Source organism: Oncorhynchus gorbuscha, unplaced genomic scaffold (genome assembly GCF_021184085.1).
Source record: "Oncorhynchus gorbuscha isolate QuinsamMale2020 ecotype Even-year unplaced genomic scaffold, OgorEven_v1.0 Un_scaffold_35:::fragment_2:::debris, whole genome shotgun sequence".
Classification (NCBI taxonomy): domain Eukaryota; kingdom Metazoa; phylum Chordata; class Actinopteri; order Salmoniformes; family Salmonidae; genus Oncorhynchus; species Oncorhynchus gorbuscha.
Window position 1 is genome coordinate 2,027 of NW_025745210.1, and position 144,179 is coordinate 146,205.

Here is a 144,179-nt window from a genome sequence, read left to right on the forward strand (position 1 = left end):
AGAGAGCAATGGAGAGAGAGAGCAATGGGAGAGAGAGAGAGCAATGAGAGAGAGAGAGCAATGGAGAGAGAGAGCAATGGAGAGAGAGCAATGGAGAGAGCAATGGAGAGAGAGAGAGAGCAATGGAAGAGAGAGCAATGGAGAGAGAGCAAGAGCAATGAGAGAGAGAGAGAGCAATGGAGAGAGAGAGAGCAATGGAGAGAGAGAGAGCAATGGAGAGAGAGAGAGCAATGGAGAGAGAGAGCAATGGAGAGAGAGAGAGAGAGAGCAATGAGAGCAAGAGAGAGAGAGCAATGAGAGAGAGAGCAATGGAGAGAGAGAGAGAGAGAGCAATGGAGAGAGAGAGAGAGCAATGGAGAGAGAGAGAGAGAGAGAGAGCAATGAGAGAGAGAGCAATGGGAGAGAGAGAGCAAATGGAGAGCAAGAGAGAAGAGAGCAATGAGAGAGAGAGAGAGCAATGGAGAGAGAGAGCAAGAGAGAGAGCAATGGAGAGAGCAAGAGAGAGCAATGGAGAGGAGAGATGGAGAGAGAGAGCAATGGAGAGAGAGAGCAATGGAGAGAGAGAGCAATGGAGAGAGAGAGAGAGCAATGGAGAGAGAGAGAGCAATGGAGGAGAGCAATGGAGAGAGAGAGCAATGGAGAGAGAGCAATGGAGAGAGAGAGAGAGAGAGAGAGAGAGAGAGAGAGAGAGAGAGAGAGAGAGAGAGAGAGAGAGAGAGAGAGAGAGAGAGAGAGAGAGAGAGCAATGGAAAGAGAGAGAGAGCAATGGAGAGAGAGAGAGAGCAATGGAGAGAGAAAATGTCAATTTTTACCAAAGTCATATTGTACTAAATGTAAGTATCTCTGGATAAGAGTGTCTGCTCAATGACTCAATTGTAAATATTGTTAAAACGTTTTAGAATTTACAACTCTGTTGATCCAAATAGGTTTTATGGTTTTGCCTCTTTCAGTTGAACCCAAAAAAGCTGAGGAGGAAGCAGATGCCCTGACTGGCTTAGAGCCCATGAACCCCTTCTTGGCTTGAGTCAGCCATCCTCTCTGTGTAGAATGGGTTGTAAGACCAACTCTTGGTTGCCCAGTCCTGGTCAGTAGATAAGGTTCTTCACTGATGTTGCTGGGGTGTATTCATTACGCCGTTTCTGTTAGAACAGAAACGGCAAACGGAAATGAACGTTTCTATTGGACAAATTCAGATAGGTCCTGCCCCGTTTTGTTTGCTTCCGTTTTGGTTCTCAAACGCTAAACGGTTTCCGTTTTGCAAGATGTTGCAAGGCGTAATGAAATCAACCCTGATGTGTGTCCACAGAGGATGAGGCTGTGACTGGGCTGGCCCTGACCCCTCAGGAGCAGCTAAAACTCCACACACAGAAGCTGACAGACAGGATGCTACGCATCGCCAGTCTAGGATCAGACATCCTCTCAGAACCCACCATCAAAGTAAGGCTGCCCGGGTTACTGTGTTGTCCCCATAGGAACATTTAAAGTATCATCTTATGTCACATAGACCATTAATCTCATAGCAGATAGAAGGGGACTTGGGAAATGTTTTGTTTGGTTCTCCTTGATGGTTTCTGTATGAAACCACTGTCTGTCTGTGTTCAGATCAAGAAGAGCTGTGATCCATGCTGATGGAGACCGACCCCTACATGGCCATGACGGTCAGAAAGCTGGTCATGTTCTCTCTGATGGAGGTCTTCAAGGACATCGTCCTCTCATACAGGATAAGACCCCTGACAGAGACAGAGAAAGCCTCAAAAGTGAAGAAAGAGACACAGCAGTTGAGGGAGTTTGAGAAGGGCTTGGTGAGCCAGTACAAGTTCTACCGGAGAACCTGGAGCAGGCAGTCAAAGGTACATGGACACACTCTCACGCTGAACCTACTTTTCTTTTTATCTATTGATATTAATGACCTGTTGTGACTGGTTGATATTAATGACCTGTTGTGACTGGTTGATATTAATGACCTGTTGTGACTGGTTGATATTAATGACTTGTTGTGACTGGTTGATATTAATGACTTGTTGTGAATGGTTGATATTAATGACTTGTTGTGACTGGTTGATATTAATGACTTGTTATGACTGGTTGATATTAATGACTTGTTGTGAATGATTGATATTAATGACTTGTTATGACTAGTTGATATTAATGACTTGTTGTGACTGGTTGATATTAATGACCTGTTGTGACTGGTTGATATTAATGACCTGTTGTGACTGGTTGATATTAATGACCTGTTGTGACTGGTTGATATTAATGACCTGTTGTGACTGGTTGATATTAATGACCTGTTGTGACTGGTTGATATTAATGACTTGTTGTGACTGGTTGATATTAATGACCTGTTGTGACTGGTTGATATTAATGACCTGTTGTGACTGGTTGATATTAATGACTTGTTATGACTGGTTGATGTTAATGGCTTGTTGTGACTGGTTGATATTAATGGCTTGTTGTGACTGGTTGATATTAATGACCTGTTGTGACTGGTTGATATTAATGGCTTGTTGTGACTGGTTGGTATTAATGACTTGTTATGACTGGTTGATATTAATGACTTGTTATGACTGGTTGATATTAATGACTTGTTGTGACTGTTTGAAAATAATGACTTGTTGTGACTGGTTGATGTTAATGGCTTGTTGTGACTGGTTGATATTAATGACTTGTTGTGACTTATTGTTGTGCTTGTTATGACTGGTTGATATTAATTACCTTTTGTGACTGGTTGATATTAATGACTTGTTGTGACTGGTTGAAAATAATGACTTGTTGTGACTGGTTGATGTTAATGGCTTGTTGTGACTGGTTGATATTAATGACTTGTTGTGACTTATTGTTGTGCTTGTTATGACTGGTTGATATTAATGACTGGCTGCTGTTGGTTGTAAGGATTAGCTGTATGAACGCCCTGCCCTGTAGACTGGAAGCAGAAGAAGAGAAAGCGCAGCGAGGCGGTGTGTCTCTGCAGTCCTATAAGGGCCTGGCTGAAGTGGCCATCCACTGCATCTGTGAGCTGCTGGTGGCCCTGCCACACTTCAACTTCCACAACAAACAAACACATGTCTCGACGTGATGCTGACCAAGCGTAGGAAACGGGTGAACCTGCAGCGCGCCTTAGCTTTCGTCAAGAGACTGAGCACACTCAGTCTGCACACCCTGCCCAACGCCACCGTGGGCATCCTGGCATCCAACAAGATGTTGATACATGTAAGTGTTTACCATCTGTGTGATGGATGGAGAGTGTGTGTGAGAGCATACGTTTGTGGTTTAAGAAAGCTGTGCTCCCCTTCTCTCTCCCAGACCTTCCCCAAGTGTAACATCCTCCTGGACAATGAGGCTCAGGGTAGTGGGGTGTTCCTTCCTGAGCTGGACGAGCCGGAGTACTGCAACCCTCAGAACACTGCCCTGTGGGAGCTACACACACTCAGGGTAAACACACAAAGCGAACACACACACAGAAAAACACACACACAGGTATAGCTGATGGCGTTGTTGTTATTGCGTTGCAGAAACACTATCACCCAGTAGTCAGGTTTGCCGCTCACCTCTGTGCAGGGGCTCCTAGTGAAGAGGAGCCCATCAATTTAAATCTCACCTTTCATTCATCCTCTATAAAAAGCCCTTTTTGCTCCTCCAGCTCTTTTACAAATACTCATACAAGACTAGTCTTTCTCAACAGTGCTGAGATAGGAGACGCTAACCAAAGACGTGTGCATGTGCAGTATATAAAAAGCCCTAGCGTCTCTTGGGTGTATTATGATTGAATGGTGTACATTACTTTTGACCCGTCTCGGGCACCCAGTGGAGCTGTTTGAGGACTACAGAGCTAAAGACATGACCTTCAACCCTCCAGTGGCAGCGCCTTCCACAAAGAAGGAGGTACATCCCTTCCCTCCCTGTCCATGTATCGACCTTGCCAAGGCTTTCGACTCTGTCAATCGCTGCATTCTTATCAGCAGACTCAATAGCCTTGGTTTCTCAAATAAATGCCTCGCCTGGTTTACCAACTACTTCTCAGATAAGAGTTCAGTGTGTCAAATCGGAGGGCCTGTTGTCCGGACCTTTGGCACTCTATGGGGGTGCCACAGGGTTCAATTCTTGGGCCGACTCTTTTCTCTGTATATATCAATGATGTCGCTCTTGCTGCTGGTGATTCTCTGACCCACCTCTACGCAGATAACACCTTTCTGTATACATCTGGCCCTCCTTTGGACACTGTGTTAGCAAACCTCCAAACGAGCTTCACTGTCATACAACACCCCTTCCGTGGACTCCAACTGCTTTTAAATGCTAGGAAAACTAAATGCATGCTCTTCGACCGATTGTTACCCGCATCCGCCCACCCGACTAGCATCACTAGTCTGGACGGTTCTGACTTAGAATATGTGGACAACTACAAATACCTAGGTGTCTGGTTAGACTGTAAACTCTCCTTCCAGACTCACATTAAGCATCTCCAATCCAAAATGAAATCTAGAATCGGCTTCCTATTTCGCAAACAAAGCCTCCTTCACTCATGCTGCCAAACATACCCTCGTAAAACTGACTATCCTACGGATCCTTGACTTCGGCGATGTCATTTACAAAATAGCCTCCAACACTCTACTCAGCAAACTGGATGTAGACTATCACAGTGCCATCCGTTTTGTCACCAAAGCCCCATATACTACCCACCACTGCGACCTGTATGCTCTCGTTGGCTGGCCCTTGCTACATATTTCTCGCCAAATCCACTGGCTTCAGGTCATCTATAAGTCTTTGCTAGGTAAAGCCCGGCCTTATCTCAAATCACTGGTCACCATAGCAACACCCACCCGTAGCACACGCACCAGCAGGTATATTTCACTGATCATCCCCAAAGCCAACACTTCCTTTGGCCGCCTTTCCTTCCAGTTCTCTGCTGTCAATGACTGGAACGAATTGCAAAAATCACTGAAGCTGGAGTCTTATATCTCCCCCTCTAAATTTAAGCATCAGCTGTCAGAGCAGCTTACCGATCTCTGTACCTGTACACAACCTGTAGCACACCCAATAACCTCACCCCCATATTGTTATTTATCCTCTTGCTCTTTTGCACCCCAGTATCTCTACTTGTACATCATCATCAGCACATCTATCACCCCAGTGTTAATGCTAAATTGTAATTATTTCACCTCCATGGCCTATTTATTGCCTTACCTCCCTACTATTCTACATTTGCACCCACTGTACATAGATTTTTCTATTGTGTTATTGACTGTACGTTTGTTTATGTGTAACTCTGTGTTTTTGTTGCACTGCTTTGTTTTATCTTGGCCAGGTTGCAGTTGTAAATGAGAACTTGTTCTCAACTGGCATACCTGGTTAAATAAAGGTGAAAAAAATATATATATATATTCCACAATGTTATTAGGCCCCACTTAAAGGAATACTCCACCCAAAAACAGTCTCATTAGTCCATTGTTGATATAGTCCCAAAATCGTTTGCTTTTGTCAGCAATTATGTTTTCAAGATATGTAACTTTCAAAATACAGAAATCATCCCGGTATGATGCAGGAATTTCCTTTAAGTGAGTTGTCTTTGTCTCCTACCTCTGCAATGTCTGTCCCAGGATTATTTCACGATAGGCAAAGCCGATTGATCGTGTTCTCTCAACGGAGGACGAGGATCCTATGTCGATGGATTTCAGCACATAACACTTCACACTCAACCGGACCCCCCTTCTTTTGCCTGTATTTGATTTAAATGGACTGTAAAATAACAACCGTGAACTGGTTTCTGTTTGACATTGCTTTTTAATCATTCTCTTTGCTGATGTTCAGACACTTTTGACACCTGAGAATATACAAAAACATTTGATACAGTTAAGTGTCGAAGAACAATAAAGTAATGTTTTTGTTAAACCACATGCCCCATTGATTACTCGTTTCCCTACAGTCCTGTACACCCCTTTATAAACCTCAATCTCAGAGTAATGTATTCACACCCAAACATTTCATGGTTATACAGTGCCTTCAGAAAGTATTCATAGCCCTTGACTTATTCCACATTTTGTGTTACAGCCTGAATTCAAAATGGATTACATATGTTTTCCTCTCACCCATCTACACACAATACCCCATAATGACAAAGTGAAAACACGTTTTTAGAAATGTTAGCAAATATATTGAAAATGAAATGCAGATGTATTCACACCCTTGAGTCAATACATGTTAGAATCACCTTTGGCAGTGATAACAGCTTTGAGTCTTTCTGGGTAAGTCTAAGAGCTTTTAACACCTGGATGGTACATTATTTGCCCATTTATAATTTTCAACATTCTTAACTCAATTGGTTGTTGATCATTGCTAGACAACCATTTCATTCTTGCAACTTGGCAATCAACACCAGTAGATTTGGGCTCGTTTTAGGTTATTGTCCTGCTGAAAGGTAAATTCATCTCCCAGTGTCTGGTGGAAAGCAGACTGAAACCAAATTTTCCTGTAGGATTTTGCCTTTGATTAGCTCTATTCCGTTAATTTTTCATCCTGAAAAACTCCCCAGGCCTTAAGGATTACAAGCATACCTATAACATGATGCCGACACCACTACAACATTATTCAAGAGAAATTGCTTTGCCACATTTTTTGCAGTATTACTTTGGTGCCTTATTGCAAACAGGATGCATGTTTTGGAATATTTTTTATTCTGTACAGGCTTGTCACTGTCAATTAGGTTAGTATTGTGGAGTAACTACAATGTTGATCCAACCTCAGTTTTCTGCCATCACAGCCATCCATTAAACACTCCATTGGCCTCATGGCGAAATCCCTGAGCGGTTTCCTTCCTCTCCGGCAACTGAGTTAGGAAGGATGCCTGTATCTTTGTAGTGACAGGGTGTATTGATACGCCATACAAAGCAATGAATAACTTCATCATGCTCAATGGGATATTCAATGTCTTTTACCCATCTACCAATCGGTGACATTTGGGGCATTAGTAAACCTCCTTGGTCTTTGTGGTTGAAATTCCCTGCTCAACTGAGGGACTTTACAGATAATTGTAGGTGTTGGGTAGAGATGAGGTAGTCATTCAGAACTCACGTTAAATTGCACACAGAGTCCATGCAACTTGTGACTTAAGAAAATGTTTACTCCTGAACTTAAGGCTTGCCGTGGCAAAGGGGTTGAATGCTTGACTTAAAACATTTAAGCTTTTCATTTGTAAAAATGTTGGGGAAAAAAAAATTCACGTTGACATTATGGGGTATTGTGTGTAGGCCAGTGACAAAATAATCAATCAATTATAAATTCAGGCTGTAACCAAATGTAAACATCAAGGTGTGAATACTTTGACAGCACTGTAGGTTGCTATACCCACTAAAATGTTTGGGAGCATAGTGTAAAACATGACTTTTATAGTTTACTCTCCAATAATCAGCACCTCTACAAAACATTTTTGGGGTGTGCGTCAGTTTATGCCTTTTACTAGACCAAGTAATCCAAACATGAAATATGACTAATGATTTTATTGTGGTCATAATATAGAACAATTAATAGTCCCAAGTAATTAAGACAGTAGTCCCCCGACGGTCACATCACATGAAGTGAACACGTTACTATGACATTCATCATGGGGGTGAGACTCCAAGAGCTAAAAACATAAATGTGGAAATGTTTAGTCGCTGAAATTACATTTACCATAACGGTATGCGCTTGACACAACTTGACAAACGTTAAATGTTCAGCATTGACACTAAGAAACATTACATGAAAAGCAGCAGAATAACTAATACTAGCTATATATTAAAGCCTCCATGTTAAAAGTACATATTTCAATTACAAATATAAAGTTAGTCACAGCAGTGAAAGCATTTTTCCTCCACGCCTTCAAATAAATTAAGACAATTCAAATATTTTTCTACTTGCAGGAAAAACTCGATAAGAGCTTTGTACACAAAATAATAAAGGAAAGAACCAACCAGGGCTACACAATCAAATAAATATAACATACAAAACATCTCGACAACAATATTCATGTTATATTACAACTCAGGTCTAAAAGGTGAAGAGAAAGAAATTTGACCCCTCCAAAAAGCAAACAGGGAAGAGATGGTAGTTTGCTATTACATTGTCAGCCAAATGTCATCGGCATTACAATCCTCATAAGGTTAAATTACTGTTTGGATTTGATTACTCAAAACTGAATGAAGAGCCAGAGGCCATAGTCAACCAAGTCAAATTAAAACATTTTTTTTTTCAAAATAAAAGGGGTGACAAAACATACCAAAAGAAAAACCTTGGTAAAAAAATGATAGTTATAATGCAGTCTGTTGATACTTTTTCCATAACATTGTCATGATGGAAAGTTGTAGTTGATTGGTTGCTAATTTGATGATATTGGACATTTAAGTACTGTAGCATCTACAGATCCCATACAGCGGCTGCATAAAAGCCCATCACTTTGTCTGCTGTGAGACTGTACGGACCCAGGGGAGAGGCTGAAACATGTATCTAGATCTGTAATGCCCTGAGGAAGTGGACATCTGGGCAGTACCAACGATCAGACAAGATACACACACAAAGTACAACATAAAGAATGAATTAGAAAATGCCAAACCTTCATAGTTTAAAACATGTACTAAGTTGGAAAAACTACAGACAATGACTTTGTTATACATGTCTCTCACACTGTGATCCACAGTCCAAACCAAGGAGGGAAACAACATGGGCCCCGATTAAACAACGTTTCTGACAACTGGTTGAAATGGACATCGGTTAAAACACTTGAGGGTTCGAGTCAATCCGTATCGCGGAAGATCAGCGCGACTGAAATTTAAAAGGCAAAAGTTCACGTGTTAGCGAAAGGACGTTTCAATTTCGATCTCGCAATCTAACGCTTCAGCAATCCAGATTGACAAGAGCCATTAGTAGACTACGGTTTACTACTTTAATCAATTTCATCAGCAAACAATTCAAACAAATGTTACTAGATAATGCTGAGGGTCTGCAATCGATATGCCAATCAATAAATTGGGAACAATATCAGAAAACTCTAAAACCCTGTACTGACCTTGTTATGCTGGTTATGTGCTCCAATAGAAAGAAATCAATAACATAATAACAATAACAAAACTACACTTGAGATTTTTATGTTTTCACGAAAAATAATTATATCTGGGGATTCGAAAACCTCTCCTGCGTTTGACATTCAAGAGGTGATGGTGGTTCTCAACTTTGACCTGATGAAATGTTTGAATTTGAAGCCAAAAATCACAGTGAGGTGGAAACCCATTCAAGGTGACCTCACAACTTCATATCAAACGATGATTCACCCTCAAAGTAGAGAGAGCAAGTACTGAGCGCAACAGAACAACAACTACGTGCAAAACACTGAACATCTCCAAATACACAACTACGTGTTAGAAATGACAGTACTGTGAAAACTGGATCAGAAAGGGAATCATACAACAAGCCAGCTTGTTGGCCACATTCACAATGCCCTCATTCTTAGCAGGAGAAAGGCTGCGAGCCGCAGTTATAGCTGCCTCCCGCACCACAACTACATACGCTGTCTGGATTCAATGCAGCCATTCAACACCAGCCTACATACAGTAAGGGCATGACTCAGCTGTGGGTATTCACTCTCAAAGAAACCAGGCTGAACCGGGTTAGGCTGGCTGCTACATCCAGTATCTGTCTCCTCAACATTGCTACCTCATCCCTCGGCGTCACTTCAAGGGTGTATTCATTGGGCACCAAACGGAAGAAAACTAAAACACAGAGGGACTACCTAAACTTGTCCAGTAAGAAACATTTGTTTAATTTTCCGCTGCAAAATGCTCCGCTACAGCGTACCCTAATGAATATGACCAAGGTAGAGGGAGGACGGCTAACGACCCTGTAGATGACGAGGTCTTCCTTCACTCAGAACCGTCATCGTGGAGCCGCCATTCCAAATCAACCAGCCAGTCTGGGTGGGACTTTCTGGGGGAAGCTCTTCACTCATGGGAGGGAGTAACTCGACTCATCATGGTGTGTTCAGGAACACAGGTGCTCTCTAGGGTGGTGGAGGGGACCTAGCTTCATTTGTGGATCTTCCAGTTCCTCAGCAGAGGGAGGGACCAAGTAGAAGGGGTCACATAGCCGGTGTGGGCCCCGCCCCCCAGGAGGAGCCTCTCTGCCTCAGCCCGGCCCTCCCTCACCCAGGCCTCGAGTCCTGCAGAGAGAGACCCTGCGAAGGGAGAGACGGAATTCAGGGAAGAGAAGACATGGACAACAGGATGACACAGACATACACTCTGTGTATAGTAGAGAAGACTATAGATGCATGATGCAATACGCAATTGCCCGTGTCATTGTCCACGCAAACATACTGTGTATCTGTAGATGTCATACTACAGTATAATGTAATAACACACAAACAGTATTGAAATAAAGCACATTGTCGCCAAGATGCAAAACACTACAGAGAGAAATAGATTATTTAGACATGTTATGGAATGCTGCTGGTGTTATTGCATTCCGGTTTAGAATATTACACTCACACTTAACCACACCTCATATCTATAAACCCGTTGGCACTCCACAGCCTTGTTAAACACAGCAACCCAACAGCCGTAAATCACACCCTTACTGGTCCCTGGGTGACACGTTTATGCTAATTTGTGGGGTGATAAAGTATCTCATTAAATATATGGCGTGGTGTAAACAAAGGAAGATGTCAGAAGTTAAGGAATTGAAGAAAGAAAACTGACTATGGAAGACACAAAGAAGAAGGACAAGCCCTAGCTGTAAAGACAACAGGAAACTGTAGGGACTTCCGTACCTTCTGGGGACTCTATGCACACACTGCCGACCGAACGTCTCTCACTCACGGGTCTCAGTCAGAGGCACATTGCATGCTGCCCTGCAGTTCTCATCCTTACTGTGACTGCTCTCCTGGGCGGCTGGAGCCGGGATGCTCCGGCTGCGACACGTCAGCTTCTTCAGCTCGCTGGCAAACGAGATGCCCTTCCTCTTGTCCTCACGGGCCATCTGAGCACACACACACACACACACACACACACACACACACACACACACACACACACACACACACACACACACACACACACACACACACACACACACACACACACACACACACACACACACACACACACACACACACACCAACAGTCAGTGTTATACCTGATAACAGCGAGAAAGATTATTTCTGCTCATATGAACTTGGGTCTCTCAAACATTTGCATAATTATTTACACACGTTTCAGTTATTACATGCTTCTTTTTCAAGTTCAGATTCAGCTCTTTTTATTTTTAGAAGTCATTTCCCTACAATTAGTAGAGATATACACTAATACATATATACACACACACACTGGCACAGTTCATTCCTTCCCTCCAAACCTGTGTACCTGTTCTTTGAGCTTGAGGATGAACTTCCCTGCGCCCCTCCAGCGGCCCTGGACCTGGTACACACACTCCTGGTCCAGGAGGACCCTCTGGAAGGGCTTAGCTTGAGAAGACTTCTTACTGCTGGCCTCCTTCGACACCTCCTCCACCAACACATAGTCACTGGGGTTAGTGTTACTCAGAATGCTCAGGGAGTACTTGGCTTTGCTCAGCGTCTGTAAAGGAGACCCGAGGAAAGATCTTTTTCTTTAACAACGACCATGTCCTTTCAGTACAAAGCCATTTCAAAATCAGCTGTCAACATTTCATTCATTCATGTGTATCTGTAGGTTTAACTTGTTCTGAATCGCATACACCGGTTTAGTGCATGAATTGATGTCAGAAAATATGCATACAAAAGCCAGTCTCCTGTAATTCCTGTTTTTAATGTGCAGCGCCACATCATCACCTGCTGGATGATGTCCTGCGCCGTGCTGTATCGAGGGGCTCTGATGACCGTGTGAGGTTGTTCTGGGGACACGTCGTGCACCTGGACGAAGAAGGTGTCGTCCTCCCCTGCTACCACCCTCTCCACGCCCTCCTCCACTCTCTCCACCACTCTGTTCTTATAGTTCAGGTTCTGCCAACACAGCATTTCATTATTCAAATTGTTTCGTTATTGAGACTTTCCCCTGTATGAAAGTAAAGTGGTGTGTAATTCAGAACATGTCCACAAGAGGGGGGCCTTAGATAATAAAGAGATTCATAACAATTCTATAGAACAAAAAAATATACGATTTGTTTGAAAATGAATGGGCTTGATCTATTTCTCATATAAATATCTTGACTCTAGAACAGTGTTGATTAAAAAAGTGGCACCTCTTCCTTGGTTTTAAGGCAGATTCTGCCCACATATCCCTCTTCAGGCTGCCAGCTGTTGACCACCCTGACGATCTCCTCCTCGGAGGCTAGGGGGCGCTGCTGAGGACACCGCTTACTGTCACTGCGCTCCTTCACCAGAGGCACCTTCTCCTCACACAGGAAGTACTCACCGGCACCTTCTGTGGACGTCGGTAACTAAAGTTGGGAGAGGGGAAATCCATGAGCCACTTTGAACAGAGTGTGGCAGGTGTGTGTGGGCGTGCGTCAGTCTGTGGGTGGGAGGGCTGGGACTGACCGTATCCAGTAGCTGTCTGACGGTGGTCTGCTGCTTCACAGACACTACAGTGAAAGGCTCTGGACCTGGGACACCATGGACCGTCACCTGGTGCTGCTGGGCTGTCCTCCGCTCCTCAGAACTGAACAGCTGCCAGGGATACAGTGTTCCGTACAGATAGATACGACAGAGTATTTTACACAGTCCTCACATGCACTTTAAGGTTGCTAGCCAATTAGCTCATCGGATGCTGTTCGACAAGCTCCAAAAAAATCTAAGTAATCCCTAGATGTTCCTTCCCTAGTGGGGTGTGAGCGTGTGTTACCATGGCAGCAGGCAGGGCTGTGCCGGTGGAGCTCTCCTCTACTCTGCGGCTGTAGACGAACAGACTGGACACCTCCAGGGGCTCGTTGTGCTGTGTCCTCAGCTGGATGTGCCTGTAACCTGGAACAATACACAACCAACCACAGATATTAACAACAGGGAGTAGAAGTGTATTAACCTGGCAACGTGTCATGCTATAGCTGCTAGCCAACTTTGTACATAGTGTGTTGCAATATAGCATGTTGATAAATACAGTAGCGTGTTGCTACATAGCGTGTGGACAAATGGCCTATTGATAGGTTTCATGCTGTCGCTTGAGAACATTTGTCAGAAATATTTCAAGTGAAAATAGAACAGTTTAAATGAATCACTTTCTTTCTCCTCTATTCCGCTCCCCCCCCCCCTCTTCCTCACCTGGTTTGAAGGCCCGTAGAGGCAGCGTCCTTTGAGCGGTGGTCTGGGAGCTGTTATTCTCAACCACAGCGATGCGCAGGAAGCAGGCGTCCTCAAAGTGCACGTGGAACAGGAAGTGCTCTGACCACATGGGGTTGAGCGTGTTGCGGTGGATGGGCTTGGTGCGGAAGTGGCAGCAGTCCACGGGCATGCCCAGCACGTCCACCTCCACACAGGGGCTGCCTGCGCTGTTGGCAGGGCACACGTTCTGCCCCGACACAATCTGACAGAGAGGGGGAGGACATCTTTACTTCATGTCAAAAGTGAATTGAATCATCTCAAAGCACTTTAATACAGATACATGACTTATTTACTTAGTACTTTATAATACTTCTGTCAGCCTAGTGGTTAAGCGCGTTGGGCCAGTATCTGAAAGGTCGCTGGTTTGAATCAGCGACCTTGGGTAAGTGTGTGTTAATACCCAGAAGGGTAGTTAGTGGGAGAAACCAGTACATAGGTCATATTGAAGTGTGTTTGGCTACATTCTAGTTTTTGTTGGGTTGAGTATCTGGGTATCCCTAGAGGGGGAGAGATTGTGTGTGTACTCCCAGAGCACTGTGTGTGTGTGTGTGTGTGTGTGTGTGTGTGTGTGTGTGTGTGTGTGTGTGTGTGTGTGTGTGTGTGTGTGTGTGTGTGTGTGTGTGTGTGTGTGTGTGTGTGTGTGTGTGTGTGTGTGTGTGTGTGTGTGTGTGTGTGTGTGTGTGTGTGTGTGTGTGTGTGTGCATGCGTCCATGTACAGTCCCATCCATATATTCACATGCGTCCATGTACAGTCCCATCCATATATTCACGTCCAGTCAATTCCTATTGGACAAACTAGAATCTAAAACACAACCAAAACAAACTGAACATTGATCTTAATACTAAACCTTTGACTACTTAATGCCCTATAAGTGAATTTGTTCAAATACTTGAGTTCTTCAAATGGGGGGACCTAGATACATAAGTGCTTTCATTCTTAAACGGTAAAACAGAGATGTATGAAAATACACTCTAATAAAAGGTGACATTCCGTACTGTCAAATCCAAAATGCTGGAGTATAAAAAACCCTGTTTGCAGTCCAAAAACATAGAGAGGTGTGCGTGAGTGCTCACCGTCAGAGAATAGAGTGTTGGGCTCATGCTCTCTACATCTCTCTCCAGGGGGCAGAGTTGCTGGTAGAGGGGACAGCAGCGATCCCACAACACTGGAGGTTTCAGAACGTAACCACAATGCCCATTTGCTTCAAACAGAGCTGTGTTCAACTGCATGGGCAGGTCTAGAGAGAGAGAGAGAAGAGAGCGAGCAGAGCAGAGAGCGAGCAGAGCAGAGAGCGAGCAGAGCAGAGAGCGAGCAGAGAAGAGAGCGAGCAGAGAAGAGAGCGAGCAGAGAAGAGAGCAAGCAGAGAAGAGAGCAAGCAGAGAAGAGAGCAAGCAGAGAAGAGAGCAAGCAGAGAAGAGAGCAAGCAGAGAAGAGAGCAAGCAGAGAAGAGAGCAAGCAGAGAAGAGAGCGAGCAGAGAAGAGAGCAAGCAGAGAAGAGAGCGAGCAGAGAAGAGAGCGAGCAGAGAAGAGAGCGAGCAGAGCAGAGAAGAGAGCGAGCAGAGAAGAGAGCGAGCAGAGCAGAGAGCGAGCGAGCAGAGCAGAGAAGAGAGCGAGCAGAGCAGAGAGCGAGCAGAGAAGAGAGCGAGCAGAGAAGAGAGCGAGCAGAGAAGAGAGCGAGAAGAGAGCAAGCAGAGAAGAGAGCAAGCAGAGAAGAGAGCGAGCAGAGCAGAGAGCGAGCAGAGCAGAGAAGAGAGCGAGCAGAGAAGAGAGCAAGCAGAGAAGAGAGCAAGCAGAGAAGAGAGCGAGCAGAGCAGAGAGCGAGCAGAGCAGAGAAGAGAGCGAGCAGAGAAGAGAGCAAGCAGAGAAGAGAGCGAGCAGAGCAGAGAAGATAGCGAGCAGAGAAGAGAGCGAGCAGAGCAGAGAGCGAGCGAGCGAGCAGAGCAGAGAAGAGAGCGAGCAGAGCAGAGAAGAGAGCGAGCAGAGAAGAGAGCGAGCAGAGAAGAGAGCGAGCAGAGAAGAGAGCGAGCAGAGAGCGAGCAGAGAAGAGAGCAAGCAGAGAAGAGAGCGAGCAGAGCAGAGAGCGAGCAGAGAAGAGAGCGAGCAGAGAAGAGAGCGAGCAGAGCAGAGAAGAGAGCGAGCAGAGAAGAGAGCGAGCAGAGCAGAGAGCGAGCAGAGAAGAGAGCGAGCAGAGAAGAGAGCGAGCAGAGAAGAGAGCGAGCAGAGAAGAGAGCGAGCAGAGCAGAGAAGAGAGCGAGCAGAGAAGAGAGCGAGCAGAGAAGAGAGCGAGCAGAGAAGAGAGCAAGCAGAGAAGAGAGCAAGCAGAGAAGAGAGCGAGCAGAGAAGAGAGCGAGCAGAGAAGAGAGCGAGCAGAGAAGAGAGCAAGCAGAGAAGAGAGCAAGCAGAGAAGAGAACAAGCAGAGAAGAGAGCGAGCAGAGAAGAGAGCGAGCAGAGAAGAGAACAAGCAGAGAAGAGAGCGAGCAGAGAAGAGAGCGAGCAGAGAAGAGAGCAAGCAGAGAAGAGAACAAGCAGAGAAGAGAGCAAGCAGAGAAGAGAACAAGCAGAGAAGAGAGCAAGCAGAGCAGAAAGCAAGCAGAGCAGAGAGCAAGCAGGGGTAGAGAAGAGAGCGAGCAGAGAAGAGAGCGAGCAAGCAGAGAAGAGAACAAGCAGAGAAGAGAGCAAGCAGAGCAGAAAGCAAGCAGAGCAGAGAGCAAGCAGAGCAGAGAGCAAGCAGAGAAGAGAGCAAGCAGAGCAGAAAGCAAGCAGAGCAGAGAGCAAGCAGGGGTAGAGATGGAGAAAGTGAGTGAAAGAGGGGAGAAAAGGAGAGAAGGAAAAAAAATTGCAGACTTTCCACTCTAAATCCATTGTTCCACAAGCATCACTTAACATCATTTTTGTTTGGAAACGCTGAATTGGCACAGGTGAGTGGAAAAACATATCAGCTTGCAAAGCTGCGTCCAAGCTTTGTAAATTAGTGTAAAACAGACAAACCCCATAAAATGCATCAGGCCCATCAGTATCACAACCATGTTCAGTGTACCGAGTGGACTAGGTGCTGCCAAGGTCAGAGCGCCCCTTTACAGAGAAATGACATGACATGCATACGAGCACAACCCTGCCAGTGTTTCTCAAATACATCTCCACAGGGTGATACTGTAATGTACCCTGCCCACGCCATTTCCAATGAGTAAGCAACTAGAGTTTAATGAAAAGGTCAATGAGTTCAAGAAGTAGGGCCCTGAGTTTTTTATTACCATGTCACCTGACCAGGGAAGAACTCAAGAGCCCTAGTTATAGACTTCATGGGTTACTTCCTGATAAAGTCCCAGCCTGGTCCTGGACAATAAAAATAAAAAAATTCAATGAAGAATCACCAATGAGCATAGTCTCATCCAGGGACTAACCATGACCGACCCTCTCAGTAAACCTCCACTCCATCACCTTACCGTCAGTCTGATAATTGAGGGCCACCACTTGCATGCCGTGGAGCCAGAAGGGCAGAGGGTTGGGGTTGGCTGAGTCGATGCGCGTGGCGGCCGGGTAGGTCCTTAGCAGCTGGCAGGTGGTGTGCTGGATCAGCTTCCGGGAGAAGCGGCGACAGAGGCGCTTGGCAGCGTTCTCGTTCACAGAGGAGATGTGGTAGCACTTGGGAGTGCGGATGATGGCGCTCAGTGACGCGCTGGGGCTGAGTACGGGCGACGTCTGCTCCTCCCAGCCCAGACGCATGGCCTCCACACCACCTGGAGGTCAGTCAGACGAACAAATGTACATTTACAACCTAGCTAGTCATTTAGCAGATTCCCATTCTGATACTAATACCGATTATAATACTAATACTGATTATAATACTAATACTGATTCTGACACTAATACTGATTCTGACACTAATACTGATTCTGACACTAATACTGATTCTGACACTAATACTAATACTGATTCTGATTATAATACTAATACAAATACTGATTCTGACACTGATACTAATACTGATACTCATTCTGATACGTTTATCAAGAGCAATAACTGTGTCAGGACAGATCAAATAACGATTTGAACACATTTAAAAAAAGCTTTTTTCCAGGACCTTAAAGACAATGTAACACTAACATTTCATTCGGTAGGACATTTAAATAATACTAATCGTAACTTCCTTAGTGTTCTCATTGATCATGAAAGAGGCCTTAGCTACAATACTATTCAAACGCTCTGCCAAGCCTCAGTGCTGAGCCAGAAAGAACATGGGCCTCCAAAAAGAAAACCCCATTTCAACCCTTCTACAAACCCTTTACAAATGTCACGACAGCTCCTCTCAGCATCTTTCAGTATACTTTTGATTACATCACTTTTAGAGGGCCATTTTAAGTATGGAAAAGTTAACAGGCTGGTTCCCATGGGGTGTAGTCCGACTATGTGGGTGTCCTTCCCTGTCCCATCACATCCCGTCCCCCAGCTCCAGGTCTAGGGGTCTGGGTCATGGGGAAAGGCCCGGCCATACGTACCCTTCCCTGTCCCATCACATCCCGTCCCCCAGCTCCAGGTCTAGGGGTCTGGGTCATGGGGAAAGGTCCGGCCATACGTACCCTTCCCTGTCCCATCACATCCCGTCCCCCAGCTCCGGGTCTAGGGGTCTGGGTCATGGGGAAAGGCCCGGCCATACGTACCCTTCCCTGGGGTCCGGCCCAGCGTCACCGCCTCCCCGGGGCTGCCTCCGCTACGACCAGGAACCGTGCCAAAGATGGACTTCCTGCTCTTTCTGTCTTTTCTTCTGCCAGAAGCCGAAGGAGAGAGGGTGGAGAGGCCTGTTTCCCACACAAGACAGATGGACACACACACAGAAAGAGAGCCCCAGACGAGAGTGTAAGACAAGGGCACCAGCTCTCCTCCTCTCGCTGGTTTAATGTTGCTTGTTTCTTCTGGCTGTGCTCTGGAGAATTATGCCCCTAGCAGATGTGCACCTGATTCTAATTTACCATCAATTCATAGACCTGTATTTTATTCCTTTGTGAACTTTTAATCGGTATCCCTCACGATTGAAAAATCACCAGGCAGAATAAAAACACTCTAGGAATAAGCAAACACACAACATTTTGAACAAAAACCATTTCTATGCTGGAATGAGCCATACAGTAAAGTAAATGAAATGAAAGGAGGACTACCAGGGAACTTGACGGCCTGGCAGTAGATGACGAGGTCAGAGAGCTCCTGAGCGATCTGTCGACTCTCCTTCTTGTTCTGGGGGAGATGGAACTCTTCTCCCAGCTCCATGTCAAATACCTGGCGTAGGAGCAGAGTCAGTCACTCCATCTGGGATTACTTCCAAGAATAAAAACATTTCCGGTGCATTTGTCAAATCTGGTGTCTCCTAGTTCTCCATGGTCTCTCTTGGTTCAGAGACTAGGAGGTCAAGGGTTAGAGGTGAAACCAACCTTCCCTTTGCTCTGGGTTACAGCATTGTCTGCTTTCTTCATCCTCTTGGGCATCTCATCAATGATGGGATGATCATCCTTGTCACCCGGGGACTTCCCGTCTGGTTTATCATCTAGGATGTTATCTGAGAAACAGAACCATCAACTTTGAGGGAGGGAGTCAGGCAGACCAGCTTTATTTAATCAACGGACTGCTTTCAATGTGATGTTAGTCAATGGTTTCACATTGAGTCTTCCTTGTCAAACCATAAGTGCTAAACTGGGAAGAACTCCATCCCATATCAGATAGCTTGCTTGCAATGCTGGGAATTGGGGAAATGCCATTCCGAGGAAAACATTGGTCCCCCACGAATACCACAATGCAATGCAGATTCTGTAAACAAAGAGCTGGGAGTTTGAGCCTCCTGTTCTTCTCTCGCCCACACACAGCAGGACACAAAACATGAATGTAAGCCATCCATCACACACGTCCAAAGTCAAAGTGCTTTGCGGTTAAAGAGGAATTTTCACCAACATGACAGTTATTTCACAGGAGGAATCCCACCGGTTCAGTGCAGTTACAGTACAGTGTAGTGTCGTCTGTCTGGGTCTCATACTGCTCTGATTACATGTGGTAGTGGCTGGTGAGAGCATCGCCTATCCCCAGAGCTCCTAACAGTAGAGTTTTTTAACCCCCGCGGCTCCCCGTTGGACAGGGGCGCGCAGGGGCCTGAGAAAACAGATGTCTTTGTTTTCTCTCTCTGATGAGCCACTGCCACCAGCGAGGTCAGGATGTACACATCAAAACACAGCAGTGCGGATGGGGGGTGGCGTATTTACACTATACTGGCCCTGTGTGTACTGACAACACGGAGACAAACAGATCATTAGACATGACCCCCCCCCCCGAGCGACATGACCATCATCCCATCTGCAGCGTAGTACTACAACAAAACCCCAAACACAATGTAACAGCGCCAGACTTCTAACCCACCCGGTACCCACACTTGGAACATTAAAAGCCTTGAATTCACTCCAGATAGCGTGACGGAGACATGCAAAGCGTACATCACCCAGGCCAAGCTCACTGCACAGGCAGAGTGTTACAGTAGGAGCCATGCAGTAGCGCTGGTACTGTGAAGGCGGGGCGGCTGGTTATGGTGTTCAGTTTACCTTCAGGGCTATACGAGGCAGTGGACGCTGTAAGTACGTCAGCTAAGGAAGCACAAAGGCACCGTCAGGGACAGAGGGACAGGGGAGGAGAGAGTACAGGAATAACAGAAACCTCTCCAAGTAGAGCTACGGTAACTTGTGTTAAAAAGAGAGAATCAAGGAAGATGTTAAAAATAAGAGTGTAGATACAAGATCTCACTCCTACATTACTGGTCCATGTATGTGCAGTGTACATTACTGTTCCATGCATGTGCAGTGTACATTACTGGTCCATGCATGTGCTGTGTACAGTCGTGGCCAAAAGTTGAGAATGACACAAATATTAATTTCCACAAAGTTGCTGCTTCAGTGTCTTTAGATATTTGTCAGATGTTACTATGGAATTCTGAAGTATAATTACAAGCATTTCATTAGTGTCAAAGGCTTTTATTGACAATTACATGAAGTTGATGCAAAGAGTCAATATTTGCAGTGTTGACCCTTCTTTTTCAAGACCTCTGCAATCCACCCTGGCATGCTGTCAATTAACTTCTGGGCCACATCCTGACTGATGGCAGCCCATTCTTGCATAGTTAATGCTTGGAGTTTTCTTGAGGATTGACCACAAGTTCTCAATGGGATTAGGGTTTGGGGAGTTTCCTGGCCATGGACCCAAAATATCAATGTTTTGTTCCCCGAGCCACTTAGTTATCTGCTCCATAATGCTGGAAAAGGCATTGTTCATCACCAAACTGTTCCTGGATGGTTGGAAGAAGTTCCTCTTGGAGGATGTATTGGTACCATTCTTTATTCATGGCTGTGTTCTTAGGCAAAATTGTGAGTGAGCCCACTCCCTTGGCTGAGAAGCAACCCTACACATGAATGGTCTCAGGATGCTTTACTGTTGGCATGACACAGGACTGATGGTAGCGCTCACCTTGTCTGGATGCCCCAAACAATCGGAAAGGAGATTCATCAGAGAAAATGACTTTACCCCAGTCCTCAGCAGTCCAATCCCTGTACCTTTTGCAGAATATAAGTCTGTCCCTGATGTTTTGTCTGGAGAGAAGTGGCTTCTTTGCTGCCTTTCTTGACACCAGGCAATCCCTTAAAAGGCTTTGCATGATGCACACACCTGCCTGCTGCCATTCCTGAGCAAGCTCTGTACTGGTGGTGCCACGATCCCACAGCTGAATCAACTTTAGGAGATGGTCCTGGCGCTTGCTGGACTTCCTTGGGTGCCCTGAAGCCTTCTTCACAACAATTGATCCGCACTCCTTGAAGTTCTTCATGATCCGATAAAAGGTTGATTTAGGTGCAATCTTACTGGCAGCAACATCCTTGCCTGTGAAGACCTTTTTGTGCAAAGCAATGATGACGGCACGTGTTTCCTTGCAGGTAACCATGTTTGACAGAGGAAGAACAATGATTCCAAGCACCACCCTCCTGTTGAAGTTTCCAGTCTGTTATTCGAACTCAATCAGCACGACAGAGTGATCTCCAGCCTTGTCCTCGTCAACACGCACACCTGTGTTAATGAAAGAATCACTGACATGATGTCAGCTGGTCCTTTTGTGGCAGGGCTGAAACGCAGTGGAAATGTTTTATGGGGATTCAGAAAGAGGGACTTTGCAATTCATTTGAGAACTCTTCATAACATTCTGGAGTATATACAAATTGCCATCATATAAACTGAGGCAGCAGACTTTGTGAAAATTAATATTTGTGTCATTCTCAAAACTTTTGGCCACGACTGTACATTGTTACTGAGGGTTTATATACAGTCAAAGTGAGTATCTGTCTCACCATCAGACAGGGATTCATAGTCATCATCGTACTCGTCTTCCTCCTCTTCATCATCATCATTGTGGTTACCAGGTGAGCTGCCAGCCGGTGCCCCGTTGCCGGCCTGGGCCTGGATGTGGGCCAGCTGGTGAGCCTGAGGGAGCAGAGCACAGTATGATTGGTGGGAAGCCCTGTAGCCCCCCATGTCAACAAGCAAACTACCTAAGACAAACCTGACGTCATCCTGCGAGGGACGCGTGTGTAATAATGCATGTGTTCACACTGTATAAGATCTCACCTTCTGTTTGACAATGTCGACGGGAGCCTGGTGTGCTTTCAGCTTCTTGTTCTTGAGGAGGATCTTTCCCTTCAGTTGCAGCGGGGAGGGCAGCAGAGGGTCATCAGAGAAATCGCTCTCAAACAGGAATTTGGTCACCAGCTTGTCTCCGAACACAGTCTTCAAAACACAAACAAACAGGAATCCTCACAGGCACGCTACAATCAAAGGCTTTTTTAAATCAAAGTGCTTGGAGCAATCTCCAAAGGAAGGAATGCAGTAACAAGGTTCTTCGAGACAGGACACATCAGCTAGAATCCCTACAGATCAGGTCCATTGGAGCCAGGAGGAGGTACCTTGAAGATTTCAGCCATTTTGCGTTGCTGGGGTAGAGAGCAGTGGTTCTCAATGGACAGGATGACCGGCATGTCTGAGTTGACGAAAGCAGTGCGATTGACCGCCTCCACCACATCCTAGAAGACCACGGGTTACTATACATGAGGCATAACATACATGACACTAGTCCCATTTATTCTAGAATACAACCCATAGAGATTCCAGCAGTATTAATCAAGCTACAATAGAGGTTGGCCATTATTGTACTGTATCTAGGCCAAACAGTGACATACGGTCAAAAGTGGCAGTGTGCCACGGTCGTGCCAGGGTTGTGCCAGGGTTACAGACTAACCTTGAAGGGGATCTTGGTGGTGAGGGTGTGCCCATGGTAGATAATGGGTGATCCGTCATCTCCATCCCAACAGTCCAGCTCCACACTCCTGCAGCCCTGCAGCAGCACCTAGACAACACAAACGAACACATCCCATAATAATAAGATGGACGATGACACCAACACAGAATTAATCTTATAGCTCAAGTACAGCAGGAGCCCTGGTCAGTTCATGTAGTCTGGAAAACACTTCTGACCCTGCTTATGGCAAACCACACCGGAAACAGCCTCGCTTCTTTTTCATCTGAAAACCGGATGTGGGGATCCCGCGCCGGCCTTTCTTTTACACGTTACGTTAAGTAAAATGACCAGATGCTTAGAAATCCCCTACAAAACAAAACTAGAAAAAGGTCCGTTTCCTGAAGAAAATATAGACGGTTGCATCAATCATCACCTGGCTGTAGAGCTCTACAGAGGACTCTCCTTTGAGCTGGTGTCCAGTGAGGTACGTGTTGTGAGAGGACTCGACGTAGTAGTAAGACATGGGATACTGGAGCTCCTCCGTGTTCACCTGAGACTCCTCGTTCTTAGACGCAAAGTTGTCCTTGTCCATTAAAAACCTGGGGAGGATTAGAGGTGAAAGGTCACTAACTAAACGGGTGAAGAATGTCATCTCAGAATTCCTATGACGGAATTTCTTGAGTCGGTCAACTTCATATTTCTTGGGAAATTAATGTACCTGGCAAAACCTTCGAAGGACATCCAACCCATCTGACGCATGTTTATGCAAGGCTCAAATTTCTGAGATGAACAAAAGAAACCCAATTAAACCATATTTAACAGTAATCCGGTCCTTACCTATATGTCTACTGTGCACTATATCACATGTCTGCCTAGTTAAAGGGACATTACACTCCAAAATTTAATTCGGACCATTTTTTTGCTGGAAACGTCATGTGACGCACCTGGATGACGCTGAGGATCTCGTCGTAGGTCAGGTGTTCCCGCTGGCAGTTGACCAAGAAGTCGTTGAGCTGTGGGATGGCCAGCCCCAGCACCCCTAAAGAGGCGTTCTCCACGCCTGTCCCATTGGTCACGATGCTGGCTGCCGCAATGGCGTCCGAGATCTGCTTCTGGTTGTCCGACATCTGCTGCCGTGTTCGGATTAAGAGGCCCATGTCCGAACCGTTACGGGTCAGCAAGTCTGGAGGACAGGAAAAGTGCATCAGTAGAAGTCATTCTCTAACACACTAACGACATTAACGTCCAATGCTCCTACACCACAGTGTGAATACACTGTTAAAGAGTCCTTCTGAACCAACAAGCCTCTAGAGAGAAATCATCACAGAGCGTTTGGTGCTTCTGCAATCAAGTAGCTCCCATCAGCCCCCATTCACCATGATTAGACAGACCGAGCACTGAAAGCTTGTACCATCGCCACCCAAACCAATCCAGTTCTCTCATTTATGTATATATTTAAATATATATACACGTTCTGACCTTAAATATACATATGTATTTGATTTACTTTTAAACAATGACTGAACAGTACCCAATGCAATCCACTCACAAACACATAGGAGTACAGCAAAAACAACGCGAGTGACAGACCTAGGTCAGGCTGCAGTCCCGTGTCCTTGTCGTCGATCCTCAGGTTGGTGTAGAGTGGGGCAGACTCCGTGCCGGAGCGACTGCAGGGGACGGCGTAGGTGTCAAACAGCTCCTTCAGGTCTTTACGGCTCCGAATGCTACAGCACGTCAAAACAAGAACGGGGGCGTTCACATTCAACTGACGGAAATATTCAGCCACTCTTGGAGGACATCGACGGAGGACAATGGTATGCTGGCGTGTAGCCTTTGTCTTTGTTTTCAACTGAGAGACACTTCAGAAAACCACAGTGTGTCTTTGACAAAACAACCTTGGGAAAGATTGGTTGGATTTGTAAAAGCTTCTTCTGAATGTTTGAATGGAATGCAATAACTGTGCTCTTGTGCTATGAGAATTCTCTATTTTGCCAGTGGGAGTGCATTTAATCACTACCAGTGACGGTATATAGACTACAGTTACTGCGCGCTACAAAGAGAGGAGGCTGGAAGTTGGACGGCGCACCTGAAAGACTTGAAGAGCTCGACGAACTCGATGAAACTCATGGTGCTGCCAGAGATCATGAGGTTCTGGAAGCCCTTGAAACAGCCCTTCCCCCGGCCGTGCCAGCTCCTGCTGCTCCACGCACTACACAGGGACAAGACGAGAGGGGATTGGTTACTGTTATGGTTAAAAACACTAGATTTAAAATCTATTCTCTTGTGGGGTTTTTTATGTCGTAGATAAAGACGTTTAAATAAAGTGGCAACAGTATTCGGTGTGAGGCTTACACTATCAGTATATGATAATAGGTTTACAGATGTATTATCAACTATATACAATATTTCCCCTCTAAGAACAGGTCTGGGGTCAGGTTTCATGTCTTACCCTGGCTGGGCCTTGGTGCTGCCTGACAGGACGGGGGGAGGAGAGAGGACGGGAGGGGTTGGAGCTGCCCATACTGGAGGAAGAGGAGGAGGAGGAGGAACCCAGGGTCTTACAGCTCGACAGGGAGAAGGGTCCAGGGAAGCCATCCTCTATGGGATCAATAACGTACAGGGTTACACACAATGTGAAAATGGTCAAACACAGTGAACAAGAGTCATTCAGAAGTAAACAAAATCGGTCCATTTAAAATCCCAGATATTCCCCTTTTTTGAAAGTATTCCTCCCTGTAAACCATAAACTACTGGTATGTAAAGACAGTTACGTGTCACTGAGGAATTGTGAGAGGTGGTATAGTGTAGGGTAGTGGACAGGTTACCTAGCCCTTCCTGGTCCATGCCGTCACACAGCTCCGGCCTGTTCCTGCACAGGGTGTCCTTGCAGCTCTTGGTTTTCCGTTGGAATATCTCGTCATCGGTAGCGTCCCCGCTGTCTCCCTGTGTGGTTTATGAAACACCCAGTCAGTGACCCAGATCTACACAAACCCAGACAAACACATTTGAACGCTGTATTTCTCAAACTAACACTGTATTTAGGTATATTTCTCCTAACCCTGGTGAGAGCCTTCTTCTTCTTCTTGGTGGTAGAGATGGAGTTGTGCTTCTGAGCGCTGGGCTTCTCTGTGCCCCCTGTGCCCATGTTCCAGCGCCGGCCCCCAAACAGTTCTATAGCCTGAGCAAGAGTGGGACCCTCGTACCTGCCCTCCTCCTATTGCAGATGGGAGACGAAACACACAGCATTCTATGAGGAGGCTAATTGGCATTAGGAGGAGTCAAAATCACCTTCCTCGCATCTGTGCTGAAGTTACAGGAGGCTCACCGTTTCCTTTTTGAGTATTGATTAACAGGACATTAGACTTCCCAAATCAATTCTAGCTTGTGTATTCTAGACTGATTCAATATACCTGCCATCCCATATAATCCACTACACAATCTCAATGAATTAGTATTTTACCTGATAGAGGCTGACGTACTGCCTCCTGAGCCAGTGCAGTCTCTGATCAGGGAACTTCTTCAGCTTCCTCATGGCGTTGACCAGCTCCACCAGACCCTCATGCAGCATGCGGGCTGTGTGCTTGGGGGCCACAAAGTGCAACATCCTGTTGTCTGTAGTATGGAGCCCGTAAAGCAGACTGACCCCATTCTCCTCAGCCCTCATGGTGTGACACAGCTTGTTCTGCAGACACACAGCATGCAAGTCCACCCCGGAGTGGCCCAGGAACACAGCCTTGACCACCGAGAGGTCCAGCAGACCCTCCGACAGGCTGTTCACTACAGGTTGACCCAGGCCTGGGGGCTCCGCGGGGGGGCTGCCGCTCTGGGGATTAGCCCAGGTCAGGATGCAGTTGTCGGGCTGCAGGCGGAGGAGGCAGCGAGCGGTGAGGTGGCTCTCCTGGTCGTAATGGATGACGGTGGCTCCCTGCAGGAGGAACTGGTGGACGTCAGGCTGGAGGGAGAGCACGTACCAGGGGATGAGCTCCGTGCCGTGGCTGAAGGCCTGGTGGGTCTCCTCGGTGCCCTGGAATTCCACCTCTTTAGCCTGCTCAGACAGGTCGCCCTCAGAGTCTGACAGGTCTCCCACCACAAACCTAACGGGCGAACAAGGAGGACAAAGAGGAGCAGAACACCAAACGGTGGATATTTGTGATCGATTAATAGTTCTGCCTCTGATCTAGGACATATAGAGCGGGAATGATTGTCTCATCGCCACCCTGTTCTATTCAACGAGTGTAACAACCCAGCCATGTCATCTACCAAAAGAAAATCACTTTGAGGATCGCAAAATGCATTGAATGCAGCCCAGTCTGAACAAACAAAAAACGCACCATGCAATTGTAACAGGAAATTCGACACATACAAATAAAGCAAAGTCAGTTAGTGGGAAAGCTCTGAACGACAGTCTGATAACTTACAAGACACGGTTGGAATCTGACCTGCTCCTGAAAGAGCTACGGTAGGAGGAGGAAGGAGGGAGGAAGAACAGAGAGAAAAGGTCAGGAAGTGTCGAGCTACAAATAGTTGAGATAAAACAAGTAAAACAGAGAAGGACTGAAAGGATGAGAGGTGTCACATTTGCCCTTATCTTTCCTCCAATCAACATTGTGAGAGGACTTCCACAGAAAACCATTGACTGAATCCAGAGGCCCCGTCGGAAACAAAATGGTGTCATAAATCAGAAGCCTTTTCCACCAAGTAGCCATTAACCCCAGTCTGAGGACAAACAGATCTCCCATAAGGGTCAGGAAACTACACAGCGCTGAAAACTGGCTCTTGTTTTCCAGTATAGTACACTAGTACAGGTAACGGGAACTCTTCAGATTTCTACCACAATCATTTATGCCATTCACTTTGCTTTGTAAAGCCAAAAGGAAACTGGAATGTAGTGAAACTGCCATCTCAACAAAGAATTCCCATCATAAATACTCACAGTCCCCAGATAACCTGACATTAAATATGATTCATGAACCTCTGCTTCCTGTCAAGTAACACTTGTCATTGATTATACAGTATCATAAACCAGGTAGTTTGGGTCCTGGACGCTGATTGGCTGAAACCTGTGGTATATCAGACATTATAAACCAGGTGGTTCGAGCCCTGAATGCTGATCGGCTGACAGCCGTGGTATATCAGACCGTATACTACTGGTGTGACAAAACATTATTTTTACTGCTCTAATTACATTGGTAACCAGTTTATAATAACAATAAGGCTCCTCGGGGGTTTGTGATATATGGCCAATATACCACGGCTAAGGGCCGTATCCAGGCACTCCTCGTTGAGTCCTACATAAAAACAGCCCTTAGCCGTGGTATATTGGCGATATACCACACCCCTCGTGCCTTATTGCTTAACTATAATTTACGCTTTACTGTTGCATGTTCTCTAAAATATCCCGTCTTAAAATATTCTTTGTCTTGCAGTTACTGTGCATTCAGCACGTTCCACAAGGCCAAACAATGATATTTCATAACAACTACACCTCTGCTGGACAGAACATTCAATTGTGCTCACATTTAAAAAAAAAAAAACATTTTTTTTAAAGGACAAGCTGCAACAATGGCAGAACTGAAGTGGTCCATGGACAATGTCTGCAGACAATGTCTGCTAACTGAACATTATGCAAGCCGTCCACCTTCTGTTTCTATGCGTTATCTGTCAAAGAAACAGCAGAGAAAGGAGTTGACATTAAAGGGAGCCTCCCGCTATCAGACAGGGTCACCATTCCTTCTGAAAAGGTTGACATTCAAATAAGAGCTACTTTAAACACACCATAACTTTTGGTGGAGGTCGGCTGCGGCAACATCTGGGGGAAAAGATTTAGGATTTAACGGGGAAGACGTTATTCTCAACTTTCTCAGATTAAAGGGCGTTTAAACAGGTGGAATCTAAATCTAGCATCCATGTAATTCTGATCTAGAATGTGAAACATTCATAGAAAATCCACGTATAAATAACCTTTGAATCAAACAAGTACTGAATATGCTAGAGGGGAGTAGTCAAGTAGAGGGAACGCCTACATGAACGCCATCACAATATAATGGCGAGAGGAATGGATCGACTGTAGATTCTCCCTGACACTTTAGGATTTTTCGTGTCCCCCCCACAGGTTAAGGTTAGGATTTGGCAATCCCAAAACTGATCCTAGATCTGTGCCTGAGTACCACTTCTTCCTGATCCAGTCACTTACTGGTTCCTGTTCCTGTCCATGAATGTCTTTTTGCAGGAGGTGGAGGAGCCTTCGTGGTGGCCCTCCTCTCCCTCCTCCATCTCCAGACTGCGGTTGCAGGAGCGGATGATCTGCAGGATGTTGCTGACCGTGGCCTCCTTCTCCTGGCTGTGTAGCCCGTCTGGCCCCGCCCTCTGCAGGAAGTGCTGCTGCCCGCCGTAGTCCCCCACAAACTACACAGAAAGAGAAACAGGGTAAAGTGAACAATAAAAGGTGGCACTACACAGGTAAAATAGCAACTTGATGTAAAGTGTACACGGTCAAACTGCTCATCTAGGAAGAGCCATCAAAGCTGCGTTAAGAGCGTCAGAGCGATAGCAGGTGTTGTCTGTCCAGCTAGCCTTGTTCACCCACCACGCTACAAGCCTGGGCCTGGCCCACTTCCTTACCTCTAGTGAGTCCTCTGGCGAGTCGTGAGTTGAGTGGCGCAGGCTGATAATGCTGGCGGCCCCATCCAGCGCGTCACTCAGCTCTTTGAGGAAGACGCCACAGAAGGGCACTACCTTACACCCTGGGATGTTAAGGGCACGGTTCAACACTTTCTTGTACTCGGACGAAGACTCGTGCTGCGCCATGGCATCTTTCAGCCTGCGCATGGTCTCAATGTCCGACTGCTCCATGAACTGCCACATCTTCAGTACTTTACGAGACCTGGAGCAGAGAATCATTCCATATCGATCTATCACACATCTTACTTACGTTTGGTTTATCAGAATGATTTTTAATGAGGTGCAATCTGAATAATGAAAATTGACAGGTGCTGTAGGATTACAGCCGGTTGGAAGAAAGTGAGGCGTGTAAGAAATGCGTCTGGAGGACCAAATACCGTAGTCCAGCCAGGAACTCCATCACGGCGTTGTAGTTGCCCATGTTCCAGCAGCACTTGGCCACGTGGACCAGGTAGGAGAACACCGCTCTCTTCTCCTCCATTGAACTCGCAGTCAGGATCAACCAGGTCACCCACGAGCTCACCTGTTAGAGGCAGCAACTCTCACAGTTACAACATCGTCTACTTTAAGACCTGCCAATGCTCTGAAACAGCCAGGCTGCGCTTGAAATGGCACGCTAGTCCCCATGTAGTGCACTACTTTCATAGGGGCTCTGGTCAAACGTGGAGGCACTCTATAGGGAATATGGTGCCATTTTGGACACACCCTTATAATGAAAGGACGAGTGTTTCACATTGGGCAGGTCAATGTTCTACATCGACAAACGCATCGACAGCAGCACCGTTTATGGTGAACTCAATGAAACGGAATTAGGCCTCATTTCAACCCAGGTTTAGCGGTCAACATCTCTAACCTAACACGAAACAATGCTGGTAGTCGGCTCCACAACAAGTTATGAAACCTCTTGATTGCGTCAGGTCTCGTTTGTTGCATACATCCAACCAAAATAGTAGCGATAAGGGTTTATCCAAGTTCAGGCAGAAACCCTGGACTGGACATAACAGTTGGAGCAAATATTTGCCCGCTGTCATGTTGCGGCTAACCATCCCCCCCCTAAAACAATGAGGGTTACATAAACAGTTCCACAGGCAGGTTCCTGATACTGCAGTCAGGTCTGTTCTGTTCCTATGGGAGGACCAGTCATCAGAACCAGGGCCAGTCAGACTCTCTGCCTCTCTAAAGTCATCCCTGTAAGCATTCCTCCTGTCGCTCTGCTCGGCTGTCTACAGTTACAGATGTAGGATCTTCATTTGAGCCAGTTTGCTACAGCAGGAAAATAATCTCACAGCAACAGGACATGTGAATTGTTTGGGAGCTATAATTAATGGAAATATCTTGTAGAGGTTGATTCCTTTTTCCTTAAAGCAAATCAAGTATGACATTTTAAAGTGGAAATTACAAACTTTACAAGCCTTCGTAAACCTAAACAACTTTGCATTTCCTGCTGTGCAAAATTCTCAGCAACACAAGAGCAATCAAATGAAGAACCCACATCTGTGCACATCCAGAGAGAAGCTAGTAGGCTTAAAAAAACAACACAGATCAAATTACCGGGTTATGTAAGACGTAAAGGGGGGGACTTCAGTTTGCCTCCAGAGAGAAAACTTCAGACACTAAAAGGTTACAGCACCATCACAGACAAATAGATATCATCCGCCTTCTCCTCCCTCGTTTCCAGGAACGACTGACAATGAGAGACGGCACCGAAGTGATCGAGAGAGAAACATGACATTCCACTTCTCCCTCTCCCAAGTGTCTGCAGTACACAACTATTTGAATCCAGACTGTGTTACATTACAGCCATGTCCCTCAGCGCTATAAACAGTGTCGGCGGTGGACATGAAAGCACTGGTAGGCCGTAGATTAGAGGCAGGTGCATATCTGTCCGAGTGGCTGATATTCTAGACGGCACGCCTCCCGTCCTCTCCTGGATGAGTCCGTATTAAAAAGGTGGGAGATCAGTCGGCGGTGATCCAAAATGGTCTCTGCCTGTTATGTGGCGTCCCTTTGATACCGACACATAGGTGATACATCAGAATGACAACCCAAATCCACTGGACTAAAAACCGCACGGCACTCGGATTCCAATATGATACCGTAGAAATCAAATAGGCTACACAATAACAATGGAAGTATAATTTCAGGAATAAATATTTTGGTGAGAATGCCAATAACACCATTTGACCAGTGATCAAAAACATACAACGTGCCTACGATCTTGTTTTCTTTGTCAAGGTTCAGTTTCCCCCATGATGGAACGATGACATAATCAAGGTTGACAGAGTTATTACAAACTCACCACACGACCATTTTGTGTTTGTCAGAATTAACCGCTCCAGACGGCTATTTCGCCTCTAACAGCCGGCCCAGTTTCTCTGATCGGTTCGTGGAACTGGGGCACAGCAGGTAACCACACACATAGTGAGTCCATCTCTACCATGCTGCGGAGGTTATGTCCGACTCGGTCTCTGTTGAGAAGAGTCACTCATTAGATTGTAGCTCCGCCATAGGCCCAAAAATGGTTAGGATGCACATTTGGGGAAATACAATTCTCACTTAATAAAAACCAGCTTATGTTAAGGCATGAAACTTAAAGATGACATCATTTCCACTCTCCTCCGTGTGCTTGGGATTGACCTCATTCCCATGCTGCCGTAATGTTTCTCTTAATTGTTCATTCTCAAAGTCAATCAGCGTAGAGGGAAGCTCAAAGAGCTCCGTTTAGGAGTGTAATTTGACACTAATCACCGCAGGTGTGGGAAACAAACTGGCAGAATAAGACCATCAAACACAGTACACCACCGGGTGGTCAATTCCACAAAAAGAATAACTAACAATTAACATTACCATGAAGTGAGATCTTTAATAACCTTACACCATAGGGCTCTCCAATCCTGGTCCCGGACAGCAACAATGTGTGCAGGCTTTTGTTCTAGCCCGGCATTAACACACCTGACTCAACTAATAGATGAATCATCAAGACCTTAATTAATTCAACCCCATCCTGCAGATATTTAGGACCAAGATTGTTACTAACCACTCAACGCAGTCACATTAGTCCAGCCTCTCTTCGCCAGTCTCACCTCATTGAACCGTGTGACCAGGTCCTCCACAGTGTTCCTCTGGGTCTGTATGGGCATGGCCGGGGCCGACAGCGAGGCCTTGAGGCTGGGGTGCAGGCGCCTGCTGCAGTCGGGGCTGCCCAGGTCCCTGGTGAAGAAGCAGAGGTAGTCCAGGGGTAAGATGCGTCGGTACAGCCGCTGCTCCTGCTCCGTCAGGATGCTGGCGATCTCCTCGGGGAACTGGATCAGGTGACGCAGCTCGACCAGCTCCTTGCTGATGCCCGTCACGTTGGACGGGACGGCGCCGGACGCCGACATGTTGCTGCACAGCTGACGCTCTGAGAGAGACAGACGGGTGAGAGATGTACACAGTAACCTAAAAAGTCTCTTCCAACGTCAATTCCCAGGTAATATTAAACATGGGAGGAAAGCTGAACCCTTGCTGCTTTTCAGAATACAAAACACGTCGAGAACAAACTCCCCAGATCAGACAAACTTCTAAGTGACTCCCACATTTCCACCCGAGTGGCAGAAGTGCGTGTTTGGGTTTTCGTACAGGAGCCATTAGCCCTGGTTTCCAGTGTGTTTACACACCCTGAGAACACACACCACAGCTCTCCTGTCTCTGCTCAGAGATAAATGGCTGTGTGCGCTGTTGGTATGGTGGACCGGGGGACCGGTGCAGAAATACCATAAATACAGGGAATTAGAAGCCCCTCTGGACATCGTCAGCCCTCAGCCGCCACACACCACCGCTGGATGTCCTGGGAAACCTTTTGATATGTGCGCCAGGTAGCCATGGCTACCGCAATAACTGGCGGCGAGAAAATAAATAAATAAGTCGGCCATTTATATTGGTCGATTTGTGCATCCGGCGCAGTCTCTCAACTGCTCTCGGTAATGAACGTTGTGTGCGAGTGTGGATTTGTGTGCCGTTTAAATTGTGAGATGGACGCGATCTATCATGCTGCGACCTAGAGCGGAGTCTAACTAAACACAACATCCCGCAGGCTGCACTAGGACTTGTGGTAAAAAAAAATAAATACATGCAACAAAAAAAGTCCAACAATAAGAAAAAGGGACCATCCCGCCACTGTTTGGGTAAACAGCCGAGGGATGGCGATGGAGAAATGTAACTACTCAAATTCATAGACAGAGCTATGGATGAAAAGGACTGAGATCAAAATGACAGTTTTAACCCTGTTTTGAGGCTAGTGAAATAAGCCTGTGTTTTGGATTCTCATGGAGTAAGATGGTTGAACTAAGCTTATAAAAAGGCATTTATCATTTGGGGCCTATATCCTGGAAGAATAAATGGCTACATATCATGAATTTAAAAGTCTAAAAATGGACGTAGCCACTGCAGATTGCCCCTTGAAAATGATACTGAAGTGGGTTGAAATATATAAAGGGCCCCGCTTTATAGCCAGAACATAATCAGAAAGTTCTAGAACGGCGTAAAAGCAGAACGTAAACAATCATTTGATTAATTCTTCTTATTTTTAGAAACTTGATAAAGGGGGCTCGGTGTATTATTGGGCCCCCATATAACAGCTGAAGCTCAAACATTGCCATTGACCATATTAGCCATTTTATCCTTGTAGTCAATAACACTACTCTCCCTTAAACAAGAGCAGCATTTGTTTTGGTTTTATAACACTATAAATCATTGACTTCTTATCAAGTTAATATCTCAAAACTAATATTGAACATTTAATTTTTTTTAAAGCTGTGCGGCATATGGTCCTGGAAATATTTTCAACAAATCAACGTCTGTTATCATCCATCTCCAACATCTGCTCAATGTCCTCTTTTTATGAGCTACCTTTTGAAGTGGAAATAAATTGCATTTGATTATGTAGTACAATACTCCGGGGCTAAGTGTCTCCCACTCCCTAATCTTTATGCACGATGCCCTACTCAAAGCACAGCATAAGCCTTGCATAAAAGCCTGGTAATGCAGGGCTCATGGGAGATTGTCTGCAAAGATCATGTTTTAGAATGGACCCGGATGCATCCTAAATGGCTCCTTATTCCTATATAGTAGTGCACTAGGTTTGGCCAGGTCCAATATGGCTCTGGTAAAAAGTAGTGCACTATATAGGGAATACCCAGGCTGCCTAGGTGGCTGGTCCAGGCTGTAGGCTAATGTACAGTGGGGAGAACAAGTATTTGATAACCTGCAAAATCGGCAGTGTTTCCTACTTACAAAGCATGTAGAGGTCTGTAATTCTTAACATAGGTACAATTCAACTGTGAGAGACGGAATCTAAAACAAAAATCCAGAAAATCACATTGGATGATTCTTAAGCAATTAATTAGCATTTTATTGCATGACATAAGTATTTGATACATCAGAAAAGCAGAACTTAATATTTGGTACAGAAACATTTGTTTGCAATTACAGAGATCATACTTTTCCTGTAGTTCTTGACCAGGTTTGCACACACTACAGCAGGGATTTTGGCCCACTCCATACAGACCTTCTCCAGATCCTTCAGGTTTCGGGGCTGTTGCTGAGCAATACGGACTTTCAGCTCCCTCCAAAGATTTTCTATTGGGTTCAGGTCTGGAGATTGGCTAGGCCACTCCAGGACCTTGAGATGCTTCTTACGGAGCCACTCCTTAGTTGACCTGGCTGTGTGTTTTGGGTCGTTGTCATGCTGGAAGACCCAGCCACAACCCATCTTCAATGCAGTCGTCCTGTCCCGTTTGCAGAAAAGCATCCCCAAATAATGATTTTTCCACCTCCATGCTTCACGGTTGGGATGGTGTTCTTGGGGTTGTACACATCTTTCTTCTTCCTAAAAACACGGCGAGTGGAGTTTAGACCAAAAAGCTCTCTTTTTGTCTCATCAGACCACATGACCTTCTCCCATTCCTCCTCTGGATCATCCAGATGGTCATTGGCAAACTTCAGACGGGCCTGGACAAGCGCTGGCTTGAGCAGTGGGACCTTGCGTGCGCTGCAGGATTTTAATCCATGACGGCGTAGTGTGTTACTAATGGTTTTCTTTGAGACTGTGGTCCCAGCTCTCTTCAGGTCATTGACCAGCTCCTGATGTGTAGTTCTGGGCTGATCCCTCACCTTCCTCATGATCATTGATGCCCCACGAGGTGAGATCTTGCATGGAGCCCCAGACCGAGGGTGATTGATCGTCATCTTGAACGTCTTCCATTTTCTAATAATTACGCCAACAGTTGTTGCCTTCTCACCAAGCTGCTTGCCTATTGTCCTGTAGCCCATCCCAGCCTTGTGCAGGTCTACAATTTTATCCCTGATGTCCTTACACAGCTCTCTGGTCTTGGCCATTGTGGAGAGGTTGGAGTCTGTTTGATTGAGGACAGGTGTCTTTTATACAGGTAACGAGTTCAAACAGGTGCAGTTAATACAGGTAATGAGTGGAGAACAGGAGGGCTTCTTAAAGAAAAACTATACTAAGGTATGTGAGAGCTAGAATTCTTACTGGTTGGTAGGTGATCAAATACTTATGTCATGCAATAAAATGCTAATTCATTACTTAAAAATCATACAATGTGATTTTCTGGATTTTTGTTTTAGATTCCATCTCTCACAGTTGAAGTGTACCTATGATAAAAAATTACAGACCTCTACATGCTCTGTAAGTAGGAAAACCTTCAAAATCGGCAGTGTATCAAATACTTGTTCTCCCCACTGTACATCCTACAGAGGAGACGTCCTCTGTGATCACACTCGGCGTCTTTCTGTCAGCCTGTGTCACGGCCCCTGTCTGTACAACAATATACTTCAGAGCTGTATTCAGGGTGCTTAAAGGCCATAGGTCAGATCCTCAGGAAAGAGAGTCAAGACCTGAGTCGAGAGAGTTCTTTCCCTTTGCCCCTCTGTGATATTTCCTGTGTGAGGAGCAAGTCGGTAGGATGCTTATTGGCGTGACGAAGGAGAATAACAGAATGTAAACCATTACAAAACCGGATCAAGAGAAGCTTGCAATTACTGTAGCTTGAGCCATGCCATGATGAATCACCTGGCTATTTATACTGACCTGAGCAGAGCACAGAACCTTTACATGTCTGACGTTACTCACTGCTGCAGTGATGACAATCACAACTACAGTAGGGGATGAATCAAACAGGTGCACCAAGTCGGAGATCATTATTTTATTTGATCTTAAACCTTCCCAGTTATATACACATTTCTTTATTATGATAAATTGACTTTACCCATATTGGTCTCATGACAAGGGCCTAACACAACACCCCAAAACCTTGTATCAATCAATCAAATGCATTTAGAAAGCCCTTTGTACATCAGCGGATACAGACTATAACCACGGCACCTGACCAGAGACTCTCTAAAGCCCAAACCACACAACAAGTTCATGACATCAAAAATACTGTTTCAAGTCAACAAATCCACATCATTCAAAACAACATTGCAACAGGCTGTAGAGGAACAGAAGTCTGTCCTTGGAGCTCAAAATAAAACATGCCGTTACAAACCAGGACATACTGTGACCAGCCAGTCCTGGTAAACTAGCCACAGACAGAGACAGGAGTAGCAACAGTCTGTGACAACTCTGGAGACAGAAACTCTGTGGAGACAAGTGACAACCCACAGGAGTAGGCTAGCTATAGAAAATGAAGAAATCTTATCACACACACTTGAGAAGGCTGCTAAGGTGCAGGCAGATAGCTTACTGTTGGGTGAAAAGAGCCTCCACACACTCACAGTATAGTCACAGTATACTCCACACTCACAGTATAGTCCACACTCACAGTATACTCCACACACTCACAGTATAGTCACAGTATACTCCACACTCACAGTACAGTCACATTATACTCCACACTCACAGTACAGTCACATTATACTTCACACTCTCACAATATAGTCCACACTGTCACAGTATAGTCCACACTCTCAGTATACTCCACACACTCAGTATACTCCACACACTTACAGTTTAGTCACAGTATACTCCACTCTCACAGTACAGTCACAGTATACTCCACACTCGCAGTACAGTCACAGTATACTCCACACTCTCACAGTCCACAGTCACAGTATACTCCACACTCTCACAGTACAGTCACAGTATACTCCACACTCGCAGTATAGTCACAGTATACTCCACACTCTCACAATATACTCCACACTCTCACAGTATACTCCACACTCACAGTACAGTCACAGTATACTCCACACTCGCAGTACAGTCACAGTATACTCCACACTCTCACAGTATACTCCACACTCTCACAATATACTCCACACTCTCACAATATACTCCACACTCTCACAATATACTCCACACTCTCACAGTATACTCCACACTCACAGTACAGTCACAGTATACTCCACACTCTCACAGTATACTCCACACTCTCACAGTATACTCCACACTCTCACAGTATACTCCACACTCTCACAGTATACTCCACACTCTCACAGTATACTCCACACTCTCACAGTATACTCCACACTCTCACAGTATACTCCACACTCTCACAGTATACTCCACACTCTCACAGTATACTCCACACTCTCACAGTATACTCCACTCTCACAGTATACTCCACACTCTCACAGTATACTCCACACTCTCACAGTATACTCCACACTCTCACAGTATACTCCACACTCTCACAGTATACTCCACACTCTCACAGTATACTCCACACTCGCAGTACAGTCACAGTATACTCCACACTCTCACAGTATACTCCACTCTCACAGTACAGTCACAGTATACTCCACACTCGCAGTACAGTCACAGTATACTCCACACTCTCACAGTACACTCCACACTCTCACAGTATACTCCACACTCTCACAGTATACTCCACACTCTCACAGTATACTCCACACTCTCACAGTATACTCCACACTCTCACAGTATACTCCACACTCTCACAGTATACTCCACACTCTCACAATATACTCCACACTCTCACAATATACTCCACACTCTCACAATATACTCCACACTCTCACAGTATACTCCACACTCTCACAGTATACTCCACACTCTCACAGTATACTCCACACTCTCACAGTACAGTCACAGTATAGTCCACACACACAGTACAGTCCACACACTCACAGTATAGTCCACACACTCACAGTATAGTCCACACGCACAGTACAGTCACAGTATAGTCCACACACTCACAGTAGTCCACACTCACAGTATAGTCCACACACACACAGTACAGTCACAGTATAGTCCACACACTCACAGTATAGTCCACACACACACAGTACAGTCACAGTATAGTCCACACACTCACAGTATAGTCAGTGTAGTCCACACACCCCCAGTGCAGTCCACACACCCACAGTACAGTCCACACACCCCTAGTAGTCCACACACCCCCAGTGCAGTCCACACACCCACAGTACAGTCCACACACCCCCAGTACAGTCATAGTATAGCCCACACACTCACAGTACAGTCCACACTCACAGTATAGTCCATACACTCACAGCATACTCCATACACTCACAGCATACTCCACACACTCACAGTATAGTACATTCCATAGGACTACAGCACTGAATCTTTTGTCTCTAGACGGTTTCAGTTAAAGCCCACTTACTGATCAGCTTGAAGTCCATCCTGTGGGAGTGCTTCATGGCTGAGCTGCGGACAGCGGGAGCAGCGCTGTCGTTACTGTTAGCTCCGTGGTTGTTCACACAGCACCGGCGAGGTGCACTTGTCCACATCAGGAGCGCCAGCTGCTCTCGTTGCTCTGCTGCTCCCCGAGCTGACACGCTACAAATCTCACAGCCATGCGCCAGCAGCCATCCCCCCACCTCCAGCTAGAACACCCCACACAGAGAGACACCGATAGCCCCAACACTCCTCCCTCCCCTCCCCCAGCTCCTCTCTGTGAGGTCAGTTTACATACACATGAAGGATATACATGTCCCTCCACAGAGGGGGAGTCAAGTATCTAAACATGTAGTCTAGAAGCCAAATATGACTCATTACAAAGTGGAGGGAAATCTCAGAGAAAAGGAGTGTACCATTGATTTACTGGCGGTTGTAAAATGGTTTTCAGATAAATATATTCGGATAAAGCTTAGTCACTCCCCAGTCCAAAGGAACATTTAAGTCTGAGTAACAGAATATCAAGGTAATACTCAGTGCTGCCAGAATACATGTGGTAAGCTGGCATTTTCCGCAGCACTTTTCACTTAGGTGGGGCAGCGCCTCACCTTTTCTGATTATAGTTGAATAAAAAAATATTGATGCTAACGTGTTAAAAAAAAGGCGTAACGTGTGTTTCTTTTGTTTTCTTAAACAAATTCCCTCATGATTGGTCAACTCACGGACAATTTCTCTGTCCTTCACATCGGAGTGCTGCTGCAGGCTCTGTGTATGTCTTGAGAAATCCGATTTAAGGAACTTGGGCTCTCCACTTTCCTCTGGTAGCTTATTTATTTAGCAAGCGTGACAACCACACATCCCCCGCAGTTAGCTGTTTTCACAACGGCAAAATAAATGAATATACAATGTATTTATTACTTTGGGGGGGACCTTGCATGTTGCCTTGCAATACGCCACTGATAACACATCATTCACATTACTACTCTCTGTCCCTCTGGCCAGGGTAAACAAAGCACTAACATTAAGTATTTATAGCCCAGTTATTTGTGTTAAGAGTAAACTTGAATTACTCAATAAACACAATAGCTGACAGACTGAGATAATGATTTTATTAGGCCTACAGTTGCAAAGGGCAGGCCTACACAATGCAAACCTGCATGACGCAAGCTCAGCCTGGTGAGTGCCATTGTCCAATCATGCTGGCTGTCTGTGCAGAGGAAAACCCTCTCCCTGTTAGTCTAGCTTTAAAAAAACAATCAATATGAATTGATGTGAATCAAGTACAGGTTGTCGCAGTTTGACAGGGTTTTCATCCTCCCCAAACCCAGGAGTTTTCCCAGGAGAGTTTTTCAAACTATGTGACCGGATGACAGAAACACTGGTCCCATCATTGCCCATATTACAACTTTTACCAACTGATAAACACCTTCATACCATATAAGGTCCAGTTTTACCTGGATTGACTACCAGATAAGGAAAAAAACTCTTGGCCCCAGGTTTTTTGTTTTTTTCCCCACCACTCTGGGACCTGTGATGTCATCTCTGTAAGGCATGAGGTCATACATCATTGACAGCCTTAAAAACTGGAGACTTCCCCACCGCCATGTCGCCAAATATATGGTTCAAACACAAAATGTATATCAACAGCCTGTTGGGAGGAAGCCAAACAGTATTTCCCTGAAATTAGTCATTTAAACCACATTTAGACAATATGATCTGTAAGACAAAAGACTTCAAGCTTCACCCTATTCAGTACACAAACAAAAAAACTGAACATGGCTTTTCATATCATGACTCCTCAAAAGAGAAGGAAAGGCTTCATTGTTTAACCCGCACCTGCTTTTTGTCCACAAGCAGTTCAACATATACAACGCTAGCTGACAACCTGGGCTGACAAGCAGCCTCTCTAACCTCTCACCATGTGGATCTGCACTTCAGACAAAACAAGCGCTTTTCATTCTAGCATACTGGTGGATCTCGCTGTACCTTGACCTGATCTTGACCTGGCTATTCCAGTCAGCATTTTTCTGAAGCCGCTATTTGCGTTTGCAGCTGCCAGTATGTCGCCCTCAACCCTCATAACAATAACGACGAGGGTGGTTGCGAATGTCCTCAATCCACATACAGCACTGACGTCACCAGAGTCTCTCGGTCATCAGCGTGCCTCTGAACGCCTAACTTTGAAACGCCTTTATCAAGTGTTACAATGCTTCTGATCATTTGGTCCTAAGTCCTAAGCCTTCACAAATGCCAGTCATAAAATGAGCTGGTTCCCATCTCTAAATAAGTCGCTCAATAGCCATCTACGCCTCACTGTATCTGGTCTCTACTTATTACGGTAGATAGTCGCAGGAACACTGCTCTTGGCTGGAAGGCTACAACAGCATTTTAACATCAGTGACAATGTGCTGAAGGGAACATGACAGTAACAGTATGTAGCCAATTGGAAGAAGGCCAGGAAGAGGAGAAGACGGGTGGATCCCAAAACAAGCCTCACTGACCTCACCCTTTGAAGAAAGGGTTAATACAATGTTTTTCATATTCCAGAGATGAGAACAAGATCGCTAGGTGGTGATGGACTCATCCACTGTGTGTGGTAAAGTCCCAACCACACTCAGCCTCCACTTACAAACAACACAAACCCCTGACTGACATTCTATTATGAAAAGACTCTTCCACAGAGGAAAACATCAACTGGACTCCTGAGGGAGACTGCCGTATATAGAGATCATCATCAACCTGTATATGAAAGGCGACGGATGTGCTTCGGCTAAATGCTCTTAGTTATCAGAACCGGGTCTGCAAATCAAAACCGAGGCAGGTAGAGTCTACATGTATTCTGTGGGCTTTGACTCAAAACCTTTCCTGTGGATCATACTGTGCGAATAAGAGAAGTACTGGAGTAAACTGCTATAGTTTCTAAACCTGCTGGGTGAATACATTCTGCAGTCCATAGCATAGCAGGTCTCTTTCTCCCCATTTACCACCTCAATCCAACCTGGCACGACAGCTACCGGCATCTCAATCAAGTCCTACAAAGGGCTCTATCGGCTTTCAGTTCTGGTATTGAACGAATGCCGTACGCCTTCCCGGACTCTATAACAAAGGAATGCTCCTGCAATTCATATTTGGACGGCAGGGATGGCGAGGGGGCTAGTGCCTCAATGTGTCAAAGCCGCATCAGACGGCCTGTCACCTGGCCTCTGTCCAGCAGGATTTTCGTCCGAGCCAGAGGAGGGATAAGCTTACAGCGCTCACTCCTTGTGTGTGTGGGTGTTACATCATCGTGCTAGACAGGCCCACGGGAGACTTCAAGGTGAAATCATCATTGTAAGAGCGTGAGAGAGAGAGACAGGGAGACAGCACGAGAGACTCTCGCGAGAGACACAAAGAGACACAGAGAGGGTGTGGGCCAGCCAGAAAGAAGGCAGACGTCAGCCAACATCAGATTAGACCAGGAGACAATCAAGGAGAAAGGGGAAATAAAGTACTTGTGCTAATCAAAGGAGAAAAGCAGCCATCTTTGAAGTGCATATTGCGTTTTTTATTTTCTAGCTTTTCTGATTTGGACGAGGTGCCGAGTAGAACCTCAGCGTGACTCACTGCAGGCACTTAGCTAAACTAGGGAGAGTGAATAGATGAGAGTGGGTTGTTTTTCTCATTAGTTGGCACCATCAGTCTCATCAACACAAGGATTGATATCTAATATCTCTGAATAACAACGTTGGAGAACCCACACTAACAAATAAAGAACTTTAGAGAACATAAGATGTGAACAGTTCTGAATGCTCCAGGCCTTAAGTTAGTGATAAGGTGCTAGAAATAGCTCAATTAACGAGTAGGCTTTTTAGTGATTCACAGGCTTCACAAGTATTGGGTAAGTCTAAAACAACAAACTATATACGACCACAGGGCCGAGTGCCTGGCCTAGGTTAGACAGACAGACAGACAGACAGACAGACAGACAGACAGACAGACAGACAGACAGACAGACAGACAGACAGACAGACAGACAGACAGACAGACAGACAGACAGACAGACAGACAGACAGACAGACAGACAGACAGACAGACAGACAGACAGACAGACAGACAGACAGACAGACAGACAGACAGACAGACAGACAGACAGACAGACAGACAGACAGACAGACAGACAGACATGTCCTCTCTCACATGGCCCGATGCGGCCAGACCTGAGCTAGCCAGCATGTGGGAAAAATAGGAGAGCAGATCACTGGGGAATACATGACTAATGAGAACCTCTTCTATTCTATTAAACTGCAGTTCAAATATCAGGAGCAACCCACAGGAACACACAGACCTTCCCTTCTGGAACACGAGCGGGACAGAGAGCGAAGTCAGACAGAAATACAAGCCCATTCAAGTTCTACCTAGGTAATCTGAAGTTCAGACCACTTTCTGTTAAACTGCTATAAACTGTGTGTGGTACAAGATGCATCCAAAAAAGGTTTAGTGTCATTGAAGTAGTCAGTATGCTGCATTATTATGAGGACACAAACCACAGAGGGACTTCTGGGCCCTTCTGAGGGACCTTCTCAGATTTAACAGAACATTGGCTGATCACACACACATACCCTGTATTGTATATTTCCTTCTTTTTGAAAGAAGAGCAAGTTTTTTATCCATGAAAATACCATCAAATTGATCAGGAATACAGTGTAGACATTGTTAATGTTGTAAATGACTATTGGAGCTGGAAACAGCAGATTTTTAATGGACGATCTACAGTTGAAGTCGTAAGTTTACATACACCTTAGCCAAATACATGTAAACTCAGTTTTTCACAATTCCTGACATTTAATACAAGTAAAAATTCCATGTTTTAGGTCAGTAGGATCACCACTTTATTTTAAGAATGTAAAATGATGATTGATGATTTCATCACATTCCCAGTGGGTCAGATGTTTACATACACTCAATTAGTATTTGGTAGCATTACCTTTAAATTGTTTAACTTGGGTCAAACCTTTTGGGTAGCCTTCCACAAGCTTCCCACAGTAAGTTGGGTGAATGTTGGCCCATTCCTCCTGACAGAGCTGGAATAACGGAGTCAGGTTTGTCGGCCACCTTGCTCGCTCCCGCTTTTTCAGTTCTGCCCATATAGGATTGAGGTCAGGGCTTTGTGATGGCCACTCCAATACCTTGACTTTGTTGTCCTTAAGCCATTTTGCCACAACTTTGGAAGCATGCTTGGGGTCATTGTCCATTTGGAAGACCCATTTGCGACCAAGCTTTAACCCACTGACTGATGTCTTGAAATGTTGCTTCAATATATCCACATAGTTTTCCTTCCTCGTGATGCTATCTATTTTGTGACGTGCAACAGTCCCTCCTCCAGCAAAGCATCCTCACAACATGATGCTACCACCCCCGTGCTTCACGGTTGGGATGGTGTCCTATTGTTAAGTGACTGTCCCACTGGATGTCATAAGGTGAATGCACCAATTTGTAAGTCGCTCTGGATAAGAGCGTCTGCTAAATGACTTAAATGTAAATGTAAATGTAAATGTGTCCTTCGGCTGTTCTGGCCAAAGTTATATTTTTGTTTCATCAGACCAGAGGACATTTCTCCAAAAAGTACAATCTTTGTCCCTATGTACAGTTCCAAACCGTAGTCTGGCTTTTTTAATGGCGGTTTTGGAGCAGTGGCTTCTTCCTTGCTGAGCGGCCTTTCAGGTTATGTCAATATAGGACTCCTTTTACTGTGGATAACGATACTTTTGTACCTGTTTCCTCCAGCATCTTCACAAGGTCCTTTGCTGTTGTTCTGGGATTGATTTTCACTTTTGGCACCAAAGTACGTTCATCTCTAGGAGACAGAACGGGTCTCCTTCCTGAGCTGTATGACGGCTGCGTGGTCCCATGGTGTTTATACTTGCGTACTATTGTTTGTACAGATGAACGTGGTACTGTCAGGCGTTTGGAAATTACTCCCGAGGATGAACCAGACTTGTGGAGGTCTACAATTTTTGGGGCTGATTTATTGAGATTTCTCCATGATGTCAAGCAAAGAGGCACTGAGTGTGAAGGTAGGCCTTGAAATATATCCACAGGTATAACTCCAATTGACTCAAATAATGTCAATTAGCCTATCAGAAGCTTCTAAAGCCATGACATAATTTTCTGGAGTTTTCTAAGCTGTTTAAAGGCACAGTCAACTTAGTGTATGTAAACTTCTGACCCAATGGAATTGTAATACAGCGAATTATAAGTGAAATAATCTGTCTGTAAACAATTGTTGGAAAAATTACTGTGTCTACTTTGTGTCATGCACAAAGTAGATGTCCTAACCGACTTGCCAAAACTATAGTTTGTTAACAAGAAATGTGTGGAGTGGTTGAAAAACGAGTTAATGACTCCAGCATAAGTGTATGTAAACTTCCGACTTCAATTGTACATAGGCGTACAGAATAGAGGTCGACTGATTATGATTTTTCCACGCCGATACCGATTATTGGAGGACAAAAAACCCGATGCCGATTAAATCGGCCAAATTTTAAAATGTATTTGTAATAATGACAATTACAACAATACTGAATGAACACTTATTTTAACTTAATATAATACATAAATAAAATCAATTTAGCCTCAGATAAATAATGAAACATGTTCAATTTGGTTTAAATAATGCAAAAACAAAGTGTTGGAGAAGAAAGTAAAAGTGCAATATGTGCCATGTAAGAAAGCTAACGTTTAAGTTCCTTGCTCAGAACATGAGAACATATGAAAGCTGGTGGTTCCTTTTAACATGAGTCTTCAATATTCCCAGGCAATATGTTTTAGGTTGTAGTTATTATTGGAATTAGAGGACTATTTCTCTCTATACCATTTGTATTTCCTTAACCTTTGACTATTGGATGTTCTTATAGGCACTTTAGTATTGCCAGTGTAACAGTATAGCTTCCATCCCTCTCCTCGCTCCTACCTGGGCTCGAACCAGGAACACATCGACAACAGCCACACTCGAAGCAGCGTTACCCATGCAGAGCAAGTGGAACAACCACTCAAAGTCTCAGAGCAAGTGACGTTTGAAACGCTATTAGCGCGCACCACGCTAACTAGCTAGCCATTTCACTTCGGTTACACCAGCCTAATCTCGGGAGTTGATAGGCTTGAAGTCATAAACAGTGCAATGCTTGAAGCACAGCGACGAGCTACTGGCAAACCGCACGAAAGTGCTATTTGAATGAATGCTCTATCAAATCATAGACTTAATTATAACACACAGAAATACGAGCCTTAGGTCATTAATATGGTCGAATCCGGAAACTCTCATCTCGAAAACAAGACGTTTATTATTTTAGTGAAATACGGAACTGTTCCGTATTTTATCTAACGGGTGGTGCAAACCTGGATTTATTTTAGCTAAATATGCAGGTTTAAAAATATATACTTTTGTGTATTGATTTTAAGAAAGGCATTGATGTTTACGGTTATGTACACATTGGAGCAACGACAGTCCTTTTTCATGAATATGCACCGATTATATGCACTGCATTGATTATATGCAACGCAGGACACGCTAGATAAAATAGTAATATCAACAACCATGTGTAGTTAACGAGTGATTATGATTGATTGATTGATTGTTTTTTATAAGATAAGTTTAATGCTAGCTAGCAACTTACCTTGGCTTACTGCATTCGCGTAACAGGCAATGTTACTAGTTAACTAAGGTTGCAAGATTGAATCCCTGAGCTGACAAGGTAAAAATATGTCGTTCTGCCCCTGAACAAGGCAGTTAACCCACTGTTCCTAGGCCGTCATTGAAAATAAGAATGTGTTCTTAACTGACTTGCCTAGTTAAATAAAGGATAATTAAAGGTGTTCAAAATGTTTTTTTTTTTTTAAATCGGCCAAATCGGTGTCCAAAAATACCGATTTCCGATTGTTATGAAATCTGCCCTAATTAAATCGGCCATTCCGATTAATCGGTCGACCTCTAGTACAGAGGCTCATTATCAGCAACCATCACTCCTGGGTTCCAATGGCACGTTGTGTTAGCTAATCCAAGTTTATAATTTTAAAAGGCTAATTGATCATTGGAAAACCCTTTTGCAATTATGTTAGCACAGCTGAAAACTGTTGTGATCATTAAAGAAGCAATAAAACTGTCCTTCTTTAGACTAGTTGAGCAACAGGATTTGTGGGTTCGATTACAGGCTCAAAATGGCCAAAATCAAAACACATTCTTCTGAAACTCATCAGTCTATTCTTGTTCTGAGAAATTAAGGCTATTCCATGCTAGAAATTGCCAAGAAACTGAGGAGCTTGTACAAGGCTGTGTACTACTCCCTTCACAGAACAGCGCAAACTGGCTCTAATCAGAATAAAAAGAGGATTGGGAGCATAACTGAGCAAGAGGACATTAAGTACATTAAAGTGTCTAGTTTGAGAAACAGACGCCTCACAAGTCCTCAACTGACAGCTTCATTAAATAGTACCCCCGTCAACAGTGAAGAGGCGACTCCGGGATGCTGGCCTATTAGGCACAGTGGCAAAGAAAAAGCCATACCTCAGACTGGCCAATAAAAATAAAAGATTAAGATGAGCACAGACACTGGACAGAAGAACACAGACACAAACGAACACAGACACTGGACAGAGGAACTCCGCAGGAGTGATGGTTGCTGATAATGGGACTCTGTACGCCTATGTAGATATTCCATTCAAACATCAGCCATTTCCAGCTACAATAGTGATTTACAACATTAACAATGTCTACACTATATTTCTGAAAAAGTTGATGTTATTTCAAAATTGAATTTTTTGGGGGCTTTTATTTAAAAAACAAGGACATTTCTAAGTAACCCCAAACTTTTGAACGGTAGTAAAGATACATACATACATACATACATGCACTAGCCTATAACACACACACACACCTTCTTACCTTTGAGCATGGCGTGTCCAGTGGAGCCAATGGTTACACTGGGCAGAGTGCTTCGGGCCCCGAGGGCGGCGGTGGCCTCCAACAGGGCCCCGGTCAGATGGGCATACACTGAGGTCCTCTGGGAGCTGGCACGGTACACGTACCTAGGCTGAGCCGGGCATGTCACCCTGAGACACACACATCCAGCAAAGGCTAGGAGCTTCCTGCACGGCTGCAGCAGGTTGTCCTCAACACTCAGCGCATGGTGGATCTGTGGACAGAAGAGAAGACATTCATTTATAAAAATAAAAAAAAGTTGTTTGGCCAGATACAGCTAAATTATTCAGAACAAATGATATCTTCTACAATAATGACCTGGTTAACCCTGATTATGGAGACCTGGGTTAAAGTGGAGCTCCTCTAGCTAATAATAATAATTGTGTTTGACCAGATACAACGTTATTTCACAGTAAACAAAATAAAAAAACTGACTGTCATCACGCTTATAGGGAAGCGCACTCAACAGCTTTTGACATTACCGATCATAGTCTGCTGCTGAAAAAACATTTGTGTTATAGCTTTACATCCTCTGCTATATTGTGGATTGAGAGGTACTTGTATAACAAAACACAGACGGTGTTCTTTAATGGAAGCCTCTCCAACCTAATCCAGGTAGAGCCGGGCATACCCCAGGGCAGCTGTCTAGGTCCCTGACTTTTTTTAATATATTTTTTTTACTAATGACCTGCCACTGAGTAAAGCCTGTATGACTATGTATGCTGATGAGTCCACATCATAGACATCAGCTACCACAGCAAGTGAAATCACTGCAACGCTTAACAAAGAGATGCAGTCAGTTTACGAAATGCAAGTAATAAGCTAGTCCTAAATATTTGTAAACTAAAAGCATTGTATTTGGGACAAAACCATTCACTAAACCTCAACTAAAGCTTCTAATAACTAAAATGTAGAAATTGAGCAAGTTGAAGAGACTAAACTGCTTGGAGTAATCCTGGATCGTAAACTGTTATGGTAAAAAACATAGATGTAACAGTAGCTAAGATGGGAAGAAGTCTATCGCACCTGGACTACTGGTCAAGTTCCACAAAGAGGAACATAGGTACTGTAGATCTGTAGTGGTAGAGTAGTGGTGTAATAATGTGTTGTATGACGTACCGTTTAATGTATTTTTATGTAATACCCTTAATCTTGTCTGGACCCCATGAAGTGTAGCTGCTGCCTCGGCAGCAGCTAATGGGGATCCTTAATAAATACAAATACTACTCTATTTGAGTATAGAGGAATCCCCTTATCCCTAGGGGATTTGCCTAGCATTTACATATGACACATAAACACAGCTGGGACCCTTTTACTATACACGTATTATTACCCCACCTCTAATTTCTTCTTCTGCAGCCTCAAAATGATGAGCAGGCTGATCAAGCCTTTGGTATGTATAAACAAGGTTTTAAAAGTTAAAATGACACACTCCAACTAACAAATGTAATCCTGGTCATCTTAAATCCACCCAGGGTTACGTAACATTTGTAAAGATCAGAAGAGGTCTTCATAATGTCTTCCTTCTGATGTCCAAAGAGAAGGAAAAGAGCTGAGGTAAAGGACTAAATCAACAGCTCGATCTTACTGGCCTCCGAGTGCATTTCATCTCACTCTGAAAACGTTTGTGAAACCAGATGCCATTATTCTGCCATTTACTACCAATCGGTTCCAGGAAGAACAGTTAGCTAAATCTTTGCCCTTCCTCTGAACAGAATGACCCTGCTAATTTGTCCTTGCTCTTCACTAGACCTACAGTATACACATGTACCGAGGTAGCGAATTAAGAGGTTTGAATGAATGGAGGACCTGAGCAGGAAGTCACTTTCCAGCACAATTATTCACTATTGCCAGACAGCATGATAAGGGAATAGAGCATTGTGCGCTCTCAGGTAAGCTCCCAGACTTTGAAGTCAGAGCAGTACTGATGACTGTTACTCCTTAGAGAGACAGCAAGACCTTTGCAGGTTGGGTTGGATTGTATTAAGAAACTATTCCGAATTATTCATCCAGTTATTTATGGTAAATGTATGTAACATAAACCCTAAAATCATCAGGTATCTCATGTTTCAATATCATTAGTGCAATAACACCCTCCTCTTGCCTTGTTAAAGCCAGAATTAAGTAGATTATTGTCACAGCAACCAGGATAAGCAGACAGTCTATAATACTTGGCAATTCAATTAGCTGGTTCTAATTTTTTCTCCTCTATTGAAGTGCCACAGAACATTACATAGCACAGCTTTTACAAAAATACACAGGATGTCTGAACTGTTCAAGAAAACAAGGGTAATTTAGATGGTCAGGGGCTACAGTAATACCAAATCATGATGTCTCTATAATGTCGTCCTTATGATATCCAAAAGCCATTTTACATCTGAAAAGGAAATTAGCCAAGGTAAAAAGGACGAACACAACAGCTTGATCTCATTGGCTTCCGAGAGCATTTCCTCTCACGCTGACAACGTTTCTGTGAAACCAGCTGCAATTATTCTACTATTACTTGTCCTTTTTAACCAGACACATTAGCTGTGCTTGATTGAGCTTACCTGTTGCAATGAAACCAATAGAAACGTCCAAACCTGGCACTCCAGACAAGCCAAAGCTCAGGTATTTGAAAGATTTCAAACCCAAATAGCATTTCAACCCAGGTCTGACTAACAGAAAGCCCTGATGCTGATAGAAAATTGGCACACAAAAAAAACAAACAAAAAACTCCTGTTTATGATGAAAGTAGTCCAGAAGTCATGGACCCTGCCGTCACCAGCCCAGATAAACGTTCTACTCATGGGATGGGTTTCCTGTCTGAAAGGCCAGTTTGCTGTTGTCAGATTTTAAACTTGCCCCTCGGGGCCTGAAATCTACCAGCCTGCACGTTCTGTAAATTAGGCTACAGCAGCCAGTCACAAAATTGTCAAGTTAATTTTTTTTACAATTTAGTAATTTAGCAGACTTGCTTATCCTGAGCAACTTACAGTAGTGAGTGAATACATTTTCATGCTTAATGTTCTGGTCCCCCGTGGGAATCGAACCCACATGCCTGGCGTTGCAAGTGCCATGCTCTACCAACTGAGCCACATGGGACAGCAAAGATGCGAAGCTCTTGTGCCCTTGTTGCCTGTGTTCCAGCAGCAGATATATGCAAGAGAACAAACCAAGAGCCACTGTAGGCAGAGTGGTGTCCATTTGATGTTTGCCTGCCTCTCGGTGTCAAACGACTCGCTCTCTCGCTCTCTCACAGAATATGGATTCATCTTAACCAGTTAGGAAAGAGCCACGCAGGACATTCATTTCATGTATTTATTTAGCCAGAATAGTCCACTCAGTAACAATTGCCACCTTTGTCTAGGTAGTCCTGGGTTCTAGGACAGACCGAGACAGCCCAAGTCTATTAACTGGCACTTATTTCTCTGAGCACAGCGTCTACTCTACACACACCCAGAACATGGGCCCTTGAGAGGGATTACAACATGTCTCTCTCCAGTCTGCCTGGCAACAGCCTTAGATCGCCGTCATGCCGTGCCATTCTAGATCAAAGGGATATTAGCGAAGTGCGGCCTGCATGAACTGTTGAGCTTTTTCCAAGTATTCCTCACTTGGTACAACTGGAAGATGACTACTACTCCCTCGGAGTCCCTTCATACTTCATACACTGGAATGCTGACAGACTCTGTCGAAGACCCAGTGTTGGGAATAAAAGAGAAATGGCCCAGATAGAAGCTCATCACAGTTCATAAACACCTAAAGAGAGCTTCTCTGGTCTGTCTGTCTGTCTGGAATCCAGAGCTGGCGTGTGTGTCCTCCATGCCTCTTTAGTAATTTGATGGTGTGTGTGTGGTCCCTGGCCAGAGAATCTGAACCCTGGATGGAAACCCCAACTGCCCTGTATGTGAGACTCGCCCGGCCGTGGCTCAGCAGACGCAGAGGAGCACAGGGAATGTGCCCTGTTTGATGGACACATGGCAGCTGTCTACACTACTGAGACACGTACATCAAGTCCTTACCAGTCTGACTATTCCCCATCACACACACACACACACACGTATGTCAGTCAGTCACACATGGAAACAACATCCGCAATATGGCTCGAAATAGGAGAGATATTTTATTGTTTTTCGAAGAGGGGGAAATTCCCTCGATAGTCTCCTCGACTCTCAGGTTTCGTGGGAGAGCCATTATGTTTACACAAATTTAAAAAGTGAACAAACTGTCCCAAATAAACTTTAAATATAACCTAACAATATATCTTTGCTTTGTCTCTTAACATGTAAAAATCCCTCATCCATCCGATACTATACTCAAATGGCACCAGTACAGTAAACTATAGAACACATATCAATGCATTAACCATCCATTATCAAGGCCCAGCAGATGTATCTGCCTGGCAACCAGCCAGTGAGCCAGCCATTCTGGGCAGTGATTAGCATGGACAGTGCACTAACAGCCTGACTCAGCTGAACCATGCGTGGGACGTGGCCTCTATGTGACAGTAGTGACCTGTTGATCCTTTTAGAATTCTGAACCCCTCGGTCCCCTGTCATGTGACCCAAAGAGAACACAGTTGTCCCCAACATGTTACAATGCTGTGCTGCCTGGCATATGAGCCCCCCATGGTGTGGAAGTGACAAGCAGGGTGGGCTAGTGTTACGGCAAGAGAGAGTGGGGTGGAGTGGAGTGGGGAGGTGGATGTATTCTGGATCAAGGCTCGGTGTATCCGCTGAGACCCGTCACATTCAGAGCTCCTCCCTAGTTTCTCAGAGCATAGGGATATTGGCTGATATGGAATAGTACATCTCAGATTTCACCCAGATGCAATGGACGCAGGGCCGGGTCTAGCCTGTTGGGGGCCCCAAGTGAGATTTGGTTGGGAGTCCCGTCCATCTCGTGACAAAATATTTTGTGGCAGTGCAGAGAAGAATGTACGTTTTAAAGTTCATTACCTGGAATTGTACCCATTTTGCCATTGGGTGGAGAGAAATGTTTGCATATTTAAGCAAATTTCCTGCAATTCTACACATTTTGTATTAACTTATGCCATGTTAATATGATATCTGAGTGAGAATGACAAACAAAATTGATGGGTGCCTACTGGAGTCCCGGCATTTGTACACATGCCCTGTGAGGCCAGGTTGGTATTAAGCAATGATTACTATAAGTTTAGATAGATGGCTAGACTAACTACCAAAATAAAAAATTGTTAGCTGACATGGCTAATTGAGTGACTGTAGTAGGTTACTGACACACGAGAAAAACTGATGAACAACCTCATTTCTAAATTGCACCTAGTATAGCCTAGTATTCTTAAACGTCCTCTCACTGTCAACTGTGTTTATTTTCAGCAAACTTAACATGTGTAAATATTTGTATGACCATAACAAGATTCAACAACAGACATAAAATTAACAAGTTCCACAGACCCAGGGCATCTTTCTTTTGGTGTTTTTCAGAGTAAGTAGAAAGGCATCTTTAGTGTTCTAAGTTTTCATCACTGTGTCTTTAATTGCCTACCGTCTGTAAGCTGTTAGTGTCTTAATGACTATTCCAGAGGTGCATGTTCATTAATTGTTTATGGTTCATTGAACACGCATGGAAAAGAGTGTTTAAACCCTTTACAATGAAGATCTGAAGTTATTTGGATTTTTACGAATTATCTTTGAAAGACAGGGTCCTGAAAAAGGACAGCTATACACTAGAGGTCGACCGATTAATCGGAATGGACGATTAATTAGGGCCGATTTCAAGTTTTCACAACAAGCGGAAATCTGTAATTTTGGGCGCTGATTTGCCAATTTTTTAATGTCTTTTTTACATAGTTATTTAACTAGGCAAGTCAGTTAAGAACACATTCTTATTTTCAATGACGGCCTAGGAACGGTGGGTTAACTGCCTTGTTCAGGGGCAGCTCGGGGATCCAATCTTGCAACCTTACAGTTAACTAGTCCAACGAAATAATGACCTGCCTCTCTCTCGTTGCACCCCACAAGGAGACTGCCTGTTACGTGAATGCAGTAAGCCAAGGTAAGTTGCTAGCTAGCATTAAACTTACCTTATAAAAAACAATCAATCATAATCACTAGTTAACTACACATGGTTGATGATATTACTAGATATTATAATATATGCCATTTAGCAGACGCTTTTATCCAAAGCGACTTACAGTCATGTGTGCATACATTCTACGTATGGGTGGTCCCGGGGATCGAACCCACTACCCTGGCGTTACAAGCGCCATGCTCTACCAACTGAGCTACAGAAGGACCAGAGTGTCCTGCGTTGCATATAATCCAACTGAGCATACAAGCGTGGAAGTATCTAAGTATCTGACTGTGTGGTGGTGGGCAGAAGCAGGCGCGTAAACATTCATTCAAACTAACACTTTCGTGCGTTTTGCCAGCAGCTCTTCATTGTGTGTCAAGTATTGCGCTGTTTATGACTTCAAGCCTATCAACTCCCGAGATGAGGCTGGTGTAACCGAAGTGAAATGCCTAGCTATTTAGCGCACGCTAATAGCGTTTCAAACGCCACTCACTCTGAGCCTTCAAGTAGTTGTTCCCCTTGCTCTGCATGGGTAATGATGCTTCGATGGTGGCTGTTGTCGTTGTGTTGCTGGTTCGAGCCCAGGGAGGAACGAGGAGAGGGACGGAAGCTATACTGTTACACTGGCAATACTAAAGTGCCTATAAGAACATCCAATAGTCAAAGGTTAATGAAATAGAGAGAAATAGTCCTATAATTCCTATAATAACTACAACTTAAAACTTCTTACCTGGGAATATTGAAGACTCATGTTAAAAGGAACCACCAGCTTTCATATGTTCTCATGTTCTGAGCAAGGAACTGAAACGTTAGCTGTCTTACATAGCACATATTTCACTTTTACTTTCTTCTCCAACACTTTGTTTTTGCATTATTTAAACCAAATTGAACATGTTTCACACTCCACTCTGCTTGTTTGTTTTATCTGTCGGCCCAGTTGCCTAGTCAACGCCATTTTACCTGCTGTTTGTTGTGCTAGCTGATTAGCCTCGCCCACTGTTTTTAGCTAGCTTTCTCAATTCAACACCTGTGACTACTGTATGCCTCGCTGTATGTCTCTCCCAAATGTCAATATGCCTTGTATACTGTTGTTCAGGTTAGTTATCATTGTTTTAGTTCACAATGGAGCCCCTAGATCCACTCTGCATACCCCTGTTACCTCCCTTGTCCCACCCCCCACACATGCGGTGACCTCACCCATTACAACCAGCATTTCCAGAGATACAACCTCTCTCATCATCACCCAGTGCCTGGGCTTACCTCCGCTGTACCCGCACCCCACCATACCCCTGTCTGCGCATTATGCCCTGAATATATTCTACCATGCCCAGAAACCTGCTCCTCTTATCCTCTGCCCCCAACGCTCTAGGCGACCAGTTTTGATAGCCTTTAGCCGTACCCTCATACTACTCCTTCTCTGTTCCGCGGGTGATGTGGAGGTAAACTCAGGCCCCACATGTCCCCAGGTACCCTCATTTGTTGACTTCTGTGATCGAAAAAGTCTTGGTTTTATGCACGTCAACATCAGAAGCCTCCTCCCTAAGTTTGTTTTACTCACTGCTTTAGCACACTCTGCTAACCCTGATGTCCTTGCCGTGTCTGAATTCTGGCTCAGGAAGGCCACCAAAAATTCAGAGATTTCCATACCCAACTATAACATCTTCCGTCAAGATAGAACTGCTAAAGGGGGAGGAGTTGCAGTCTACTGCAGAGATAGCCTGCAAAGTAATGTCATACTTTCCAGGTCCATACCCAAACAGTTTGAACTACTAATTTTGAAAATTACTCTCTCCAGAAACAAGTCTCTCACTGTTGCCGCCTGCTACCGACCCCCCTCAGCTCCCAGCTGTGCCCTGGACACCATTTGTGAATTGATCGCCCCCCATCTAGCTTCAGAGTTCGTTCTGTTAGGTGACCTAAACTGGGATATGCTTAACACCCCGGCAGTCCTACAATCTAAGCTAGATGCCCTCAATCTCACTCAAATCATCAAGGAACCCACCAGGTACAACCCTAACTCTGTAAACAAGGGCACCCTCATAGACGTCATCCTGACCAACTGGCCCTCCAAATATACCTCTGCTGTCTTCAACCAGGATCTCAGCGATCACTGCCTCATCGCCTGTATCCGCCACGGAGCCGCAGTCAAACGACCACCCTCATCACTGTCAAACGCTCCCTAAAACACTTCTGTGAGCAGGCCTTTCTAATCGACATGGCCCGGGTATCCTGGAAGGACATTGACCTCATCCCGTCAGTTGAGGATGCATGGTCATTCTTTAAAAGTAACTTCCTCACCATTTTAGATAAGCATGCTCCGTTCAAAAAATGCAGAACCAAGAACAGATACAGCCCTTGGTTCACTCCAGACCTGACTGCCCTCGACCAGCACAAAAACATCCTGTGGCGGACTGCAATAGCATCGAATAGCCCCCGTGATATGCAACTGTTCAGGGAAGTCAGGAACCAATACACGCAGTCAGTCAGGAAAGCTAAGGCCAGCTTCTTCAGGCAGAAGTAGCTCCAACTCCAAAAAGTTCTGGGACACTGTGAAGTCCATGGAGAACAAGAGCACCTCCTCCCAGCTGCCCACTGCTCTGAGGCTAGGAAACACTGTCTCCACCGATAAATCCATGATTATCGAAAACTTCAATAAACACTTCTCAACGGCTGGCCATGCCTTCCGCCTGGCTACTCCAACCTCGGCCAACAGCTCCGCCCCCCCCGTAGCTCCTCACCCAAGCCTCTCCAGGTTCTCCTTTACCCAAATCCAGTTAGCAGATGTTCTGAAAGAGCTGCAAAACCTGGACCCGTACAAATCAGCTGGGCTTGACAATCTGGACCCGCTATTTCTGAAACTATCTGCCGCCATTGTCGCAACCCCTATTACCAGCCTGTTCAACCTCTCTTTCATATCGTCTGAGATCCCCAAGGATTGAAAGCTGCCGCTGTCATCCCCCTCTTCAAAGGGGGAGACACCCTGGACCCAAACTGTTACAGACCTATATCCATCCTGCCCTGCCTATCTAAGGTCTTCGAAAGCCAAGTCAACAAACAGGTCACTGACCATCTCGAATCCCACCGTACCTTCTCCGCTGTGCAATCTGGTTTCCGAGCCGGTCACGGGTGCACCTCAGCCACACTCAAGGTACTAAACGATATCATAACCGCCATCGATAAAAGACAGTACTGTGCAGCCGTCTTCATCGACCTCGCCAAGGCTTTCGACTCTGTCAATCACCATATTCTTATCGGCAGACTCTACAGCCTCGGTTTTTCGTATGACTGCCTTGCCTGGTTCACCAATTACTTTGCAGACAGAGTTCAGTGTGTCAAATCGGAGGGCATGCTGTCCGGTCCTCTGGCAGTCTCTATGGGGGTGCCACAGGGTTCAATTCTCGGGCCGACTCTTTTCTCTGTGTATATCAATGATGTTGCTCTTGCTGCGGGCGATTCCCTGATCCACCTCTACGCAGACGACACCATTCTATATACTTTCGGCCCGTCATTGGACACTGTGCTATCTAACCTCCAAACGAGCTTCAATGCCATACAGCACTCCTTCCGTGGCCTCCAACTGCTCTTAAATGCGAGTAAAACCAAATGCATGCTTTTCAACCGATCGCTGCCTGCACCCGCATGCCCGACTAGCATCACCACCCTGGATGGTTCCGACCTTGAATATGTGGACATCTATAAGTACCTAGGTGTCTGGCTAGACTGCAAACTCTCCTTCCAGACCCACATCAAACATCTCCAATCGAAAATCAAATCAAGAGTCGGCTTTCTATTCCGCAACAAAGCCTCCTTCACTCACGCTGCCAAGCTTACCCTAGTTAAACTGACTATCCTACCGATCCTCGACTTCGGCGATGTCATCTACAAAATGGCTTCCAACACTCTACTCAGCAAACTGGATGCAGTTTATCACAGTGCCATCCGTTTTGTCACTAAAGCACCTTATACCACCCACCACTGCGACTTGTATGCTCTAGTCGGCTGGCCCTCACTACATATTCGTCGCCAGACCCACTGGCTCCAGGTCATCTACAAGTCCATGCTAGGTAAAGCTCCGCCTTATCTCAGTTCACTGGTCACGATGGCAACACCCATCCGTAGCACGCGCTCCAGCAGGTGTATCTCACTGATCATCCCTAAAGCCAACACATCATTTGGCCGCCTTTCGTTCCAGTACTCTGCTGCCTGTGACTGGAACGAATTGCAAAAATCGCTGAAGTTGGAGACTTTTATCTCCCTCACCAACTTCAAACATCAGCTATCCGAGCAGCTAACCGATCGCTGCAGCTGTACATAGTCTATAGGAAAATAGCCCACCCATTTTCACCTACCTCATTCCCATACTGTTTTTTATACTGTTTTTATTTATTTATTTTTCTGCTCTTTTGCACACCAATATCTCTACCTGTACATGACCTGATCATTTATCACTCCAGTGTTAATCTGCAAAACTGTATTATTCGCCTACCTCCTCATGCCTTTTGCACACATTGTATATAGACTGCCCTTTTTTCTACTGTGTTATTGACTTGTTAATTGTTTATTCCATGTGTAACTCTGTGTTGTCTGTTCACACTGCTATGCTTTTATCTTGGCCAGGTCGCAGTTGCAAATGAGAACTTGTTCTCAACTAGCCTACCTGGTTAAATAAAGGTGAAATAAAAAATAAATAAAAATAAAAATGTATTTGAGGCTAAATAGATTTTATTGATGTATTATATTAAGTTAAAATAAGGGTTCATTCAGTATTGTTGTAATTGTCATTATTACAAATAAATAAATACAAATCGGTCGATGAAATCCGTATCGGCTTTTATGGTCCTCCAATAATCGGCATCGGTATTGAAAAATCATAAATCGGTCGACCTCTAACACACACACACACACACACACACACACACACACACACACACACACACACACACACACACACACACACACACACACACACACACACACACACACACACACACACACACACACAGTGTCTTCGGAAAGTATTCAGACCCCTTGACTTTGTCCCTATTTTGTTATGTGACAACCTTATTCTAAAAATGATTAAATAAAACATTTTCCTCAGCCATCTAGACACAATACCCCATAATGACAAAACGAAAACAGTTCATTTTTATTTTGGCAAATGTATAGAAAATATTAATAAATAATTCAGACCCTTTGCTATGAGACTCAACAATGAGTACAGGTGCATCCTGTTTCCATTGATCATCCTTCTGATGTTTCTACAACTTGATTGGAGTCCACCTGTGGCAAATTCTATTGATTTGACATCATTTGGAAAGGCACACACCTGTCCCACAGTTGACAACGCATGTCAGAGCAAAAACTAAGCCATGTGGTCAAAGGAATTGTCTGTAGAACAGACAGGACTGTGTCGAGGCACAGATCTGGGGAAGGGTACCAAAACATTTCTGCAGCATTGAAGGTCCCCCAAGAACACAGTGGCCGCCATCATTCTTAAATGGAAGAAGTTTGGAACCACCAAGACACTTCATAAAGCTGGCCACCCAGCCAAACTGAGCAATCAGGGGAGAAGGGCCTTGGTCAGGGAGGTTACCAAGAACCATGAGAAACAAGATTATCTGGTCTGATGACACCAAGATTGAACTCTTTGGCCTGAACGCCAAGCGTCACATCTGGAGGAAACCTGGCACCATCCCCAGGGACTGGAAGACTAGTCAGGATCAAGGGAAAGATGAACAGAGCAAAGTACAGAGAGATTCTTGATGAAAACCTGCTCCAGAGCGCTCAGGACCTCAGACTGGGGCGAAGGTTCACCTTCCAACAGGACAACGACCCTAATCACACAGCCAAGACAACACAGGAGTGGCTTCAGGACAAATCTCAAATTTGGACTCATGAGACCAAAGGACAGATTTTCACCGGCCTAACGTCCATTGCTCGTTATTTCTTGGCCCAAGCAAATTTCTTATTATTATTGGTATCCTTTTACTAGTTGTTTCTTTGCAGCGATTCGACCATGAAGACCTGATTCACGCAGTCTCCTCTGAACAGTTGATGTTGAGATGTGTCTGTTACTTGAACCCTGAAGCATTTCTTTGGGCTGGTAACTCTAATGAACTTATCCTCTGCAGCAGAGGTAACTCTGGGTCTCCCTTTCCTGTGGCGGTCCTCATGAGAGCCAGTTTCATCATAGCACTTGGTGGTTTTTGCGCCTGCACTTGAAGACCCTTTCAAAGTTCTTGAAATTTTCCAGATGGACTGACCTTCATGTCAAAGTAATGATGGACTATCAGTTCTCTTTGCTTATTTGAGTGGTTCCTGTCATAATATGGACTTGGTCTTCTACCAAAATAGGGCTATCTTCTGTATACCACCCCTACCTTGTCACCACACAACTGATTGTCTCAAACGCATTAAGAAGAAAATAAATTCCAAACTTTTGACAGGTACTGTATATTTATTACGTTTGTTGGGTCGGGGACCATTGGCTTTTATACTTCAAATCCTCAGCGCAGCTCAAGCAATTCCTCCAACTGCGTATTAGGAGCCACGCTGGTTAGGAATTTTGGGGAGCTGCGTGTTTGAGCTGTGCGTCCCCCGCGGACGAGGTCTCAGAGTCTAGCTACGTCACTATGGGATGCCTGACTACCACATCTCAGCGACTGTGGACTATGATTTACGCTTAAGGTCTACTTTTTCCCAGTTTAAGAAAGCGAAACATTGTGGTGGAGGGTTAGGGTGAGACGGTTAATGTGCTGTGCCTGTTACTCTGGTGAGGTCGCTGGGAGAGAGGTCATACATACTTAAAGCTGTAAGAATGTCACAGGTCTCGTAAAAAACACAGATTTCTGATATGTAAAACAGTTGAAAAATTCAGCCAAAACAGCTATAACAGAGGCAATAAAACCCTTTGAGAAAATGTTTTTAATATCATAAAATAGCCCGTCAGGATCCAGTCAGGCAGATGCGTCCCAGCTAACTCTTAAAATTAGGGTTGAGACAGCGCCTCGCGTATACACTCCAGTATCAGCTGACAGGGTATTCATGACATACCTTGCAGACCAGACCACCCTCAGAAATGAGCCTGCTCTGTACTACAGCTAGTCAGCTACAGTATCTCAGCATAAAGACAGTCAACCAAGCCGTCCATCCAGACAGTGTAAACCAGACGATCCCGAGACGTAAACACAGACAATCATTCTCCTACTATAGCTGTAAGAACATGAGGACAATCTGAGAGAACACTGTACACTCCTCCACTCTATTCAAAGTCAATAACTGACAAGCCTGTTTTGTAATGTCTTTCAAGCAGCAGAGAGACTCTCCCAAACGCCTGTCCTCCACGCTTCCTGTGTCTTCACAAGGTAATGTTTGTCTTTCCATAACTGGATGTCTGGACTTTTTCAGCGTTGCCTAAATATTTTGTGTCCAGGCCAGGCCTTGTCCTCTTACCTAGGATAGGAGAACTGGCTTGGGCCTATCAAAAGCATCAATTGATGCTGTTTAGAGAGGCTGATATCGGAATACCTTTCCTGATAAAGGAATGATGTTCTTATCAAAACAGAACTAGGTTATGTAAAAGGCTCAGGGAAATATCCAGGATAATGTTCTGCATTAGCTCCTGGAAACCAAAAGGAAACTATGAGCATGAAAAACATGCACTGCTCTTATCCTCTAGGCCGAAATAATACTGCTCAGTTCTGCAATCTAGTGGCAGTTTTCCAATCCTAGTGTCGCCTGTGTGGATTTCTGACTTTCCATGGAATGTTCTAGGTCCAGCCAGGTTAATGTCATGGAACGACATGTATACAGTAACTATAGGGGGAGATGTAGGTTCAGCATCTTTGTCATGGCTGTAGGCTACTCACTGCACTGTGAGTAGTTCTGGAATATTCTGTACAGTTTGCTTTAGTCAAACACAGGAAGAGCTAGTCAGCGACTGCAGTTAGCACCCAATCTACACATCTCATTCTGCAGCTCTGACAATACTGGAAATCGTTCCCACAATTCAAGAGGTCCTCGGAGGGACTGTAAATCTGTTCGATGAACACTAACAACAATTGCTGATAGTCTGACCTAGCAACTCCCTTACCCTTCAGAAAGTTCAACACGAACTACGGCAAAGTACTTCTTAGAACTTATTTTCTTGCATTCTCTTTTTTTCTTGAACTCAGAAGGCACGCAAAAACACTAAGGCAGAAGGCATAAAGAAACCCCCAACAGACTGTAGAATGTATAAGAGGCCTACTTACATACAATCAGCCCCCCACTTGTGTGAAACAAGAGATCCAGATTTTCCAGTGGCAACCAAATTAATATGAAAAAGCTAATACTATCCAGGCTAGGCACAGGCCTCAGAATATGACCGATCTAAAATGTTTGCCAGGCCAGTACTGATGGACCAGGAGCTTTTTTAATCTAGGCCAAGGAGAAGCTCAATGGAAGAGATGCCATCTGTGGGATCTGAGACTGGCCTGCTGTGGGGAGGAGAGAAGGGGAAGGCTTCATAGTGCCCCATTGAATTTCACAAGGAGCTGTTTTTAACCAATGCGGGGGGCAGACCCTCCCCTCCCAACACCACTGTACACGTTTTAACAAGCTTCGGCTTAATTGAGGTGTGCATGTTGAGAGGAGAGAGAAGGGGGGGGTAGAGAGAGAAGCTACGGTTCAAAACCCCAAATGAAGCCCATGAGAATCCTTAACCACGTTCAGGTGTAGCGTAACATTGACCTACAGAGTGTTGAATCTCACGGCCTTGAGAGAACTGTAGGAGCGCGCGAGCGAGAGAGAGAGAGAGAGAGAGAGGGGGAGGCCAGTTCCCTGTAGAGTGCAGAGCCAACCTGAAACCCATTACCAGGCAGAAAGAGAGGGACTCTCACTGCAGCTCCCAGCACTACGCGTCCTCATCAACCCGTTCTCATGTCATACAACCAGCTGTTACATTTTGCATACTTACTGTATTCCAGGTATACATTAGGTACTTGTGATTTCTTAAAAGTCCAAAGTGTACAATAGAAAGTCAACTTTCAATACAGTAAGGTTTAGTACTTTGAAGGTGCTCGTCTGATATCTTCTAATGAGCAGTGTACATGCCATCTTGCCCTTTTAAATACCACACACGTTCTGCCACATTACACCGTATGCCAGACTGAATACCTCAAAAAGTCTGTTTGGAAAGAAAAGCGGTTTTCAAATCCACCCTCAAAACTCACACTAGAGGTGTGAATGAACTCCCAAGGCATCTGAAAAGACCTAACAGATTACAGTTCAAGTTATAACATCAGTAAATGTGTCTACTTACTTACTTGCTGTGACTCAGGCAGTCAATGAAGAGGGTAGAGGAGAAAACCAGACCATGACGGATGTAAAATCCTTTCTAGTCAGTGAGGAGAGTCCAGATTGAAAGAGGGAGAGAAAGAGAGATCTACACCAGAGAAGGAAGGAGTAACCGCTCACAGAGCTTTGCCTTTGGGAGGGATGAGGGCACCCCTTATTTGGCTATGACTAGCCGGTTGAAAATGAGAGGCAATGAGAGAGATCTTATCAGAAACTGAAGAGTTGATTTTAAAACAGACTGTGACAGAGGGGTCGGAATTACATGAGCATCCCATTTTTTAAAAATCGATTGTACGATAATAGTCTGATTAATGTAGGAACGTGATTTCAGAGGTCTCCATGTAATAAGGTCTCTGTTTTTCTGTGAGGAGAAATGATGTACGAGTCACGTCGACTGTGGTGCCTTGCTTCATGCAGGTACACAATTCATAAAGGCCTAATTGTAAAAGTAATCCGAATTTCCACGAGGAGATCAATTCTAAAATGTTTTAGGTGATCAAGATTTTTTTTTATGTAAAAAGCTTTGACGAACGCCAAGAGGCCGATAAATTAAGCTTCAATAAACAAGTGATGCTAGCAAGAGCAGTGTGATCAATTATTCTAAGTTATCTCTGTTGCCATGCACCTGCAGCAAGATACACTACATTACCAAAAGATATGTGGACACCTGCTCTTCGAACATCTCATTACAAAATCTTACAAAATCATATTAATGCCCCCCCTATGCTGCTATAACAGCCTCCACTCGTCTGGGAAGACTTGCTTCCATTCAGCCACAAGAGCATTACTGAGGTTGGGCAATGATGTTGGCCAATTAGGCCTGGCTCATATTTGGTGTTCCAATTCATCCCAAAGGTGTTCGATGGGGTTGGGGTCAGGGCTCTGTGCAGGTTCTTCCACACGGATCGCGACAAACCATTTCTGTATGGACCTCGCTTTGTGCACTGGAGCATTGTCATTCTTAAACAGGAAAGGGCCTGTTGGCACAAAGTTGGAAGCACAGAATCGTCTAGAATGCTGTAGCGTTAAGATTTCCCTTCACTGGCACTAAGGGCCCTAGCCCTTAGTTTTTTCGAACCACGAAAAACAGCCCCAGACCATTATTCCTCCTCCACCAAACTTTACAGTTGGCACTACGCATTGGGGCAGGTAGCGTTCTCCTGCCATCCGCCAAACCCAGATTCACCTGTCGAACTGCCAGATAGTGAAGCGTGATTTACAACACCAGAGAATGTGTTTCCACTGCTCCAGAGTCCAATGGTGGCGAGATTTACAGCACTCCAGCAACCACTTGGCATTGAGCATGGTGATCTTAGGCTTGTGTGCAGCTGCTCAGCCATGGAAACCCATTTCATGAAGCTCCCGACTAACAGCTCTTCTACTGACATTGCTTCCAGAGGCAGTTTGGAACTCGTAGTGAGTGTTGCAACCTAGGACAGACTATTTTTATGCGCTACGCGGTCCCGTTCTGTGAGCTTGTGTGGCCCACCACTTCGCGGCTGAGCCATTGTTGCACGTAGATGTTTCCACTTCACAATAACAGCTCTTGCAGTTGACCGGGGTAGCTCTAGCAAGGCAGAAATTTAAACTGACTTGTTGGGAAGGTGGTATCCTATGACGGTCCCACGTTGAGAGTCACGGAGCTCTTCAGTAATGCCAATGTTTGTCTATGGAGATTGCGTGGTTGTGTGCTCGATTTTATACATCCGTCAGCAACAGGTGTGGCTGAAATAGCCGAAGGGTTGTCCACATACTTTTGTATATAGTGTAGCTCAAAAATTTTAAACAAAAACAAATACAATAGTTCTCTATCAAAACAGATTCTACCAGTTTGATAACAACTTTCTGAAACTTGCAAAGCTGAATGCTAATTATGTATTTGACTTAAAACACAGATGTGGGTAATATTTATTTTTCTAGTTGGCCTCTTGGGGTATACATAACTATTCCCCAGGCTATGACAAAAAACCCTGCTCGATTTCACCTTCATGTTAACAAATGAGCTGTTAGATAACCCTGACGTTAGAGATACACCTTCATGAAAATCACAAGGATAAGCATTTGGCGAAAAAAATATTACAGATTGAAAAGATAAACACTACTGTGAACAATGTTTATTTAGTAACCTAATTGCCATGTCTAATTAGTCTGTGATGAAATCAGGTCTCAGGTCTCTGATCATTATTGTGTGGGCCAATCATCCCTCCACGCCTGCAATGGCTGCCCACTCATGTACCCTGAGACTGTGGAGAGCTGATGAGCGTGTCACCCTGGGATGTCAGGCCACTTGATCCTGCTCATTAGCCAGCTCTGCCCTCCGTTGCCATGAGAACCTCTTAGAAAAGACACTTGTGTATTTCAGCTTTCTGCCACCTCGTGCACACAAACACAGAATGTCACAATGTCCACCATAATCTCTTACATTTCAGCTTTCCTGTTAAAATTATATATTTAGAATTTTAAAAGCCCATACTAACCCCGATCCCAAATGAACATATTGTCATGTTCTTCCCTTGTGTTTTTGTCCTGCAACCTCTTTATCATCAGTACCTGTGTAGCAGGAGCTGAAGACAGACTTACCACGGACCCTTATTCAATCCATTCAATTCAAGTGGGAGAATTAATCCACTACATGCCTTGTGAGCATCAAAGTGATCCCACGAACAAAGGACTCAGACGCTTGCTTACACATTGAGGCCTTTGATCAATACTTTGTCAAATTAAATGCACTGCACTACAGTAATTAAATTAGGTACAACACGATGAACACTGTTCCCTTGATATGGTGACGATAGATGCTATTCATGTTATCGTTTTAAGGGGGGGAGGGTGTTCCTTTAGCTTTCATGGACCGCGTGAGACTGAGGTTCTGGTTCAGATGATAAGTACTGCCACCATGTGGTGAGTCATGGAAGTACAGCAACAGACGATATCACAATGAATGCATATACACAGGCAACATCTTTTTAAGTATTGGACTGCCTGCCTAAACAACGTTTAGAATGAAGGAGCCTAAAATCTGCAGATAAAATGAACTGATAAAGTCAGAGGGAAAAGGTATCAGGGTGAGGCCATACTTATCCAGTATACAGCCTCACCCTGATTGTGTTCACTGTTCACAGCCAGGGACACATACCACTTTGATCCAGGTGAAGGAATGACAGGAAATAGCTGAGAGATATCTGGTTCGGTATCATCTATTGCATAAAGACCAAGAAATGTGGCTTGGGACCAGTTCATTAGCAATCAAATGCCAGCAACACTTGAGAAGTCCTCCAAAAATACTGCCTGTGGTCACTAGATGGCACCCAAATAGCAGCCATTCTGCTGGCCTACCGGGATATGAGAACGCACTTTCCACAGCCTGTGCTCATGTAAACAATCAACCAACACAGATGATAACCAAATAACCTGTAGAACTGCACCATCTCTGTAGTAAAAACATCTTGTACTGGTGGGAGTTTGTTATCTTGCCTACCGAACGTCACATGTGAGTGATGAACAATAGCAAGACTCCACTCTATGGAGGCCACAGTTCATGAGGTTTATCATGACTAAATCAGAGACACCAAGGCGAAGCAAACGTCTGTGCTCGCATACACCCTTCTGAAGGTCTTCGCTTGAAAAACAAGAGAAAAAAAAAGCTATGTTCGTCCCTCAAGGCACAGTAGCCATGAATTAAGGAATATCAAATGTAATGAATTGATTTTTTTTTTTTTTGCAGAGGGTCTGTTGCGCAATTTTACATTAGCCTAGATGTTTGGTGCAGTACATCTCAAGTGAAAACATTGGCATGAAAACTAGCAGTACACTGCAGACAGTAAGGCCTAGCTGCTGCTGTGCTCTCTCGTCTTGCTCGTTGAGCCTAATGACAGCAAACACTTAATTGAAGAACCCCGTCCATAGGTCCCACCCCTACTGTTGACCAATCACCAACTTCGACTTGCCTGAAGAAAAATGTGTGCGCGTACAGCCCCACAAAAATATAGAAATCATCAGCTAGCCACAGTCTCTGGGGACCTGAGTGGGCAGCCATTGCAGGGATGGAGAGATGATTGTCTAATGCACTAATTAGCAGAGACCTAATTTGCTATCAGACTAAATAGACATACCAATTATGTTACAACATAAACATAGTTTCCATTTTGATCTATTCTATCTGTTAACTTTGTGCTTATCCATGTGATTTTCAGGAAGGTGCATCTCCAACGTCAGTGTTTTTCTAACAGCTAAAAACAGCATCATTATATGCTGTATATCAAACTATTTCCACTGGGAAGCATGGGACAGGCTTTAGTCAGTAGCATAAAAACAGCTAGAAGAAGATGGTGTGCTTCACAGTGAGGGTAAACAACCAGACAGAAAAACACACACACAAAAAGTCTCCTCAGGGGGCCAAAACTCTCCATAGGACAGGACAAGAGGGATGTTCTCTCTGGACCTCTGCCATTTTCCCACAGTAGACGAGGTGATGGCGGGGCCCCACATCTGTACTGTAGTCACATATTATGGCAGACTAAAGAGGATGTCGTGATCACAGTTCAATCAATAGAATGTTAACCAGTCGATCAGGACATCAATGACTAGCTCAATCCCTAGATAAGGTCACTCGGCTAGCCTAACACAAAGTCTCTGGACATCCCAGAGAAACAGAAGATTCCTCACAGTGATTGTGTGTTTACTCCTCAGCCGGTTCTGTGTAGGAGAGCATCTGGGCAAACAGAACAGTGTAACACTCCCCTAATCTCTGCTTAAGCTGCATCACCCAACTGGGACAAAAACACGCCATCTCGGCACATTCCACTGGAATGGCCCAACACTCCTATGGAGCAGGGAGAGAAGGGAGAATAGGGGATGCCTAGTCAGTTGTACAACAACTTCAAAGGTGAAGCAGACGCTAAACTACAGGACTGTTTTGCTATCAAAGACTGGAACATGTTCCGGGATTCTTCCGATGGTACACCAGATCAGTCACGGGCTTCATCAATAAGTGCATCGATGACATCGTCACCACAGTGACTGTACGTACATACCCCAACCAGAAGCCATGGATTACAGGCAACATTTGCACTGAGCTAAAGGGTAGAGCTGCCGCTTTCAAGATGTAGGACTCTAACCCGGAAGCTTATAAGAAATCCTGCTATACCCTCCGATGAACCATCAAACAGGCACAGTGTTAATACAGGGCAAAGATTGAATCATGCTACACCGGCTCTGACGCTCGTCTTGTGTGGCAGGGCTTGCAAACCATTAGAGACTACAAAGGGAAGCACAGCCGCGAGCTGCCCAGTGTTACGAGCCTACCAGACGAGCTAAATCACTTCTATGCTCGCTTCGAGGCAAGCAACACTGAGGCATGCATGAGAGCATCAGCTATTCCGGACGACTGTGTGATCACACTCTCTGTAGCCGACGTGAGTAAGACCTTTAAACAGGTCAACATTCACAAGGTTGTAGGTAGCAACACATCTGCCAAACTAAACCTCAACACTGGAGCCCCTCAGGGGTACGTGCTCAGTCCCCTCCTGTACTCCCTGTTCACCCATGACTGCAAGGCCAGGCACGACTCCAACACCATCTTTAAGTTTGCAGACAACACAACGGTGGTAGGCCTGATCACCGACAATGACGAGACAGCCTATAGGGAGGTCAGAGACCTGGCCGGGTGGTGCCAGAATAACAACCTATCCCTCAACGTAACCAAGACTAAGGAGATAAATTCATTAAAAATCCTACAATGTGATTTTCTGGATTTTTTTTTCTCATGTTGTCTGTTATAGTTGAAATGTACCTATGATGAAAATTACAGGCCTCTCATCTTAAGTGGGAGAACTTGCACAATTGGTGGCTGACTAAATACTTTTTTGCCCCACTGTATGTCATGCAATAAAATGCAAAATAATTACTTAAAAATCATACAATGTGATTTTCTGGATTTCTGTTTTAGATTCCGTCTCTCACAGTTGAAGTGTACCTATGATAAAAAAAAATGACAGACCTCTACATGCTTTAAGTAGTAAAACTGCAAAATTGTCAGTGTATCAAATACTTGTTCTCCCCACTGTATAGCGTACCTTTGAAAACATTTTAAAAAGTGGAGGCGTGGATCAGAAAACCAGTCCGTATCTGGTGTGACCATAATTTCCCGCTTGCAGCGTGACACATTTCCATAGCATAAAGTTGATCAAGCTGTTGATTGTGGCCTGTGGAATGTTGTCCCACTCCTCTTCAATGGCTGTACGAAGTTGCTGGATATTGGCGGGAACTGAAACACACTGTCGTACACGTAGATCCAGAGCATCCCCAACATGCTCAAATGCCTGACATATGTAAATGTAAGATTATTTATTAATTATTTGTATTGCAAACATTTGACAAAAACCTGTATTTGCTTTGTCATTATGGAGTATTGTGTGTAGATTGGGGGGGGGATTATTTCATCAATTTTAGTGTAAGGCTGTAATATAACAAAATGAAGAAAAAGTCAAGGTGTCTGAATACCTAACGAATGCACTGCGAGCGTGTGTATAAACTAATACGCTTATGTGTGTTTTAAATAAATGCTTTGGTAGTTTTAATCATCACCTTAGAAAGCGCTGTCCATTTTATTGTGTTGGTCGTTGTGGATGTTGTTTCAAAGCCTATGTTTCACACTCATTTTCAACCTGCATTTCCAAACGAGGACCAGGCCATTAGGACCTGATGGAGGGACAATAGAGCCCCGAGGACCAGGCCATTAGGACCTGATGGAGGGACAATAGAGCCCCGAGGACCAGGCCATTAGGACCTGATGGAGGGACAATAGAGCCCCGAGGACCAGGCCATTAGGACCAGATTGTCATTAGCAAGTTGGATACTACCAACGCATGTCCAGAGTACATAAGAGGAGATTACCATGAATTTTACTGTGGTCATGACATATTACTTCCGGTGGTAATATGGTCATCGCAACAGTCCTACCTGACACTAACAACCATAACACATCTTACTAATTTCCTGGTATTTATTAGTCTTGAGGCTAATCACAGTGGGTCAAACAGCAGCCTTCGAAGATTGTTGATTCAAGCTTTAGGTTTCTGGAAGCAGAAAGTTGTCTTTAATTTACCCTTCTTTAGAACCTGCCCTTGTTGGCTCTTCCCTCTACTTAACGAGGTCGGTAGATTTGCTGGAACAGTTGGCTTTAATGCAATGACTTCAGTGTTTTTCTTCTATGTAAACCATTGATCCATTTTAAAAGGCCTTCTTCCTATCTAACCAACCAGCTAGTAGCTACATTACTGAAAGCGCACACATTCAGCTGTGCACGCACACAGAGCCGATACCACCGACTCCGATCCCTTCTATTACTTTTCTTACTAAGAGAAACTAGAGAAAGCCATGGAGGTCTGGCTAAACAATTATAGGACCAGTTTTTAGCCACTTCCCCTCTCTGTAACTGGGTCCCTCTTTTTTCAGTCTCAAAAGGCTCTGACTGAGAAGCCTGGTCAGTGACATTGGTGAGCATCCTTATCAGCCAATCCTGTAATTCTTATTCTCTTGACAGGGCCCCGAGTTATCCGTCTACCACACAGACAGGAAGTGCTGTGGACATGAGGGTTATTCACGACGGTTTCTGTTATTCAAAATGCAGACTTGATTCCTGTAGTTAAGTGGAGAAGAAGAAGAAAAAGTGACAAAAATCACATGTGTAATTCTCACATTCATGTCAAAGTTCAGATTTCAATATTAGTCATAGCCTTTTGGAAATCCCCCTCAATACAATGTACTGAAGACTGTTACGCTTATCAGTTTATTCACATACAATATTTAACAGCTGTGTGCTATCTATTTGTCTAGGTTCCTTTTATTGGGGGAAGTGTTTCACTCCACTGTTTATTTTGTAGTATACTATAGATACACACTGTAGCATCCCTCGCTCATGTGCAGTACTTACTATAGAATTATTATTATCCACAAAAAAAATAAAAACACTGTAGTAAATACTTCAGTCATGTCAACAAAAACACTTTTGTAACTATAATAAACACTAAAGTATTTAAAATGTGCATATACCCTGCCCATTCCCCTCCCCCATATCCCAATGTGTGGCTCCCATAAGTGAGAAACCTACATGTCAGGTATAGACCATATAATGGGTTCCCTACAGATTATAGAAAATAGCAGAAGAAGTCTCAAGTCTGTTCACAACCCAGTTCTTCCTACCTACAGGTTACGTCAAATTTGATTTTTTTGTATTCATCTAATAGGTTTCCTCAAGGAGAAAGCCTCCACTTCTTTGTCAAAGATAATACAAAAACACTACAGTGATGTCCTCAAAATCAATACAGTAGAAACTACAGTATACTACAATCTGAAAAAAACTGACATTAAGTGACAATTACTATATAGTAATTGTCACTTAAGTATTTATACTATAGTTAACTGTAAATACTAGAGCATAGTCTGCAAAAAAAACTAGTGAATACTATAATACTTACACCATAAAATATAGTACTTTTTTATGTGGGCTTCACTGAAAAACACAAGTTTAACTTACTGTAGCTTCATACCAGTCTTAAGCAAACATCTTAGGATCACGTTTATTCCCACACTGGCCAATGTAAATTAATGACACAGGGTCTCGCGTGGGAGAACTATCCCCAAAGATTACACAAGACAGTGGGGTCATAGTGCTTTAAGAGGTCAGCTGAAGTTTGCATTTCCGTCCTGTCAAAATGTTTTGCACCAGTGCTAATTTGAAAACAGCATTTTCACAGGCTACTTTCCGGGAAGCAACCAACTCTTCTCGCCATCTGGCCACTAGTACATCTGTTGCCAGGAGGCTACACATGTGCAAACTTACAAAGGAGAAGTGTTGACATGACAAACTGCTTTGGGGGAATGAAAGGATTTGGTCCAATCTAAATTGGTAGGATCCTTAAGAGCAAACAATAAAAAAGGCACAATCTTAAGGATGTTTGATCCCGAGGGCAGGTGAGCTGGGAGTGTGTTTTTTTTTACAGGTAAGCACACTCATGGTGATGAATTACAGACCTGCTCTCAGACCACACCAAAGAAACAAATAAAAGCTACTGAGAAGGTCTCGTTTGAATAAAATCAACATGGAAACTTGCAAAGTAACCAATAAAGTTTGCATGGGAGGCTGTCGTGTCAATTTACTGCAAATAAATGCAAATGTAAATATTCTATTTACATAAGTATTCAGACCCTTTACTCAGTGCTTTGTTGAAGCACCTGTGGCAGCGATTACGCCGAGTCTTCTTGGGTATGATGCTACAAGCTTGGCACTAGAAGTCGACCGATTATGATTTTTCAACGCCGATACAGATACTGATTATTGGAGGACCAAAAAAAAGCCAGTACTGATTAAATCGGCCAATTTAAATAAAAGAAAATTGTATTTGTAATAATGACAATTACAAGAATACTGAATTAACAATTATTATAACTTAATATAATACATCAATAAAATCAATTTAGCCTCAAGTAAATAATGAAACATGTTCAATTTGGTTTAAATAATGCAAAAACAAAGTAAAAGTGCAATATGTACTATGTAAGAAAGCTAACGTTTCAGTTCCTTGCTCAGAACATATGAAAGCTGGTGGTTCCTTTTAACATGAGTCTTCAATATTCCCAGGTAAGAAGTTTTAGGTGCGCTAACTAGCTAACCAACTAACTAGCTAGCCATTTCACTTCGGTTACACCAGCCTCATCTCGGGAGTTGATAGGCTTGAAGTCATAAACAGAGCAATGCTTGACGCACAAGGAAGAGCCGGTGGCAAAACGCTGTTTGAATGAATGTTTACGCGCCTGCTTCTGCCTACCACCGCTCAGACAGATACTTGTATGCTCAGTCAGATTATATGCAACGCAGGACACGATGGATAATATCTAGTAATATCATCAACTATGTGTAGTTAACTAGTGATTATGATTGATTGTTTTTTATAAGATAAGTTTAATGCTAGCTAACAACTTACCTTGTCTTACTGCATTCGTGTAACAGGCAGTCTCCTTGTGGAGTGCAACGAGAGAGAGGCAGGTCGTTATTGCGTTCGACTAGTTAACTGTAAGGTTGCAAGATTAGATTCCCCGAGCTGACAAGGTGAACATCTGTTGTTCTGCCGCCGAACGAGGCAGTTAACTCACCGTTCCTAGGCAGTCATTGAAAATAAGAATCTGTTCTTAATTGACTTGCCTAGTTAAAAAGGTCGGTTAAAATCGGCGCCCAAAAATACCGATTTCCGATTGTTATGAAAACTTGAAATCGTCCCTAATTAAATCGGCCATTCCGATTAATCGGTCGACCTCTACCTGGCACACTTGTATTTGGGGAGTTTCTCCCATTCTTCTCTTCTGATCCTCTCGGTCAGGTTGGATGGGGAGCGTCGCTGCACAGCTATTTTCAGGTCTCTTCAGAAATGTTCGATCGGGTTCAAGTCCGGACTCTGGCTGGCCCACTCAAGAACATTGATACTTATTTTTTATTACCCCTTTTTCTCCCCAATTTCGTGGTATCCAATTGGTATTTAGTCATGTGTCATCGCTGAAACTCCCGTACGGACTCGGGAGTTGCGAAGGTCGAGAACCATGAGTCCTCCGAAACACGACCCAACTAAGCCGCACTGCTTCTTGACACAATGCCAGCTTAACCCAGTAGACAGCCACACCAACGTGTCGGAGGAAACGTCGCACACCTGGCGACCGTGTCACCGTGCATGCGCCCAGCCCACCACAGGTGTCACTAGAGCGCGAAGGGACAATGGCATCTCTGCCGGCCAAACCCTCCCCTAACCCGGATGACGCTGGGCCAATTGTGCGCTGCCCCAACATTCAGAGACTCGTCCAGAAGTACTTGGGGTCATTGTCCTGTTGGAAGGTGAACCTTCACCCCAGTCTGAGGTCCTGAGCACTCTGGAGCAGGTTTCCGTCGAGGACTCTACTTTGCTCCGATCATCTTTGCCTCGATCCTGACTAGACTGCCAGTCCCTGCCACCGAAAAATGTTGCCACAGCATGATGCCACCACCATGCTTCACCATAAAGATGGTGCCAGGTTTCCTCCAGATGTGACACGCTTGGCATTCAAGCCAGAGTTCAATCTTGGTTCCATCAAACCAGAGAATCTTCTTTCTCATGGTCTGAGAGTATTTAGGTGTCTTTTGGCAAACTCCAAGCGGGTGGTCATGTGCCTTTTACTGAGGAGTGGCTTTCGTCTGGCCACTCTACCATGAAGGCCTGATTGGTGGAGTGCTGTAGAGATGGTTGTCCTTCTCCACAGAAGAACTCTAGAGCTTTGTCAGAGTGACCATCGGGTTCTTGGTCACCTCCATGACCAAGGACCTTCTCCCCCGATTGCTCAGTTTGGCAATCGGAGTCTTGGTGGTTCAAATTTCTTCCATTTAGGAATGATTGCGGCCACTGTGTTCTTGGGGACTTCGGAAATGTTTTAGTACCCTTCCCCAGATCTGTGCCAACACAATCCTGTCTCGGAGCTCTACGGACAATTCCTTCGACCTCATGGCTTGGTTTTTGCTCTGACATGTACTGTGCTGTGTCTTTGGCTATGTCGGATTAAGTGAGATGACATGCTATTCTATTAGATAATTTCTCCGTAATTAATATTACCTGATTGAGATAATCATTTAAATGTAATTAACTAGAGTTGGGACATCACAAAATAATATTTATAGAGCTGTTATCTTCCGAATAAACTCTTAAAGACCTAGTAATATTTTAATTCAATAGCAGTCAATATTAATCGTCACCTTAATTCAGTCTCATCTGAAAGTTGTAAATTATTTCATCTGCACGAACCCTGGGTAACAAGTTAAATTAGCAATACAAAATTGGGTTTAAATATTTATTAACTAAATACTTAACTATTCACACAGAATTGCACATACACATAATTAATCATAACTTGATTACAAATTACGTAATAAAGTAAACGTCCCTAGCGGGCGGAATAGATATGACAGCTTGTTACACAAAAGAAAGGGTGGTGGGTTCGAGTGAAAGAGCGGGAAGACTGAGGGACACAGGGAGAAGCTGTGCTATCGTAAATACAGTATCTTATGCATTCTAAATTACCGCCCATTTGGAAAAGGAAAATGCACTAAATATTTACTCTGAGCTGCGCTTCAGTAGGTTGGTGGTAGTTGGAAGGCCATGTTGCCAAACCGAGTCCTTTGAAGAATGTCTCTGTTGGTCAATTGAATAGGTAATAGGTTGTAGTAACGTCGTTGTGTGATAGACGGGATACTCTGTCTGTTCATTCCTAACCCTCATTTGCAGCTGCTGTTGCTAACTCAACAGCTAGGAGGTATCACTTCTGTAGTGAATAAGAGTTCCAAGTTCATACCATTTGCAACCAAAGCTCACACTGATGTTGGCTTCGTTCCGTAGTTATTATCCACCATAATTTGCAAATTAATGAATTAAAAATCCTACAATGTGATTTTCTGGATTTTTTTTCTCATTTTGTCTGTCATAGTTGAAGTGTACCTATGATGAAAATGTACAGGCATCTCATCTTTTTAAGTGGGAGAACTTGCACAATTGGTGGCTGACTAAATAATCCTTTGCCCCACTGTATGTAAATAAGGTATCTTTATACATGTTTAAGATGTGTCATTATGGGGTAGTGTGTGTAGATTAGATAAAAACAAATATCAATCAATTTTATAAGGCTGTAACTTAACAAAATGTGGGAAAAGTCAAGGGGTCTGAATAGTTTCTGAAGACACTGTACGTGGCACTAAACATCTTTCTGAAGACACTGTACATGGCACTAAACATCTTTCTGAAGACACTGTACGTGGCACTAAACATCTTTCTGAACACTGTACGTGGCACTAAACATCTTTCTGAAGACACTGTACGTGGCACTAAACATCTTTCTGAAGACACTGTACGTACGTGGCACTAAACATCTTTCTGAAGACACTGTACGTACGTGGCACTAAACATCTTTCTGAAGACACTGTACGTGGCACTAAACATCTTTCTGAACACTGTACGTGGCACTAAACATCTTTCTGAAGACACTGTACGTGGCACTAAACATCTTTCTGTAGACACTGTACGTGGCACTAAACATCTTTCTGAACACTGTACGTGGCACTAAACATCTCTTTTCCTAATTTCCCTTCCTCTCTCTGAGTTCACTACTCCAACGTTGCCCCGGTAAGATCCCTTCACTACATAATCCTGTGTGTGCCTTGGCTCACCTCATTTGCTGTGGAAATAAACCCAGGAAAACTGGACACTTTGGAATTTCTCACAGAAAACTCCACTCAATTATTGTATAGTCAGAAACTCAAGTGGGGGCTGGGGGGGGGCAATAAGAATCAGTGCCCATTCTGTTTGGTTCCTATGGTAACGCCATAGGAATAGTGCAGATGGTGTTTTGACAGGCGCCCTGACTATTACCCTTTTCAATGGCCTCATTATTAGCCAAGACATGAGCGAGCCTTAGACTTAATGCAGCCCATATTTCTGCACCACAAAGGACCCATAAAAACACTGCGTCTCCAACCACTGCAGCGCCCGGGTTAGTTACCACAGCACAGACTCTCTGGACACAGAGGTTTGCTCTGTTGTGGCGTACACACACTCAGCGGAGCGGAGCGTGTTAAACCTCCAAGGCAGTGGTTCATTCAACAAGGGAGACTGGAAGCCAGGTGCTCTTTCTCCGACCTTATTCGTCTAAACGCTTTGTTACTGGTCCTTTTGGCATCCCAAAAAACTCCTCACACCGAATTTGGCACGTGTTCCATAGGAAATTAACCATAACACTGAACTAGGGGTTTCTCCCCATCTCGCTCTGTGGATATTACTGATTTCTATGGCAATGACTTCAATGCAATGGTAGCTCAGGCTGTTAGTGATATTGGCACCAGAACTAACTGGGCCAGATCCATTTTTCCACTGCTGCGGACTACTGTGGACAAAGAGACAGTGTGACTGAGTGATTCTGCTTATGACTCTCCCTGCAGAGCGTAAGAGGCGAAACATTAAATCAAACAGATGAAGATGCAGTATTTTTTCTGAGAACCAATGATCACTTGTATTTTAGTTGGGAGTGATTGAATTGCTGAAGCCAAATAATGAGAAAAATACTGCACATTACAAAAATATTTTCAGAATTGCAAGATTGTACCATTTGCACAACTACCGTATTTGAAGGAGTTGATTTGTCGTGTGTGGGAGCTAAGCCAACACTTTGATAAGAGAAGGCTGCTGCAGCAGGAACCCTGTAGCCTGGGTGTGAAAAACAAAGACGCTTACCTCTGAGAGTCTGGCCCCCGTGTATCTGAGCAGGCCCCTGTAACCCCACAGGCTGACGGCCAGAGGCCCTGTGCCGTGCCCTCTGACTGACACGATGGGTCTCTCACTGGGGTGCAAGGTCCTTTTGCAAACAGCCTCCCAGGCCTTCTCTGCTATGTGTCCCGAGAGCATAAACCTCACGATGGCCTTGGTGCCCACGCGCACAGACTTCTCAACTTTGCGGTTGTTTTTGTAGTACCTCCTCACCAGCACGGTGGAGCGCTCCTTCCTGTTGCGGATTAACTCGCTGTCCGACAGGCCGCCGTCGCTGTCGCTCTTCTGGGGGCTGGTGGACTGCTTGGAGGAGGAGAGCATGGTATCCAGCGAGGCCCTCCTGAAGAATCTCTCCACGGAGACCTTGGCTCTGGGTCTCCTGTTGAGCCTCTCTAGGCTGGAGTAGCCATCTTTCAGGAAGTGCAAACAGCGGGCATCGATAGTCCTGGCTGGCATTCCTGGCATTCCTCCCTCCCCTATGGGAGAGCAGGAGAAGTGGCACTGAGATGCCACTGGCAGGCTGCTCCTCCTAAAGCTGCATCTGCAGGGCACCGAGGATGGACAGGGGCGTTGTGTGCCAGCCGTGCTGGGCTCCAGCTGGCAGGGAGAGCCCTTGGAATAGCTCACCTTTGGCAGAGCACCAGCCTGGGGAGTCACAGCAGGAGAAGAAAACCCCTCTGTTCTCCTCTCGGACTGGTTCTCCCAAGGCTCTGTCTCGGTCCCAGTGGTCCAACAGACCGAGTCAGTCTCCTGGCAGGCTGAGAGACTTTCCACTGGATGACATGTCGGACACAGCTGGGTGGAAACCAAAGCACGCGTCCCCCTCTCCCCCCGAGATGTGGTGCCGAACTCAGCTACAGCACTAGCATGTTTAGGGTTGGAGTATTCCCAGCATTTGCATCCTGCATCCAGAAACGTCCCCTCCCCACCATCATAAGACCCGCTATCATAAGATAACTTCCAATAGAGAGGGAGCGGTGAGCAGCAGTCTTCGCTGCCCTGGTGGCTAACCTCTGGCTCGTGAGAATGTGGACGTGTGTTGCTTTGACTCAGAGGCATGCCGTAGTCTGAAGTGACATGGTTATTTCTGGACCCGGCTGACAAGGCCACCACTGTCGCACGACCCACAGCATCTCCTATGTCCTCAGATGCCATAGTGACGCTTAGAATGTCCCCAATGTCTCTTTGTCCCTCCCCGGCAAGAAGCTTCAGATCACAACATTAAGAGGTGAGGATAGCCTTGATCAGGAACATACACAGCCAGTCATGCTTCTCCAGACTGATGTGGAAACAGAAGCTTTTCCAGCTGTACAAACCAGCGCGGAGAAGGGTGACCACCTTGGCAAAACGAGGAATTTCCTGACAGAACTGTCCGGAGTCAAGCGCTTACATACCCCATCTCCGGAGTTTAGTGAGTGTGGTGTGGCTAAGTGTGACAGCAAGGTAGTCACTGACACCTTGGCTCGCTCCTCCCTATGCCTGCTTTCTGGATCTGAGAAAAGAAGGAGAAGACAAGAGGAAAATGCAGATTAGCACCAGAATAGTCTCAGTCACAAAGGGCCATCCAAAATCTGCATCGAGACTCCAAAAAACAGTCCAAAAAACAAACAGTAAATTCAAAGTTGAATAAACCATACAACTCTGTGCTCAATGACTACTTTTTCTCAATTTACTGGAAGAATTGCAGATGCAATGTCTGGTCAGAGATTTTAGGTAAAATCGTTTTCCAAAAACGCTTAAATATCTGCTCCGAATTAAGTTTGAAAAACTCTAGAAAGAATAGAAAGTCAGCTATAACATGACACCTATTTTAGTTATTAACTACAGTAAGTGAAGTGGATTTACACCCAGAAATGCGCGAGCGAAATGTAATCATGGGTCCCTGATCTGTACTAATAATGGATATGAATATCAGTCTCGTAACCCCTACTAGTGAACATATTCATAAAAAATTTTTAAAAATTAAGCTGGTCATACCATCCATCATTTAGCTATTTCCTTTTTGTAGGTGTGTGTGTGTGTATATATATATATATATATAAATATGAAGATGTCTCCTGGTCCGACAGACAGTGCTCTAGCTCTGCCACTTTCCACAGCAGGTGCGGAAGTCCGACATGGTGGATGCAGTGGATTGAGACGCAGCCCATACAAATAAATCTCTCTACCTTTAAAAAAAAATACATTGATACATTTGAGTTATTTTAAGTTAATTAGAATGACACACGGGTGCGTCAATCAACTCTAGGGGTTTTACCGGTGATGTATCCTGTATAGGTACACAGAAAAAGGTAGAAATATGCAATATCCTCCTTTGCCTATTTGAGAGTTACTCTACACTCCAGCACCAAACAAGACCAAATTTGGTTGGTCCGAAATGGACCAAATCTGAACCAATCACAGCCGTCTATATTTCACAACTTTGAACATCTTAAGCTCAGAAGAGTACAGCAAAGTAGAGTACAGTACACTATAGTGTACTCAACTCTAGTGTGCTTTACTGTGTGTGTATTGAACTCTACTCAACTTGTTTTACATTACTGTACTCTCCATAGACATAGACGTCTATGATTGGTTCAGATTTGGACCTTGAAATCAAACGTAAACTATTTTTCAACATCCACGGACGTCCGGTGACTGTCATTGCTCAATGAGTAATGATGTTGGTTACAGTTAATAGAAAGAGGGGGCTCATGGGTAGGTGTCAGTAAGAGCCAGGAGAAGTGCCATTAACTGGAGCAAGAAAGAGAGGGGATGTCCAGACTTAACACTCTTGCTTTGACCACCAGACAACAGACAGAGAAAGAAAACAGCAGAACGTATGCCAGTGGAAGGGACGACAGTAGCAGGGTTTGTGGCTACTGTGATTTCCCATTGTAGCCAAATCAATAGCAGAAAATCTTACCTATTTTTCAAAGATTCTGTTACCAAGTTGGTAACAGAATTCTGAGTTTTAAATCACATAATTCATAAACACAATCAATATCAGTAAAAACCCTAACTAATTGATAGGTTTACCTTGTTATTTCGGTGAACTTTCATTATTCTCCCTCATGAGGAAAACAAATTAGAAAATATCTTCATGTTATGTGGGTTTTTGGTAACTGAATGCCACGGCACAAGGCATTGTTCCTTAGGCTCACAGAAGGCAGAAAAAAATGCCTTTGCATGTTGGTACTTATGGGTCCTTTTACATGTAAATAACCACAACATAATCCAAGTTTCTTTGACTTCTTCGTTCTTTCTCTTGCTCTCAACAGTAGAACAAGCATGGCCAAACAACTCAATTTCACTAGGCCTTTCAGATCAACTGTAGCACATGTGCTTCATATTGTGCAGATACTTAAACTTTGTTGAGACTGTCATCATGCTGGTAGAACGTCAGTTATCACATCCTAGTTCTGTTGTGTCTCTCCAAACGCTATTTGGGTTTCATGCTTAATTATTGGCTTCAGATGAACAGCAATGGACGCCTTTACCACATTTTTTTTCCCTCAACGACACTCCAGTCTTTTGTCTTTCTCCAACCTTGACAGCGTCCAGAAGTTAGAGAAATTGTCACCTCTCAGAAAAAACACACAGCTGTCCAAAACCTCACTCGTGAGGATGGCAGCAGAAAATTCTGCTCTTAAAAAGGCGTGGGTAGCTGGAATGTGAGGCCTCCGTGGGGGAGGACCAGTCCAGAGAAGATTATAGTTGAGAATTGGGTCTTGATTCTGGGTCAATTTAGCTAGCAGTTAAGGCCTAGTGGCCAGCCAACTTCTCACACCCACACAGCAGACACACAGTAAATCAAAGTGTCAGAGTATGCAGCCTCTTTTCAAGGCTCAATGTCACATTCTGAGAGGGAAGAAAATTATGTTGGCCAATGGAAGAAAGACAAGCAATCCATTCATTCGTTTGGAAATTGCATCAATTCTTAATACAATTTAATTCATTTGACTGCCTGTCTGTGCCCTTTGATTAAAAGCTTTGATATTCCACAGATGACAAGTCTCTCGTGATCGAAGCATGTGTTCGTTTTCAGTTTAATCTTTCTCTAATAAAAAAGTCAGTGTGTTGTTGCTCCACGGGAAAGGCACCCACTTTACAGCAACTTTGTGTGACAATATAATTATGACAGGGAGTAAGGTAATTACTCCGAAAGTTGTTAAAATAATTTATATCCTCTGGAAACTCCTCTGATCCATGAATCACACTAAACTGGTTGGATGAAGAAAAACATGAATCCTCAAAGCAAAGGAGAGCTGGGACTGCAACAGACTTAACACCCTCACTGGCAATGAGCGTTGGGCCCCGTTCAAAATATGCAACACACTACTAAGGTAACGCTGATATCTCTTGTGGAGTTTGGAAGTCAACCGTCTAAGTCCACACATCAACAGATCAAAGTTCCTTTGTTTTTGGCTGAGCTGCAATCATGGCAAAACAAACAAAGAGGTTTCGGAGGACCAATTACAGCTGGGTGCAATTCAAGGGAGGAAATCAGATCATGGAAAAGACAGTAGACCCAAACCTATTCAATACTGTACTTTTTATATAATTAGTGGACTTTGGTCCTTACCTCTACAGTTATCAGGTCTTGGCACACAAAAGGTTTCTGTTGAGAAGGGTGTGATGAAAATATTGTAGATCAAACATCTTCAGAGCCAGACTTCTCCCTCTCCTGTGGTATTCAGGGTTGAGCGCACTGCTGGAAAACACAAACACATAATGACACTGACTTGAGGCCTGAGGGATTGGGTAGTCAGGACAAGACGGCAACCAACCAGAGCAGCCGTAGGACTTATATGGCGGCCTTTACCTCCATAAAGTGATTTTGTCCATTGTTTTCAACAGTGTCACCTTTGTGACAGATAGCGTTAAAGACAACGGCCCTAAAGTCGATAATGACTCCATTATCACTCGCAGGTTAACATTTATCATAGGTCCTGCCCTGGAGGCAGAACTGAGCAGTTGAATGGCATAACTAATTGACTATTTCTTTTTTTTTTTTATCATGAAAACAAACATTTGCTTTTTGGTCTTAATTTAAGGTTTGGCATTAGGGTTAGCAGTGTGGTTAGGGATATGACTGTAGCTGTGCCCGCTAGTGACCACTCTGAAGAGCTGCCCCCAGTACATGAGTCATCTCAATCAATGTCAAGCTGCTTTTCCCTTATCACTGACAATGTAAACGTGGAGGAATTTTTTTTTTAACACTTCATGATTCAATTGAAATACTCTGAATGATGAGGATAACTGGTTGATGGGAGTGCATCATCTTTATCAACGGAAGCCTAATTATTTTGGTCGGGTGGAAGCAAGAACAACTTTAGTAATCCAGCGTGCTTATTAGTCTCCTTCCGCTGCCACCTGTACCACCAAAACCATAAAGACCAAAATAACTTTCAAATGTGCAGGCTGAATGTCTTTGATACTATTAAAACGTTTGCCACTACAACCATATTTGCATCAATCCCAATGTGTTGCATATGTCAACAAGATTCTGCCAACCTTTAGCACCAAAACCTTAAAAGCTACAGACACCAAAACAACTTTCAGATGCCCAGCAATAAGCAGGACACAGCGTTTTGAAACGGTCCGATAGCAAACCCCTATAAAGAACAAAAATGCCTCTCTGGCAAACGTAGAATAAGGAATCATGTCAGCTCTGGTGTGGCATTTCTATCTGCAACACTTGGCTACTGAACACAGCACTGGTCAGGTTAATAAATAAAACAAATTACACTACAACCATATTTGCATAAATGCCAATGCATTTCAATGGCCATAGGTTAACATGGCAAAACTTTGGACCGTAACCAGCCTTCAACTGTTTACACTAGAAACGCCATACAAACTTGAAAACGTGCAGACCTGTCTGGAATAGGTTTGTGTACAGCTTTTTTTTTTATACAATTATTATTTATTCAACTATAACCATGTTAAGATTAGCATAAACGTTCAATAGGCTACAAAGGGAAGTATTTGAATACCAACTTGTACTAGTGTTTGCCTTTAAAAGCGTCTGCTAAATTAACGCCAGGGAAGTGGGTTCAATCCCCGGGACCACCCATACGTAGAATGTATGCACACATGACTGTAAGTCGCTTTGGATAAAAGCGTCTGCTAAATGGCATATATTATTATTATTATAAATTTCATGACTATCACAGCACTATCTGTAGTCTGAGTGAATCTATGCAGAGGTCATTTGGATGACTCATCAAAACAATGTGTGCTTCATTTGATCAGAAACGATGTGTCATAGAAGACTTAAACAATGGACAGATATTCTTTAATTCCATAGGAGATTTCTTCCCCGTTTTAACCAATCAGCATCCAGGATTAGACCCACCCGTTGTACAATGTTTCATTTTACTTATCTACCGGGTGCAGAGATCCCTGCAGCTAACCTCAGGATTATGATGGTGTTTTTGTTGGTTGGTTGGACACAATGTTGAGAAATGGTTGAAGTATCTGTGTTGTGAAATTTAACCACAGGTGCCACACCTCCCAAGTCAACAAACCAGAAACTCTCAAAACACTGCCAGAAAGACTGACAAATCAAATGTCTCACACTGAGGCTGAGATTCATTCCGATTCATGTTATATTTAAGTCATTTAGCAGACGCTCTTATCCAGAGTGAATTAAGGAGTCAGTATGCATCAGCTAGGCTAGTGCCGAACTCAGCTAGGCTAGTGCCGAACTCAGCTAGGCTAGTGCCGAACTCAGCTAGGCTAGTGCCGAACTCAGCTAGGCTAGTGCCGAACTCAGCTAGGCTAGTGCCGAACTCAGCTAGGCTAGTGCCGAACTCAGCTAGGCTAGTGCCGAACTCAGCTAAGCGAACAAGTGTGCTCGAATACTTCCTTAAAAGACCTTCACTTGAAAAATTAGAAAAAGAGGCAATTGTACTGTTGTCCATTGAGACGCCGTAGCCAGTATACACTTCCTCAAGATAGATAAATTCGAACTAAAAGATAACAATTAATGACCAATTTATTGAGTTATGTTTTTGCAGAGGAGATGTTAAGTCGCACAATTTTACATCCAACTAAGATGTTTGGAGTGGTATTTGCATGAAAACGAGTCATCCCTTGTTGATTGACAATGACTGAAGATGAAGGGCCTACCAACTTCGGCTACTAACTTCGGCTAGCCTCGAGAGAAAAAGTATGTGCCCGAACAGCCGAAGACGGTAACTGAAGTAAAAACATCACAAATTATGCCCAAACTCTTCCAAACTGTTTTGGCTGGGAGGCATGCGGACGCCTCTACAGTGAAGTCACCTTAATATGTGGTTGTCTCACCTAGCAATCAGTCATAATAAGTACATCTATCCTCAATAAATAAGTTACCAGAAAAGTCAGTGCTAGAGAAAGATTTTTTTTTTTTTTTTGGGGGGGGGGGTTAAGACAGAAGTCTTATTTAAGATACTCTTTGAATATGTAGGTTTTCAGGTATTTTCGAAAGATGGGCAGGGACTCTGCCGACCTGGCATTAAGGGGAAGCTGGTTCCACCATTGGGGTGTCAGGACAGAGTATAGCTTTGACTGGGATGTGGGAGGCCCAGAGGTGTTAGATCCACCTTATAGCGCACCACTGACATTTAAAGGACATTTCTGAATGAGCCTACATGTGTATACCCTAGCCGAAAAGGGGAGACCGGATTGAATCCTGACCTGAATCTTGTTCATTGTAATGTGGGAAATGTACCGCCCCAAAATCTATAGTCTGCTGATTGATTGTGTGATGATAGAGGACATTAATATTAAACACTGTGTACAAAACATTAAAAACACCTGTTCTCTCCAAGACAGACTGACCAGGTGAAAGCTATGATCCCTAATTGACATCACTTGTTAAATCCACTACAATCACTGTAGATGGGGGTAGGCAACCCTGGTCCTGGAGAGCCACTGGCACTTCATGTTTTTGATTTAACCGACCTGGAAGATCAGGTGTGTTGAAATTTAGGCAATCACTGAACTGATCAATTAGCTCAGTTGGCCAGGTGTGGTGCCTAATTGGAATTAAATCCTGCAGTACTTGCGGCACTCCAGGAACAGGGTTTCCTACCACAGGAGTAGATGGGTTAAATAAGGATTTTTAAGCCTTGAGACATGGATTGTATACGCATGCCATGCAGAGGGTGAAAAGGCAAGACAAAAGATTTAAGTGCCTTTAAAAACGGGGTATGGTAGAAGGTGCCAGGTGCACGTGGGTTTGTGTCAAGAACTGCAACACTGCTGGGTTTTCCATGCTCAACAGTTTGCTGTGTGTATCAGGAATGGTCCACCACCCAAAGGACATCCCGCCAACTTGACAACTGTGGGAAGCATTGGATTCAACATGGGCCAGTATCCCTGTGGAACACTTGACACCATGCCATGATGAATTCATGCTGTTCTGAGGGTTAATGGGTGCAACTCAATATTAGGAAGATGTTCAGGTGACCTTTTCTGAATGAGCTTAGAATACTTAACCACTTGCTACTAACCCCCCTCCCAGTTTTTAATATGATATCTGAATGACTAACAAAATCATGGTAATTCAACCATGATAACTACAAGTTTAGATAGCTGGCAGCCAGACTAACTTACCAATCTAAAAAAACAAAAAAGCTGAGTAAATATCAGTGACTAACATAAGAGAAACTGATGCACAACCAAATTTCAAAATTGCCCCTTGTGTTCTTCCTCGCAACAGTAAGTTGAGACCCCGACTGAGTTCCTTCCGAGGGCGGTCTGCAGGCAGCCAGTTGCCCATCCCTGAACTAGTGTGATGAAACTCACACAGTTCATACTAGAGGTCGACTGATTTAATTAGGGCCGATTTCAAGTTGTCATAACAAATAGGTAATCGCATTTTTGGATGCCGATTACATTGCAATCCACGAGGAGACTGTGTGGCAGGCTGACTACCTGTTACGTGAGTGCAGCAAGGAGCCAAGCTAAGTTGCTAGCTTGCATTAAACTTATAAAAAACAATCTTAACATAATCACTAGTTAACTACACATGGTTGATGATATTACTAGTTTAACTGGCTTGTCCTGCGTTGCATATAATCAATGCGTTGCCTGTTAATTTATCATTGAATCACCGCCTACTTCGCCAAACGGTTAATGATTTAACAAAAGTGCATTCGTGAAAAAAGTCAATCGTCACCAATGTACCTAACCATAAACATCAATTCCTTTCTTAAAATCCAGACAAGTATATATTTTTAAACCTACATATTTAGTTAAAAAATTAATGTTAGCAGGCAATATTAACTAGGGAAATTGTGTTACTTCTCGTGTTCCAGTGCAAGCAGTCAGGATATATGCAGCAGTTTGGGCCACCTGGCTCGTTGCGAACTGTTTCAAGACCATTTCTTCCTAACAAAAGATCATAATTAATTTGCCAAAACTTTACATAATTATGACATAACACTGAAGGCTGTGCAATGTAACAGCAATATTTAGACTTAAGGTTGCCACCCGTTCGATAAAATACGCTTCCATATTTCACTGAAATAAGTTTAGTTTTTTAAAATGATAGGTCATTAATATGGTCAAATCCGGAAACTAAGGCTCGTATTTCTGTGTGTTTTACTATATAATTAAGTCTATGATTTGATAGAGCAGTCTGAGCAGTGGTAGGCAGCTGCAGGCTCATAAGCATTCATTCAAACAGCACTTTCCTGCATTTGCCAGCAGCTCTTCGCAATGCTTGAAGCACAGCGCTGTTTATGACTTAAAGCCTATCAACATAGACAGGGCTCTAACTCCTCTAGCTCCACAATGAAATAGGGTGCAGGCCAGGCAGCAGGCTATTAGCCAGCCTGCCAGCATAGTGGAGTCTGCCACTAGCATAGTTAGTGTAGTCAGCTCAGCTATCACCATTGAGACCGTGTCTGTGCCTCGACCTGGGTTGGGCAAAACTAAACATGGCGGTGTTCGCCTTAGCAATCTCACTAGGATAAAGACCACCTCCATTCCTGTCATTACTGAAAGAGATCATGATACCTCACATCTCAAAATAGGGCTACTTAATGTTAGATCCCTTACTTCAAAGGCAATTATAGTCAATGAACTAATCACTGATCATAATCTTGATGTGATTGGCCTGACTGAAACATGGCTTAAGCCTGATGAATTTACTGTGTTAAATGAGGCCTCACCTCCTGGCTACACTAGTGACCATATTGCATCCCGCAAAGGCGGAGGTGTTGCTAACATTTTATAGCAAATTTCAATTTACAAAAAAAAAAAATGACGTTTCATTTTTGAGCTTCTAGTCATGAAATCTATGCAGCCTACTCAATCACTTTTTATAGCTACTGTTTACAGGCCTCCTGGGCCATATACAGCGTTTCTCACTGAGTTCCCTGAATTCCTATCAGACCTTGTAGTCATTGCAGATAATATTCTAATCTTTGGTGACTTTAATATTCACATGGAAAAGTCCACAGACCCACTCCAAAAGGCTTTTGGAGCCATCATCGACTCAGTGGGTTTTGTCCAACATGTCTCTGGACCCACTCACTCTCACAGTCATACGCTGGACCTAGTTTTGTCCCATGGAATAAATGTTGTGGATCTTAATGTTTTTCCTCATAATCCTGGACTATCAGACCACCATTTTATTACGTTTGCAATTGCAACAAATAATCTGCTCAGACCCCAACCAAGGAACATCAAAAGTCGTGCTATAAATTCACAGACAACACAAAGATTCCTTGATGCCCTTCAGACTCCCTCTGCCTACCCAAGGGCCAGAGGACAAAAATCCGTTAACCACCTAACTGAGGATCTCAATTTAACCTTGCGCAATACCCTAGATGCAGTTGCACCCCTAAAAACTAAAAAAATGTCTCATAAGAAACTAGCTCCATGGTACACAGAAAATAGAGCTCTGAAGCAAGCTTCCAGAAAATTGGAACGGAAATGGCGCCACACCAAACTGGAAGTCTTCCGACTAGCTTGGAAGGATGGTACCGTGCAGTACCGAAGAGTTTGCTGCTCGATCGTCCTATTTTTCTAACTTAATTGAGGAAAATAAGAACAATCCGAAATTCCTTTTTGATACTGTGGCAAAGCTAACTAAAAAGCAGCATTCCCCAAGAGAGGATGACTTGCACTTTAGCAGTGATAAATTCATGAACTTCTTTGAGGAAAAGATTATGATTATTAGAAAGCAAATTACGGACTCCTCTTTAAACCTGCGTATTCCTCCAAACCTCAGTTGTCCTGAGTCTGCACAACTCTGCCAGGACCTAGGATCAAGAGAGACGCTCAAGTGTTTTAGTACTATATCTCTTGACACAATGATGAAAATAATCATGGCCTCTAAACCTTCAAGCTGTATACTGGACCCTATTCCAACTAAACTACTGAAAGAGCTGCTTCCTGTGCTTGGCCCTCCATGAACATAATCTCTCTATCCACTGGATGTGTACCAAACTCACTAAAAGTGGCAGTAATAAAGCCATCTTGAAAAAGCCAAACCTTGACCCAGAAAATATAAAAACTATCGGCCTATATCGAATCTTCCATTCCTCTCAAAGATTTTAGAGAAGGCTGTTGCGCAGCAACTCACTGCCTTCCTGAAGACAAACAATGTATACGAAATGCTTCAGTCTGGTTTTAGACCCCATCATAGCACTGAGACGGCACTTGTGAAGGTGGTAAATGACATTTTGATGGCATCGGACCGAGGCTCTGCATCTGTCCTCGTGCTCCTAGACCTTAGTGCTGCTTTTGATACCATCGATCACCACATTCTTTTGGAGAGATTGGAAACCCAAATTGGTCTACACGGACATGTTCTGGCCTGGTTTAGGTCTTATCTGTCGGAAAGATATCAGTTTGTCTCTGTGAATGGTTTGTCCTCTGACAAATCAACTGTACATTTCAGGTGTTCCTCAAGGTTCTGTTTTAGGACCACTATTGTTTTCACTATATATTTTACCTCTTGGGGATGTTATTCGAAAACATAATGTAAACTTTCACTGCTATGCGGATGACACACAGCTGTACATTTCAATGAAACATGGTGAAGCACCAAAATTGCCCTCGCTAGAAGCATGTGTTTCAGACATAAGGAAGTGGATGGCTGCAAACTTTCTACTATTAAACTCGGACAAAACAGAGATGCTTGTTCTAGGTCCCAAGAAACAAAGAGATCTTCTGTTGAATCTGACAATTAATCTTAATGGTTGTACAGTCGTCTCAAATAAAACTGTGAAGGACCTCGCGTTACTCTGGACCCTGATCTCTCTTTTGAAGAACATATCAAGACCATTTCGAGGACAGCTTTTTTCCATCTACGTAACATTGCAAAAATCAGAAACTTTCTGTCCAAAAATGATGCAGAAAAATTAATCCATGCTTTTGTCACTTCTAGGTTAGACTACTGCAATGCTCTATTTTCCGGCTACCCGGATAAAGCACTAAATAAACTTCAGTTAGTGCTAAAGCACGGCTGCTAGAATCCTGACTAGAACCAAAAAATTTGATCATATTACTCCAGTGCTAGCCTCTCTACACTGGCTTCCTGTCAAAGCAAGGGCTGATTTCAAGGTTTTACTGCTAACCTACAAAGCATTACATGGGCTTGCTCCTACCTACCTCTCTGATTTGGTCCTGCCGTACATACCTATACGTACGCTACGGTCACAAGACGCAGGCCTCCTAATTGTCCCTAGAATTTCTAAGCAAACAGCTGGAGGCAGGGCTTTCTCCTATAGAGCTCCATTTTTATGGAACGGTCTGCCTACCCATGTCAGAGATAAAAAACTCGGTCTCAACCTTTAAGTCTTTACTGAAGACTCATCTCTTCAGTGGGTCATATGATTGAGTGTAGTCTGGCCCAGGAGTGGGAAGGTGAACGGAAAGGCTCTGGAGCAACGAACCGCCCTTGCTGTCTCTGCCTGGCCGGTTCCCCGTTTTCCACTGGGATTCTCTGCCTCTAACCCTGTTACGGGGGCTGAGTCACTGGCTTGCTGGGGCTCTCTCGTGCCGTCCAAAGGGGGGATGCGTCACCTGGGTGGGTTGATTCACTGTTGTGGTCGGCCTGTCTGGGTTCCCCCACCCCTTGGGTTGTACCGTGTCGGAGATCTTTGTGGGCTATACTCGGCCTTGTCTCAGGATGGTAAGTTGGTGGTTGAAGATTTCCCTCTAGTGGTGTGGGGGCTGTGCTTTGGCAAAGTGGGTGGGGTTATATCCTTCCTGTTTGGCCCTGTCCGGGGTGTCCTCGGATGGGGCCACAGTGTCTCCTGACCCCTCCTGTCTCAGCCTCCAGTATTTATGCTGCAGTAGTTTATGTGTCGGGGGCTAGGGTCAGTTTGTTTATCTGGAGTACTTCTCCTGTCCTATTCGGTGTCCTGTGTAAATCTAATTGTGCGTTCTCTAATTCTCTCCTTCTCTCTTTCTTTCTCTCTCTCGGAGGACCTGAGCCCTAGAACCATGCCCCAGGACTACCTGACATGATGACTCCTTGCTGTCCCCAGTCCACCTGGCCATGCTGCTGCTCCAGTTTCAACTGGCCTGGGCCCTAGGACCATGTCCCAGGACTACCTGACATGAGGACTCCTTGCTGTCCCCAGTCCACCTGGCCATGCTCCTGCTCCAGTTTCAACTGTTCTGCCTTACTATTATTCAACCATGCTGGTCATTTATGAACATTTGAACATCTTGGCCACGTTCTGTTATAATCTCCACCTGGCACAGCCAGAAGAGGAAGCCACCCCACATATGCTCTCTCTAATTCTCTCTTTCTTTCTCTCTCTCGGAGGACCTGAGCCCTAGGACCGTGCCCCAGGACTACCTGACATGATGGCTCCTTGCTGTCCCCAGTCCATCTGACTGTGCTGCTGCTCCAGTTTCAACTGTTCTGCCTTATTATTATTTGACCATGCTGGTCATTTATGAACATTTGAACATCTTGGTCATGTTCTGTTATAATCTCTACCCGGCACAGCCAGAAGAGGACTGGCCACCCCACATAGCCCGGTTCCTCTCTAGGTTTCTTCCTAGGTTTTGGCCTTTCTAGGGAGTTTTTCCTAGCCACCGTGCTTTTACACCTGCATTGTTTGCTGTTTGGGGTTTTAGGCTGGGTTTCTGTACAGCACTTTGAGATATCAGCTGATGTACGAAGGGCTATATAAATAAATTTGATTTGATTTGATTTGATTTGAACTCCCGAGATTAGGCTGCCAATACTATAGTGCCTATAAGAACATTCAAGAGTCAAAGGTATATGAAATACAAATGGTATAGGGAAATAGTCCTTTAATTCCTATAAACTAAAACTTCTTAACTGGGAATATTGAAGACTCATGTTAAAAGGAACCACCAGCTTTCATATGTTCTCATGTTCTGAGCAAGGAACTTAAACTTTTGCTTTTTTACATGGCACATATTGCACTTTTACTTCTCCAACACTGTTTTTGCTTTTTTTTTATACCAAATTGAACATGTTTCATTATTTATTTGAGACAAATTGATTTTATTACCTACAGATATTGTTCACATGAACACCAGATGTTCAACTTCACTATTCCAAATGTGGTACTACTTTGCTAATGGGGGTAATTTAAGGGAAAACTAAACCAACCCCTAACGTTGGGCTAATTCACTGGGGATTATTTCTCAACTCATCCAAGTGATGACTCACTGGGAATGTAATTAACCCAAACTCCCATGGGGTGAGAATTAGAGTGCAGCCAACTGAGCAAAAAGCAGAAGGAATCCCCCTCATAGGAGGACACAAAAGACAGACATGTCACGTGATAACAATGGATTGACATTCTTTCACCCTGGAAGACGTTGAAATGTCAATCTACGCAACGTTAAATGAAAGATGGAAAATACAACTTCCAAAGAAAGACTGGTGGAAAATGGACAATGTATGTAAACTTTAAAAGCAGTGTGTTTTTCATCGTACAAAACCATTCAATATAATCATTTGAGGTCCAAAACATTGAAATCCCAAAGAACTGAACCAAACAATTATTTTCATGTGAGAGACCTGGGATCACACGGAATTGATTAGAAGACAAGGCAACAGACGCCAGTGGAAACAGAGACCCTGTGTGGAATAACAGAGAGAGGGCTGGTTCAAGAGGGACGCCTACAGATTTGGAGGCTGGAATCCTCAACTGACTAAATGCAGTGGATTTCTCTTTCCATGCATTCCTCTAACCACCACACCATGGTTTCAACCAACCATTTAGCCATACTTGTGCCAATACCCCAAATACATGCCTTTCTGGATAGAGTGCTAGTGATTATAATGTAGTGAACCTGGTTTTTTCAGATTCAGAAAAAGTCAACGTCCTCTGAGGCAATTAATCTTGCAGCAGTCATATAACATATCACAATAAAAAAATAGCAAAGGATATTTACAAGCAAATAGGCAGGATAAGTGTAGTTTCATAGTGTAAGTGCAATTAGTCTAACATTTTGTTAAGTTGCAGAATTGCATTCGGAATAAGAAGACTAATTGGTCCGGTTTTTTAAATTTAATTTAGGTAGTCTGCACCCAGAAGGAAGGAGTTGAAATTCAGGGTAGAGTGGATGAGTCAACCGCTATTTTATTCGCCTTATGGAGGGCTCTGCCCAGGTAGCGAGATGACAGTTAACTCACTTGATGAAAATTGTAATGTGACTCAAAGTGAGGATCGCTACACTACCCCCTCCGAACAGGAATACACATCCACATGCTTCGACTACTCAGCCCCATCACATGTCCAGTCTGTGTTTTCCGATGTCCTCACGGATGCCATTCCACTTCTGACACCAATGTAACGAGCAGGGAAGCGAACCCCAGTCACTGGTGCCTCAACACCCTACGCATCTCACCAATAGGGTTGATATAGCGAGGATCGCTACAATATGAACAACTGACAGGCAGAAAGCGATGTCAGCCATCTTTGAATCGTCACTGAAACTATTTGAAAAGAAATTTAACTTGATTTGTTAATGTTTTTCTTCCCGATTAAACATAAAAAATGTCCAGAAGGAAGAGGAGTGGTCCGAGGACAATCGCATAAAAGCTAAAGGCTAAAAGGTGATACCCTCAGAACATTTTGGAATAGTCCTACCAAAATAATTACACACCCCCTTCCCCTCAAAGCAGTGGCGGTACATAGGATGCACTGTCCTCTGTGTTACCATTCCCCACTTTCATTTTACAATGAATGAGAATACTAGGTCAATTCAAACATGGATAGCATTGGCAGGGACCACCTGTCCTGACCAAATTATTCATTTAGTTGAGCCAGCAATTAAATCCGATAATTGGGCATAGGCTACATAACTCATCTGTGTAGATTGAGGTTCGTCAATATAATTATTAAATGAAATGAAGGGACTTTAATAATCGAGATACAACAGCCCGATAAATCTGTAGTCATAGAGTATGAAAATCGATAAAGTTAAACGCAGTAAAGAATTGTTAATAATTTGAAGCTAGTTATGATTAGCAAATTTGGCACGTGCGAGCCAACTTCTCTTCATTTAGCTACTCTTCCCAGAAAATTTGCGTAACTTACCAAAAATGTAGACAAATGCAGTGGTAACTCAATGTAAAAAGTCTGTTATCCTCGAAGGCGATTCTTGTCAAAGTACATCCCTCACGAAACTGTGAAAGTTGCTGACTGAGATGTGGAGCTGAACCCAAAACGCCACCCCAGAAGCAATGACTAGGATGTGCTGCTGTTGTTGGTAGTAGCCCAATTGCTGTGGCTGAGGAGGACAATAGCCGCTGGGTAGTTACGATAAGCAGATTCAATGCACGGTCACTACATTGGAATGTCTGAGGCTACAGTGTTTCACCAGCACATTAGTTACGGACAGTGCCCCATAAAAGTTTTTGTTTTGCTTTGCTCAGTCGAGTTTTGGCAACAAAGCGTGTCATTTTCACTCAGGTTCAATTCCATGCTTATTGTCAACAACTTGCATGTTATGATTTCAGTGCTGGTGGAACATGTTGCCTATGTAGGTTAAGTGTTGTTTCAGTGTTCCACTAAATGTAACTACACTTCCAATGTAAAATGTGCAGTTGTTAGTACCGCCCCCTAATCACTTCAATTGTCATTCCTATGTCCTGTCCTGGGGTGCGCACTTTCGGCGTTGTGGTTGCAATAGTTTTGGGATTTAAAATAGTCAAACCCATATTGATAAGCCCCCCCCCCCCACACACACACACACACACACACACACACACCAAACGGGAGCAAGCATATCCTCAAATACGGTTGAAGAACAGTGGACAACTTTTAGTGGAAATGTGTCATTTATTACAAACCGTGATGCAACGTAGCAAACGTTGAATCGAACTGAACGCACCCGTATGTGTAGAGTGGGGTTATCCATACTTCAGTTCCCCCTGTTTTTTTAGCGGAGTTGTTCTTTTCAGATTCTCATTTTTCTCTTGGATGGCTTTGTCAAGTGTGTAGGTTTTTGCCGATGCTCCCCACCCTGTGGCTACAAACCTTCTAATCTAGTGTACCCTGCATGCATAACCCATGTGGACCTGGTCTCCAATCTGTGGTTAATAAGGCTAAGCGCACATGGTGGGCAATAGATGACAACAATGTTAAGCTTGAGTGGACAAGTGACAATATGGAATTGAAATGAGATGGACAGGTAGGAGGGGGAAAAGAGAAAATCTCAATTTTGGAGAAATGTAGTAGCCCTGTGCAACCACCTCCACAACCAGATGCTCCGGGACTATGAGAACACAACAAGAGAGAAACTGGAGTAGCAGTGTAATCTGGGATAAACCATGTCTCAGTTGAAGGGCTGATATGAACCTCATATCAGCCCTTCAACTGAGACATGGTTTATCCCAGATTACACTGCTACTCCAGTTGCTCTCTTGTTGTGTTCTAAAGTGTAGCATCTGGTTGTGGAGGTGGTTGCACAGGGCTACTACATTTCTCCAAAATTGCGATTTTCTCTTTTCCCCCTCCTACCTGTCCATCTCATTTCAATTCCATATTGTCACTTGTCCACTCAAGCTTAACATTGTTGTCATCTATTGCCCACCATGTGCGCTTGGTGTTCCTCAATGAGCTTGACACCTTGACAAGCACTTTTTTTAACCTTTATTTAACTAGGCAAGTCAGTTAAGAACAAATTCTTATTTTCAATGACGGCCTAGGAACAGTGGGTTAACTGCCTGTTCAGGGGCAGAACAACAGATTTGTACCTTGTCAGCTCAGGGATTTGATCTTGCAACCCTTCAGTTACTAGTCCAACACTCTAACCACTAGGCTACCCAATGGCTCACCACTCACTGTACTGGGTGACTTAAACCTCATGACCACCTCTTTCCTTACCCTCTTTTGACCTCTTTCCTTTCCCTGTCCGCTTCCACTCACAAGGCAGGCAATACGCTTGACCTCATCTTTACTAGACTGTTTGCCTATATCTCACTACAACCCCTGTCCAGGTCACTGATCACTACTTTGTTTATTTTTCTCTCCTCCAACCCTACCCGCTCTCCCCCTACCAAGATGGTGATGCGCTGTCGCAATCTTCTGTCATTACTCTCTCCTCTTCTATCCTATCATCTCTTCCTCCTGCCAAATCTTTCCCTCTCCTGACTCTGCTTCTTCGACCCTACTCTCCTCCCTTTCCGCCACATTGACTCCCACTGTCCCCTTTCCTCCCAGCCCACTCAACCCTCCACTCTTTGGCTGAGTGACTCACTGCATGCTCACAGAACAGGGCTGACAAATATAGAAAAACTCAACTTCTGGAGGACCTATCATCCTTCCACTCCCTCCTCTCGACCTTCTCTTCAGTATCTCATGCTAAAGCTGCTTTCTATCGCTCAATTCTATGCCTCTGCCTCCAACCCTGGGAAACTATTTTCTTGGCTCTGTCATATACTGTCATTCCTATGTGGATGACGCTCAACTAAATGTCTCATTCCCCCATTCTAATACCCAAGTAGCAACATGCATCGCTGCGTGTGAGACATTCTATTTGTCAGTAAAAGGAGTGTCATCTTTCTGGCAGTGTGTTCAGACCTTCTGGTTTGGTGACTTGTGAGGTGTGTCACCTGTGATTACATTTCACAACATAGGTGTCTCAGTTGGTGCTTGCAACACCAGGGTTATGGGTTTGATTACCTCAGGGGACCAGTATGAAAATGTATGCAGTCCCTACTGTAAGTTGCTCTGGATAATAGTGTTGACTAAAATGTAAATGTAAATGTCTTTTTTGAGGAAAAAGGTACTTACTATGACTGGGCGGCAGGGTAGCCTAGTGGTTAGAGCGTTGGACTAGTAACCAGAAGGTTGTGAGTTCAAACCCCTGAGCTGACAAGGTACGAATCTGTCGTTCTGCCCCTGAACAGGCAGTTAACCCACTGTTCCTAGGCCGTCATTGAAAATAAGAATGACTTGCCTGGTTAAATAAAGGTACAATTTAAAAAAAAATATATATATATATGGTTGTCTTGCCATGCACTAACTCTATAAGAGCATCTGCTAAATAACTTAAATGTGAGAGGGGAGGAGGATACGGTGTATTCAGACCCCTTGACTTTTTCCACATTTTGTTCTAAATTTGATTAAATTATTATTTTTCTTCATCAATCTACACACTCTACCCGCTGCTAGTTTTCAACTGTATTTCTGTTAAACCTGGAACATGTTTATTCATGATATATTAATAATAAACTATTATTTGATCTCCTTTATTCTCCTCTGATGGGAACTTGTATGCCATTCAGGAGGAATGTGCAGTGCAAGCTCTCCACTCCCAATCAAATTGGAACATGAAATTCTACTGATTTAATTGCAACAAATCTGTGCACTTTAGTTCACCAATAAAACTTGATTCTTTACAATTGACTTTAAAACTGCAACGTGAGTCAGATGCACATTCAAGTATTATCATTACACAAAGTACAGGATATTCAGTCAGTTGACTTTAGCTGTGTATGCAATACTTTATGGGGCTTTCATAATTTATGTCCACAGTTTATTTTGCCACAAGAGGGACAGGAAATATCATGACAGATACCTCTCCACAGAGATCACTTCGCCATTGTGCACCTTGTTTTGTACCAGTCTTTACATTTAAGTGGTATCTGCACATTTACAGTGGAAGCTCCTCCTCAGAGGAAGGGGAGGATTATCCTCCTCAGTGAATTTCATGTAATAGTGAAACAAAGTGATCCTTTTTGGATAAAACAATACTAAATATGTTCACGTCACTAAATACTTGATTAAAACACACTGTTTTGCAATGAAGGTCTACAGTAGCCCCAGCAGCACTCTGTAGGGTAGCATCATGGTGTAGCCAGAGGACAGCTAGTTTCCGTCCTCCTCTGGGTACATTGATGCCCCCCCCCTCCATAGACATCCACAGTAATTATGACAACTTCCAGAAGACATCCTTTAACCTATCAGAAATCTTGCAGCATGAACTGACATGCAGTCCACCCAATCAAAGGATCAGAGAATGAATCTAGAACTGAAAGCATAAGCTACAGCTAGCTAGCAATGCAGTGCATAAAATGTGGTGAGTAGTTGACTCAAAAGGAAAGACAATATTTGAACAGTTTTGAATAAATTAATTTCTTCAAAATGAAGAAGCAAGAGAGAGAGAGAGAGAGAGAGAGCTAGCAATATATATATTTTTCTTCTCACTTTCACTTACTTAGCAAGCAAATACAGCTAGCTGGTTTAGCCTACTCAAACACCCGGCTGAAATAGAGAGGGATGCTATGTTAGCTAGCTGGCTATGGATGTCAAACACTGGAACTCTTGTCTATGGAGATTACATGGCTGTGTGCTCGTTTTGGTATAGGTCCTCAGATCCTCAAAAGGTTTTTCAGCTGCACCATCGAGAGCATCCTGACGGGTTGCATCACTGCCTGGTATTGCAACTGCTCGGCCTCCGCAAGGCACTACAGAGGGTAGTGCGTACATCACCGGGGCCAAGCTTCCTGCCAGGACCTCTATACCAGGCGGTGTCAGAGGAAGGCCTAAAAAATGGTCAAAGTCTCCAGCCACCCTAGTCATAGATTGTTCTCTCTGCTAACGCACGGCAAGCGGTATCAGAGCTCTAAGTCTAGGTCCAAGAGGCTCCTAAACAGCTTCTACCCCCAACCCATAAAACTCCTGAACAGCTAATCAAATGGCTACCCAGACTATTTGCATTGCCCCCCCTCCCCCTCTTCTACACTGCTGCTACTCCCTGTGTCACTTGAATTACTCTACCTACATGTACATATTACCTCGACACCGGTGACCCCGCACATTGACTCTGTACTGGCACCCACTGTATATAGCCCAGCTATTGTTATTTACTGCTGCGCTTTAATGATTTGTTATTGCTATCTCATACATTTCTTTATAGTATTTTCTTAAAACGGCATCGTTGGTTAAGGGCTTGTAAGTAAGCATTTCACTGTAAGGTCTCACATGTTGTATTCAAATGTGACAAATACAATTTGATATGAGTCCAATGACGGCGAGCTTTACACCACTCCAGCCAACGCTTGGCATTGCGTATGGTGATGTTAGGCTTGTGTGTGGCTGCTTGGCCATGGAAACCCATTTCATGAAGCTACTGATGAACAGTAATTGTACTGACGTTGCATCCAGAGGCAGTTAGGAACTCGATAGTGTGAGTTGCAACCAAGGACTGATGATTTTTATGCGCTACGCACTTCAGCACTTTGCAGTCCCGTTCTGTGAGCTTGTGTGGCTTACCACTTCGTGGCTGAGCCATTGTTGCTCCTAGATGTTTCCACTTCACAATAACAGTACTTGCAGTTGCCCGGGGCAGCTCTAGCAGGGCAGAAATTTGATGAACTGACTTGTTGGAAAGGTGGCATCCTATGACAGTGCCACGTTGAAAGTCACTGAGCTCTTCAGTGAGGCCATTCTACAGCCAATGTTTGTCTATTGAAATCGCATGGCTGTGCACTCTATTTTGTTTATACTCCTGTCAGCAAAAGGTGTGGCTGACATAGTCGTATCCACTCATTTGAAGGGGTGTCCACATACTTGTGTATATATAGTGTACATCATTGTTCCATCCTCCTGTCTGAACACATTGGATGATTTTGAAGTTTGTTCTGCCCTCTGCTGGCTACAAATGTTATACATGGGTTCAAATCAAATCAAATCAAATCACAGAAAATAATATACACTGAGTATACCAAACATGAATTACACCTTCCTAATATGGAGTTGCACTATTAGGGCAGGTGTTCATAATGTTTTGTATATTCAGTGTATATCCGGTGTATATATATGTCATGTTATGAAGCCATCTGTCCCATGTACAGAACGAAACAAAACAACAGTACACAAGCTTTGTTATTCAATGAAGGGTTAAGAGAAAATCAAGGAAAGATCTTGGCAAAGTCTAAAACCTAAACACAGGTTTACATGACAATGGTTCCCCTTAGAGGTAAAAGGCTCTGACTCAGTGTTTTGAGAAAAGCTATAGTGTTCATAATGGATGACTTTGTCTAGCCAGGCTGGAACAAAATCATTGGGTCAGATCTTGTGGTGGATCACAGCAGGGATTGCAGACATGTGACTGTATGAATACATGGAAAACATCAAACTTCCTTAGTTTGAGATATCAAGACAAATATGTGAAATGTATATGCAATTTATTTTTAAATAAAAAATATGACAAATACACAACATTTAGAATAATCCTTATTTCTAATATAAAATCTGAAATAGTCATATAAATACTGTAATATAATAATTACATAGATGAGAAAGGATTTAGTAAGGCATGAAGGTAATAACTAAAATATTTGATGCTCTTCTTTTTGCGAGTGCATCCAAAATGACAGTTTCATCAATCAAATCTGTATCAGTTAAATAAAATCAAACATGAACTAGACAAAGGTTCAGATATACTCTGTCCACCTTAATGGAACACAACATATTGTAAAATAAGTCACTTGGAAGTTCTAGAAACAATGTATGATGTCATATAAACAGGCTCTGAATGAAATGTAAGAATGAAATGGTTCATTTAAATAGTTCATACTTTCGTTATGACCAACTTATGTAAACCTACCTGAAAATGATTGAACACGGAAAAGTTAAGAATCATTTTCACAACATCAATATATTTCATAAACAAGAACAAATTCAAGTCAAAAACTTCCAATCAGTTGGAGAAAGTGCTTTTGATAAAGCATAAATATCTATTTATTTCTATTGATACATTAAGAAATACTATAAAACAGCATAGAAACCCTGAGAGAACTAGGAGTATACAATTTATACAAAGCATCATAACTGATACCGCATGTAACAAAAATGTGCAAACTCAAGTGCTTGGTTCTAAATTACTAGTAAACGTTTTAAATGGAAGGCAACGAGTTGTTTTCTGTGGTATACTGTCATAAAGCTATTTGTACTGTAAATATCACGTTTCCATCCAATTCTATTATTTAACTAGGCAGGAGAAACATAAGTTATGCATAAAGTCCTCTGATTATGCTGCTTACCCGTTGGGTCAACAGAATATTATTGCTATCCAGCAATCTCAGTGACACATTGTACAAAGCAATCTTTTAAACATACTTGCGGGGGGAAAAGAAAACAAATCACCCTGTCACATTCAAAATTTCCACAACAAACTGATTCTGACCAGCAGTATATTAAAATAAAGGATATCAGCCCATTTAAAATACAATAAGATGTTGCTGATAAAAAATGAATTATATATATATATATATATTACCTTTATTTAACTAGGCAAGTCAGTTAAGAACAAATTCTTATTTTATTTAATGACCGCATATACTGTACTGACGTGGTACTGATAAACTCAGTACAGACAAAAAAACGTTTTCTATATAGTGCCACTACCAGTGTTATTTGGCTTGTAACCACAGTGGAACCATTTTTGGTGCTAAATAGAACCATTTTTTAAGGTTATACAAAGATCCAATAAAAAAAGGTTACAACCTTTTTTGGTGCTATATAGAACACCCTTCTTATGGGGTTAGCCATATTCTATTGTTAAAATGATGGTTTTATTACTATGTTAATTCACAAGTTGAATCAGAAGTGCTAGCTCTGGAACGGCTGGGGTTCTCTGAGGAGAGAATTGAGATTTAGTCAACAGTTCTCAATTGACACAAGGCTTTATGTGAGTCTTCTTAACAAGAGACCATTACTGGCCCGAGTCATGTTTAATGACACAACACAACATATTAGATAAACTGGAATGACACTCACTCACGGCTGCACAAGACCTGTGTGCAAACCACGCCCCAAAACATGTGAATGAGCTGCCACCGCTCCATTTGAATTATCACTAAAAGATGAAAGAACCCTTTTCTGAAATGCAAAGAACCATTTAAGTATTATTTGAGTCATTATGGTTTGACATATCACCCTTACCAAAGTACCTTTGAGAAACCCTATTTTCTAAGTACAGTATGTAGATGTAAATACTGAAATGTGTCCAGTTTTGTGTTAAACCCTTACAGTAACATTTGCTTCTTTGGTTTTCTGTGTTTTTTTTGTGTGTTGGTTTTCACTCATCTGCTGAACTCTAACATATTAACTGATAAACTTTCATTTATTCCTTGCAAAAAAGTAACTTTTTTGTGTGGTTCTTAGCTCTTTCTTGGGTGTGTGTTGCTGTACCACTTCCTTAGCGCCACACCACAAGTACTGACGACCACACAACATGCCCCACCGAGACTCCACATGGTGGGCTTTCGATTGAAAAAAATGAACTGGAAAATAAAAGCTAGGACCACGTCGACGGTCCTCATCAAGGCCACAGGGCCGGCCTTCTCGATCTGTAGTGCTTTGGTGAGGAACGTTTGGCCAGCGATGCCCAGGATCGCTATCAGCATAAGGATCCACCTGTCTCTCCCACAGAATGGAATGGTCCATTCACCAAGTATAAACAAAGTGATGAAACACTCAATGAAACCAATGACAGCATAGTACCACACGGACAGATAGTAGTGGACACTTTTGCCCATTTTCCTGAGTATTACGAAAGTGCAAGCTGCTCCCATCGCTCCACCAAAGGCTGCAATAGTCCCCTTGAGATGATTGGTGTAGTCTCCCTCTATTTCCTCTATACGAGCACCAAATATGAAGGGAGGCCTGGCTATCATTATGACACCAGCCAGTGTGAACACAGTGAAGACACAGTCCCAGATTGTGCATTTCTCTTTGAGGAAGATCCAGGCTAGCAAGGCAGTGAACACTGGGTTGCTGAACATGATGACTGTTGCATCAGCCAGGGGCATCTGCTGAACTGCATAGAACAATAGGATCATGGCGTTAGAACCCAAGAATCCTCTCATCACCAAATAGATCCGCTTGTCTCTTGGTCCAAGGAAGCCAGTCCTAAAAAAACAGGAAATTGTGAAATATTTGTATGTAAATATCAGGGGTCAAGGGGTCAAGTTGTTCAATACAGATAAATACAGTTTTGTAATAACGTACTTGTGATAGATAAGCATAGGCATAACAAACAGCATCTGGAAGAAGCAGCGAATGGCACTGATTTCTACAGCATGGACTCCATCGATTGTCTTCACCAGAAGAGCTATAACGGAGAAGAACACTGTTGCCAGCAGGCCATAGAACAGACCCAGTCCTGGACAATGCTTTTTCTCTGAGGACAGAGGGAGGAGGACACATTAACTGGTTAAAATAGCTTGACTGGAACTGAACATTAACCTACTACTAAGACGGAATTGAATATGTGTTTGTCTGGAATGGCAAAATGGGAGGAGGAAGAGGTACAGTATTCAAATGTGATATTAAAAGCCCTTTTGTTGAAGGGAATCCCTGCTAAGGCTTACAGTTACAGGCCACCCGTTGACAAGTTTTAAAAGCTGTAGGGGGATTACAGGTATTGAATATTACTACATAAACCTGAAAATTGGCCTGTCACACACTGTACCCACTGATTGCTAATGTTTATTCCCAACATAAAAAGAGTGCCATGAACCCATGTCCTCTAACTGGCAGGAGGAACAAATTGAACAGGAAGAATATGGGGAAATTGTACTGACTAAACCTGTGGGAAACAGTGTGGAAGGATGCAGAAGATTATCACTCATCTGAGAACAGATGACACCGTTGTTAGAGACTTCTTTGTGAGTTTGATTTACAACCTGTCAGCTAGGTGCTCATTCGTCCAATTTTGTAATCATACCAAAATTACAAATAAGGAGCCAATGTTGAAAAAAACCCTAATACATTACTAAGTGTTTTATGTTGTAAAAATTGGGAAAACCATTCAAGAAGTTAGAGCTACATAGAATTGTAACTGGTGGGAAAATGCCTCGTCATCCCCTTTGAAGATGATGAAAATGTTAAACCGGATTACGTTCAATAATTAATAATCAGTCTGATGAAAGTGAGAGGTGACGCGACAACAATGTTGCAATATATTTGCCATTATTAGATCGTTTAAAATTAATGTGCATTAGCGGCAATATGTATGATTATCAGTAAAGTAATTCCGTAGTTAGAGAACAGCGATTACGTCAGTTACATAACTTGCTGCTACGGAGGTCGTCATTGGCTAAGCCAATGCTTTTCATTACCCCATCTATCTTAAAGTTCATCACTTCAACTAGATGGAAGCAGATCCAGTCATATAATGGACTATATTAATACACAACTCACACGTGGTTGCGTTAGTAGATCTCTTAAAATAGCGAAATTATATACATCCTCTCTAACTTTACCGTGAAAGGCTACCTTTAGCAACTGTGTCTCCTGCGTCCGTTGAGATGGGATCCCCGCCGCCGCCAATTCTACAATATATGAGAGGACAGAATCTCTGCATCGCGCTGCTTTCCATTGTTCTAGTCCTTGCGTCCTTATCATTGCTCCTCTCATCATGACTGTTACTTTGTAAATTGATCCTCTCAGTTGTGTGTTCATCGTCGTCGTCATCGCCAACTTTGTGAAATACAACTTTGATGTCCTCTTCTCTACGAGGAACGACCGATAGAACTCGGTCATCTATGCTATTACTGTCCGTCAAATCCCCCATTGTAAGATGCAACAGGTGAACATGCCTTAGAGGTAGCTTTACACCCTTCTCTGCCTGAGAGTGAGCTTTACACCCTTCTCTGCCTGAGAGTGAGTGTCACACCGGTTTAATATGTAACCTTGGTGGCCACTGTATTAACATGCAATGATTACTTTAACCACGGGGGGCAGCTATCAAACAAACAACATACTGGTAGCGAAATTTCCTTCCCGGTAGGCAATCCAGTTGGCCAACCAAAACGTTACCCTAAATTCATGTCTCGTTCACGAAAGGGTTCAACCTTCACCGCATTCTAAAAATCTGAAATAAATGTTGGACATTATTGGTGTACGCATCTAAAGAGGGGTTGTTGTATTAGAATGATTATGATAGCAATTTTAGATTAACTTCATGGGACAAGATGTTTAACAATATGTTTAAATCATGTGTAGGCTAATGCAATTGTGTTGTTTATTAAACAAGGCCTTGAAGACAACTCATTTATGCTTTTATGAAATTGGTTTATTACTAGTCTACTATACATAAAATACAGCAACATTTAAAACAAAACACACTCTTACTACAGATTAGAATACATGTGTGGTTTTTGTAGTATTGCAATTACACAGATTTAGGCCTAGATTAGGTTCAATTAAAAATGTAATTTCAAAATCTAAAACTATAGCTCCATATGAAAGATATAACATGATTGGAGTGGTCCCCTCTACATACAAAACGCTGTATTAATTTACTCATCATTGTAAAAACGTAAACATTTTATTCGGGAAATTGTCAATTAAATGTTAATGAGTACTTTACAAGCAAAATTCTTGTTTACTTTATTTTACCTCTTAAGTTTATCTTATAGCACAGGAATTACCGTAGTTACCGTAGTGTAGGGCTTAGCTGCTGTATGTCAACAATTGCTTTGTCTACGAGGAAAAAAAGAAGAAAGAGTGCTGTGAAAGAGAGGGACACAGTAGATGTTTCTAGCAAGGCATTCATCAGGAATTCTTTCTTATTAGTGGGCTATATCATGCAAATAGCGGTGCAGTATAGTCATCCTCTCCACAGTGTTCAGTGCTACTGCACTTGTCAACTGCACACTCCTTAATTGTTTTCATTAATTAATTATTACTCAGGTCAATCATTAGGTGCTCGTATATCTGAGTTTTCCCTTTGAAACTGGAGGCCAGCAGAAACTCTCTGTTGTCAATGGACACCAGAGAGAATGCCCTTGGTGCCTGTATGTTTAGATCCTGGAAGTAAACAAATTGGCCCCTCTTCAAGTCCCACTGATAGACCTGCGTCAGGGAGTAGTCGCTGCCGAGGATGGCGTACTGCCAGTTGCCGATGGAGATGGGCTGGAACACCATGGAGCCTCGCGAAGGCATTGTCTGTACCTCTTTGAACATGGAACCGTCCCACCTCATCACCTTGGAGTCCCCGATGAAACGCGTCAGGCAGATGAAAAGTTCACTCTTCACCTTAAAGTGCTTGACCGCAAACACGTCCTCCATTTCGGGGATATCAGTGCGGCGGTCAAACTTCTTCAGACTCTTGCTCCACTGGTAGACAACAGGCCTCTGGGAACTGCTGGCTAGGATCAGATGGGGCTTACCAGAGATCTCCAGGTACTCCACGTCTGTGTCACGGTACCAGGCATGGAGGGACTGGTGAGAGTAGAACCCATTGCCATTCCATTTGTACACTGTGGTAGAACCGGCCTTGGAGCTGTCTGCGATCACGAAGAAGGACTCGCCATCTATAAGGAAAGTCTCAATGTCATTAGGTTTCCTGATTTTCAGGATGTCAATGTCCTGGATTTTTATGAATTTGTTGGCAGAGATGTCCCGCTTGTAAATGTGAGAGCCACCAAAGAGCTGGGCTACAATGATGAACAGCTGATTATCAATCACCATGGGTTTGCATACCACAGTGGATGTACCTGTAAAACAAGGACCAAAAACGAAATATTAGAACATAAAGTAAATATTTGTGAGAAAAATACTTCAAACATACAACTATACATTTTAGGTTACAAAATATATAGTATTTTTGGTAAGACAGATACAGTACTACAACAACAGTTCACACTTGGCATATCATTTCGTCATCTGGTGATATACTATAAAACACATATTGCTCACTTTGAACGCTGTCATAGGTTCTGAAAACCGTTTCAACGTGATCCCATTCCAGGAAGCTGCATGTACCAGTGAAGGGCTGGGCAAACACAACAAACTGGTCCATGCCAAAGGTAAAGGACTCCACCGAAATGGATTCAAACGTCAGGGGCTGATAAGAGGCAAACTCTGCAATACAAAACAGATGTATTCATGTAAACAACTTTTTTTTTGATTTACATCACTACCATAGAAGGCAACATTACTGGAATTCTTCCTTGGTGACTGTTTCAGTAGTCTGTAGGCTACTGTAGGTACATACTCTACAGTGTAATTAATCCCTAGTGTTATCATTTTCACTTTATCCTGACTAGTAATTCATTTACAGTCTTGGCGTCTATTGGAGTCTGAGTCTATTGGAGTCTATTGCATTTAATTGAAATGGCCACAGTGCTGAATTGCACAAGGCAGCAGTAGTTAAGGAGATTAACATTCCAAGGTGTGAAATAATACTTGCACCAATCACCTGCTGTTATGCAGTCAAATGACCCGGGCACAAGGTCATTGATCAGTTTTCCTTGGAAAAGCGGGGGCCCACTGCAGGAGATCTGGTCAACTGTCGCATTGGTGGTGCGCATCCACTCCACTAGCCACTTTAGTTTGCAGTCACATTCCAGGTGGTTCCCTCTCAGATCTCTGGTAAAAACAGGTTAGCAAAGTATGCATAAATCAAAACCTGAATCTTTTTTTGTTTAACATAAGTACACTTTAGATGTTGACGTTACCCATAAGGCCACTGATTATGTGAAGAAGAAAAAAAGACTCACACTTTAGCCAAAGCATCCATGCCCTTGAAAACATCTTTGGGTAATGTCTCAAGGTTATTATAGGCCAGGCTCCTAATAAAAAAGAGAAAAACAAAGTGAGTTTTAGACCACAACAGGAAAAATACAGTATGTCCTGAATCAACACAATATATTGTGGCTGACTTCCAAAAAGAGACGTTCTTGGAACCCAGCCTTATGTTTCACCCTGTCACTGGATAGGCCCTTTTCAGATGTATGTGTAAGGTTACAGAGCAGATATTATATTTAGTTTTGCCCCCCAGGTCATATCGTTCTTGGATATAATTAGATTTTCAAGAGTGGACTCATTCAATCTACAAAAAATAGTGAAAGAATATAAGTTCTTAGAATAATGATTCAGTAAACACATGTCCACTCATGTCTGTCTTTTTTTCTAGAGAAAGAAAGGAGTGTATATACCCTTCAGAGTGTTGGCACGGAATACTGATGATGGTCACATGATAAGTAAAACCAATGTTTTTGTAACATGCTTGCCAATATACATTATTTAGGTTTCAAGTTTTTATTTTGAGTGCTTGATGCAAATATTCTGGTGTGAAAACTGGAAATATTCACAGTCAGCGAGGTCACCAAGGTTACATGTGATATTAGACCCACCACAGAGTGTCCTTTGGCAACTTGATCTGGCAGAAGTAACCTAACGTAGCAGTCGTAGAAATCCGCCTGAGCGTAGCCCCTACTTGTGTTTTTCAGGAGAAACAGAAGTTAGGTTGAAAATACTGTATCCCTGACAACCAGAAACATCTGCTTAATGCCAAAATAGTGTATCCCTGACAACCATAAAGATCAACTTTATGCCAAAGCCACTAAGTGTGGGCAGAAGGGAGGGAGGTTAACCTTGTTCAATATCACTGTAATAGGACTTGCATCCTATGCATTTTTGACAATGATAAAGTGAACACCACCAAGGTCCATTTGCTTAATATTTGAATGTACCTATGAGGGCCTCAGTCAACCATGTTGCTGATAATGGTATGCACCGTAGGCAGAAGTAAAAAACCTGCAAGGATATTGGTTACAATACTTTATTTCTATGTTCAAGTATGGTTAACCACAATATGTAAATGACACAAGACCATTGTTCTAACACATTTTCCACAATTTCAGATTGTAAGAAAGTAGAAAAGGACATTCTTATACTTACAGGTGTATCAGTGCTTTTAGGCTCCGGAATGCATATGGTGATATTGAAGCAATTTTGTTGTTTTCGATAAACCTGTGAATGAGGTAATAACATGTAATGACGTATTTTGAGGATTAAATCATCATATTATGCATTTTTGAGTATCTTATCCATTAGAGAGAGTACAACTCACAGGTACTCCAGATGCGGTAGTCCCAGGAACGCATCCTCATCAATTGAGTCAAACGTGTTGGCAGTGAATAGACTGTTAAGAAAATAGAAAATAGTTCACATTCCATCATTTCTATTACCACTGCTCTGTCACATTGTCGTTTTTACTCACACTTGAATATACATATTTCCCAGTGTTTGAGTTTCCAAGCAACCCCTCTGCTAAAAAATGTGAACCCCTTCATTTTCATTTATCCTAATCCTCCTGTTCACACATGTACTGTTTTATTAATCTGAGTTTCCAAAACAACTGTTTCACAAGCCTCTAATAATAATATATGTATTCCCTACTAAACTTGTCATAGCACAGCCTATTCAGACAGTATTATTAATATCTCCCAGAAACTCTGACTCATTTGGCACCATTAAGAGGGAAACCTCCATGCCAAGATACATGTTTTCCTGAAACGAATGTCTTGTGATAGATAATTGTGAATAATCTGTTCACATGAGGGACATTATGTGCAAGTAGGTTTTCACACTGTGTCATGTTGAGGAAAGGGTGGAACCTCAAGACAATAGCTATACTGTAATGTTAAGAGTACTCTGAGAGACGTTTATTGTGGTTTCATTTCATTGAGACATTTTTATTTCAGCTCAGCAACCAAGAACCCCCACCCCACCCAGTTCATGTGCTGTCTGTTATGACATAACCCTGCTCTTCCTCCTCTGAGGGAAGGGGGCTGTGCTTTGTTGATGCACATGGACCCTCATTTTAGTAGATATTTTGAAAAATCGTTGAGTAACGACGTCAAACTCACAGAAGCTGTAGAGCAGGCGTGTGTAAGAAGCTTCCTCCGGTAATTTCGGTGAATCCAGACTTGACAAAAGATCTGCATAGAAACATGGTACAAATGAAATGAGGCAATATATCAGAACATAGATTCATATTATTGATACATTATCAACCATGTAATTTGATTGGCCTATATAATTTCAAATAGCTGCTTTACTTGTACTGTTATTTTATTATATTTAACATCTTCAAAATACTAGACAAAGAACGATTGATCATACGACAGCCCCATATTAATGCCACTGCCAATATTATGATTTAAATCATTAACAATATTTAATTCAAAGCACTTACAATGAAACGACATCAGGTGGAAAGCTGTGAGGGACCGATCTTATATTTTCACACAGTGCATTATCTTTGGTGCACGTACAAGATGCGGGGCATCTAGGTTGCTTTACTCTTCTGGTCTCGGATAAAAGCAGGACCGTGGCGATCCAAATCAACACCATGCATCCGTTCAGGGTTTTGCTTGCATATCCCATCCTCGTGTTGCTCTCTGGTGACAACCAGTCCGTCGAATATTTCTGAACATGAACCTCAAGGAAAAATCCCAAATTAAAATGTTTCAATGCCAAATCTTGAATGTCTGTATTTGCTTCGATGAATTTGCAGTGATGAATGCAGCTTGTATCTCAATGGCCAGGCACTAATCCAAAAGATTCGTTCTGCAAGGCGCAGTATTTACAAATGCAGGAGAAGGAAGATAAAACAAAGGTCTCCGATCCTTGGACAGATTAAAATCCTCCAAAATACGTTGTAATTCCAAAAGTGAAAATAGATCCAATGTAGGCTACACAGTTTTTAAAGTATTACTTATTTGTAAGAACTAGGCTAGCTCTATATGTTTTATTATGAAGGTCTGAATACGTATCTATTTGGCTCGATCGGATAAGAAAAGATGAAAGCCTCAAGTCCCTGGAGAGATCGCGCTGAGAGCGGCGCTTATTTTTTGAGAGACACAGACTATTATTTATGCGCGCACGAAATCCTTGAATGGTTAATGCGGAACGGCCTATTCATTAGAAGAGTCTATGGAAGCTGGAAGAGCACCTGCGTCTCGCTCATTGATAATGTTGCTATTGCTGCTGCTGCTGATAATAGTAATAGGAATAGCATAATAAAATCCCAATTATAGCAATGTAGGCTAATAACAATATGATAAAAAACCAAATCAAAATCATAATAACAAAAACATTATAATAGCATATGTAAAATTATGCAGCTATAATAATATTATCCTAAAATAATCATTTTAATATTTTTTTTTCCCCAGCTGGCTCTAAAAGTCGCCTTACATTTCTGTGCTCAACCAAATTCTTTTTTCTTTTTAGCTCTCTCAGCGAACATACTGAATCAAATGCTGTGTCTTTGTTGAGTTCAATGGGGGATCAAACCCATCCAATTCAAATAACAGTGGAGTTCTGTTCAAGACTGGAAAAGTTCACCCCTGCAATCCCACCATTTTCCAAAGAGTTCAATTACAGTATTCAGAAGAATAAGAGATCTATTGTTCCCATTTGATATAACGGAATCTATAACGGAATCTTTAACGGAATCTATGAAAACCCACATAAGTACTGTCAGGATAGCAGATATGGTTAATGGTTACTTCAAAACCCCATTTCCTTCCAGTACATTTGCACATGCCGACATAAAATACATTTCATTAAAAGGTTGATTTCTCTGTGTGTGCATGTTCAAAATAGGCTAAGGGCCTACTGTATTTAGAATTGTCTATATTTGCCACTTATTTTTCCTCCCAAAAAATCTATGCTTTTATTATTCAAATCAATACTTGAATATCTGATGCATCTTGTGTGTGTATTTGCTTCTCAACAAATGTGATAATGGAATAAACCATAGATTTGTTGAAAATATTATTTGATTTGGAGAGGTCCTGTAATTTTGCTTGTGGCCAATGGTCTTATATCTACACACTGAGTGTACCAAACATTAAGAACACCTGCTCTGTCCATGACATTGACTGACTAGGTGAATCCAGGTGAAAGCTATGATCCCTGAATAACGTCACTTTTTAAATCCACTTCAATCAGTGTAGATGAAGGGGAGGATACATGTTAAAGAAGCCTTTTTAAGCCTTGAGACATTGATTGTGTATGTGTGCCATTCAGAGGGTGAATAGACAAGACAAAATATTGAAGTGCCTTTGAACTTGTGTATCCAGCCAACTTGACACAACTGTGGAAATCATTTGAGTCAACATGGGCCAACATCCCTGTGGAACGGTTTCGACACGTTGTGGAGTCCATGCACCGACAACTTGAGTCTGTTCTGAGGGCAAAAGGGAGTGCAACTCAAAAAAAGGAAGGTGTTCCTAATGTATTGTGCACTCAGCGTATATCATTGTTTGTGGCAGTTCACTGTTAGAAATACAGTAACTTGTGGTATTTTCACGCACCTTTGTTTTTGTGTGAATCACAAATAGAGCTTGCCAGCTTGTAGCCCTAAAACCTGGAAACAAGTTACATACCTTTGGTTCGTTCAGCCATCCCTGCGAGGAAAATGAATGGGGGAAAACACAGGGTTTTAGCATAAATGCCGAAAATAAAGACTGAGGTTAACACAGGCTTAGGAAATCTTATTTTTTGTTCTATGAGATAGTCAGTTAACATGACCATTCTGAATTATGAAGCCTTTGTGTTTTTTATTATTACATAAATTCTTCAAAATTCACAACATGTGACATTAGCCAATGAAGATTATCATAGAACAACATGTATAAGATATCTTAAGCCTGTTTACCACACCCTTTATTTTCGCATTTTATCCAAAAACGACATTCATTTTCCCCATACCCTTTGTCAAAGAAACCACGGCGGAATTAGTGCCTACAAAAATACGCCATTAGAATCTCTACGCTCTCCAAACATATACGTCATCATACGCGACTTTCTTCATGTAAACAAACAGTAGGCTAATCGTGAGCATGGCGATAAATATGGACAGACTCGTAAAGGTAGTTGAATCGCGACCTTATCTTAGGTCAGAAACAAATGTCTGCTTTATACTCGATCCGTTTGTCTCATCCATAGCACAATATCTAGCCAACTATCTGGCCATAGTCAACAGTCATAGGCTAGCTTCAATGTTACATGGCTAGCTGGACCCATTGTGTACAACACAGGAGACAATACAACGCTAACGTTAGCTACTTACAGTGTTGGGGAACCTACTCTGAAATCATAGTTTACTACACTACTAAGTAGCGTACTTCACGCTAGAAGAAGTTAAGCTACACTAAAGCTACCCTTTAAAAAATATAGATTACTTAACTAAAGCTACTTTGAAAAAGTATTTCACTACCACCAAGGTACTTCGGAAAAAGTGATCATATCTACATCGGAAGTGTCATAGACTACAAATTGCGAGACAGATCACTTTGGTCAGGTGTTAACAGACTGTGTAATTAGACCATTAAACACAAAAACGATGTTTCAAGTGAGAATTATGCAGGTCTGATGCTGAAAAAGTAAGAAATTATTGCCTATTTCCGAGATACTGTATGTTCTTCTCTTTTTGCAAACAATTAGTGTGTAGTTCCAGTAGTTAGCTACACCGCTACATTTAGTATTGACTATTTTATTAGGATCCCCAATTAGCTGCTGCCAAGGTAATGGCTACTCTTCCTGGGGTCCAAACAGGAAACAAACACAAATAATACATAAAACAATACAAAATATATAAACATGCCTGTGTCTCGTCACAGTCTCCGTTGTGTCGTAAGGTGTTCCTTTATCAGATTGTTAAAATCTGGTTTTATTGCTAATTTGAGTTACCTGGGATGGCACAGAGTTCTATTTAAACATGGCACTATTTAGTAAGGTGTATTTCCCAGCCTCTGTTCTTGACTTGGGTACCGTGAAGATACCTCTGGTTGCATGTCTCATGTGATACCAATAAGTGTCAGAAATGTGTGCCAACTGCTTGAACAAACAGTTCGGTATCTTCAACACATCAACACCTCGTACAAAGACCAATAGTGATACAGTCAATCTCTCCTATTTGAGGAAAGCCAGGAGAGATTGATGTGCATGTCACTGACATTCGCCCTCCGTGAACATTTAAGTGCAAATACGTGCTGCTCTGTTCTGGACCAACTGTAATTTGTCTATGTCCTTCCTTGCCGCACATGACCATACAACTGGGCAGTAGTTGAGGTGCGACAACACTTTAGGACCTGTCTGGTTGACTGAGATATCAAGAAAGCAGAGCTGTTGAGTCGTCAGCGTACATAGACGCACAGGCTTTATTCAAGGTCATTAGTAAAAACAGAAAAAAATATCATTACATGACAAAATAAGGTTTGAATTTAGTTCAACTGTCACCAAACTATTGCAAAACGTAGTTTGATTACTAGTTAAACTACATTTAGTTCACTACTCCCAACACTGGCTACTTCCAGGGCATTCAGGAAAGTATTCAGACATTTACATTACATTTACATTTAAGTCATTTAGCAGACACTCTTATCCAGAGCGACTTACAAATTGGTGCATTCACCTTATGACATCCAGTGGAACAGTCACTTTACAATAGTGCATCTAAATCTTAAAGGGGGGGGGTGAGAGGGATTACTTATCCTATCCTAGGTATTCCTTAAAGAGGTGGGGTTTCAGGTGTCTCCGGAAGGTGGTGATTGACTCCGCTGTCCTGGCGTCGTGAGGGAGTTTGTTCCACCATTGGGGGGCCAGAGCAGCGAACAGTTTTGACTGGGCTGAGCGGGAGCTGTACTTCCTCAGTGGTAGGGAGGCGAGCAGGCCAGAGGTGGATGAACGCAGTGCCCTTGTTTGGGTGTAGGGCCTGATCAGAGCCTGGAGGTACTGAGGTGCCGTTCCCCTCACAGCTCCGTAGGCAAGCACCATGGTCTTGTAGCGGATGCGAGCTTCAACTGGAAGCCAGTGGAGAGAACGGAGGAGCGGGGTGACGTGAGAGAACTTGGGAAGGTTGAACAACAGACGGGCTGCGGCGTTCTGGATGAGTTGAAGGGGTTTAATGGCACAGGCAGGGAGCCCAGCCAACAGCGAGTTGCAGTAATCCAGACGGGAGATGACAAGTGCCTGGATTAGGACCTGCGCCGCTTCCTGTGTGAGGCAGGGTCGTACTCTGCGGATGTTGTAGAGCATGAACGGAGTCAATCACCACCTTCCGGAGACACCTGAAACCCCACCTCTTTAAGGAATACCTAGGATAGGTTGAACCTAAGTTTTAGATGCTCAGTGACTGTCCCACTGGATGTCATAAGGTGAATGCACCAATTTGTAAGTCGCTCTGGATAAGAGCGTCTGCTAAATGACTTAAATGTAAATGTAAATGAACCTACAGGAACGGGCCACCGCCTTGATGTTGGTTGAGAACGACAGGGTGTTGTCCAGGATCACGCCAAGGTTCTTAGTGCTCTGGGAGGAGGACACAATGGAGTTGTCAACCGTGATGGCGAGATCATGGAACGGGCAGTCCTTCCCCGGGAGGAAGAGCAGCTCCGTCTTGCCGAGGTTCAGCTTGAGGTGGTGATCCGTCATCCACACTGATATGTCTGCCAGACATGCAGAGATGCGATTCACCACCTGGTCATCAGAGGGGGGAAAGGAGAAGATTAATTGTGTGTCGTCTGCATAGCAATGATAAGAGAGACCATGTGAGGTTATGACAGAGCCAAGTGACTTGGTGTATAGCGAGAATAGGAGAGGGCCAAGAACAGAGCCCTGGGGGACACCAGTGGTGAGAGCGCGTGGTGAGGAGACAGATTCTCGCCACGCCACCTGGTAGGAGCGACCTGTCAGGTAGGACGCAATCCAAGCGTGGGCCGCGCCGGAGATGCCCAACTCTGAGAGGGTGGAGAGGAGGATCTGATGGTTCACAGTATCGAAGGCAGCCGATAGATCTAGAAGGATGAGACCCCTTCCCTTTTTCCACATTTTGTTACGTTACAGCCTTATTCTAAAATATATATATTTTTAAATGTCCCTCATCAATCTACACACAATACTCTATAATGACAACACAAAAAGAGGTTTTTAGAAATTTTTGTAAATGTATTAAAAATTAAAAAGCAGAAATACCTTATTCAGACCCTTTGCTATGAGACTCGAAATTGAGCTAAGGTGCATCCTGTTTCCATTGATCCTCCTTGAGATATTTCAACAACTTGATTGGAGTCCACCTATGATAAATTGATTGGATTTGGAAAGGCACACACCTGTCTATATAAGGTCCCACAGTTGAGATGGTAGAACCTTCCAGAAGGCCAACCATCTCTGCAGCACTCCACCAATCAGGCCTTTATGGTAGAGTGGCCAGATGGAAGCTGCTCTAAAGGCACCTAATGGACTCTCAGACCATGAGAAACAAGATTGTGGTCTGATGACACCAAGATTGAACTCTTTGGCCTGAATGCCAAGTGTCGCGTCTGGAGGAAACTTGGCACCATCCCTACTGTGAAGCATGGTTGTGGCAGTAACATGTTGTAGGGATATTTTTCAGCGGCAGGGACAGGGAGACTCATCAGGATCAAGGGAAAGATGAACGGAGCAAAGTGCAGAGAGATCCTTGATGAAAACCTTCTACAAAGCGCTCAGGACCTCAGACTGGGGTGAAGGTTCACCTTCCAATAGGACAACAACCCTAAGCACACAGCCACGACAACATAGGAGTGGCTTCAGGAAAAGTCTCTAAATGTCCTTGAGTGGCCCAGCCGGAGCCCGGACTTGAACCCGATCGAACATCTCTGGAGAGACCTGACAATAGCTTTGCAGTGACCCTCCCCATCCAACCTGACAGAGCTTGAGAGGATCTGCACAGAATAATGGGAGAAACTCCCCAAATACAGGTGTGCCAAGCTTGTAGCGTCATACCCAAGAAGACTCGAGGCCGTAATCGCTGCCAAAGGTGCTTCAACAAAGTACTGAGTAAAGGGTCTGAATACTTACATAAATGTGGTATTTCAGTTTTTTATTTTTATTAAAAACCATTTTTTGCTTTGTCATTATGGGGTTTTGTGTGTGTATATTGATGAGGAAATAGTTTTTAAAGATTCAATTTAAAATAAGGCTGTAACGTAACAGAATGTGGAAAAAGAATGCACTGTGTATACCTAAAAATATGCATATTGTTGCCAGCTAGCAATGGCCTTTGTCAACAGCAAGTAGCTAAAGCTAGCAAGCAAAATTACTGGCTATTAAATTTGGGCTAACGTTAACCAGAGTCAAAGTATTTTTTTATTTATTTCACCTTTATTTAACCAGGTAGGCAAGTTGAGAACAAGTTCTCATTTACAATTGCGACCTGGCCAAGATATAGAAAAGCAGTTTGACACATACAAGAACAGAGTTACACATGGGGTAAAACAAACATACAGTCAATAATACAGTAGAAAAATATTTATATATACGATGTGAGCAAATGAGGTGAGATAAGGGAGGTATAGGCAAAAAAAGGCCATGGTGGTGAACAATATAGCACGTAAAACACTGGAATGGTAGATTTGCAGTAGAAGAATGTGCAGAGTAGAAATTGAAACAATGGGGTGCAAAGGAGCAAAATAAATAAATACAGTAGGGGAAGAGGTAGTTGTTTGGGCTAAATTATAGATGGGCTACGTATAGGTGCAGTAATCTGTGAGCTGCTCTGACAGCTGATGCTTAAAGATAGTGAGGGAGATAAGTGTTTCCAGTTTCAGAGATATACCTGCTGGAGCGCGTGCTACAGGCGGGTGCCGCTATGGTGACTTGTGAGTTGAGATAAGGGGGGACTTTACCTAGCAGGGTCTTGTAGATGACCGGGAGCCAATGGGTTTGGCGACGAGTGTGAAGCGAGGGCCAGCCAACGAGAGTGTACAGGTCGCAGTGGTGGGTAGTATATGGGGCTTTGGTGACAATTAGGATGGCACTGTGATAGACTGCATCCAATTTATTGAGTAGGGTATTGGAGGCTATTTTGTAAATTACATCGCCGAAGTCGAGGATCTGTAGGATGGTAGTTTTACGAGGGTATGTTTGGCAGCATGAGTGAAGGATGCTTTGTTGCGAAATAGGAAGCGAATTCTGGATTTAACTTTGGATTGCAGATGTTTGATGTGAGTCTGGAAGGAGAGTTTACAGTCTAACCAGACACCTAGGTATTTGTAGTTGTCCACATATTCTAAGTCAGAACCATCCAGATTAGTGATGCTGGATGTGCGGGCAGGTGCAGGCAGCGATCGGTTGAAGAGCATGCATTTAGTTTTACTTGTATTTAAGAGCAGTTGGAGGCCACGGAAGGAGAGTTGTATGGCATTGATGCTTGTCTGGAGGGTTGTTAACACAGTGTCCAAAGAAGAGCCAGAAGTATACAGAATGGTGTCGTCTGCGTAGAGGTGGATCAGAGACTCACCAGCAGCAAGAGTGACATCATTGATGTATACAGAGAAGAGAGTCGGCCCAAGAATTGAACCCTGTGGCACCCCCATAGAGACTGCCAGAGGCCCGGACAACAGGCCCTCCGATTTGACACACTGAACTCTATCAGAGAAGTAGTTGGTGAACCAGGCGAGGCAATCATTTGAGAAACCAAGACTATCGAGTCTGCCGATGAGGATGTGGTGATTGACAGAGTCGAAAGCCTTGGCCAGATCAATGAATACGGCTGCAAAGTATTGTTTCTTATCGATGGCGGTTAAGATATCGCTTAGGACCTTGAGCGTGGCTGAGGTGCACCCGTGACCAGCTCTGAAACCAGATTGCATAGCGGAGAAGGTGCGGTGGGACTCGAAATGGTCGGTAATCTGTTTGTTGACTTGGCTTCCGAAGACCTTAGAAAGGCAGGGTAGGATAGATATAGGTCTGTAGCAGTTTGGGTCTAGAGTGTCCCCCCCTTTGAAGAGGGGGATGACCGCAGCTGCTTTCCAATCTTTGGGAATCTCAGACGACACAAAAGAGAGGTTGAACAGGCTAGTAATATGGGTTGCAACAAATTTTAGAAAGAAAGGGTCCAGATTGTCTAGCCCGGCTGATTTGTAGGGGTCCAGATTTTGCAGCTCTTTCAGAACATCAGCTGACTGGATTTGGGAGAAGGAGAAATGGGGAAGGCTTGGGCGAGTTGCTGTGGGGGGTACAGTGCAGTTGACCGGGTTAGGGGTAGCCAGGTGGAAAGCATGGCCAGCCGTAGAAAAATGCTTAATGAAATGTTCAATTATAGTGGATTTATCAGTGGTGACAGAGTTTCCTATCCTCAGTGCAGTGGGCAGCTGGGAGGAGGTGTTCTTATTCTCCATGGACTTTACAGTGTCCCAGAACTTTTTGAGTTTGTGTTGCAGGAAGCACATTTCTGCTTGAAAAAGCTAGCCTTGGCTTTTCTGAAAAGTTGCATCGAACAGCCCCCGTGATATGCTAATACAAAACACCATTTTTGTGTTGGTTAAGGGCAGTCAGGTCTGGAGAGAACCAAGGGCTATATCTGTTCCTGGTTCTACATTTCTTGAATGGGGCATGCTTGTTTAAGATGGTGAGGAAGGCATTTAAAAATTTTAAAAACCCAGGCATACTCTACTGACAGGACGAGGTCAATATCCTTCCAGGATACCCAGGCCAGGTCGATTAGAAAGGCCTGCTCGCTGAAGTGTTTCAGGGAGCGTTTGACAGTGATGAGGGGTGGTCGCCTGACCGCTGACCCATTACGGATGCAGGCAATGAGGCAGTGATCGCTGAGATCTTGGTTGAAAACAGCAGAGGTGTATTTAAAGGGCAAGTCGGTTCGGATGATATCTATGAGGGTGCCCGTGTTAACGGCTTTGGGGTGGTACCTGGTAGGTTCATTGATCATTTTTGTGAGATTGAGGGCATCAAGCCTAGATTGTAGGATGGCTGGGGTGTTAAGCATGTTCCAGTTTAGGTCACCTAGCAGCACGAGCTCTGAAGATAGATGGGGGGCAATCAGTTCCAAGGCACAGCTGGGGGCAGAGGGTGGTCTATAGCAGGCGGCAATGGTGAGAGACTTGTTTTTAGAGAGTTGGATTTTTAAAAGTAGAAGTTCAAATTGTTTGGGTACAGACCTGGATAGTAGAACAGAACTCTGCAGGCTATCTCTGCAGTAGATTGCAACACCGCCCCCAAGTAAATTGAGAATGCTAGCTACTTTCTCCCCAAATGATCAAATCCTTCCTATATCTCAAATGTAGTTACTGATATAATGACACAATTTACAGAACAGCATCAGAACCAATTCAGCCCCACATCCTGACCTTCACAATTGCAGATGTTGGTATCACTGCAATGCCTCCCTGGTGTGATGTTTCCTCCTGTCTGCTTAGATAGACATTAGATAAAGCTGACCTTACAATGAGTGACATACAGTGCATTCGGAAAACATTCAGACCCCTTGACTTTTTCCACATTTTGTTATGTTACAGCCTTATTCTAATATGTATATATGTTTTAATTCCACATTAATCAATAGGGCTTCCGAGTGGTGCAGTGATCTAAGGCACTGTATCTCAGTGCAGAGGCGTCACTACAGTCCCTGGTTTGAATCCAGGCAGAATCACATCCGGCCGTGATCGGGAGTCTCATAGGGCGGCGCACAATTGGCCCAGCGTCGTTCGGGTTTGGCCAGGGTTGGCCATTATTGTAAATAATTTGTTCTTAACTGACTTTCCTAGTTAAAGAAATGTAAAATAAAATCTACACACAATACTCCATAATGACAAAGCAAAAACAGGCTTTTAGAAATTTTGCAAATGTATAAAAAAACTACTGAAATATGACATTTACATAAGTATTCAGACCTTTTACTCAGTACTTTGTTGAATCACCTTTGGCAGCAATTACTGCCTCGAGTCTTCTTGGGTAGGACGCTACCAGCTTCGCACACCTGTATTTGGGGAGTTTCTCCTATTCTTCTCTTCAGATCCTCTCAAGCTCTGTCAGATTGGATGGGGAGACTCGCTGCACAGCTATTTTCAGGTCTCTTCAGAGATGTTAGATTGGGTTCAAATCTGGGCTCTGGCTAGGCCTCTCAAGAACATTCAGAGACTTGTCCCGAAGTGCTTAGAGTCATTGTCCTGTTCGAAGGTAAACCTTCACGCCAAATCAAATTGTATTTGTCACATGCGCCAAATACAACAGGTGTAGCCCTTCAGTGAAATGCTTACTTACACCCCCTTAACCAACAATGCAGTTTTAAGAAAATATTTTTTTAAGTAAGAGGTAAGAATAACAAATAATTAAAGAGCAGCAGCAAATAACAATAGCGGAGCTTTATACAGGGGGTACCGGTGTCGAGGTAATTGAGGAAATATGTACATGTAGAGTTATTAAAGTGACTATGCATAGATAATAAGAGAGCACAGAATTCGGGGGGGGGGGTGCAAATAGTCTGGGTTGCCATTTGATTAGATGTTCAGGAGTCTTATGGCTTGGGGGTAGAAGCTGTTTAGAAACCTCTTGGACCTAGACTTGGCGCTCCGGTACCACTTGCCATGTGGTAGCAGAGAGAACAGTCTATGACTAGGGTGGCTGGAGTCGTTGACTATTTTTTGGGCCTTCCTCTGACACGGCGTGGTATAGAGGTCCTGGATGGCAGGAAGCTTGGCCCAGGTGATGTACTGGGCCGTACGCACTACCCTCTGTAGTGCCTTGCGGTCGAAGGCCGAGCAGTTGCCATACCAGGCAGTGATGTAACCAGTCAGGATGGACTCGAACGGCACAGCTGTAAAACCTTTTGAGGATCTGAGGACCCATGCCAAATCTTTTCAGTGTCCTGAGGGGGAATAGGTTCTGTCATGCACTTTTCACGACTGTCTTGGTGTGCTTGGACCATGTTGATTTGTTGGTGATGTAGACGCCAAGGAACTTGAAGGTCTCAACCTGTCCCACTACAGCCCCATTGATGAGAATGGGGGCGTGCGCGGTCCTCATTTTCCTGTAGTCGACAATCATCTCCTTTGTCTTGATCACGTTAAGGGAGAGGTTGTTGTCCTTGCACCATACAGTCAGGTCTCTGACCACCTCCCTATAGGCTTTCTCATCGTTGTCGGTGATCGGCAAACTGAATGATGGTGTTGGAGTTGTGCCTGGCCCTGCAGTCATGAGTGAACAGGGATTACAGGAGGGGCCTGAGCACGCACCCCTTTGGGGACACTGGGTTGAGGATCAGCGTGGCAGATGTGTTTTTTTATTTATTATTTTATTACCTTTAACTGACGAGGCAAGTCAGTTAAATTCTTATTTACAATTGACGGCCTGGAACAGTGGGTTAACTGCCTTGTTCAGGGACAGAACAACAGCTTTTTATCTTGTCAGCTCGGGAATTTGATCCACCAACCTTTCGTTTACTGGCCCAACGCTCTAACCACTAGGCTACCTGCGAGGCGGCCCGTCAGGAAGTGGGTCTAGAGTTTCTCGGATAATGGTGTTGATGTGAGCCATGACCAGCCTTTCAACAGATTTAATGGCTACAGGCGTGAGTGCCTCAGGTCGGTAGTCATTTAGGTAGATTATCTTAGTGTTCTTGGGCCCAGGGACTATGGTGGTCTGCTTGAAACATGTTAGTATTACAGATTCAGACAGGGAGAGGTTGAAAATGTCAGTGAAGATACTTGCCAGTTGGTCAGCGCATGCTCAGAGTACATGTCCTGGTAATCCGTCTGGCCCTGCGGCCTTGTGAATCTTGACCTGTTTAAAGGTCTTACTCTCATCGGTTTGCTGAGAGTGTGATCACACAGTCGTCCGGAACAGCTGATGCTCTCATGCATGTTTCAGTGTTACTTGCCTCGAAGCGAGCATAGAAGTTATTTAGCTTGTCTGGTAGGCTAGTGTCACTGGGCAGCTCTCGGTTGTGCTTCTCCTTGTAGTCTGTAATAGTTTGCAAGCCCTGCCACATCCGACGAGCGCCGGAGCCAGTGTAGTACGATTCGATCTTAGTCCTCTATTGACACATGGCCTGTTTGATGGTTCGTCAGAGGGTAAAGCGGGATTTCTTATAAGCTTCCTGGTTAGAGTCACGCTCCTTGAAGGCGGCAGCTCTACCCTTTAGCTCAGTGCAGATATTGCCTGTAACCCATGGCTTCTGGTTGGGGTATGTATGTACAGTCACTGTGGGGACGACGTCGTCCATGCACTTATTGAGGAGGCCAGTGATTGATGTTATGTACTCCTCAATGCTATCGGAAGAATCCCGGAACATATTCCAGGTCGAGGTCCTGAGCGGTCTGGAGCGGGTTTTCGTCTATGATCTCTCTGTACTTTGCTCCGTTCATCTTTGCCTCGACCCTGACTGGTCTCCCAGGCCCTGCCGCTGAAAAACATCCCCACAGCATGATGCTGCCACCACCATGCTTCACCTTAGGGATGGTGCCAGTTTCCTCCAGACATGACACTTGGCAGTGAGACCAAATATTTTCAATCATGGTTTCATCAGATCATAGAATCTTGTTTCTCAATGTCTGAGAGTCCATTAGGTGCCTTTTGGTAAGCTCCAAGCGTGCTGTCATGTACCTTTTACTGAGGAGAGGCATCTGTCTGGCCACTCTAACAAAAAGGCCTGATTGGTGGAGTGCTGCAGAGATGGTTGTCCTTCTGGAAGGTTCTCCCATCTCCACAGAGGAACTCTGGCTCTCTGTCAGAGTGACCATCTGGTCCTTGGTCACCTCCCTGACCAAGGCCCTTTTCCCCCGATTGCTCAGAGCGGCTGGGCAGCCAGCTCTCTTCTTCCATTTAAGAATGATGGAGGCCACTGTGTTCTTGGGGACCTTCAATACTGCAGAAATGTTTTGCTACAGTTCCCCTGATCTGTACCTCAACATAATCCTGTCTCTGAGCTCTACGAACAATTCCTTTGACCTCATGGCTTGGTTTTTGCTCTGACATGCACTGTCAACTGTGAGACCTTATATAGACAGGTGTATGCCTTTCTAAATCATGTCCAATCAATTACATTTACCACAGGTGGACTCCAATCAAGTTGTAGAAAAATCTCAAGGATGATCAATGGGAACAGGATGCACCTGAGCTCAATTTCGAGTCTCATAGAAAAGGGTCTGAATACTTGTGAAAATAAGGTATTTCTGTTTTTTATTTGTAATGAATTTGCTACATTTCTAAAAAACTGTTTTTGTTTTGTAATTATGGGGTATTGTCTTTAGATTGAAGTTTTTTAATTTAACCCATTTTAAAATAAGGCTGTAACGTAACAAAATGTGGAAAAGGGGAAGTGATCTGAATACTTTCTGAATGCACTGTATATTCCTCTATGCATTCTCAGATTTTTTTGACATAGTGGGCTTCTTCCAAAACAATTCATATTTCATTAGCCACCTTTTCTGTAGATTTACCTGTTCTTGATTGCTAAACAATCAATTATAGGCCTACTGTTAGTGAGGCCCTCACAAGCTGTAGGCCCATCTACTGTATCAACTAACAGCTCTTGTCAGACGTCATTCAGAGCTCTACCTTTAGATGGCGATAAAGACCAAGACATGTTTACTTTGACACAGTTGTCAGGGGTTGGCAAACCTGCTCTTGTTATACTAAAAGGAAGGCACGTAAGATTTTTAGTTGACCTCTTTGGATTTTGACTGGGGAGAGGAGGGTGAAATGTAGCAACCACAGATTAATTAGTATGCTTAGTTGATTTGTAGAATTAGGTGGGGTACCTGGTTAAAAAACACTACCTGCAGCATCCCAATATCAAAGTTCACAACTTCTGGTTAACATTAATCTTGGAAACCGAGAACATAAATCTTGCATAATTGCGTCAGGTTCTGGGGGAGATGTATGAAAAAATATATTAACAAGACTAGCGAAGTCTCTACCCCCTAAACGGAAACTCTCAGCCAAGCATAGACCAAATGCCTCCTCCCCTTCAGAAATGTAACATTTACGAACTCCTGCCAAATCGTGATTTACCAAATGATGTGTAGTGACCAAAAATCGGTGCGCCATAAACAAGTTCCTCGTTCGTCGCTGCATCCCACAGTCTGTTGACGAACACTACGATACCGTTCAATGTTACATGGATGTGTGTCCATGACAGATTAGGTTGACATTTTCTTGTCTCAAATCACAAACCCAATTTACACTGAAAATAATCACCAGAGAAATGTATATCCCTACAACAAAAATATCCATCTTCCTGGTACTCAGGAAGTAACTACACAAATAAACCTTCAATTATCCACTTGTAATTCATTTAAGGTTCAATGCAGCTGTTTTTATCTCAATATTACATCATGTCTGGGTAGAAAGTAAGTACCTTACCATGATTGTTTTCAATTAAAACGGTCAAGAAGAAACAAAAATGGCTTTGTCTCATGCAAGAATTTTGCCAGAGAAAACTATCTGGAAACTAGCTTGGAACTCTTTCCTATTGGTCTATTAACTAATTTAATAGGCAGGCCAAAACTCCATCTGACCAAAACAGGTAGACATTTCAGGTGGTCTTTTCAGACAACTCTTACACTAAAAGGGCATTATCATAATTTTCACAGTATTATTCGAACCTAAAAGGGTGGTGTTATATAAAAATAGAAAAACATAGGAAATGACGTTTTTGACTGCACTGACCCTTGAAGTTGTTACCACTTCCAAATGTCTTCATCAGCTTTGTGGGTGATAGAGTATAAATAGAATAGGCTCATGAGAAGTGCTTTTGCGAGGTGAGAGCACTGACACACTTTAAGTAATGCATTGAACACAATGATCTATTCTTGCCGCTCTGAGAAAGCTGAATAAACCAATATGCTGTACCTGATTAAGTCACTAGCTAATCCCGCCCTCGTTTACTGCCATTCTGTAGGAAGTGGCGAGGGATTTAAAGGCTGACTCAGATCATCAAGATTCACAGCCAATGGTCTTTCTCTCCTCAATGGGACACAATGACCAATCCGTGACCTGGAATCAGATCAGGTCATCTACATGGTCTTTGTGTAAGAGTCAGTCGGAGGCCAGACATGTTCTCTCTCTGGCCAATGCCACGGCCATGTTGTAGCAGAGTGATTCACTAGTTTCATGCTATCGCTGTGTCACAGGTCATGTTTTTTAAGTTAGGTCATCTATCAGTATTGACCTAATCATGTGCAAAAAGCATCAGAGTCAATGTCAATGTGCAGGGCACCAGTGTCGAGGTAATTGAGGTCATATGTACGTGTAGGTAGAGTTATTAAAGTGACTATGCATAGATAATAACCGAGTAGCAGCAGCGTTCCAGGTTCATGAGTCTTATGGCTTGGGGGTAGAAGCTATTTAGGAGCCTCTTGGACTTAGACTTGGCGCTCCGGTTCTGTTTGCCGTGCGGTAGCAGAGGGTCGCATACATCGCACCGGACGTCGATCCCCCGTTCGTGTTCGTCTACCGATTTTTCAGTGAGCTGTTGACATCAGTAAAATTGTTTTGCACTCGGTTCGCAAAGTACTCGCCGCAGGCACACATTATTGGTGTATCCGTGCTATAACACCGAGACCGCTAAACGTGTGTTTAGAAAATCCCCAATGCCCTTTTGGCTTTGTGAGGTTGACAAGTGAAACTCCTTGTGTCAAATCCCTGTGTTTACTATTTTAGTGGTCTGGTCACTGGTAAACAGTCAGTGTACATGGAAAGATGTATTGATCCAGCAAGGCCAGTAGTTCACCTTTCAACGTGTCTGTCTGCACACAATTTGTTTTTGTTATGAGTTGGATACTGTCGGTTCCAAAGTCCAAAGCAATATAAACAGTTGTCAAATATTATAATCAGAGTTTAGAATATATCTTTCAGCAGCAGATGTCTTTTTTTATGGGACAGACACCCAATTCACAGAGTCTTGGTTCACTTAATCACTTTGCCTCAAGTTCAACATAGCATCAGCATTTATTTTTATAAACAATATTTGTGAAATTATTTGTGACATAATCATAATTTATCTCTGTTGTGTGGAGCATGTTTTGGACAGCTGTTTGGTGAAGCAGTACAGCATGTTTTGGACAGCTGTTTACTGAAGCAGTACAGCATGTTTTGGACAGCTGTTTGGTGAAGCAGTACAGCATGTTTTGGACAGCTGTTTGGTGAAGCAGTACTGCATGTTTTGGACAGCTGTTTGGTGAAGCAGTACAGCATGTTTTGGACAGCTGTTTACTGAAACCTTACAGCATGTTTTGGGACAGCGGTTTGGTGAAGCTCTACAACATGTTTTGGGACAGCTGTTTGGTGAAGCTTCACAACATGTTTTGGGACAGCTGTTTGGTGAAGCTTTACAACATGTTTTGGACAGCTGTTTGGTGAAACCTTACAGCATGTTTTGGGACAGCTGTTTGGTGAAACCTTACTGTCATGTTTTGTCTTATATTGTCTTGTCATTTTGCTTTCCCTTCTGTTCATTTTCCCCCTGCTGGTCTTATTAGGTTCGTTCCCTTTTTTCTCTCTCCCTCCCTCTCTCTCTTCTCTCTATCGTTCCGTTCCTGCTCCCAGCTGTTCCTATTCCCCTACTCAATCATCTAATCTTTTCACACCTGTTCCGTATCTTGCCCTCTGATTAGAGTCCCTATTTCTCCCCTTGTCTTCCGTTTCTGTCCTGTCGGATCCTTGTATATTGTTCGCCGTGCTGTGTCTTTGTCTCGCCCTGTCGTGTCTTGTTTCCCTCAGATGCTGCGTGTGAGCAGGTGTCTGAGTCTGCTACGGTCGGTGCCTTCCCGAGGCAACCTACAGTTTATGGTCGAGTCTCCAGTCTGTCCTCGTCACTACGAGTGGAATTAAGTTTTTTATGTTTTGTTTTCTGCTCTGATTGTCCAGGAGTATTGCCTATTTCCTTTACTGGAATAAAGACTCTGTTTTCGCCAAGTCGCTTTTGGGTCCTCATTCACCTGCATAACACTTACAGCATGTTTTGGGACAGCTATTTGGTGAAGCTTTACAACATGTTTTGGGACAGCTGTTTGGTGAAGCTTTACAACATGTTTTGGAAAGTCAAACTGAAAAGAAGGCAGCTACAGTTTGTCCAAATTGAAATGAAATGGCGATTCCATTCAGAACTGTCTCTCTTAAGAATGGGCTTCTCCCTATAGAGTAACTGACTTTTGATTGTGTAATCTGAGTCAAAAGTCGTGCTATAAATTCACAGACAACACAAAGATTCCTTGATGCCCTTCCAGACTCCCTCTGCCTACCCAAGGACGCCAGAGGACAAAAATCCGTTAACCACCTAACTGAGGATCTCAATTTAACCTTGCGCAATACCCTAGATGCAGTTGCACCCCTAAAAACTAAAAAAATGTCTCATAAGAAACTAGCTCCATGGTACACAGAAAATACCCGAGCTCTGAAGCAAGCTTCCAGAAAATTGGAACGGAAATGGCGCCACACCAAACTGGAAGTCTTCCGACTAGCTTGGAAGGATGGTACCGTGCAGTACCGAAGAGCCCTTACTGCTGCTCGATCGTCCTATTTTTCTAACTTAATTGAGGAAAATAAGAACAATCCGAAATTCCTTTTTGATACTGTGGCAAAGCTAACTAAAAAGCAGCATTCCCCAAGAGAGGATGACTTGCACTTTAGCAGTGATAAATTCATGAACTTCTTTGAGGAAAAGATTATGATTATTAGAAAGCAAATTACGGACTCCTCTTTAAACCTGCGTATTCCTCCAAACCTCAGTTGTCCTGAGTCTGCACAACTCTGCCAGGACCTAGGATCAAGAGAGACGCTCAAGTGTTTTAGTACTATATCTCTTGACACAATGATGAAAATAATCATGGCCTCTAAACCTTCAAGCTGTATACTGGACCCTATTCCAACTAAACTACTGAAAGAGCTGCTTCCTGTGCTTGGCCCTCCTATGTTGAACATAATAAACGGCTCTCTATCCACTGGATGTGTACCAAACTCACTAAAAGTGGCAGTAATAAAGCCTCTCTTGAAAAAGCCAAACCTTGACCCAGAAAATATAAAAAACTATCGGCCTATATCAAATCTTCCATTCCTCTCAAAGATTTTAGAGAAGGCTGTTGCGCAGCAACTCACTGCCTTCCTGAAGACAAACAATGTATACGAAATGCTTCAGTCTGGTTTTAGACCCCATCATAGCACTGAGACGGCACTTGTGAAGGTGGTAAATGACATTTTGATGGCATCGGACCGAGGCTCTGCATCTGTCCTCGTGCTCCTAGACCTTAGTGCTGCTTTTGATACCATCGATCACCACATTCTTTTGGAGAGATTGGAAACCCAAATTGGTCTACACGGACATGTTCTGGCCTGGTTTAGGTCTTATCTGTCGGAAAGATATCAGTTTGTCTCTGTGAATGGTTTGTCCTCTGACAAATCAACTGTACATTTCGGTGTTCCTCAAGGTTCTGTTTTAGGACCACTATTGTTTTCACTATATATTTTACCTCTTGGGGATGTTATTCGAAAACATAATGTAAACTTTCACTGCTATGCGGATGACACACAGCTGTACATTTCAATGAAACACGGTGAAGCACCAAAATTGCCCTCGCTAGAAGCATGTGTTTCAGACATAAGGAAGTGGATGGCTGCAAACTTTCTACTATTAAACTCGGACAAAACAGAGATGCTTGTTCTAGGTCCCAAGAAACAAAGAGATCTTCTGTTGAATCTGACAATTAATCTTAATGGTTGTACAGTCGTCTCAAATAAAACTGTGAAGGACCTCGGCGTTACTCTGGTCCCTGATCTCTCTTTTGAAGAACATATCAAGACCATTTCGAGGACAGCTTTTTTCCATCTACGTAACATTGCAAAAATCAGAAACTTTCTGTCCAAAAATGATGCAGAAAAATTAATCCATGCTTTTGTCACTTCTAGGTTAGACTACTGCAATGCTCTATTTTCCGGCTACCGGATAAAGCACTAAATAAACTTCAGTTAGTGCTAAATACGGCTGCTAGAATCCTGACTAGAACCAAAAAATTTGATCATATTACTCCAGTGCTAGCCTCTCTACACTGGCTTCCTGTCAAAGCAAGGGCTGATTTCAAGGTTTTACTGCTAACCTACAAAGCATTACATGGGCTTGCTCCTACCTACCTCTCTGATTTGGTCCTGCCGTACATACCTATACGTACGCTACGGTCACAAGACGCAGGCCTCCTAATTGTCCCTAGAATTTCTAAGCAAACAGCTGGAGGCAGGGCTTTCTCCTATAGAGCTCCATTTTTATGGAACGGTCTGCCTACCCATGTCAGAGACGCAAACTCGGTCTCAACCTTTAAGTCTTTACTGAAGACTCATCTCTTCAGTGGGTCATATGATTGAGTGTAGTCTGGCCCAGGAGTGGGAAGGTGAACGGAAAGGCTCTGGAGCAACGAACCGCCCTTGCTGTCTCTGCCTGGCCGGTTCCCCTTTTTCCACTGGGATTCTCTGCCTCTAACCCTGTTACGGGGGCTGAGTCACTGGCTTGCTGGGGCTCTCTCGTGCCGTCCCTGGGGGGGTGCGTCACCTGGGTGGGTTGATTCACTGTTGTGGTCGGCCTGTCTGGGTTTCCCCCTTTGGGTTGTACCGTGTCGGAGATCTTTGTGGGCTATACTCGGCCTTGTCTCAGGATGGTAAGTTGGTGGTTGTAGATTTCCCTCTAGTGGTGTGGGGGCTGTGCTTTGGCAAAGTGGGTGGGGTTATATCCTTCCTGTTTGGCCCTGTCCGGGGGTGTCCTCGGATGGGGCCACAGTGTCTCCTGACCCCTCCTGTCTCAGCCTCCAGTATTTATGCTGCAGTAGTTTATGTGTCGGGGGCTAGGGTCAGTTTGTTTATCTGGAGTACTTCTCCTGTCCTATTCGGTGTCCTGTGTAAATCTAAGTGTGCGTTCTCTAATTCTCTCCTTCTCTCCTTCTTTCTCTCTCTCGGAGGACCTGAGCCCTAGAACCATGCCCCAGGACTACCTGACATGATGACTCCTTGCTGTCCCCAGTCCACCTGGCCATGCTGCTGCTCCAGTTTCAACTGGCCTGGGCCCTAGGACCATGTCCCAGGACTACCTGACATGAGGACTCCTTGCTGTCCCCAGTCCACCTGGCCATGCTCCTGCTCCAGTTTCAACTGTTCTGCCTTACTATTATTCAACCATGCTGGTCATTCATGAACATTTGAACATCTTGGCCACGTTCTGTTATAATCTCCACCCGGCACAGCCAGAAGAGGACTGGCCACCCCACATATGCTCTCTCTAATTCTCTCTTTCTTTCTCTCTCTCGGAGGACCTGAGCCCTAGGACCGTGCCCCAGGACTACCTGACATGATGGCTCCTTGCTGTCCCCAGTCCACCTGACTGTGCTGCTGCTCCAGTTTCAACTGTTCTGCCTTATTATTATTTGACCATGCTGGTCATTTATGAACATTTGAACATCTTGGTCATTTTCTGTTATAATCTCTACCCGGCACAGCCAGAAGAGGACTGGCCACCCCACATAGCCCGGTTCCTCTCTAGGTTTCTTCCTAGGTTTTGGCCTTTCTAGGGAGTTTTTCCTAGCCACCGTGCTTTTACACCTGCATTGTTTGCTGTTTGGGGTTTTAGGCTGGGTTTCTGTACAGCACTTTGAGATATCAGCTGATGTACGAAGGGCTATATAAATAAATTTGATGAATTTGATAATAGGCTTTATAATAACAGCTACCAGGGTTGTTCCATTCAAAGATGGCATTTTGGGTAGTGTAGTTCTTTTTAAAAACACATTTGTATTTCACCTAATTATAATATTTTGTCATAAAGAGCATGTTTCACTTCATTAAAAAAACATATTTTCCCCTCGAGGTCAAATTAAGACAAATGGCAATTAAAGTAACAGGGAAAAGTAGCAATTAAAGTAACAGGGTTGACCGTAACAGAGCCAGAACTCCCTTTGAGACAGGGGGAATGGAAGCATGTTGTGCCCAACGGGGAGGGGCAATTGAATGCAAGCTCCCCCTTTTTCCTCAGAACAGGCTCAATTCAACGGGGCATGGACTCTACAAGGTGTCGAAAGCGTTCCACAGGGATGCTGGCCTATGTTGACTCCAATGCTTCCCGCTGTTGTGTGAAGTTGGCTGGATGTCCTTTGGGTGGTGGACCATTCTTGATACACACAAACAGTTGAGCGTGAAAAACCCAGCAGCATTGCAGTTCTTGACACACATGGCGGTGCTCCTGGCACCTACTACCATACTCCGTTTTTAAGACACTTAAATGTTTAGTCTTGCCCATTCGCTCTCTGAATGGCACACACACACAATCCATGTCTCAATTGTCTCAAGGCTTGAAAATCCTTCTTTAACCTATATCCTCTCCTTCATCTACACTAATTGAAGTGGATTTAACAGGTGACATCAATAAGGGATCAAAGATTTCAACTGGATTCACCTGGTCAGTCTATGTCATGGAAAGAGCAGGTGTTCCTAATGTTTTGTACACTAAGTATACACTGGAGTTGCTTACCAAGACGACGTTGAATGTTCTTGAGTGGCATAGTCTTGACTTAAATCAGCTTGAAAATCTGAAAATGGCTGAGCTTGAAGAATAAATAAAAAAAGAATACTGTGCAAATATTGTACAGTTCAAGTTTGCAAAGCTCTTAGAGAATTACCCAGAAAGACTCGCAGCTGTAATTGCTGCCAATGACTCAGGGGTCTGAATAAATATGTAAATGAGATATTTCTGTATTTCATTTTCAAATTATTTGACAAAATATCTACAAACATGTTTTGTCACTATCGTTATTGGACGTTGTGTGTAGATGGGTGAGAGAAAAAAAATCAATAATGGTGAAATGTTGGGGTTAAGTGGGTTCTAATCTTCCTAAATGTCAGAAAAACACAATATTGTAGAAGAGGTATTCTACTAACATATCAATGTGCAAGTACAGAGATACTGTACCTATCAACGTTGTGTCTGGTGGTGCTGGGGCTACCTTGCCAAGCATGTTAGTCATCATACCTTCCTGTATGGTGTCCCATATAGATTTAGGGCACTTTAGCGAGACTTTATTCATATAACAATTTTAATGTATTAAATGTTCCATGTGATTTATTTTAAAGGTCACTTAATTTAATAAAACAAACGTTTAAAATTCAGTATTGATGCACAGTTCCTACTTAAAATATCAAAGGGACGCTATATTCTTTGAATGACCCACCAACATCAGAGAGAATTCATTCTTGTCTGGCAGATCATGTGTTAATTAGCCTGCATGTGAAGTAGGCAGCTCATGGAATGTAGCCACCTCCAGCAGCCTGTGGTAAGGTGAGGCCCAAGGTTGTGACTAGATGGAGTACAAATACGACCGGAAGTTACTTTTCCTAGCAATTCTCCTAACATGGTACGTTAATTCTCCTAACATGGTACATTAATTCTCCTAACCTGGTACGTTAATTCTCCTAACCTGGTACGTTAATTCTCCTAACCTGGTACGTTAATTCTCCTAACCTGGTACGTTAATTCTCCTAACCTGGTACGTTAATTCTCCTAACCTGGTACGTTAATTCTCCTAACCTGGTACGTTAATTCTCCTAACCTGCTGTGTATGTTCTCCTAACCTGCTGCGTACGTTCTCCTAACCTGCTGCGTACGTTCTCCTAACCTGCTGCGTATGTTCTCCTAACCTGCTGCGTATGTTCTCCTAACCTGCTGCGTATATTCTCCTAACCTGCTGCGTATGTTTTCCTAACCTGCTGCGTATGTTCTCCTAACCTGCTGCGTATGTTCTCCTAACCTGCTGCGTTCTCCTATGTATGTTTCCTAACCTGCTGCGTATGTAATCTGCTGCGTATGTTCTCCTAACCTGCTGCGTATGTTCTCCTAAACCTGTTCTCCTAACCTGCGTATGTTCTCCTAACCTGCTGCGTATGTTCTCCTAACCTGCTGCGTACGTTCTCCTAACCTGCCGCGTATGTTCTCCTAACCTGCTGCGTATGTTCTCCTAACCTGCTGCGTACGTTCTCCTAACCTGCTGCGTATGTTCTCCTAACCTGCCGCGTATGTTCTCCTAACCTGCTGCGTTAGTTCTCTTAAACTTGTGCGTAAATTCTCCTAACCTGCTGCGTAAGTTCTCTTAACCTGCTGCGTATGTTCTCCTAACCTGCTGCGTACGTTCTCCTAACCTGGTGCGTTAGTTCTCCTAATCTGCTGCATACGTTCAGGGTGAAGGCATGGCCACTGGCCAGCCCTGGTTCCTGCCTCCTACATTACCCATGTACATGTTCCTCCCATTGAGCTTGATTATTAGTGAACAATGCATAATGAACGGCACAGGAGAACACACCCTTGTTGAGCTTTACATTGGCATTTCTCGCATTGCAGACTATCCTATGTATCTGCATGGTGTCCTCAAAATAAGGAATAAACTTCATATACCTGAACATGATTTCCCTCCAGCCTGTTCTCATTAACCTGCCCAGATGCAGGGTTGGAGGTACAGTCATGCAAGTACAGTGTTTTTACACTATACAGTAATACCTTAATCTGACGCTCTAAATTTCTCTACTCTGTATGGTATGGCAATGCAGTTGAATAATTTCTCTATTGTATTGACACTGTGTTTTGAAGGCCACTTTCTGTGTGGGAACAACCTCTGAGAGAAGGAGGAGGACCTGAAGAGCTGGGAGGTGAACTTTGCCCATGTGGAGCAGGGAGAGAAGAGAAACACACGGGTCAAACTCAGTAAGAGCTCTGTTGTTTACATGTTAGTCATTTAGCACACGGGCCTTCAAGCCTCACGCCGGTATCATGGTGGGGCAAATCGCATTAATGAAGCCTAAAGAATGACTCCCTCTCGTATTGTGATCCCCGAGGAAACTCAGAACATGCTAGATTAACATTTTTTTCAAGCTTTTCCTGTTGAAAAACAATATCCCACATGTAAGTACAGTAATATTCACACACTTAAAAGAAAACTCCACCCAAAAACAACGTTTTTGTAATTGTTTCATTAGTCCATTGTTGACATAGTCCCAAAATGTTTTGCATGTCAGCATTCAAGTTGAGAACAAAATAGGAAAGGTCCACCCTTTGTGCTATGTCATGACTGACCTGGACCAACTATTGAGATGTGCCTTTTGTGAAGTAAATCAGGTGTTAAATTAAATGAAAAGGAGACTGGAGTAGGACTTTAAAGTGTATGTATTGATATCAAGCAGTCTGTCAAAATGATAATTTCCTAGATGATAAAAGGGGGATACCTAGTCAGTTACAACTGAAATGTGTCTTCGGCATTTAACCCAACCTCTCTGGTCCAGAGAGGTGCGGGGGGCTGCCGTAATCAACATCCACATCTTTGGGTTAACTGCCTTGCTCAGAACAACAGATTTTTATTTTGTCAGCTCAGGGATTTGATCCTGCAACCTTTTAGTTACTGGCCCAACACTCTAACCACTAGGCTATAAGCACTATTTCAATTATTTGCTATACTAACAGAGGTGGTATTTCCTAGGACTCTGCCTCGGGTGCTCCTTTAAACTATCATCCCAGGAAGTTGACTTGCTAATGGGTCCCTGTCAGTTTATCTTCATCCATTGACCACTAATGGGGTCTCTGGCCCCTTTTAGCGGTGTCAAAATGTCACAATTAATGTTTGAAGATTGGCTGAACTTAAACACGGGACTCGTTTTTTTCAGGAGAAAGGAGGTGATCGCCAAGAAAAAAAGACAAGTCATCTGAGGAAAATCAAGTTGAGCCACAGGCACAAAGATCCAAGAAAGGCGAGACAAACATCAGAGGAGACACAAAGGCAAGACTCCACCACTTCATATCTTTGTACAACTATGGCTGTAGGTAGACGCAAACAACAGGCCATGGGGATGAAATGAAATGTGCTGAAGGTGTTTGTACTAATGTCTTAATGGTGTAATACAACATTTAGAAACATGACATTTGAAAACTCAAGCCCATTCATAAACATCTTATAAACACCTACTATAGTGTTTAGATATGACATAATATCTGACTGAAAGCAGCCGTTTCACATGGAGGAGGAAAAAATCACAACACTTTGGTTGCTTTTTGTTGTTGCTCAATGTCAGCTGCACATAGTTGGCTGTCTGAGTTGAACTGACTGAGTTTCCCCTCTCTCTCCCCCCAGCAGGCCCCTCCTAAGACTCCTCCCCCAGCAACTCTGAGGACGACTCCCAGCAGTCAGACAAAGGTAGTGTTTATTCTCACTCTCCACCTCCCTACAAAGTCAAGCGGTTTATTACCTTACACCCTCAGGACAAGCAGAACGGACGTGCCCTAATGTCCTCATTCATAACAGGTGCTTTTAAAATACATTTTTTTTTTTTAACTTTTAAAAACACATGGGCTAGTTTGGTCATAAGGCCTCAGTCAGACAACAGTCATACTTTCATTGCGGATTCAGCTGCACTTGAAGTATGGGCCTGCTTACCCTGGGTTTTCAATGTGACGTAAATAAAAGCAGCCGCTGCACACGAAGGCCAAGTTCCAAGGCCAAGGTGCAGACCAAGGGCCATACTCTTACGGCTGAAGCTGCAGGACTGAAGGTAACTGACCCGTTCCGTCCCCTAGACCTTAGCCGCCTAAAGTAGGGGTGCTGAGGGTTCTCCAGCCCCCCTGATAAATCACAATTAAAATGTTTCAGCACCCCCACCTCAAAACATCTTCCTTGGCGCCATGCCCTGGATGCCTCTTCCCAGAGCTAAAGAACCGAATCATGTTCTACACATGTTTCTTTAGCACTGCTTTATACACACATTCTCACTTTACTCACTGTCAATCGTGAAAGAGAATTCTTCAAGTTTTACCGGGGAAACATCCATGCAGCATCTGCATGCCAACCATTTGATCTCAATCCGTTTCATGGGAATATGCATTTAGATCTTATTGAGTTGTGTATGCTGCGTTATTGTTTTGCATTACAGTTGAAGTCGGAAGTTTACATACACTTAGGTTGGAGTCATTAAAACTCGTTTTTCAACCACTCCACAAATTTCTTGTTAACAAACTATGGTTTTGGCAAGTCGGTTAGGACATCTACTTGGTGCATGACACAAGGATTTTTTCCAACAATTGTTTGCAGACAGATTATTTCACTTATAACTCACTGTATCACAATTCCAGTGGGTCAGAAGTTTAGATACACTAAGTTCACTGTGCCTTTAAACAGCTTGGAAAATTCCAGACAATTATGTCATGTCTTTAGAAGCTTCTGATAGGCTAATTGACATCATTTGAGTCAATTGGAGGTGTACCTGTGCATGTATTTCAAGGCCTACCTTCAAACTCAGCTCAGAAAGGAGACGCATTCTGTTTCCTAGAGATGAACGTACTTTGGTGCGAAAATGTGAAAATCAATCCCAGAACAACAGCAAAGGACCTTGTGAAGATGCTGGAGGAAACAGGTACAAACGTATCTATATCCACAGTAAAACGAGTCCTATATTGACATAACCTGAAAGGCCGCTCAGCAAGGAAGAAGCCACTGCTCCAAAACCGTTTGCAACTGCACATGGGGAAAAGATCGTACTTTTTGGAGAAATGTCCTCTGGTCTGAGGACATTTCTGTTTGGCCATAATGACCACTGTTATGTTTGGAGGAAAAAGGGGGAGGCTTGCAAGCCGAAGAACACCATCCCAACCATGAAGCACGGGGATGGCAGCATCATGTTGTGGGGGTGCTTTGCTGCAGGAGGGACTGGTGCACTTCACAAAATAGATGGCATTATGAGGATGGAAAACTATGTGGATATATTGAAGCAACATCTCAAGACATCAGTCAGGAAGTTAAAGCTTGGTCGTGAATGGGTCTTCCAAATGAACAATGACCCAAAGCATACTTCCAAAGTTGTGGCAAAATGGCTTAAGGACAACAAAGTCAATGTATTGGAGTGGCCATCACAAAGCCCTGACCTCAATCCTATAGAAAATGTGTGGGAAGAACTGAAAAAGTGTGTGCGAGCAAGGAAGCCTACAAAACTGACCCAGTTACACCAGCTCTGTCAGGATGAATGGGTCAAAATTCACCCAACTTATTGTGGGAGGCTTGTGGAAGGCTACCCGAAGTGTTTGACCCAAGTTAAACAATTTAAAAGCAATGCTACCAAATACTAATTGAGTGTATGCAAACTTCTGACCCACTGGGAATGTGACGAAATAAATAAAAGCTGAAATAAATCATTCTCTCTACTATTATTCTGCCATGTCACATTCTTAAAATAAAGTGGTGATCCTAACTGACCTAAGACAGGGAATTTGTACGAGGATTAAATGTCAGGAATTGTGAAAAACTGAGTTTAAATGTATTTGGCTAAGGTGTATGTAAACCTTCGACTTGAACTGTATGGATAGTGAGCGAATTTGAGAGCAGATTGTGTTAACAAAGTGTAGCCTAGGCCTACCTGTGTTTTGTTTCAATTAAAGCACATATTTTGCCTGGTGGCGCACTCTGTTTGCACAATCATCCTAACATGAGTTGGTGTTTTGTCTCACAGTAACATTCAGACCAGAGTTCAAATACTATTCAAAATATCTCAATTACTTTCACATAGATTTTGAAGTAAGTATTCAGATATTTTAAAAGACAAGTAGTTGAGTATTGTACTGTATTTAGGAATACACCTGGAAAGTATTGGTAGGCATTTGAAAATACTCAAAGACACTGACTCAAATGCCCTCCCATGCATTTAACCCAGGTATTTGAAAATAGTATTTGAAATAATAATTTGAAAATACTTCCAAAAGAAGAAGTTGATTCGGGTCACATTATTTGAAAATACTCAAATACACAAAAAACAAGTATTTCAATAACAGATCGTCAAATCCACAAGTATTTGATTATTTTGAGCCCAGGTTTAGTAATGTTGTGCTATGCTATTATATTCAGTTCTGTCATGTATGAATACTGTGATCTTGCAGACATTGATTCAGCTTTCATCTAACTTTATTAAACAAGCACCATTCTCCATTCATCATTGAAATTCACCAGAGTAGCCTGTTCTCTGGGCAGCCGAACGAATCCTGCACATGCGCAGAAGCTTTGGTTGTTTAGCTATCGGGAAGAGGCATCCAGAGAATTCGGCAACGCAGCCTGTCCGTACTCTTATAGGTTTAAGTCGGACTTGACTCTTTTGACCCTCCTTAATCCTTCAGCGCTGTAACTATGTTGCGTGTGCCGCAACTATTCCTTAGTTAAAGCCCCTTATGGGTTTGTTTTTGAAAGCATTATGAATATTATTGAATGTAATGCATGAAAAGCTCTTTATGAATAAAGTTTTTCTGTTTTGCATTGTCTCCTTCCTGCCATGTAGGAGAGGGAGAACACAGTGAGGAGCCAAAGGGCCTGTCGGAGGCAGACCACTGAAAAGGCCCAGCCCCCACCGTGGAGGAGGAGTCCAGGTGAGCTTAGCAGTCCAACATTATATCACCCTTACAAAGCCATGTTAGGCCTCTAGACACGTTTACAGACACTAGTACCGACCAATTAAACTTTGATTTGACTATTTTCTGTCTTCCAGGGAGGAGGAGTTAGACGAGTACTTTGAGGACATGTTTCTTTGACCACCCTGCCCTTAGATTTCTGCCAGCAAGAGTCAACATGCAAGAGTCAACGTGCAAGAGTCAACGTGCAAGAGTCAACGTGTAAGAGTCAACGTGTAAGAGTCAACATGCAAGAGTCAACGTGCAAGAGTCAACATGCAAGAGTCAACGTGCAAGAGTCAACGTGCAAGAGTCAACATGCAAGAGTAGATTTGATTGATTTTCTATTAGACGTGGTTATCTTCGTTTAATATTTCAGTTTGTCTGAAGCTGAATAAAATGCAGGTTATTTTTTAATCCTGAGCTTCTAATTCAGCCTCCTGACATTTCATTATAACTGAAATAAAGACTACAATATGCATGAAGAACCATGTAAGAACCCAGTATTGAAGTGTATTTAGAAAAAGCACAATCCACTAACTCCCAAGAAAAAACTATCTGAAAAGAAAAGGACTGGAAACATTCAACCACAGGAGGTTGGTGGCACCTTAATAGGGGAGGACAGGCTTGTGGTAATGACTGGAGCCTAATAGGTGGAATGGTATCAAACACATGGTTTCCATGGTTTCTCTGTGTTTGATGCCATTCCATTCGTACTGTTCCAGCCATTATTATGAGCCGTCCTCCCCTCACCAGCCTCCACTACATTCAACCATAGTAGTAGAGACAGAGACAAAATACAAGCCCAGGCATTGGAAAGTGCATGTATTAACACATCAATATTGTTCCTGTAGGGTTATAGTTCACCAATGTTCTGTATAGGGTTATAGATACCCAGACCATATGAACCAATGTCACTGAGTTCCTCAGATGCTGTAGCACTAGGATTAGGAAGCAGTGCATTATGCCCAACATTGCTTGGCGTGCTGTTTTCATTAGTGTGTCACTTGCCCAGGGATTAGACACATTGGCTTTAATCACCAGTAACTACTCTTCTATCTGAAGGAGTCCTTAAGTACCCCGAGTTAACACATTATAACCGTCCACGATAACCGTCCATGATATCCGACCATGATATCCGACCATGATAACCGTCCATGATATCCATCCATGATAACTGTCCATGATATCCATCCATGATAACCGTCCATGATATCCATCCATGATATCCGACCATGATATCCGACCATGATAACCGACCATGATATCCGACCATGATATATCCATCTATGATATCCGACCATGATATCCATCCATGATATCCGACCATGATATCCGATATCCATCCATGATAACCATGATATCCGACCATGATATCCATCCATGATATCCGACCATGATAACCGACCATGATATGATAACCGACCATGATATATCCGACCATGATATCCATCCATGATATCCGACCATGATATCCATCCATGATACCCGTCCACGATAACCGACCATGATATCCATCCATGATAACCGTCCATGATAACCAACCATGATAATATATACCCTACTGCCCCATTTAATATACCCTACTGCCCCATTTAATATACCCTAATACCCCATTAATATACCATACTACCCCATTAAAGAGTGTGGATCTCCTTTTGCACAGTATTGTAGGCCTGTAGTTCCTACAGGTCACAGACACAGACATCAGGTTGCATTGATTTCATCATCTTTTGCTTTCTTAATTGTCTTTGATTGAAAAAATGTCATGCCTAAAATGTACACTGTCGTATAGTAAATGCAGTGTACTGCAAAAATGTGCTTTTTAGCAGGTTTATAGGATGATACAGGATGTAAACACCTCACGCAGACATCACTCAAGGTGCTCACTCAAAGTGTATTGGTCACGGCAGCACGCCAGTCGGCTGATCTTCTTTTTCCAGGGCTAATCCAGCTTGATAGGGTAATCCCCAAGCACGATACAGGCGTCATGAGGAGGGCTGTCTACCCCAAGGTTCTTCAAGTTCATTCAGCATGTCAATGTGCTAGTCCAGCTCAAGGCAGAGGAGGCTGGTGTGGGGAGCTGTATGATACCGGGTAATGGCTGGAATGGAGTTAATGGAACAGTTTCCATGTGCTTGATTTGTTTGGTACCATCCCATTGATTCCATTCCAGCCATTACAATGAGCCTGTCCTCTTATAGCTCCTCCCACCATCTCCTCTTGTTTCAAGGGTAGTGGGTAAAATTGTTCAAGTGTAAAAGTGAATTCAGTGGGCAGGTGTAAAGAATGTGACGAGAATCCCCCAGACTTTGATGTATGCCTTTATTTTGTTAACACGTTACATCTTATGACACGTACATACAGTAGAATTCGTTTCATCAGACATCAAATTCTAATCGCTCTCAATTTAATTAGTAGATGAACATGTTATATACATTTTTCTTAGTAGATATACCTTTCCAGGCCGAGTGGCCTGCCCTGCCTAGCAGCTTTAGGAACAAAGATTCAGAGAAGCCATTTAAGATGCAGGTTGAATGTCAAAGCCACTCTTATTGGATTAGTGCTCTTGATTGACAGGGCACGTTGCATAAGCAAAGAATCAAACTTTGCCTGCATTGTTTCCTGCTTACAGCCACTGCCTCCGCAGACGCCTCAGTCACCTGTTACAGTAGGTCGAAAGGAGATGTCTCGGCAGGACTTGTAAGGAGTTATTTTTATGAGAACCCCATTGCAATTCAATCGGGTTCATCAATGAACTTTCTCACTGTTGCATAAGTACATTTTACACAGGTCCCCGAATGGTCAAACAAAGAAAAGAAGGACTTTGGCCTGCCTGAGACCACATTGGAGGCTGGTACTCCATCAAACAAACATGATGGCCCTCACAAACAGAAAGATATGATAAGACTTCGGTAGCCTGCTTGATCTACAGTAAGTAGGGTATTTAAAGTTTAAAGCTGTGCAGATCTCAAAAGCTGTCTGGCAAGCAAACTCAATCCCATCAAATCATCTTATGGTCAGGTACTTGAAGACACACGAACCTGATAGAACATTTCCGAGGCTTGCCTCCTAGTAACAAGCAAATTGTAGATTTAATTTGTACATATTTTACATACATTTCCTATGTGATGAACTACATTTTTTGGGAGAATGCACATACATAATAGCATAATCTATATTTTTAAAAGATTACTGCATTTCAATATATGATACACATATGTATAAATAGCAAGTAATATGTATATTACATTTTCAAGTTATTGGGAAAATGTTGTGCAGTTTCAAATTGTACACAGTTTGCAATGGATACCTGATGCTCAAACGCGACTTCTAACCAGATCGATCATCAGTTCATACGATCTAAAGACTCTTAAAATACATCCAAGTAGAAAATCTGACAAACAATCCAAAAATATATATTTAGCATATTAACACAAATATACCTTCACAAGGCTCAGAGGAGTGTGCACGTTTTCAGCATTGCTGCTAATATTAACCTTCGGTAAAGTCAATTGTCACTTGCTAAAACACAGTAGCAAGTTTACCTTTTAAGCTTGAGTTATGGGAAGAAGCGTGTGCTCTTACAGCACAGCTTTCTAAAGGAGCAGTGTCTGTCTCTCTCTTTCTACAGAGTTTGTGTTATCATTTGTACTCATATTTGTTTGTAAAAAAAATCTTGAGATGTGTATATAAGATATTTAGAAGTATTCCTGTTCTCATAAAACAGCTCAGTTATAAAAGTTTGTCCACTGAACTCTCACCCTCATATCTTTATGGGCCATCAGAGTATGGATAAAAATGTACAGCTAATTATTTCCCCGAGCAGAATGTGTCTCAATAAATAGTTTTTAAATACAGTATATGCCATTTGGCAGATGTTAAGATGTAATGTTTGTTTCATTACATAGATGATGTTAGTTGTCGATTAAGTAGTACCTATAGTTAGTTATCTGTGAAAGATATGCTCTACTTTAACTGTGCTGTCCAGATATGGTAATGCTCCAACTGCTGGTACATCTGTGTTGATCCATCAGGATTGGCTTATCAAGTCCTGAGAATGAGGGGAAGCGATCAAGTCAGTCCACAAAGGGATACAACTTCACACTGACTGCCTGCTGCGCCTAGGGATCCTCCGCCACACGGCAAGGGCAGAGGCACACTCCAGGGGGTTAGGCAATGGTGCAGGTCTTGGACTTTCCCCCTTCTGGGACCTCATCTGCTGTTTAATCAGAAAACCGGACAGCAGGACAGTTAGCCAGCAAGTAGCAACACAGCAAGACAGCAATGACATGCATAGCAAGACAAATCCAATCAAAAGTTTGATTGATTTGATTTAATAGCAAGACAGGAAGCAGCAATATAAACAGTAAGAAGACTGTCTCAGTTTGTCTACTTAGGTAACATTAACACCAAGGTTAGGTAACTTTGTGGCCTGAATGACCACTGGAGCCTTGGCTAGTGTGTGCATTGACAAGCCTCAGGCACTGTGTCTAAAATAATGGTACTTAGTGGTATGGATATTTCTCTGGAGATTGTACAATAGCATTCCCTTTAATTCTAATTAAATTCTTGAATTAGAATTGGCCACACCCCACAGGAAGCAGAATTGGAATTGAATTTGAATTAAAGAGGAAATCAGCAGTTGAAACAAAAACAAAGCGTATTCCCCGCCCCTGTTTCGGTAAAAAAGCTGAGGGGATGGAGCTGGAGAAATGTTACCACTCATAGACAGTGCTATGGATGAAAGGACTGACCATCCACGATATCAAAATTATACTTTTAACTATGGTTTGAGGCTATATAGTGTTTGTTTACATGTACTTTGTTTACAAACATTGGAGTAAAACAGGCTTATTTGGGTTCTGATTGGGTACGACAGTTGAACTAAGCTCATGAGGCATTTATAAGTTATATTCTTCAAGAATCAGTGGGTACATCTCATTTAGAAGACATAAAACGCATCTAGCAACTGCAGATTTACCCTTTAAAGGAAGTATATTTAATTCAATGAAATTAAAATGGTTAATTTCTTCTACCCGTCATTACACTGAGTATACAAAACAAACATTAAGGACACCTTCCTAATATTGAGTTGCACACATATAAAATCAT

General features: G+C 43.4%; 4 protein-coding genes and 1 long non-coding RNA gene across 7 annotated transcripts in view; 1 reads left to right on the forward strand and 4 right to left on the reverse strand.

Moving 5' to 3' along the window:
* The first annotated feature begins 955 nt into the window (after positions 1-955).
* On the forward strand, positions 956-4,015 carry LOC124017960. Its single transcript, XR_006835544.1, has 4 exons — positions 956-1,437; positions 1,603-1,850; positions 2,893-3,210; positions 3,304-4,015. It is a non-coding gene; the product is annotated as an uncharacterized LOC124017960 (long non-coding RNA).
* Positions 4,016-7,475: 3,460 nt separating this feature from the next.
* Positions 7,476-94,525, reverse strand: LOC124017942 (1-phosphatidylinositol 4,5-bisphosphate phosphodiesterase epsilon-1-like). The gene is given in 35 exon segments (XM_046333175.1): positions 7,476-10,195; positions 10,890-10,998; positions 11,382-11,594; positions 11,828-11,998; positions 12,238-12,435; positions 12,536-12,664; positions 12,840-12,958; positions 13,253-13,514; positions 14,387-14,550; positions 16,758-17,051; positions 17,973-18,110; positions 18,468-18,585; positions 18,738-18,862; positions 21,675-21,807; positions 21,952-22,110; positions 22,287-22,403; positions 22,619-22,726; positions 23,052-23,217; positions 23,337-23,398; positions 23,563-23,801; positions 24,209-24,345; positions 24,708-24,830; positions 25,071-25,105; positions 25,107-25,219; positions 25,447-25,564; positions 25,680-25,835; positions 26,082-26,715; positions 28,815-29,026; positions 29,243-29,504; positions 29,680-29,825; positions 32,386-32,702; positions 47,878-48,127; positions 77,580-79,104; positions 82,177-82,305; positions 94,136-94,525. Coding segments are annotated over 33 exon segments (6,864 nt in total). The 5' UTR covers positions 78,768-79,104; positions 82,177-82,305; positions 94,136-94,525; the 3' UTR covers positions 7,476-10,046.
* Positions 94,526-100,216: 5,691 nt separating this feature from the next.
* LOC124017952 (solute carrier family 35 member G1-like) lies at positions 100,217-104,772 on the reverse strand. Of its 3 annotated transcripts, none has more exons than XM_046333195.1 (3): positions 104,330-104,772; positions 103,061-103,163; positions 100,217-102,961 (listed from the first exon to the last, which is right to left on the reverse strand). In XM_046333195.1, exons 1-3 carry the CDS (start codon positions 104,625-104,627, stop codon positions 102,211-102,213), a joined length of 1,152 nt encoding a protein of 383 aa, XP_046189151.1. In that variant the 5' UTR covers positions 104,628-104,772; the 3' UTR covers positions 100,217-102,210. The 3 variants fall into 3 exon arrangements, with proteins under 3 accessions (XP_046189151.1, XP_046189150.1, XP_046189149.1); XM_046333194.1 differs by having other exon boundaries at positions 103,061-103,232; positions 104,317-104,771; XM_046333193.1 differs by having other exon boundaries at positions 103,061-103,232; positions 104,330-104,769.
* A 337-nt stretch (positions 104,773-105,109) lies between these two features.
* On the reverse strand, positions 105,110-111,222 carry LOC124017959 (leucine-rich glioma-inactivated protein 1-like). The gene is made up of 8 exons (XM_046333203.1): positions 110,043-111,222; positions 109,714-109,785; positions 108,915-108,986; positions 108,743-108,814; positions 107,560-107,631; positions 107,259-107,428; positions 106,757-106,921; positions 105,110-106,554 (listed from the first exon to the last, which is right to left on the reverse strand). The coding sequence occupies exons 1-8, from the start codon at positions 110,231-110,233 to the stop codon at positions 105,734-105,736; spliced, it is 1,635 nt and encodes a 544-aa protein (XP_046189159.1). The 5' UTR covers positions 110,234-111,222; the 3' UTR covers positions 105,110-105,733.
* Positions 111,223-141,378: 30,156 nt separating this feature from the next.
* LOC124017961 (cone cGMP-specific 3',5'-cyclic phosphodiesterase subunit alpha'-like) overlaps positions 141,379-144,179 on the reverse strand; it is a 13,490-nt gene continuing 10,689 nt past the window's right edge. The window contains exon 22 of the mRNA XM_046333204.1: positions 141,379-143,286. Coding sequence (XP_046189160.1) covers positions 143,237-143,286 — 50 coding nt within the window. The 3' untranslated portion in view covers positions 141,379-143,236. The remainder of the gene's footprint in view (positions 143,287-144,179) is intronic.

Coding starts and splice junctions, on each gene's coding strand:
- LOC124017959 (XM_046333203.1), bottom strand. CDS start 110,233: ATGGGATATGCAAGCAAAACCCTGAACGGATGCATGGTGTTGATTTGG. Junction 108,987..109,713: donor ACGCCTGCTCTACAGCTTCT/GTGAGTTTGACG, acceptor TTTTCTTAACAG/TCTATTCACTGCCAACACGT. Junction 108,815..108,914: donor CTACCGCATCTGGAGTACCT/GTGAGTTGTACT, acceptor CCTCATTCACAG/GTTTATCGAAAACAACAAAA.
- LOC124017952 (XM_046333193.1), bottom strand. CDS start 104,627: ATGGGGGATTTGACGGACAGTAATAGCATAGATGACCGAGTTCTATCG. Junction 103,233..104,329: donor AGGAGACACAGTTGCTAAAG/GTAGCCTTTCAC, acceptor CTCTGTCCTCAG/AGAAAAAGCATTGTCCAGGA. Junction 102,962..103,060: donor CCTATGCTTATCTATCACAA/GTACGTTATTAC, acceptor CTGTTTTTTTAG/GACTGGCTTCCTTGGACCAA.